Below are 144,179 nucleotides of genomic sequence, written 5' to 3'. Positions count from 1 at the left end.
AGGTGTCTCAGGAGGACTCCACCACAGCCAGCACATTATTCATACAGGGAAATCATTTAGGAAATAATAGTTATTCTTACACTGCCAGATATCTTGGCACCCACTCGTACACTCCCAATTACCTAATGTCCCTAATCTAATTCATAAGCACTAATTAGCTCCCCAGCTTTCTTTTGAAACAAAGCAACTGGTTCTCTGTGACACTGGACTTGTGAGCCGTCCCAGGGAGACACGACTCACAGATGACTCCCGCCAGCCAGCATAGCTGCCCACGGCTGCTGCCCTGGTGCCACCACCGGTACGGCTCTGGCTACAGCAACAAAGCTAATTTTGCATCAGCTGGAATAAATGCACTTTACTACATAAACACAAACACTGAGAACAAAGATGTTCCTGAAACATTTCCTCTCTTTGTCCCTTATCTGATCCCAGCTACTCCGAGTCCATGAACCAGAATTATTTCCAGATTTTTTTTTGTTAAGTTGATGATGATGACAACAACATCCCTTATATATAGTAGCCTACATGCAGGGTTAGGGTGGCTAATTTAAGCACCCAGCTCTAGGACACACGTGCCTGCACCTGACATATATCATCATAAGTGAGCAATATAGTCCTGATAAATCATAGAATCACAGAATCATAGAATCATAGAATAACCAGGTTGGAAGAGACCCACCGGATCATCGAGTCCAACCATTCCTATCAAACACTAAACCATGCCCCTTAGCACCTCACCCACCCGTGCCTTAAACACCTCCAGGGAAGGTGACTCAACCACCTCCCTGGGCAGCCTGTTCCAGTGCCCAATGACCCTTTCTGTGAAAAATTTTTTCCTGATGTGCAGCCTAAACCTCCCCTGGCGGAGCTTGAGGCCATTCCTTCTTGTCCTGTTCCCTGTCACTTGGGAGAAGAGGCCAGCACCCTCCTCTCTACAACGTCCTTTCAGGTAGTTGTAGAGAGCAATGAGCTCTTCCCTCAGCCTCCTCTTCTCCAGGCTAAACAACCCCAGCTCTCTCAGCCGCTCCTCGTAAGACCTGCTCTCCAGCCCCCTCACAAGCTTCGTTGCTCTTCTCTGGACTTGTTCCAGAGCCTCAACATCCTTCTTGTGGTGAGGGGCCCAGAACTGAACACAGGATTCAAGGTGCGGTCTCACCAGTGCCGAGTACAGAGGGAGAATAACCTCCCTGGACCTGCTGGTCACAAATCATGAAACGTAATTCCCTCTACTCTCAGTGAAGAGGTATATGTGCATTTGAAGAGCTCCAGAATAAAAACCAAGCACCCTAAGCATATATTTCCCTCTCTATAAGACTCAACGAACAGCCAATGTAAATGCTGCGTGACTCCATCCCAGCTGAAATACAGATCACCTTCCCTCTTCCGAGAAGAGGACCCACATTCAGAAAGATGGGTGTTTTTTCACAGCAATGTAATTGTTAGAACATGTGCAACATCAAGACTCTACTTGTGATCAGACATTTGCGAAACCATCACCTATTTCATCATAATGATCCACCTACAGAAAGCTAGTTTTAATGGCACTAGTTTAAAATGTCCTTTTTAGCTGGCCTGTTATTATAATAATAACTGGCAATCACACCATTATAATTTCTGTAGGGGGTAAACCAGCATTAGCACTGGAAAGGAAATGTAAAATTACTTCAGAAGCTATGATTTTAATTGCAGTCAGTGGAATGGGGAAGAGGACAGAATAGGAAATATAAATACAAAAGGAGTACAAATAGCATTGTCTCTTAGGACATTACTATTTATCTTACCCTGGCTATAAGTTTGCTTTATTTTCTTAACTTCCTGATTTGGAAAGCAGCCAGTAAATGAAAAGAAACTGTGGTTTTGTAAGGTAAGAATGACTTTTTTTAATTTCTAAAACTGAAGAATCCAAAGCAATGATTAATCTAAAAAGCAGGTTGGAGAAAGATTTAGCTGATTCTGAATTCTTTTTCAAAGAAAAACAAAACAGAAGGAATACCTTTCCAATAAAAATTCAAAATAATGGTGAATATTAGGAACGGTTCTCCTTTCTCATGCAATCATTTCTGGCACGATCTTGCCATTTTCACATTCATCAACAGTGTTGTCATTGAGGTAAATAATACTGAAACTACTCATAAATTGCTATTTATTTTTAGTAAGTGTATCATAATTCCCTAAATAGCTATATAGAAAAAGAATAAAAGAAAAAACATATTTTGAAAACAATTCCTTAAAGAAAATGTGTAAAGCTGTGATTAATGAATAAGTGTGTGATACAGTTACCTAAACATATGGCCCTGTTGTGACTGTAGGCAACGCAGGGCAGCCCAGTGGGTGCCGGGCTTCCACGCCAGATGCAAATCCCCCATAGGCTTTGAGCTGTGTTTCCCATTACTGACTAGGTGTGTTTGATACCTTAGGGCATCTCAAATGGCTCCAAATGCTTTTGTTTGGGAAAATAGACCTATTCCACAGAGTCATCATTCCACAAACTTATTTTAAAAACACCTCCTAACTTCTTCCTTGAAACCTAGTACTGTATTTGTACCCAGGGCTCATTCAACACACAGTAATCTAATGTTGCTGAAGCACAGGCAACAGCTGTGTTTCTACTGCTAAATCAAAAGTCATTTGGCACTGGTTGGCTTGGGCCCTCCTGACAAGATTTGTCTAGGATACAGCTAGTTGAAGCAGTCCTAAACAGAGCCAAAGAGCTATCTGTTGACCCCGTTGGATGATCACAGGTCTTGCACACAAACCCACTCCTCTTCCCTTTAGCAATGTATGCATACACACACACACATACAAACACAGACCCCTTGGCATGCTTGTATTCACACACGTGCATTCACATACCCAAGACCCAAAGACTCCAAACCTTGAATGAAACTTCATGAAGACCTCCTCTGGTGCTGGGAACTAATATCAACATGATGAGATGCTGGACTGCCATTACGGTTGGACTCGATGATCCGGTGGGTCTCTTCCAACCTGGTTATTCTGTGATTCTGTGATTCTGTGACAGTGAGATACTAGAAGCTGCTTGATCCATGGAGCACTAAAATCGTATTGTCATGTAGGAAAGGCAGTTTCCTCTCTGAAACAGCAAAACCGAAACATGCTGGTTTAGAGTAGACATCTAACAGTCTCTAGGAAAGAGAAAGAAGGAAATATCATCTTGTCTCATCTACCTCCACAACCAGTGGAAAAGGACAAGCCTTCTGAAGAGATGACTAGTCCAGCCAGCCATAGTTTAGGATGTACTGAACATGCATCTGAAGGTGCCTGCCTTTCTCCACTGGCCATTTGGGCACCCTGATAAGTAACTGTAGACTAGAGACGTGAGTTTTGGATGAATAAAATAGGTAAGAGTGTTCCTGCACATGATTAAATTTGCATACTGACAAAATTTCCTGCAATGTTTAGATCAGATGAGAGAGAAGAAAGCAAATCTTCCTATAGGTCTGGGTCTTTGTGAGGCTGTACTGGGTGCAGGTGCCCAGGCACTGTCAGCAGGGACTGCAGAAGCAGCCTCTCAGGAGCAGCCAGGGCTGCCCCGTGCTGGACGCAGTCAGTTCCAACTGGCTCCAGTGGACCCACTGTAGGTGGCAGCACCTCAGGAAAAATGTTTTTAAGAAACAGCAAAAAAAACCCCACAGGACAGAGAGTGGATAAAGGATCAAAAAGCCTGAGAAACAATAGAGGGAACACCAAGATCAGAGGAGGAGAGGAGGTGCTCCAAGTGCCACAGCATAGATTCCCCTACAGCCCCGGGAGGAGACCACAGTGGAGCAAGTACTACACCAGGGCAAGCTTCTGAAAGGAACTGCAGCCCATGGGAAGGATGCATGCTGGAGGAAGGGAAAAGTGTGAGAAGGAAGAAGTGGCAGAGAAGGACTGTTATGTACTGACTCCAGGCTCTGTTCCCTATCCCCCTGCACCACTCTTAAGGAAGGAGTTAGAATATCTGGAAACAAAGGAGTGAAGTTGATCTGGGAAAAAGGGAAGGAGGAGGAAGGTGTATCAGTTTTAGTCTTTGTTTCTCACTATCCTGCTCTATTTTAACTGGCAATAAATTAAACTAATTTTCTCCATTTGGAGTCTGTTTTGCCTATATCAGTAATTGGTGGGTGATGTCCCTGTCCTTATCGCAGCCCATCCTATTTTCTTCCCCCTGTCTTGTTGAGGAAGAGGAGTGAGAGAGGGAATGGGTGGGCGTCTGGCAGTCAGCTGAGGTCAGCCCACCACCAGAGGTTAAGGTGTTCATACCCACCATAAGACATAACTATCTCAGAGTCCTTCAAATTCCCATTGGTCTACCAGCAGCAAACATGTAAAAGGCATTGCAAGAATATAAATCGAATCGGCATGCACTGTGCTAGTTACAAAGTGAAGTGATACAGTGCCAGGAGGTGGAGCAATTAAGACTTGCACCAGCCTGGGCCAGAACACTGTCCCAAACCATTAAGTACTTCTTGTTTTACACTGCAAATTTTCTGTAATTTTAGGAAAAGAACATCATAACCTACTTTCCTCAATATGCTGGAGCGCATTCTAATTTTCATTAGGCCCATTCACAATTGCAAGATAAATACAAGTGCCATAAATAAAACTGTATTGGCATAAACATATTTTTTGTACTTGGCACTTGACTCGGGTAAACAACCATGCACTGCCAGCAAGCCTTAAGGTAGGAGTCTCATCATTTCACATTGTCAATGCAGTCTTCTACAATCAGATAATTTAAATGTGAGGCTGAATTAACCTTTGGAGTTGTCTGCTTTTGTCCACTGATTACATGATGACTTTCATACAGCATTGCTCCTCACTTATGCATCCCTGGCACTAAGAATGGGGAGGTAGGTTCAGATTTCGAATACAGCATCCCTTTAGGGTTGTAAAGACCTGGGGTCTCACAAGCCAGGCAGGTCCCTGGCTCATCACTACCCTGCACTGCAGGAGAGCAGGCTGGTTCTCAAGCTGTTGACATGGACAGTGTCCACAACACACCAGCTGACAGCGGGATTTCATCTGTGGGAGATGAAGGAGCTCCTGCCCTCTTTTTCCAGATCCCACTGAATTCCCAGGGCAGCAGGAACCAAGACTTCTACCTTGCACAGGAGAAAGGGAGCAGTAGCAGGAAAGAGACAGAGATATCATCTCCACAGCTTCTCAGCAGCCATGGCATTGGGTTCTCCAGGGTTTCCAGCCAGATCTCTCAATGATGTTTGAAGCTGTGGATGTTAACATAGAAGCCATTTACAAGGTGGCACCTCCAAAGTCAGCTTTCAAATATTATGGGTTGCCGAAATTACACAATGCACAAACACTAACAACTTTAATCCCACAACTTTCTCTTAGAAAAACCACAAACAATCTATAAAGACTAATGAAGATGCAATATAATGTCTAAGAGTTTGGTTGGTTCTCATAATTGGAACTCCTACACCTTAGCAGAATCCATATGGACATGCCTGGGATTGCCATTAAATCCAGTGTGTGTGTGAGGAGTCTGTGGAAGGTACAGGGAGGTCCTATCCACAGAGATCAACTGCAGGACGGGGGATATGAACAAGACCTGACATTTATTTGCAAAGGAAATCTCTTTCTTGCACTGGAAAACACATACACTAAGTTAAAGCAGTGCATTTGTGATTTTTACCTTGTTGTGTAACTCCAGCTTGTGAATTAGCTTCTTCTTCAGAGTTTGCAGACTCCTTCAATGGCAGTGCTGTTCCCAGTGAAGAATGCGGCAAGTAGTTAATCATTAATTCTTCATGGTTCATATTTGCTGTCTGCTTTACTGCATATAGTTTGATATAGTTCCTTCCAATAGACTTAATGTTGTCATTAGGAGTCACATGGTGGATCTTTATCTGAACTGTTATCAAAGTCCAGACATAGCATTACAGCCTCCCTTTGTAAGCCAAAGTTACGGAGTTCAGAAAGGCTTAAAACTTAATAAATACTATGGTTTTTATGGTAATGGAACAGCTGCAGTGGCAGACTGGCACATACACACACTCAACTGAGCCTGCCTAGTTGTTGTAAACAGGTGCACCTAGAGGCTAAAGCTTTGGGTTTTTTTTATCCACGACACTATTTTCATTGTCAAAGTCTAGCTTGACAATTGCGTGTGTGTTAGGATAATGTAAAGGAATCCAGGCACATGTGGTTCCTGGCTCTTGCAAAGGGGGTGAATTTTTAAATTGAAATTGCAGTTCTAATTGTACAGATAAAACAGCTGTCCACTTGAAAAAAAAAACCAAAAAAAGCAAAAAAAAAAATTAAAAAACAAGAAACTTTTGTTTTTACTGGAAATCATAAGCACTATGATACAGGGAGACTGCCCTCAGAATAATAAAAATTACCACAAAATGGTGTGAATTATGATACTCGGCATTCATTCTAGATATATTCTACGAAGCTGTATTTTAAAATCTCAGATGTTGTCTGGTATCAGTCACATGTTTTAGAAGAACTAGTTTCTTACTGTGTTAAAGTGTACAAGTGGGAAGGCAGAGGCATCTGAAAACTTCAGCTCAAATGCCTTAGATCAGATCACTAGGCCTGTGGCTAACCTATTCAGCCACACTAGAAACACTTTCCTCCTCCTCGCTGTACATTAGCCTTCTTTTGCCTTGGAAGATAATCTCTAAGATTAGTATCAACAGCAAATAATTACATTTGGCATTCCTATTTGTTGACACCTTCCATAGGGGATGCAATGAATTTAACTTGCATTGGATGAGTCATTTCTCATGCCAGTGTTTTCTTCCTTCCAGCCACTTTTGAAAGTCTGCTTGAAAGGATATGATGACCCAAAAAGACCAAATGAAATTCTAAATAGGCTACTGTGGAATCACAAAAAGACCTCTTTGCATCAGTACAACACCTTTTATAGGCTAGTAAACTGAGCTGAGAGGCAAACGATATGATCTTGGATGGAATCCCATGTCAATACAGCTGTAATACTTCCTATAACCTAGCAAGATTATCCAGGATGGCTTCCAGTATCTCTGCATGACACTGAACTGTGCCATACAGACATACCATCATCCCATGACTTTTAAATGGGCAGGTTTCCCTTGTTTCAGGTAATAAAGGACTTTTCCTCATTCACATGGAAAATCCAATAAATTATAGCAGAGATGAAGCCAATAAAGATGTAGGAAAATTTCCTGCAGAAATAAATTTAGAATTAGATCTTTTCTGAAAGTATGTAAGCCATCTAATAAAATTTGACAAAGGATTACATCTCTGCTTTTAAAATTGGTAAGTTGATTGAAAGGTGAATATTCTCTTTAATTCCATAGGCTTTACCTCTGATGAGTGGAAATGGTGTAGAAATAGAATCATGTCTTTTTAGGAATCATATTCTATCAGCCAGACTCTGAACCCAGAGTTTCCAAAGACAGTTTTTGTCCCTCCCGTTTTATAAAGTGTTTCTTGGCTTTAAAATAGGCAGCTGTGACCTGAGTATCTATGGAGATGTCACAATCAGGTTTCCTCTGCTTCATATCTGGAAAAGTCATCTTTACTTGCTTTCAAGAAATTAAACTTTCCAGAAAATATCCCTAAAGGAAGACAGGCTATGGAATTGTAACATCTCAAAATTGATTTAGAGATATTTCTTAAAGAATGCACTTAATAGTAATCTTCAAGAAAATTAGTTCTGCATAAAGCCCTCTGGAGGGTGGCCGACTGGGTTTGAACTTCCTTGTGTTTAAGTCCAAAAAATCACACACATTTTTCAGAAATTAGTCTATCAAACAGTTGTCTGCTGTCAGATTTGATAAAGTTACAATATGTGCTCAGTATATGTTCCAAAACAGGAAGCACAGCATCCGATGAAGTAGATGAAAAAATGCCAGCAGCGGATATCTGGAATATGTGTTCCTCTAAAAGAAAGATATTTTGCCATTGGGCCATAGTTCACAGAAATCAGTTGCAATTGTCTCCTTTCACTTGGTGCTCTGCAATTCAGATATTTGAATTGTTATAAGAGCCTTCTGCACACCCCTTGAAATTACTGAAGAAAATTATAGTGATTAATCTCTTCTTCTACCAGTTTGCCAATGAATGAAAAACATAATTTCCCTTTAGCACTTATGTGTGCACTGCAGATTTATGAATTCAGTACAGACTGTAATTTGGATTTATTTCAGACAAACTTTTAAAACATTAACGCTTATTTATCAATCTTTAAATGCCATTTCTTTCCCCATAACATCTACCTCACAAGACAAGAATACAATTTTTGAGGTTTCTTTGGAGACTGGCAAGGCCCAGGAATTTTCAATATTTCTCAGATGTCTTAATTGGATGGCTTAGTCCCCTGCTCTCTTGTCCCTCCTGTGACTTCCTTCCATCAATGTTTTAAAAGATTTGTCGGGTACCATTCCTGGTCCTGACAAAATAATCTACATCAATGTGTTAATACGTATAAACTAGATGTAATTTTTCTCCATACATAATCGCTACCTTGCCTTAAGGTAGTAAGGAACAAAAGTTCCAGACATTCAAGTGACAAGGAATGCCTAACTGTAGGTTTTACAGATGCTAAGAACCAGCTTTGGCTTTTTTCAGAGAATAGGGTCCACACACATTGGAGTGGATAGAATACATCTATTAATAGTGCTTATCCTTTTCTGCTTGCTCATGAATTTTTTTCTTAATGTGAAGGGCCTGAATCTGACCACATTCAAGTCCTTTCTTAGTTAAGCATGTTTTTCTCTTCAGTATTCACTTGTCTCATTTTTGTGTTTCAGTAGGTATCAGTTGTTGGTTTTCTCTGTTATATCCAGTACTTCATTTGTTTTGTTCCACATTTCCCTACTTCTTTTACAGCCCTTCTCCAGATCTTTTACGTCCATGCCTGTTAAGTATACAGATAGCTATGACAATATAACATTAGCCAGAATATAACGTGTAAATAAGTCTATTTCCCAGAAATAACTGTATTTCTTTTGGCTGTTCTGTGGCAAGACAAATCTTGTTCCACTGGTGCCACCTAAAGTGAAATGTTACTATATTTGCTTTCGCTGAAGCCAATATAAACCAGAATTAAATTAGAACCGTTATCCACAATAATGAAGTTGGCAACAGTCACCGACAGTAGCAATGGGAAAGGCAAGTGCAATATATGATGATGCACGTGCCCCGACTCCTTTACAGATCAAAATGTGATTCAACTTCTACAGTTGCTGAACTGGCAGCAATATAGCCTGGTCAAGGAACAACAAACTCTTCTCCCAAGGAGAGATTGCATTGCACATTAAGATTTAATTTTGAAACAGGCTTTTACAAACTATTTTATTATTTCTCCTCTGTTCCCGCAGGAAGACTGTCTGACTGCAAGATAAAGGAAAGAATAATAAGAAAATTTAAAGTAATTAACCAGAACTACCAGAAAAGTTCCCATCAATCTCCAGACTCTGAGTTTTCATCCCTACTTAAGAAGTCAAGCAAACTGCTTAGAGGTTCAGCTACCTAAATGCTAATCTAAATGATTACTCCAGAAACAGAGAGCATTTCAAATAAATGGAACAGCTGTCTGTATCGTCTCAGCTATAAAAGAGACTGTGTTTCAATAATGAAACACAGATAATGAAGTATTTTCCCGGGCTATTGTAGGAGGCAATTGGGAGCTTTCCCCTTTCAGCCTGCTCTTTCCCCCTGGAGCTTAGAGACCACCTGTTCCAAGGAGCTTCTGAGGCTGAATGGCTGGAAGGTGGATTTCCTTCTGAAACAAAACCAAAAGGCGTGGAGGATGCCAGCACTCCAGAGCAAGGGAATGCTAGCTATCGTTGTTTCAATTGTTTGAGATTTTTGCTGCAAATAGAAGAGTGGCTTCAGCTGAATATTATGTGCTTGCTTAGGACTTATGATTTTCTAGTGATGTGTTCTCATGCTCACATTTTTTTTATCTATTTTAAAGAAGGTCAGTGAAATAGTTTTTCTTTTAGCAGACAAGGAGTAAGAAACAGACCTGAAAAGGGGTTTTCCCCTTGCTTTTATTTACACTGAGCTGTTTTGAGTCATCTGACTTATGTGACAATGCCCAGGCCAGTGTGAACACCAGGTTTCTTGGGCATGAAGTATTACTGTATAGCGGTTAGTTTTGCAGCCTGACACAGATATGCATTTTGTCATTATTTTAAATGAAATGTAACTGTCATGCTTATAAGAAGAGATGTTTGGGTTATTTCTGGGCTGGAAGGAAGGATAGAGACCTTTCTATCCCCTTTCTTTGCTTCCAGCTTTCTGCTGACCACTGGGATAGAGCCAGGACTATACAGCATATCCTCTCCTGTAAATATAACAAGTGCCAAATCATGACCCCCACCCTGCTCCCACCTTCACAGAGTAAGGTGCAACCTAAGGTACAACTGACATCCAGAGATGCACCTCTGGGAGACAGAGTGACTCTATGGAGGTTTGTGACTATGTGGTTTATGCAGTTCATTATGGATTTCCAGGGGAGAAATTCTGCATTCTCAATGAGGAAGAAGAGGTGGCTGTATCGTTTTAAAAAAATAACTTTTGGGTTTCCATTTAAAAAAATCTCTTTCAAAACACTCGACTGTTCCATTAAAAAACAAAACTCATTTTTAAAGCATCTTAAAAGTGTTAACAGAGTGCCTGCTGCCAGAAGAGCCGTGCTGCAGCACTGTTGAAGGAAGGAGGACATCATTGTTATTTATGAGCGTCTGCACTCTCTCAGCCTTTCATGAAACCCTAATTTTATCTAGCAGCTCTTAAGAATCTTTGAGAAACTGGGTCCTTTGTTACCACTGTGTCCATCTAACTTTTGCACCTAAAAATACGTGGACACTTTTTCATAAGTAAAGAAAAGAAGTCCAATCTTTCTGACATTAATGTCACACTACTGTTTCAAGACCTAAGTCTTCAAGCTCCTCTCTCTGGGCAAGCACCAACAAGAAGCCCTTTTAGCTCAAGTCCCAACTCTAGCTTTTACAATAATTTTGTTGAGAACAGGATCAGGCCTTGGTCATCTGTTTTCATTGGGGGAAAAACAAGACAAAACAAAACAGACAAAACCCCTTTATTATCCTCTGACAGAAGTACAGTTAAGCCCGAGGGGGTATTTTTCTCCTATTAACTTTTTCTAACCTCATCCCTCCCTCATTTTCTTTCTCAGATTTACTCCCAACCAGTTCATGTATACGTGCACACGTGCCTGCGTATCTATCTCTGTGTGTATGTGTGTGTACGTGCACATTTATCCTTGTAATGAAAAGGAATCTATCTGTTCAGATAATTTGCTGTTGTTTGCAACATGATACAGCTAGTCCTTTTGACTTCAGCATGAATAAACAGCCTGATTCCGTAAAATAGACCTTTTCTCTCCCGAGAGCTTGTTCCAAGATTGTGGAACCCAGGCTAGCAAAAAACATCTGCAGCAGTTAGTGGGAACCCTAAGAATTCTTGTGAATAGACAGATTGGAAACTAAGTTGGAAATTGCTCAGTGAGATATAAATTTAAAAACTAAATAAATCCAATTGAAGTACCCAGTTTCCCTGGGAGAATATAAGTCTGGCCAACCCAAGTTTAAATACATGTGGTATTGATCACTGTATCCTGCTTCTATTTTATCAACAAAAACAATCGTACAAAATTATTGTCATCCAAATTTAACTTCTAATAAAGAAATGTTACACTTTTTATCATAACTTTGTTTGCAAACCTCTTTTATAAAGCAGATGTTAGAAAAAGATGAAACATTGCATTTTTAAAACTTCCTCCATATCTTTTTCCCTATTGCCAGATATAGCCAGAATCCTCGATGGATATTGAATGTATTAGTAAAAGCTACCAGTGACGAGCAATACAGATGAAGTAGATTTAAGGGCTGTAATTCAAGTTTTGCATTGGTCTGCTTTTCAAAATATTCATGGTGGTAACTTTGCAGATCAGACTCAGTGAAAAACCTCTTTTCAAAGGCTGAGATTTCTTAACTATTTAGACTTTTACTTTTATAATCCCTGGTTTTTTTAGACGTGTCTTCGTTTTAGTTCCATGCTCACTCACCCAGTTATTAAGTTAACACAGTCCCCTAGAGACTGTCTTCAGATTTTTTGATGCTTACCACCGGCAGAGTGTTATAAAGCAAAACATTTGGGTTATATAGATTATATGCTAATAGATAGAAGTTACCAGCTTCGTGGGAAATACTTCACTCTTATTTTAAAAAGGCAATATTGTTTGGCTTGATTTAGTATTGCTTTGGTACGTAGAATAAATCATTTGCAGCTGGCTTACCCATGCACATGCTCTGGGGGTGAGGAACACATGCATGCTATCAATTCATTATTTGTGCTGCAGTTAGTTACCACTTACGTGCTGGACAGCGGCATCACTGTCTACCCTGCATCTGAGGGTATAACATTAATGGCAATAGATATCAAGCTGTTGGGAAGAAAGCAAAAGCTAGACTGTGGTCGGACTAACATTTGATTGCCTAAACAGTACAGCTTTGAAAGCATGGGAAAATTTGCCTAGTGAGCGAGCTGGATTTTTTTAAAAAACATGAAGCCTGCCAAGCTCCCAAACCTAAGGGGAAAAAAAGAGCTTGTGGAGAACTTTAATTAAAGTAAATGGAGAAATCTCCCCTCCTTCTCCTGAAAAGAACTTAAGTATTCTATTTTAACTTATGCTGCCTTTTTTTCACTACCCATGAAAACGTTAAGCCAGAAATTTTCACAAATATTTTCTAGTTTTCCAGTCTCTATTACCCCCTCTTTGGCCTATTATGGTGAAGAGGAGAAAGCCTGTTCAGGTGAATGCTGGCCTAAATTATTCCACAAGACTTAGTGTTTCTCATAAATATGCACACGTAGTGAATGTTTACTCAGTTTAGTCTTTGGAGGCAATATGATGTTTGCTTCCACTCTTTGCTGTATGGATACAGACTACAGAAGTGACTGTACTAAGGATGCCCTCTACTGAGAAAAAAAGGATAGAAGTCCACATATGAGAGATAGAGAGGATCTTCACTAGCTAGCTAGCACAAGTAGTAAAAACCGGTTGTTTTCAGAAATCGAGAACATCGAGTTTTATATTGTCTTTCAATTTGAGAACAATTCTGATGAGGGTGTGGACAGACATGGCCACAGAAATATAACTCATAGCTGTACTAGTAAATTAAACTGGGCTAGGAAATGTTTCCAAACAATTTGTCTTAATCATCTGCACTTTTTCACACAACTTCGTCTGACATCTATTAGCAGCTTCCCAAACAATTTGTGGGCATGATTTAGCAGTTGACACAGGCTAGTGCCCATCTTGAGTAGGGTGGAGCTGGCCACCTTGTTTTGGGTGGCCAAGGCAGTTTACTACTATAGATACATGTTGCTCTGTATTACCTGGCATCTTGTCAGAAAATAATCCGAGGCAGATTTGACATATCAGTATAGATTTAGCCTTAGAAAACAGGGGTACATGGCGCCTGATAAGACAATCTATTTCTTGCACTGGGGAAGATCATGCCTGAGAAATGCTCACTGCTCCTAACAGGTGTCCACCCATTCAGTTCTCAAAAATCTCCATGGACAGAGAGCACATAATCTCTACTGGCTGCTCATTTAAATGATAACCATACTTGTTTTTCTTCAGTTCTAACCTAAGTACAGTTACACAGTCATTATTTTCCTAACCCAGTGGACTCATGAAAGAATATGATTCTTTCCTCTTTGCAGCTACCATTTAATTATTTGGGATGGCAATATATGGTTTCAGTCTTTTCTTCTTAAGATTAAAATTAATCTTATTTGAAAGTCTCTTGTTGGCCATGGTTTGCAGATCTCTAATATCACACACCTATGTAAGGTATTTAAGTAAAACACTGGCAATTCTGTCAGTAAACTGACTTCTTCACTATTGTCAATTTAAAGACATGCACAGCTCCCGAGGTTGACTCTTTCCACTGGCAACAGAATTAGTCCATGTTTACTAAGTCCTACTGAAATGTCTTTCAGAGAAATGCTAAAACTAGAGCTGGAGAAGGAAGGGTGATGTGTTATGATTGTTTGTGAATAATTGCTAAGAAGTCTATCAGCCAATCCTGAATGCTTAAAAAACACACCACCTGTGACTTTGTTCCTGTAATAGCTACCGCAGGCCCAAACAGAGCTGGATAGCTTCCTGACAATATGAATCATTTTAGTTTTGCTTATACGCTTTCATAGGGCAATCTGCTAGAACATGGTCTACAGACATTTGTGGGACAGCAGTAAATGCTGAGCAAGTGAACCCAATGAACACAATATTTATGTTCAGAGGAGTCTCCTAAGGGAAAAACAAATATTCTGTCTGAATGTGGTCTACATGATCTTCTTACTACTATGCAGAGGTTGACATACATTGTGTAAAACACTATCAAGCATTTATGAATGCACTCTTGAGTGACAGGCTTCATTGAGTCCATTCTTAGAGGATTATCCAAAATGTGTCCTCCAAAATTTTATCATCCTCTTAGTGATGAATAAGAGACAGATAAAAACAGTCTTGGCCATTACAAGAGCTCTCTTCCTGGAGTCTGAATATCTTCTACAGTAACAAGGAAAATATTTGTAATGGAAAGCAAAGTATTTGGCTTTTTGCCAGAAGGAATGCAATACTGGGAAAATTATTTTTCAAATTACGTTACCCACATGCATTATTTACCAAGTTTTCTCCACCCTGTCAAAAGGAAGGCCTTTTTTGTTCCCAATTTCTGTGTCAAAAGACACGGCCTACTCCCTCTTTTAATGTGGGAGAAGAGAGCCCACCAGCATTTTTTCACTGACACAATCTGGGCACTCTCTTGAGTCCCCTCCCTATTCAAGGGTCTTTGAGGTTTATCCATGTCTTTTGATCCCAGAAAAGATGGAGCCAGACAGGCAAATGCTTCCCATCACTTGATGGTCTAGCCATTGTTATCTGAACTCCTTTGAAGCTGGGAACCTGCGGCTCTTATCTGTGCCATTGTCTCACCTTTCCTGTTAAGTTCCGCAGCCTTTCCTTTTACAGTTTCCTTTGACTTTGCTGAGCATTCAAAAAGCACTAGTCCCAAGAGAGAGCAAAACCACACAAAGCCCATGAAAGACTACAAAAATAGCTTTCCAGCATTGCTGCAGAGGCAATTTCAGTGCATGGAGGAGCAGTGTTTCTTTCACGTGCTTCAATAGAGTCTGCCCAAAATATCACAAGAGTTTTCTTGATGACTATGACAAATCACACAGGGTAGATGTTGGACAACATTCCCTGATTTCACCGTCTTTTGAATGGAATGTGTGCCTGGAAGCTGCAATACAATGGTGTCAGACTGCAGATCCCCAGTGGCTGGAGCAGCTTCCCACTGGGGTCTCAGGTGACAAGGAGCCTTTACATAAAGATCAGGCATTTAGGATTCTTTCTGTAGAAGAATATTCTGCAATCTTAAAGTTACATGTCTACAAACTTAAATGAAATCAATGCTGTGTTCTGACTTCAACACTGCAGATTTTTCTGAATTGACATTCTGACCATGTGACATAGAAATCTTTAGAGTTGCTTGAATAGTTGGTTACCTGGTGAGGCAGCAAGGATCAAGATTTAGGTAGGTATCTTACACAGATTAGTATCAAATTAATTCATGAAGCACCTAAGTTAGGAGACCAGTGTTCTTTGCATTCCTCTATAGTTAATGGAGAAAGAGAGAGAGAAGCTTTCCAAAATAATGTGTAGTAAACATCTCTCTCTAAAGTAGTATTTGATGTAGTAAAAAAGTACACGTCAGAAAATATTTGCAAGCAGAGGTAATATGGTGGAAGAATTAGATAGGCCTTTGTGTACAGAAACATTTCTTTAGCTTGGAAAGAGAAGCAACAAAAACTTTGACATCTGGAATTAGAATTAAATAGTATATCCTTTGTTAACAATATTGGCATGCAAAGGAGGGAGTTATCAAAATGATTTGTAATGAAAAGGAAGGCATCCCTAAAAAAATCTAGTTTCAGATAAGTAAGAGAAGGAGGGGAGGTTGAAATTGGTGCAAATTTTTTATTTTGTCTCAATAGCTTCACATAATAATTTTTTTAAAGCAGCTTCTTAGTGCTCTTTTCTAGTATTGGTATTTTTCTAGTGAAAACTGCAATCTCTTTTTTGTCTTGGTTATGACTGGAACATATGCAGAGAAATAACAATCATTTTTCAGAAACATTCTTTTTCAGAAAAGAACTGGATGTATTTTCATATTTTCATTCAGTAGGATAACAATAAAGAACAGAAAATGTGAAAGTGAGAATAGTTCCAAAAACCCAATGATCAAATTAAGGCATTTTTGCAAAATAATCAACTAAGCTTTTGAAAGAAGAATTTTGGATCAATACAAAATACTTCAATTGTCAGCAAAAGAAATTATTTAATTAATAGTTTAGATAACATCTCATCCACTTTTAAACATTTTCAAATTTTCTTGTTGTTTGTTTAATTTAGGTTAATATTGTGTGATTGTCCATCTTCTTTTCAGTTTGTCTGTTTTAAAGTCTCACTTCGATGGTCTTTTGCCTTGACTACGTTTCTGTAAAACCTTGCCTTAAAAAAAAAATCCTGTTGTGTGCGTAGGCCTCTGAAATTACAGCCATGCACATGATTATGTAGAAATCTTTCAATGGAATCTTTTTGGATGGAGACAGGTGATTAATCAAAAGTGAAATATTTCTCCGAAATGTGTGAGGCTGACAAAGCTGTGATGAAGCACGCGGATTTCAGAATCTGCTGACTGTTTGTTCCTGTCCGTTCACTTATCTTGCTGATAGGCTACCAAGTGAGTTGCTGGGGAGCTCAGCCTGAAGACTGCCAACCCTTCATCAACTCATGTGGTAGGCAGATAAATAACACTGCTAAATATATTAATTCCAGAGAGTGATGCCTATGCCTAGTGCCACATGGTACAAATGCTGCAAGTGGCTTATATGTGGATGCAAAGAATGTATTTGGAAAGCAATACTACTTATTACACTATGAGAAGAAGCTCCCACCTGTTTGGTGTTAAAAATAAAGATAAATCCCAGCAGTATATGATCACACCTGAGTCTCTAGACTAGCTATTTTGAAGTTCTCTTTGCCTAAAGTCAGAGGAAGACTAATTTCTCTAGAAATCAGACAGTAAGTAAAAGAGACAAAAAAGAACAACTGTAGAGAGAAAAGATAGATATATTCACTTGTATAGACACAGAACAATCAACAAATGTTGAAAATGAGAATACAGTCTCTGCAATGTAAAATTTTTGAGAGATATCATTGACATCAAATATTTTTCTATCCTTAAAACATAATAGCATGTTTGTCGATATAGACATATAGCATTGTCTATATCCATGTATATTTTGGGAAAAAAAGCCACCATCTGGCTTGTATATGGTAATAAGCTTTTTTCAGTGAAAATAAAGTAAACATTTTGATGGTAAGGAGACCACTAAGGTCTATGTAAATAGCATGTTTTTCCCTAAGAAAAGACAATTGAGGACCATAATCAATCTGAGCACTTTTGGAAGGAGACAAAGACATTCTGTTAAATAAAATTAACATTCTGTAATAAAACAGAAATTCTATCACATAAGAATAACATTTTGGGGAAAGAAAATGGAGTACAGTAAGGTCAGGTCCATCATTGCCTGGTTGACTGAACAGATAGATAGAGGTGCAACAGGTACAAGAGTATGGCCATTACAATGCAAAATTGGGAATGTGATACAGTGAAAAGATTATTGAAGAGGAATAAAATTTAGTTCAGGAATCTCAATCCTTACTTGTCCACAGGTGCCTCCACAGGGTATGATTAGTATAGTTCTCAGGCAGCAGGAGAGGCAAAAGTGCAAATCAGTGGGTTGCGTAAGTCCTACCAAGAACTATGCACTCAAAAAGACAAATAATTTTGCTTATGGTCTTATGTTATAAAATCTACATGACTTTACCTGGTAAGGCCACAGGTAGCTGAAACTGTCATGGGAGTTAAAAAGAGACCCATAAAAAATCCCCAAGAACACGAATAAGATTTTTTTTTTCGGTTATGCAATTATGATTCTGAAATTGAGTACTTTAAAAGTGTTTGTGGTACAATATATGTTAATGAACAAAGCTGCACTAGACTGGATTTTGTGGACAGAGTATGCACCTATCAATCAGATAATAAGAAATACAGAAGAAAGAAAATCTTTCCCTTACCTCCAATAAAAACAGTTGGAGGCATCCCTGCTGAAAGTAACTGCTATGCTTCTACCACAAGGCAAAAAACCAAACAGGAGAGGGGAAGATCTTGTCAATGTTGATAATAATAGATATTGATAAATTGATGAAGAAGAGGCAGCCAGACTCTTCTTAATAGTGTCCAGTGATAGGACAACTGGCAATAGACACAGATTAAACACTTGAGATCCCATCTGAAAGCAAGAAAAAGCATTTTTATGATGAAGCTTGTCAAACACTGGAACAGGTGGTCCAGAGAGTCTGTGGAGTTTCCTTGGAGATATTTAAAGTCTGACAAGATATGGTCTTGGGCAACCTGCTCTAAGTGACCCTACTTGAGCAAAGAGGATTGACTAGATGATCTCAAGAGCTCCCTTCCAACATAAACCACTCTGTGATTCTGTGACACTTTGAAATGACCCAAAACCAGACAGGGAGTGAGCTAGTAGTTAAGATGTGTGGACAATCAGGAGTACAACAGGAACTTTAGTACTTGAGTTAGCCTTCTTTTTTTTTAATAATGCAGGTGAATTAACCTTATACATGGCCTTTCTCTCTATTCCAGGAAGGAGGGAGATGACTGTCAGTGAGTTAATTGCCCAGTAAGGTACCTAAAGGCAGCAGCTCCAACAAGTTCAGACAACTGTGCCCTCAGACATGGCATAACTTGAACTAATGCAATTACAACTGCTTAGAGAACATTAGGACTGATGGGAAAACCATACTACAGCACATCAAGCCACATGGAAATGGCAGATGGATGTTTGCCATAAAGTTTCTGGTCATGCCACATGTCCTGCTCAAGCTCACAGTAGCTTCGTCTCTGCTTGGGTAGGTTTCCCTTGCAGAACCTGGCTGTGGAAGAGGTAACTTTCTTTGTGATTGAGGCTACCACTTTTCTTTCTAGCACAAGGGTGACAGGAGGATAAAGCCATGCTAGATGATAAGACGTGTGCCAAAGCAATGTGCACTAGCTCCTCCACATGCAGAAATCAAGAGTCAATGAGCAACTCAATCTAGAAACCCTCCCTTTTATTTCACTTATCCACTGATTTTCCATCTGGATTTTCCAATAAAGAATGATGGAGAACCTCAGTTAACCTGGCTATTTGGTTTGTGCTTCCTATCCAGACACTGAATGTGTGCAAAGTCCAATATCAGACACACCACAGGCTGCCTCTTATCCCAGAGGGGATCTGGAAAGCGATCCCAGGTAGTTCATAAGTTTGGTGAACTCCAGGTGATAATTGCTATCTATTGTTATTTTGCTATTTCTGTTCCACTAGGTATATCAACTGTGAGAGAGCAAGCATGTAGGAAACTCATTTATAACACAGTACATTCTTCATTTCCACTCCTTATGGAACAGGTTGCAAGCTATTTTCACTCAGGAGTGATCAATTCACATTCAAAGAGCTTAAATGGTTCATTATTCCCAAGCTAGTGATTCTGAATTTTATTGATAAGGCTGTACACTGTAGCATTTAAATACAGGTTAACATTTGGCTAAATATCCAGTTAAAGCTTTCATACTCAGTGATTTTTTTTTTAAATGGGAACTGAATTGGAAGTTCCCAGGCTTCTTCAAGTGACCAAAAAAACACTTTTCTTTTTCTTTTTTTTTTTTTTTCAGATCACAGAGTTTTCAGTGTTCTTGGAAGAAAAATAAAAATAACTTAATGAAAATACTATGTAAAATCTGTTATTTTGCCAGTCAAGGATTCAGACTATGAAGATATCTCTTTGAGCAAGTTTTAAGAGAGGTAAGCTCCAACTGTATTCATTCACGTAGTTTGTAACACCTAGTTTTGTTTTATTTTTCTTTGCAAAATGAAATAATGGAAATTACAGGGTTTATAATTCTGAAGGAAGTTTTCTGGAAGTAGATATGTAATTAGGTCAGATGAAACAGAACTTAGTAGCAAATAAGAAAATGGGTTTATGTCTCCAAAATGTAGAGGAGCATATTTCTGAAGAGTTCACTGAATTGCACAGTCTGACCCCATCACCATCAGAGTTAATCAGTGTTATCACATTTTTTTATTATTATCATAGCGCAGGAGAGCAAATGCTCTATGTATTCTAAAGAGTTAGCACAACTAGGCGGTTATTAACAAGTGTTATTGTGTCTAAATCTGAGCCGAAGATAAACAAACGTGTTAGAAAATTTCATATTGGAGGTGCTATGGTATGGACTTTAGTACAGAATCATAGAATCACATAATCATTTAGATTGGATAAAACCCTTAAGATCATCAAGTCCAGTTGTGTACCTAACACTGACAACTCCACTGCTAAACCATGTTCCTAAATGCCGAATCTACGCATCAAGTGCGTCAAGTTTAATAACCAACCATGAGTATGTCTATTTTTAGAGCCATAGCACTGGTTTGAATTCAGCCTGACTGGACTATATAAAAATACTCTCAAAAATGGTGTTATTCAAGTTATCTTTGAACTTATGACGGTCATGATTTATTTTTGTCAAACAGCTGAGATGTTGTATTTCAGGGCATAACAAATTAAATATTTAATTTATGACATACTATGTTTTGTTTATGAGAATTACATTTGTAAGGCTAAAGGGACGGAAGAAAAAAACATAAAGAAAATTAAAAAGGAAATCTGAGTAAAAAAAAAACAAACACAAAGTCGTGAGCATGTGTAATAAATTTTTAATGTAACAATCTTATTTCTCAAACCTTAGACTAGGAAACTATCTTTTGCACCTACTAACCAAAGTGTAAAAGTGGAACAGTCAAATTTCACTGCTCGGGATCAATAATAAGATCAGAATAAAGCCTTGTGAGAAGCCTAAATGTATTGACCAGGGAATTCTGGAGGCTCAGTTCTTGTTCTTTCTATTAAACAATAAAAAATTTTGAGATATGGGTTTAACTTTCTGAATTTAATAAATTTCCTGATAATGCATCAATACTCAGTGCATTGCAGGAGTACCTGGTGAACACAGTAATCAGAGAATCAGACTTTTTTCACTGGATGAATTATAAAGAATTGTGCAAACAAAATGTGAGTCCCAGGTAGCATTTTCTATCTCTCTGCTCACACTTCAGATATGTGAGTCAAAGCACTTAAAGTTGGGATAGGGGTTCAAAGTATTCCTTTGTTAGGCTAGAAAGTACTTTTTCAGCTTTTCGTGACAAATACCATATAGCCATGCTGTATAGGAGGAATGTAAAGTATTATGATAAGAATAGTGAATATAGGACATGCTGTATTTTAATTTTTTATGAAAGAAATGTTGTTGACAATGGACAATAAAGAGGCTTGCAAAAACAGTAATGAGAATTAATGCTAAAATTAACATATATAAGGCAAAATATTCTTAGTGCAGGCTTGGAAACCACCTTCAGCAACAGCTCAGTTTCTTATACAACAGCGGTATAAAGGAAGCAGACACTCTGCATTTGAGGCGTAGCTGCAAAATCATGATCAGGTCAAACAAAATATAACTTATTTGCAGAAACTTATGGAACTTGACCAAGAACCCTATAATTTAGTTGTGTTCATTTCAGAAAAGAAAGCATATTTCCTGACTGGAGAAAGATGGAAGTTGGAGAACATAATGCAATTTTCTTCACAGCATGTGGTCACCATATTTTCTCTGAGAAGTCCCTGTCAAGAAAGTCTTGATAACTCTTCAAGGAATTAATTTATTGCACATTTAATTTCTGAACAAGACCATGGGGTGATGGGAACTGGAAGAGTACATGGACTACTATTTATGTCTGGTCAATTGACAGGGGCATAGCAAAACTCAGCTGTAACAGATGACAGGGTTTGCCCCAAAATCACGTTGTGACACATAGTGGAAAATTCAGTGGCAGGTAGTTAATCTATGCCATCTTATTTCTTGGGATGAGAAAGAACCTGTAGGGTCACACAGCCATCAAACACTGGGTGGTATATAGCAGGGAGTGGCAGAGGAGCTAATGGAGTCCTGAAGGCCTTTAGTCTTCCTCACCCAGATAAAACAGTAGTTATTAATTTCTCAGAGAGAGACCAGTGGAACAAATGTATTAATACGTTCATTGGAGATAGAAAACTGGGATAGAAATACCTTTAGTACTATCCAGTACAGCTATTTTTTTATCTTCTGCTCTTTACTGGTATTTTCTCTTGAATGTTAGTTCCATTCTGGGGTCTTCCTCCCTCTGTGTAACTCTCCTTTCTACCCCAAACTTTTCACTAGTGTCTCTAACAAATCCAGAAGACAGTCTCAGAGGTACCAAAGTCTGTGTTAGATAAGTGTAGCCAAACTGCCCTATGAGCTTATGTAATCATGTCTTATATAACTGTTAGTTATATCATAGAATACCAGGTTGGAAGTCACCTCAAGGATCATCTGGTCTAATCTTTCTTGGCAAAAGCACAGTCCAAACAAGATGGCCAGCACTCTGTCTAGCTCAATCTTCCATCAATTTCCTGGGCAGATTATTCCAATGGCAGGTTGTTCTCGTTGTGAAAAAGTTTCCTCTTGTGTCCTACTGGAGCCTCCCCAGGAGTAACTTGCACCTTATCTTTTCTATGTGACTCCTTGTAAAAAAGGAGTCTCCAGCTTCTTTGTAGCCACCCTTAAACTTACGAGAGAATTTTAAGACATATAATTGAATAATAGTTAGAAATTTATTTCTCCACAGAAGTACTAATGTCTTTGGTAAATTAATCACAAATAATCTTCCATATAGTTCTGCCACATTTCAGTAACTAAGGAGTTTTGAGCCAGAAAGTCATTCAAAAATATGTTGTTCTTTTTGTCTATGCGCAAGGAACAGAATAAGTAATGAATTTCTACAGCCAGACCAGATGCAACACTGAGCTGATCTCCTTCCTTCTGGGGCTCATCTTTGAAAAGCTGAGCACACCCATGGAGTGTAAGAGAGTGAAACAGACTATCACTCTCTTTTTCTTTCCTCCAAATACATTGCCAGACTGTCTGTATGTGTACCAGAACACAGCCGGATTGAGGAGTTTACTATACATAGAGCAAAGCTTCTGCAGGTCACCATAGTAAGTTATTTAAACTCAGACTTTTGTAAAGAGTGATATTACTGTGAACTTTCCTCCCACAGAGCTGGGAGGATGTTTACTTCAACTTACAAGGTGACTACATATCAGATATTTCTCAATATCTGTCTTGAAGCAAACACACCTTTTTATGATGTCTTTGTCACCTTGCTTTGGATTTATACGCAGTCTCCACGGAGCCTGAGAAGCAAACGGATGTGAACAATCTCGACCAACTGGTGAGCCAAACAAAGAAGATGCCAAAGCAGGAAGACAGCATTCCTCCCTGTACAAATATGCATGAACTGAGCAGGAGAAGAGACAGCAGGGCCATGAAAGTTGTGATAGAGAAAAGCAACCAGTTAAAGTTAAAACAAATTAAACAAAGAGAATGAACAGGACTGAAAATGAGGGAAGGGAAGGGAAGGGAAGGGAAGGGAAGGGAAGGGAAGGGAAGGGAAGGGAAGGGAAGGGAAGGGAAGGGAAGGGAAGGGAAGGGAAGGGAAGGGAAGGGAAGGGAAGGGAAGGGAAGGGAAGGGAAGGGAAGGGAAGGGAAGGGAAGGGAAGGGAAGGGAAGGGAAGGGAAGGGAAGGGAAAAAGATATTATTTTTATTTTAGGAGCTTTCTTCAATACAATTTCTGTGTAGCTTGCTAAAATTTGAGAAATTGAAAGGGAAAGGATGGACACCTGTTATTCTAATCCCTGCTTCCAAGGCAGTTTTTCTTGTTTATCCAGTAATAATCTAATATAAATGGAGCACACACTGCAGAGAGTTCCATGGGCTTCACACACTCTTTGGATGAAAGAAAGATGCTAAACAGCATTTCTGTTCTGTTGTCAGTTTTCTATCAGTGTGCTAACCACCCAGGATCTCCTTCTTCTGTCAGCATGCTAGACACTCAGCTAATCAGCAACACATGGGCAATGCCATGAAAGTAATTGGTTTGACGAAATCTCATTTTTCATTTTTTCCAAGGGGCTTGAGCAGCATTTGAGTGCCTGTCCCCCTCATCTCGAATCCTAAACTGCTTTAGATGACAGACACCCATTTCCTAGCAACAGCAATCTGAGCATTTGCAGGTGAATAAAACCAGGAACCAAAAATCTTTCAACTAGGTAGTGAGGTTTAGTGGCTTAGTGAATTTAGATGCCTGCAGGATTAAGCAAGACTAGAAATTGAGTGGCTTTGAGGAACTTAAGTCCCAGCATGAGCAGGATTTTCAGACTGGATGCCATTCGATATTTTTATCATTTTACATCTTAAATTAAGAGATTCAACCACCACCAACTTCAAGCAGTGGCTTGAAGGCACTATTCATTCACCTGTATCTCCTTAAGAGACAGTTTGCACCAGCTTTTGAGCTTAGAAACACCTATGAAAATGCCTAAATTATTTTTTGCAGCTGTATTTAAACCCCAAAGTTTGACAGAAAGGGCCTACAACACTCAGTTAGAATGTAGCCAGTATAATTGTATTTCTTCTCCCACAGTTGTGAACCAGTGATTATTTCAAAGTCACATTTTGCATGGAGTTGCTGTAAAGCATTACTTCAGAGTTAGACAACAGCATTCACCTTATTTGACACATTTTAGTTCTGTTGCAATAGCTGATAACACACAAGGGAGGGTATGAGGAGGAGAAAGACATGCCAAGGAATGGGCAGCAAGTGCTTGCACAACCCTTTCTTTCAATTCAAGTATGTAAAGTGAGATAAATGGTCAGACTGCAGACATAGTGTACGCAGCAGGAGCCAAAAGCTGCTCCCTGGATTGGCAGCTCCAGAAGCATCAGCACCAGAATCCTCTCAGCAGTTACCAGCTAGGAAATGTCCTTCCATTGATTGTGATGGATGTATACCAGCTGTGTCTCAATAGCGAGAAAACAGAGGGAGGAAGAGCCAGACCGCAGGATGCAAACAGCACCAAACACTGGGACCAGCTGCAGCCTGCAGGTCACACTTCCATGTCAACAAAAAATTGTTATATAATGTTTGCCAAACACTGAAGTAATTCATCACAAGGTATAAGTGGATCTATAACGTCTGAGATCGCCCGTTGAAGATTAACTGGAAGTATCACGTTTCCAGAGCAGCAACCTAAATGGGAAACAAAATAGCCTGAACCTCATAGGCAAGGCACTTATTCATTCCCTGCAGTAACCGTGTTCCCATGCTGGTCAGCTTCAACCGTGTAGTGTAGGAAACCCTTGTACCAGAATATTTGTATGCATGAAGGACAGTGCTAAAACAGGACAGTGCCAGCCTGTCAGAAATCAGTTGATGTGAGAGTCTGATCAAATGCATGTAGCTGCCTTCATTTAATCTAGAGCCTGTATCGGACAAAATGAATGTGAATCACCAACTGAGAGTGGAAGAGCTTGTTTATTGTTTAAACATAGAGGTAAATTGACAACAAATGGCTCACTGCTGGAGGGTGCCTCTAAAATTGTCTGGTTTCCCCCATGAGTATTCTTCAAATGGACACCAGGCTTCTTGCCTGTAAGAAGGGGACTTCCAGAGATGCAGAGTCACAGCAAGCCGCCTACGCTCACAAGCTGCACTTCCTTCACACCACTGCAAGTTTTTTACAACAGAGCAAAATAAAACATTTAAAACACACAGTACAGAGGGAAGTCTGTCCACAAGAACTCTATTATAGAGAGAAGAAATTACGCCACATATCCCAAAGTGGAGATGAAAACAAAAAGCCAGGAAAAATCTTGTAATTTTTTTGGTTTATTGCTTTTTACACATCTATCTCAATATAAAGGCTGTTTCAGTTGTATCTAAAAAGTTAATTCAATCAATATTAACTCAACCCAAAGAGTCACCCAGCAATGGTAACGACAGACATTTCCGTTTCCTGACTTCTGACTGTCTGCATCCCCTTTGGACTCCAGTACTGCTAGAAACTACCTCAGGTAGAGAGCAACGCTCAGGTAGTGACAGTAGAGCAAGACGGCTCTGGCAGGGAAGGCAATGCTGTCCTTGGTATTACCATTTCCTGCCACAGACATGAAAAGGCAGTAAGCTAGCAAGTTATGTACATTCCCTTAGTTATTACACTATAACTAACCCATTGAGTGTATGTACAATATAGTATTTCACAGGATTTCCTCAATAATTGCCTCAGGATCTAGCCAGGACTGTTGTGCAAAAGCCATAAGTATGCCTCTAGAGAACTGAGTAATTAAAAGAGGTTTTAAATAACATGATTAAGTGTTTAAAATAATAAAATGTATCAAGGTCGCACAGTGATGAGAAATTACAACAAGCAGTATTCTTCTTGTCACAACATTCTTGCTGGCACTGCACAACACTCATTATATGGGGTTTCTGGAGAAGGCTTCTGCACATCTTAATGGGCAATTCCCCTTTTTCTTTTTTTTTTGGTGGGCATTAAGGCATCTGTTTGCTGCTGCAGCTATGTGAGACTGAGGCTGTGCACAACCTCCTTCACCTGTTGAGAGTGTGTGTGTGTTTTCTGCAGGCCCAGCTGTCATTCAAGGCTGGGATCCAATGAGGTTTTGCACCCACTCAGACACACGCCCAGTAAATCCTCCCTTTCAATTTCTCCTCTCTGCCATTTTCCACTCCTGCCATCCTTCTGCAAAATTACCTTTCCACCTACTGACCCTCATCTCTTCTACTGCTGTTCACTAGTTCTCCATTCTGTTTACCATTTCTGGAGCACATCATCCGTTGTCTTCATATATTTTTTTCATAGAAGCTACATTTTCAACTGAGCATTCATGATGCAAATGTGATTTTAAAAGATTTTGAGAATCTCCAAGAAACTTGAACTTTGTGATTATAAAACAAGAATTTCATAGATGAATATCTCACAAGATAGTGAATCCCACAGGTTATCATTGACAAGTCTTTAATTAACATGCAAAATTAAAAAATATTACCATTAAAAAGGACTACACAGTCAGCATGGATCCTAGGGCCCCACTCTATGCTTTCATTCCCCTCCCATCACACTCCCATAGCAGTCAACAGTATTTTTGATTGAAGCACTAAAGATGTATAATCCTACAATTCTTCATGGGAACACTGATTAAATGCAGCATTCATATATCACAGTACCAGTTCTTCCCTCAGACTGTAGGGATGCTATTCATGTGCCCTACTGCAGGTGTTAAACTTAAATAGACAAGTCTGAATTCAGTAGACAGTAAGAGGCAAAACAAAAGTCAACATTTAAGTAAAACCTCTCATCTGACCCATAAACATAGTTTTTCACAATGTTGCTTCAATAAATTTTAAAATGATCCATTTCTACTGAATGCTGATAGTTTGAAAGTCTGTTAAAGCTTTTTCCTCTGTACAATCCAGTCAGCACTGCTGGAAAAGGATTACCAGAACCATTTGCTTAGAGGGAGGAGGACAGGATTCTTTTGGCTTTCTTATTCATTCTTTTTTGATTATTTTTAAGAGCTCTCTGATTTTTCAAAGAGCGGTACCAAGGCTTATCAATACACATCTATTTGAAACTGAAACCCTAACAAGCACAAACTGATTGGTATGCACCCTCACTTCTGATAAAATTCCATCTTTGAACAGCTTTTTTAAGAGTCAGTCTTGCACTGGAGTGAGGAAGAGTTGGTGAGGAACATTCCATGCTGTAGAGACAAAGAAAAAACCTTAACTAACAATATGCCTATTTTTAATTCGGTTCAATAGCAAATTGAAAGAAGTATGCTTTTTTTTCTTAGAAGTAGTCGGTATTTTCTTACATTTCTGTACTGCCTGTTATACTTAGCAATACCTTCTCAAGATAATGTAGCTGTCAAGCTATATTTAACAGAAACCAGTTTAGTCACATCACAGACAAATTCTGCCTTAGAAAATAGATGCATTAGTTAATAAGTGAATGGATGAAGGTACAACCTGACAAGAAACTTCCAAGTGATGTCACCAGGACAAGGGTTTATTTAGCAAGAGAAACCACCAGAGTGAGAGAAAACTCTATGCACATCTCTGTGTAACATGAAAGGGTTTGCTGTAGCCAAAGCTTTCCACATGACAGACAGGAGCAGAGCAGAGCAGGACTTTGCCCTGCTTGGACAAGATGGGAACTTCTTATCATTAATAAAAGGAGGATGACTGACAACTGATGAAATCAATTTCCTTTATCACAGCTGGTGGTCTCACAATTAGCAAAGCTTAGGGCAATTACAGGACTTAAATCTCTTCCCTTCTAGGTTTTGTGGGTTTGTTTAGGTATTACTTTACCGTATTACTCCAGCTCTTTTCTGGCTGAAATGACTTTTCAGGCTATGCACTGAGGTGTCTGTCCTGCAAGTCAAACTGCACAGTTAAACCAGAGAAGTTTGTGCTCAAGTGAGGGCTGCAGTAGGAATGGGGCTCCCCAGGATGAGGGTGAGGGTGTGCAGGCTGCTGTGACTGCAGGGGATGGAGGATGAAGCTGGCTGCTGCCCAGGAAAATGAGTGCCAGCTGAAAGAAGGGATTAACCCCTGAAATGACAAAGGCGAGAGGAGATTTTAAATTGACAGATAGAAGGGAGAAGGGATAGATTTTGAGCACCTCTGACTTCTGAGAGTGCAGCAGCAGGTCTAAAAGAGGTAAGAAAGTGTCCCAAGGAAGCCTGTTACAACATTTGCTACTGTCATTGCTGTTTAAGGTTTCCCAAGGAAAAATAAAACACAAAATAACCCAAGTTGATCTTGATTTGCCTTTTTTAGAAAGACAAAATTATAAACAGGTGATGTGTCATCCTGGGTAATTCACATATTTCAACACTGAAAGAATATGTAACATTATTTGTACTGTTTGCATTGGCAATACGTACCTAGAGTGTGAAGAGAAACTGAAAATACAGAGTTGAAATGTCCTTGTTTGCAGCTCAGCAGCAGAGGACATGCTGATGCGAACTTCGCCCAGACATATGTTTGCTCAGCTCCACCAGGTCTGAACTCACTAGTGAAGTTGGGAAGCCAAGTCTTTCTTCAAAACAGAACAACCCTCTTTCCCTCCTTTTGCAAAATGGACTGGAGAGACTGTCTGCTTCTATCCAATAACACAGTATTTAAAGCTCAGTTCTGGTTTGGGAAAAGTAGAAGAGAGCAGGAGGAAAAGGAAAGGAAGCTCTGCCTTGCCTTCAACATGTTTGTTTCATTCTGCTGCCAAAAATCCACACAAATGGAAACACGAGTGAGCCTAACTCACTAGGCTGGATGTGCCAGCATTAGGTGATGCAGTGTCTGAACACCTGCATTTTCTCATGAATCCATCAGAGCCTTTCTGATTTCTTGTCCCCACAAGAAAAAATGGGAATAAAAGACTTACATGTGCCACAGGGTGTTACGAATTCCTTCACTGAGAGGGTTATCAAGCACTGGCAGAGGATGCCCGAGGATGTGGTTGAGTCACCATCCCAGGAGGTATTTAAAAGACGAATAGATTAAGTGCTTAGGGATATGGTTTAGTAGTGGACAGGTACAATTTGACTTGATGATTTCAAAGGTCTTTCCCAGCCTAATGACTGTATGATTCTCTGAATACAAATACATGAAAAATGTAAGATGCTCAGCTCCCATACTAAGGGAATTATCCCTCCGTCTTGCAAGCAGTATTGTAGCAAAAAGCATGACTGTTAGTAATTTTAAGATGGCCTTCTTTTAAAGTGCCAAAATCCTCCCCTGTATTGAGTTTTCAAAACTTCCTCAAAAAACAATCACCTGCCCTTCACCACCCCCAGACTCTTAATGTGAGTCTTCGTCGTGTGCCTACCTAATCAAAATGTTGTGTTATGATTACCATAGTGACGGCAATCCAACAACTGCCTTGACATTTCATCTTCTGCTGCTTTTAAAAGGCTTTCTTTTTGCCAAGGAAAACTTTTGTCAATCATTTAATTTTTTTTTTACTACACTCTGTTCACTCCACTTACAAAATAAACATTTAGAAGGAAAAATAATCAGCGGAAACTGCATTGTTTCTAACCACGTATTTTGCTAATTGATTTTTTTCTCTCCTCTCAAGTCATTATAAAGGTTTCTGAGGCTGTACACTAAAAAGCTTAAACTTTATTTTGCAAATAAACTGATGATTGTACACTACTGTGTAGGACCACAATGGGTGGCTAGAAGCTACCCCCAGCCCCCAAGTGCAAAGGCAGCTACCTCGCCCTTAGCAGCCTCCTTACAGAGAGACACCAACCCTATATTCACCCTCTTAGCCACTGAAATCTAGCCATCCCACTTTATCATCTCCCCTTTTTCCTGCTCTCTCTCCCAATGCTTTCAGGTCTCGGCTCTATCAGTCACCCATGCTTCCTATAGAGCTGAAGACTGCCACCAATTCTGTCTTTTGAGGAGTTAAGACATTAGAGAATATGTCTAAACATGCCGCGGTCCCCAGGCAGGGTTTTGTGGAGGCTAAAGAGGATGGTAACAGTGTCCTCCACTGGTGACACAGCCATAAGGTCTAGCACCTGCAGTTGCTATGTTTCATGCACAGATAGAGATATGAAAGCACCATGCAGCTTCTAAGTGTATACAGATGAGCTCTGCTAACTGAGAAGTCATTTCGCTGTTACTCATTTCACAAACAACAAGCATTTTTTTATTAGCTAAACTGTGCTCCTGTTTCTTTTCCAAAAGGAGAGAAGGGCACAGTTTTTCTTTGAGCAGACTGGAGGGTGTGAAAAAGCATCTTCTCTACAGCCTTTCAAAGTGCTTGCCCCTGAGATGCTTTCTTATCCTAGCTTGCACTCAAGCATGTCTCAAGAATTCTGGTGCCAGGAATTTGTGGGCTGTAGAGATGCTGGGGCATGGACATGTGTGCAGGATGTACTAAAAAGAGATTGATTCAAAATCCCAGTAGGTTGGATCATCTGCAGCTTGGCCAAGGTAGGAGATGTAGAATGTGTGTGTGTTGAAGGGATTTTGACAATGGCAAGTATAAGGTAAAAACTCAGAGTCATTTGGGCTGAGAAGAATTAGGGTTTAAAATGAAAGCTTCAAACCACTTTTAATATTTTTCTTTCATTATCAGATCTGATGACAAATTAAAATTAACAAACTTTGTATGAAAAGCGGCACATATGTTTAACATGAGGAAGAACGAAAACACTTTCTGAAGTAGTCAATGTCCTGTCTTATGCTTTGGAAATCTAGCTGATGGATCACGGAATGGATCTCAAATATGTCTGTGAGTGTGTGTGTATATATATATATAAAAAAATAATCCCCACAGCTAAAAGTAATCTATTTTAAAAGACAAGTGTTTGCTCACATGAGGAACATTGTACTCAAGCATTCAGTCTTTGTGATCCATATGGAATTCATCAACTTGTTTGCCAGGAATTTAGGAAAAACAAACTTTATTCATGTTCCTTAGAGAAATGAATTCAGTTAGTTGTCTGTGCAAAAAGAAATACAGCTTGGGAATAAAAAATCCCAGGGCATTCCTGGAGCTAGAAGGTCAGAGAGCCACAATAATTGATCCCCTTAATATGTGAAATGAGTGACTTGCAATGGCATCTTCATCAGCAGTGGAAGTACAGTTTCAGCTTAGAATGTGATTTTGTGTCACATCCTATACAGGGCCCCCAAAACATGAAGTACTTTTACAATCCCCCCTGGAACCAGGTACTGCTATTGCTCTGATAACAACATTAATTCAAAATCCTGGTTTATCTTTTCTGCTCTTCCTTTGGCCTGAGAATCACTGAAATCCTCTTTTTTGGATGGTCCCTCAGCTGTGACAGATGTTGGATTGCATGTACTTTCTCCTTTGGCTCTTCAAGCACAGATCCATCTTTGCAACCTACCTAGTCTCCTGGTCACTACATAAGCACCATGTCCTACTCTCTTCGTGCCCCTAGGTCTCAGGACTCTGGCATACTTTATGTAGGCATGGAGTAGCTTCAAGAGAAGACCAGAGGCTTTCCCACCACCCCATTCCTCCCCTAGAGCACTACACAAGGACATTTTCTGAAGACATTATAGAAATCATATTTTCCCTGGCTCTTAGGTTTTCTGCTTCTCAGGCTGGCATTATTTGCTAAGTTGTCCCCCTTGTGTACTTGAATGAATGTAAAATCTAAGGCCTCACTGCTGTGATGATGTAAGAATAGGAAGGCTAACAAATGAAATAGTCCCTGAATGGGTGGCAGGGAGCTGTCAAGACCAAACAATTCATGAGTTTGTTTCCTGTATGTCCATCCTACATGACACAGATCTACCCCAAAAAGTGCAAATGGCTTGTTCTTCCAAATGTGGTCATCTACTGCTACCTAAAACATACTTGACACACCTGTGTGCTATTCTGAAACTCTTCTTCTGTGTCTTTGAGGAGTTTGCTCCCTGTAAAAACTTTTTTTTTAGCTCATGAATTTTCTGTTTCTTGTAATATTTCTAGAGAGAAAAAAAAATGAAGATTTGTCTCATTTGATGTTACATGCCTAGATGGAGAGACAAAACTTCAAATGAGAACCTTCTCAAGTATCTTAGATCTTCAACTTCAAGATGAGGTGCATAATCCAATAGTAGCACACATACCTGGAGAAAAGGAAGGAAAAGGAAAAGAAAAAGGAAAAGAAAAAGGAAAAGAAAAAAGAAAAAGAAAAAGAAAAAGAAAAAGAAAAAGAAAAAGAAAAAGAAAAAGAAAAAGAAAAAGAAAAAGAAAAAGAAAAAGAAAAAGAAAAAGAAAAAGAAAAAGAAAAAGAAAAAGAAAAAGAAAAAGAAAAAGGAAGTCATTAGATTCTTAAACCTAAAGGCACCTACTTCTGTTTAAAGTTTCTATGTAACCCTGCATCCTGATCACAGTAGAGTAATTTAGCCTTTTCTTCACACTACTATAAAAAACTTGTGAAATCACAATTTTTTCTTTAAACAATGCTGAGAAAAACATCCAGAGCTGATCTGTTCTTAGAAAATGGACCTGATGTATGTTAAGGATGCACGTTGAACCTCTACAGCCTGGTAATGGCAGGGTGGGAGGCAGCGTCCCCTTCTTTCCCCGACTGCAAAGGCCCCAGCAGTGTTTCCTCTGAGAAGCGCAAAGGGACCAAATCACATGAGTAAATCCATGGTTACCCCTGTTTAGCATTCAGACGATGACACTTGGCTTGCCTTTCTCATGGCAACAACCACCCTCAAATACATTCAACTCCTTGGCTGCCCATCTCTCAACAAGTCTTCAGATGGCTCGTGGATACAGACTAAGAAAGTGAAAAATCCTGCATGTCATGGGTTAATTTTTATGCCGATGATGACTGTAGCTGTTTACTTTTTAAACAAATGCCTGATATACACTGCAACTGGCTGAGTGCACAGCCAAAAACAGACCACAGGAAATCTCTTTGACAGCCAGAAAGGCAGAATTGTTAGCATAGGTCCGCATTACAGCTTAAAAAAAAAAAGAAAGAAAGAAAAAAAAAAGGTTGTGAGATCTCAGAGAGAAAAGTTTGTGCTACAACCCCCCCCACCACAAATGGCTGTTTTCTAAGAAAAGACATTTATTAATAGCACAGGGCATAAATAACTCTTTCCATTTTATCTGAAGGACTATTGTGGCTTTTCACCCCAGTTTTTTTCCAACGGAAGTAAAGAAGACGCTGTCATAGCAAGCAAATAAACCAGCCTAATACAAAGTTCTCACTGGAGATAAGAAAGCACATTGGGTTATTTATTGCTATATTTTTATATTTTGTTTCAGTTCTTGTTTGATCTATGTTAACACAGGCATTAAACTGACAGCTAAAGGTCACAATATGTACTACAATATTCAAAGCCAGTCACGTATAAGGGAGTATCAAAACGTTCATTTAGAGCGAGTTGCAAGTTTTGGTTAATGCAGTTATCTGGGGTCTAGATGTATCCATCCAGATAAAATGTTTTCTGACTTTTTAAAAAGGAACAGACAGAAGCTGTGCACACTCTTGTTTTTTAAGGTATAAACATCTGCAGCAGACACCGGGGTTGATACTCCTTCCAGTTACAATGGTGTAACAAGAGTTGCTTCACAGACGGCAGAGGAATTTCAGCAGTAAATGAAAAAAGAATAAGGCTCATTGTGCTTTTAATTTTGTTTCATGTAGGCAAGAGGGGAGAAAATTGATTTTAGTCCCAGGCTTTTTTTTCTCATACATGTCACTGATGCATTTTCAACCCTTGGAGAATTGGTGAATGTGGGAATACAGGCTCTAATACAAAACACTTGGCCTGTTTTCAGTTCCTAACACATACTCCAGAGTTCATGTTATGGTTATCAGAAAGAATCTATGAAAAATGAAGCTGCACACAACTGCAGACCATCAGCGTGGCTTAACCCCGTCAGGCGGGGATGAAGCAGGAAGTGCTTTGTGACACTGACTGGCAGAAATACAAACTGATGAAGAAAACACGCGGCAGGAAAGAGGGTCTTAGATGGTGAGTTAGAGCTGAGGACATTAACTACAAGTATACTCTGCCAGGGCCAAGATCAGAGGAGCCTGACATACTTGTTAAAGGTTTCATCAAAAGGATTAGTTCCAGCAGCTCTTTTTAACCTTTCCTACAACACAATTTACCCAAAGGTGGCTGAGGGCAACAGGGGCTGCCCTGAGAGATAACATTTTTAATTGTACAAATGCCATTCTTGATGTCATAATCCTGAGGTTAATGCACTTGCAGGTCTTGAACAGATGCGCTGCAGGCTGCCCATCATACGGTGAGATGGCCACGCAGACAGTTAAAATGGTCACAGTTCAGTGATGAATTAAACAACTGCCCTGGGGTTTTTTTTTCCTACATTTCACCCACGTACTTTTGCACCCTAATAAACATTCTTAGCCCTTACACAAAGCAAACAAACAAAAAAAATAATTCCTACAGTATGCTACCAAGGATGAACAGCCAAGTGTAGCCACTGCCTAACTGGACAGCTCAGGAACAGGGCAAGGCACTCTGTGAATGAAATAAAGGAAAAGGGAAAGACCCCAGAAAATATCTGGATACCACCATGCTAAATCTTACACCTTGTTGTACTTTGGCAGTGCTGATTAATAAGAAATACATTCTGAAAACAGAAACTTGATGTCTTCCCTTAAATTCAAATACACCTGCTCAATTTTAGCAAAGAACATATATTCTGCATAGGGAGAATTTGTCAACGGTTTGAAGATGATGTATTCTCTTCTTTCTTAAGAAAAAAAAATTTCTTAAAGGACATATTTACATCACACTGTTCAAAGAGTAAAGTTTTTCTCAGTTTTTAACCAAGCAAATTATTTGCCCATGTGCTAAGCTGTTGCCTATACCACCAGTTGCCAAGTAGGGAAACATGGTTCATTAGTGTGACTCGAGCACAGGAGGTCTGTAGTTCAGTTAAGCAAATGAACTGAAACATGGGGGTCAGCTTGAATATTTCTGCACCACACTTCCAAAATTTGCAGCATGAGACAGAGCAGTTCAGAAGCATTGATATAGTGGTGGGAATGGATAAAATGCAGCAGGTATTTTACCAGCATTTTACCATTTAGCAGCACACTGAGAAGGGGCACAGCAGTTTTAAGAAAAGGCAATTCCATTTGGGGGGCCCGAATTTGGAATGGGTGTCATTCAGATGTGTAGCAAGCTAGGTCACTCTCATATAGGCTTCAGAAAGGCTGGGGAAAACCAACAACTGGTCATATTCCTGTTTCATATGTCATCTGCATTGCCTACAAAAGAGGAGTTGCTCCTCTTAGTTGCAGCAATTGTGACTCAGCATCTTCTGCCCTAAGTCCGTGGTCCATGCATCACAAGGTAGAAGGCTATCTCACCATGGATCCACATTTCTCTGCTAATGGCCACAATCTGGAATTGCAAATCTATGGGAGGGGTTAAGAGATCATGGGACTGATGCTTTGATTATCATCAAGGACATGGTTTGAATTTTGGACTTCTTGGTTATTATTATTTAATAACTTGGTTATTAAAGCTCTCCTGAACTTTTTCAGTTTTATGTACCAGTTGGACCTTACAGTCTTAGGCCATGCTCTAACTTCAATAGTGTGGGACTAACACAGTTTAACCCTGCAAGAAGTACATTGTACAGAATACACCTCTTGATAAAGTGTGACTATACATTAAGGCAGAAATTGCCTCACAAATCCTAACCTAAACTGCCCTTCATTGCTACGCTTTACAGCAGCTGGCAAGGAAAACTGTGTATTTCCAGACGATAACATTAAAGGAGGCTCACTCTCCCTAAATACTAGATAAGATGGGAATAAGGAGGGGGAGAATCATGCAAGGAAAGGAGTATTTAGCATGATGGAGCTGAGAAAACTGATGGAATTGGAAGGGGAAGAGGTTATTTGAAACAGGAATTGAGGAAAAGCTAACAGGTGCTGGGGAGCACTCAGGTCAGAAAAAGACATCTGCTAGAGATGTCAAGAGCACAAAGGTAACTCTGTGTCTGGGAGTAGAGGGTAGGATAAAAATGACAACTGAACAGGAAATGGGAAAGACTGGGACTGTAGAGGTACATCCCAGCAAAGAAACAGGGTGTCAGATGGCAGGGTAAAATAAGAACAGACACACAAAAACTGTGAATACAGATGCTTGTGAGGAGCCTGGGGAGCGGGGGGGGGAAAGGAAAGGAAGAAAAAAAGAAACAGGTGCACTAGAATGTCTGGCATAGAGGGAGGATGATAACACAAAAGCATTTCAGAAACGTGAGGGAGTGGTAAACATTGAGGCAGAAATATCCTGCCATTAGGCTTTAGAAAGTATATATAGGAGGTCTTTGAGAGACTTTCTTTGAGGCACTATAAGCTAGACTCAAAAGCATTACTTGACTTACTTTGAGAAGCCTTTGAGAAGACTTTCTAGCTCCTATAGGCACTATAAGCTTAACTCAAAATTGTTACTTGACTTACAGACTGCATTACATAGAAGATCTTATAAGATGTTTGTAATGATCCTCAGACTAAAATACAGAAACGAACCAGGATAAAATACAACAGATGGACAGATTGGCTTGCACAGATGAAGCAATTTATATCATCAGCTCTGTGAGATTTTAAGTCATTGAAAACTGATTTTTCCTTTAACAAATGTGTAACTGCATTTAGTCAGCTTACAGTAAAGCATATTGAAAAATACACATTCAGTCATTCAAAGAAGTCAGTGAAAAAAGAGTTAAAAAATAAACTGCCAGAGCCTTTATGCAATATACTTTTGTTTAATACAAAGAAAACAGAACCCTTTCAGTTAATCGTATGTTTGATCATCAATATCCTGTCTTTTGCAAGTAAATACTCCCACACAAGAAATTCAAATAAGGTACTTCTGAATATAGAAGCTTTCAACCACTTTCTGTTTATTTATCTGGGTTATTCCACATGTTGGTGTTCATCTTTCTCATAACAGGACTTAAAAACAATCCGTTTGATGAGCTTCAATAAAAGGCAATAAACAGAGCTAACAATGTGATTTGAAAGTAAACACAGAGGAGCAGTAGCATCATATAAAACGACAAGATTTATGAAAAAACTCTTTCAGCAAAAACACTGGATTAGACCTTTGTTCCAACAACATCTATACCTAGAACACATGTGAGTTCATACTCATCTACAAATTAATTGTTTTTATGAAGGGTAAGCATTGATTTGCTCCAGGCTCTTCTGCAAAGAAACATTTGCTAGATAAGGGTGACACATTTGTATCAAAGTCCCACTTACGGTACTGCTACAGCAAAAGGTCCCCACATCAAACACTACTCAAGTGTCTCAGACACCTTAGCCCAGAGGCAGGGGTACCTCCTTTCTGCAAGTGATTCTTGCTCTTTCCATTGCCTACACAGGCAAAGCAACTGTGCTCTTACACTTGGATACCTGTGATTTCAGGTGCACATAAGCTCCATGTTCTGAGACTCTCAGGTTTGGAGTCTTGAGGTCTAGAAAATCTATGGAGTCTATCCTCCACATGGTTAGCACTGGCATTGTGGAATATGTAGAAATGTTCATAAGTCATGTAGCAAGACACGAATGAAGTGAGTTGCTTCCCCAAGGCTGGCATAGATCTGCCTGGTGGACCTGTTACTTGGGAACTGAAGGTCCTCTAGACCCCATGGCTTGGAACTCATGTCAGGCAACACAAGGAAAATCTGGTAAGGACTCAGAAGGTGACCCCAGGCTAAGCTCCATGAACCCATACAAAGCAGCTACCAAAACACAGTTTATTTCAGAATTGCCTCACTGCTATTCTATGCCTCTAAGGCCAAATTTGGGTTTTCAAATTCTCTCTTTAAGTGCCATGTCACCTCAAGGGGACCCAACTTGCAGTTTCTATAGTAAACTTGCTTTGATACCAAAATACCTTTCTCCTGGGCCTGCTCACAACAATCTAAGTTGTCAAGCAATCTGGCACCTAATTCATATCTAAAGAGAGAAAATTCATAGACTACATACTCCTCTGCCTGCAAAGGCCAGTCTGGAAGCTAGTTTTATGCCATATCTTTCTACATCTCTATGAACAAAGTAGACACCTAGGTCTAAACTGGGTGGTCCTGCATCCCTCCATGTGGAATTCATGGCCAAGAACCTTCTCTTGGACATCAGCTTTTAAATCAGACATTTCTCACAAACAGCAGTCAAAAATTAAGGACAGGCCTTGTATTTCTGAAACTGGCAGAGAATACTTTAACTCTGGCTCCCACCTTCTGCCAACCTTTATGAGAACAGATGCACTAAGGTAATCAGCTCCAGGAGCTGTTTCATAGCTGTGACCCCAATTGGTAGTAGGCATCTCTTTGGAACCTCACAGAAGTTTCTGTGGTGCCTAAGCCACACTATCTCATAAATATTTCCTAATAGCCAGCTAAGTTTTTTCACTCTGTACTAAATTCTGTGGATCTACTTTCTGGCACTTTCTCTCCTTGTGGTTTGATTTCACTGCTGGTAAAGATACAGATTCCTCTAATCTAATGGCATCAGTATGAAAGATGAATGTGTAATCTAAGCTAGCCTTCCAGACTCCCTCTGCAGTAAGTGGAAAGGAACTGGTGTTTCCAGACAGGGCCACATCCCTTACCACAACAGTTCAGTCTAAGATGCCAGCCTGAATCCACATCTAAAAGGAACTTCTGGAAGGAACAAGGTAAAATTAAATTGTGAAACATGATACCAGTTAGAAAAGCTTCCCAGTTTCTACTTGACAACACTGAGAGATTTTGCTTTATCTAAATCCTCAACACCAAGTGGGTGTTAATCAGTCAGTCAGTTCCTGTGATGAAGGGGATACAGTGATATTGTGTCACATAACTGATTAACCCAAATGGCTTTTCAGTAGCCCTCACTGAGCAATGCAGTACCTATTGAGACTTTTAATATAATCCCTGTATTCATGCATTCTTAGCATGATGCAAAATTTTTCCCTCAAATCCAGAGCAATCAGTTCAGCCATTCCAAAATGCCATGTAAGACAGCCTCCTGCTTTGAATTCTTGCTTACTGCAGGAACAGTAGAAAGGAAACTTCAGTGCCCAGAGGTCAGTGTTCAGGAAGCCCCTTCTGTAACTCTGAAGCAGGTCCATCTTACTTCAACTGATCTTGTTTCCTTATCCAAACTAATCTTAAAGTTTGTTTAACCTTTTGTTAATAAAACCCTAGTGGTAGATTTACATGGTCTCCTGGTTTAGCATTTAGTGACCCTTTACGTCAGAAATATTTTTTCCCAAAATTTCCTTCACTTCAGTTTAACGAAATTATTTATCTTCCCTACAGACCTGAAAAGCAAATGATTCTCTTCTTTTTGAAGGTTAAATTTAAATGCTGTCATCACTCTCCTCCCTTCCACTGCATCTTCACAGAATCACAGAATCACAGAATAACCAGGTTGGAAAAGACCCACCGGATCATCGAGTCCAACCATTCCTATCAAAACACTAAACCATATCCCACAGCACCTCGTCCACCCGTGCCTTAAACACCTCCAGGGAAGGGGATTCAACCACCTCCCTGGGCAGCCTGTTCCAGTGCCCAATGACCCTTTCTGTAAAGAATTTTTTCCTAACGTCCAGCCTAAACCTCCCCTGGCGGAGCTTGAGGCCATTCCCTCTTGGCCTGTCCCCTGTCACTTGGAAGAAGAGGCCAGCACCCTCCTCTCTACAACCTCCTTTCAGGTAGTTGTAGAGAGCAATGAGGTCACCCCTCAGCCTCCTCTTCTCCAGGCTAAACAACCCCAGCTCTCTCAGCCGCTCCTCATAAGGCCTGTTCTCCAGCCCCCTCACCAGCTTTGTTGCTCTTCTCTGGACTCTCTCCAGAGCCTCAACATCCTTCTTGTGGTGAGGGGCCCAGAACTGAACACAGGATTCGAGGAGCGGTCTCACCAGTGCCGAGTACAGAGGGAGAATAACCTCCCTGGACCTGCTGGTCACACCGTTTCTGATCCAAGCCAAGATGCCATTGGCCTTCTTGGCCACCTGGGCACACTGCTGGCTCATATTCAGTCGGTTGTCAACCAACACCCCCAGGTCCCTCTCCTCCAGGCAGCTTTCTAGACAGACTTCTCCTAGTCTGTAGCACTGCATAGGGTTGTTGTGCCCCAAGTGCAGGACCCAGCATTTGGCCTTGTTAAACCTCATGCCATTGGACTCAGCCCAGCAGTCCAGCCTGTCCAGATCCCTTTGCAGAGCCTCCCTACCCTCCAGCAGATCGACACTTCCACCCAGCTTAGTGTCGTCTGCAAACTTGCTAAGGGTGCACTCGATGCCTTCATCCAAGTCATTGATAAAGACATTGAACCGGGCTGGACCCAGCACTGAGCCTTGGGGAACCCCACTTGTCACTGGCCTCCAGCTGGATTTCACACCATTTCCCACCACTCTCTGGGCCCGGCCATCCAACCAGTTTTCCACCCAGGAGAGTGTGCGCCTGTCCAGGCCAGAGGCTGACAGTTTCTCAAGCAGAATGCTGTGAGAAACTGTGTCAAAGGCTTTACTGAAGTCCAGGAAGACCACATCCACAGCCTTTCCCTCATCCAGCAGCCGAGTGACTTTGTCATAGAAGGCGATCAGGTTAGTCTGGCAAGACCTGCCTTTTGTGAACCCGTGTTGACTGGGCCTGATCACTCGGTTCTCTTGCATGTGCTTCATGATAGCACTCAAGATCACCTGCTCCATGACTTTCCCTGGCACTGAGGTCAGACTGACAGGCCTGTAGTTCCCTGGGTCCTCCCTGCGACCCTTCTTGTAGATGGGCACAACATCAGCCAGCCTCCAGTCCAGTGGGACTTCCCCAGTCTTCCAGGACTGTTGGAAGATGATGGAAAGGGGTTTGGCCAGCACATCCGCCAGCTCCTTCAGTACCCTAGGGTGAATCCCATCCGGCCCCATAGACTTGTGGGTGTCTAGTTGGGCTAGCAAGGCTCTGACCACCTCCTCTTGGATCACGGGAGCCTCATTATGCTCCTCTAGCTCCTGGGTTTGTACACAGACGGAACGACCCTCCTTACAACTAAAGACTGAGGCAAAGAAGGCATTAAGTACCTCAGCCTTTTCCTCATCCCCTGTCACTGTTGTTCCTTCTGTGTCCAATAGGGACTGTATGGTCTCCCTAGTCCTCCTTTTATTATTTATATATTTGTAGAAAGATTTTTTGTTATCTTTCACAGACTTGGCCAATCCAATTCCTAGTTGAGCCTTAGCCCTTCTGATTTTTTCCCTACACAATCTCACTTCCCTCCTGTAGTCCACCCAAGAGGCCTGTCCCTTCTTCCAGAGGCCATAAACATTTCTCTTCTTCTTGATATCCCTCAAGATCTCTCTATTCAACCAAGCTGGCTTTCTCCCCTGCCGGCTTTTTTTCCGGACCACAGGGATGGCTTTCTCCTGAGCTGCTAGGATTTCCTTTTTGAAGAGCTCCCAGCCCTCCTGGGCTCCCTTGCCCTTGAGTACTGTCTCCCAGGAGACTTTGCCAACCAGCCTTCTGAAGAGATCAAAGTCTGCCCTCTGGAAATTTAATGCTACCGTCCTGCTAACCACCCTCTTCACTTCACCTAGAACAGAAAACCCTATCACCTCATGGTCACTTAGTCCTAGGCGTCCACCTACTGTCACATCCCCCACAAGGCCTTCTGTGTTCACAAACAGCAGGTCCAGGAGGGCACCCTCCCTTGTTGGTTCATTCACCAGCTGTGCAAGGAAGTTGTCTTCCACACACTCCAGGAACCTCCTAGACTGCTTCCTTTCTGCTCTATTGTACTTCCAGCAGATATCAGGAGGATTGAAGTCTCCCACAAGAACGAGAGGCATTGATCTAGAGATTAACCCCAGCTGTTTATAGAAGAGCTCATCAGCTGCTTCTCCTTGGCTGGGTGGTCTGTAACAGACTCCCATCACAAAATCTACCTTCTGGTGGGCTCCTCTGATTTTGACCCACAGGCACTCAACCTCCTGATCGCCACAATCTATCTCAATGGAGTACAAGTCCTCCCTTACAAAGAGGGACACCCCGCCTCCTCTCCTACCCTTCCTGTCCCACCTGAAAAGCTTATACCCCACCATAGCCGTACTCCAGTTATATGAGTCATCCCACCACGTTTCCGTGATGGCAATGACATCATAGGCTCCTTGCCCTACGACAACTTCCAGCTCTTCCTTCTTATTCCCCATGCTGCGTGCATTGGTGTAAATGCACTTCAGCTGAGCTGCCGAGCCTTCAGCCCTCCTAGAGGGAACAGGGTTCGTTCCCAACTGCCTGGTAACTGGAGTAGCTAACACCAGAGTGCCTGCATCTCCCTTAGCACCCCGAGGTGTGTTCTCCCCCACTTTTTGTGTGGTGAGGTACTGGTGGTCCTCACCCGCGCACCCTCTCCCAATCACCAATTCCCCACGTCCAGGCTCGTTCATGTCTAGCCTGGGCTCAACCCCCTCCCCCTTCACATCTAGTTTAAAGCTTGATTTATGAGCTTGGCTAGGTTTCTAGCAAGGGCTTTAGCCCCGCTAGGAGACCCATGTGTCCCGCCCTTAGTGAGAAAGCCTGGGGGTGCGTGAGCCACCCCATGATCAAAAAAGCCAAAGCCCTTCTTACGTTATGCTGGGAATCAGCAAATAGCTTTATTAAGTACAAACTGTCATATATGTTAAAAGTACAAGCACTGTCCAGATTTTAAAGAAGTTCCATAAGCGGCTTTGTGCTGTGGGATGTTTTGATGAATTGTTCCAAGTGTCTCTGCATTAGCCTGAACATTCTTTGGGTACATTGACTTTCAGTTGGGGGCCTATCTTTGTTTCCTCATGGTAGGATTTAACTTGTCTAAATGTAAGTATCTAAAATGTAGTCAGTTAACCTAAGTACACTGCTTGAGCTACCCCCGAGTAAAGGGAGAGATGAACCTCTGTTTCAGACCATTCCTCTTGAGTGGGATGAATCCATCACACCTGAGCAGAGATGAACCTTAAAGGATGAGTTTAACTTGAAACTAGAGAGACCATAACCCTAGCAACAAAATCCAGGATTACAAATGGCGTTTTCATGTGTCCACTTCACAAAAAACCTGTGGTTTTCAAGCGCAGACTTTTGAGGAGACAGGATAAGAAGATTTTACCACATTTCAGTCAATGTTCTAAGTGCTCTAGGACAGCAGCAATACAGCCTGATCCTGCTCAAAGTGTGTTGGGACCCCATCCCATCAAGGAATGTGTTTGCACGACTTTGCAAGCTGTACCTGAGCGCTGTAGCACTGGTGGCAATTCATGAGACCTGTATGGAAACAAGGAATTTGTCACAAGGGTTACATGAAAAACTTAAACAAAAACTCATTCTTGAAAAGACAAACCTGTTCATTTGTGTGACCTCATGGAGGCCATAAGGTTTGAAAATGGCCATACCAGTGCATAGCTTGCTTTTTATCATCACCCAGAATAAAAGGTAGCAGCTCTCCCTCAAAGTTTAGGAGGATGGTGGTGGGCAGGATATTTTCCCTGCTGATGTTCAGATACACTTCATGTCATTGCACTCTGCAATTTAATTTACTGTGATACTGTGCCTTAAAGTGTTAATCTATCCCTAAATAAAGCTTGAGGGATATGGTTTTGTCAAAACATTGAGAGCTTCTTCCTTCCTCCCTTCCTCCCTCCCTCCCTTCCTTCCTTCCCCTCTTCCTTCCCCCTTTCCTTCCCCCTTCCTTCCTTCCCCCCTTCCTTCCTTCCTTCCCCCCTTCCTTCCTTCCTTCCCCCTTCCTTCCTTCCTTCCTTCCTTCCTTCCTTCCTTCCTTCCTTCCTTTCTTTCTCTTTCTTTCTTTCTCTTTCTTTCTTTCTTTCTTTCTTTCTTTCTTTCTTTCTTTCTTTCTTTCTTTCTTCCTTCCTTCCTTCCTTCCTTCCTTCCTTCCTTCCTTCCTCCCTTCCTTCCTCTCTTTCTTCCTTTCTTCCTTTCTTTCTTCCTTTCTTTCTTCTTTCTTCCTTTCTTTCTTCCTTTCTTCCTCTCTTTCTTCCTTTCTTCCTTTCTTCCTTTCTTCCTCTCTTTCTTCCTTTCTTTCTTCCTTTCTCTCTGTCTTTCTCTCTGTCTTTCTTTCTTTCTCCTTTTTTTTTTTGCTTTCTCCTTTTCTTCTAAGTATTGCATGCAGAGGGGAAAAGGCAGGCAGATGCATGTCATAAATAAACCCAAAGTGAACAAAGAACAGATCTCCCAAGGAACTTGCTGTCTCAGTACTTGGAGCACAAAGAAATGAAGTAAGCATGTCCTCTCATAGAGGAAGTCCTTCACTTCCTCAAGACATTCAAACATGCCAAGAAAGCAAAACAATTTCACAAGGCCAGAGTATATGGGCTTCTAATATCATGAAAGCAGTATACACTCTGATGCGAATCCAGAGTCAACAGCCTTTTCCTTTAACACAGGCACAGCACAGTTAAACCATGGCTCTAACACTGATAAGGTTGCTATCACTTAGGAATTCTTTTAGAAAGTGTCAGGTTTTTCTTTGCAGGATTAAAGCAGAGATTAGGAAAAAATATCTCTGTCTCTCTTTTTTCCCCCTTCACTAATTCAATGGATTATAGTACAGATGGACCTTAATGTTCTTCAGAGCTGGTGGGCAACAGCACAAGCACAAGGGAAACTCGTAACTATTGTAAAGCACTGTCTGCTTTAAAAACTCTGATCCAAGGTAACTCATGTACTGTAAAAACCCTGGAAAACAGCAGGAAAAAGCATACAGGACTCACCATACATTGCACTGTAAGGTAGGTAGGATCTGCCCTATTTATTTTGCCTTAAGCACAATTGTTCTATTTCTCTTTCAGCAAATCAACTACAAACAGAGCTGCAGGTGGGTGCAGCATTTGGGACATGGAGCAGAGCCAGACATCCCCCTGCTCCTTAGGCTGCTGCCGCTCAGCACAGGGGCTACACGTCAGCAGCAGCGAGGCGACAAGGAGACGACAGCTGGAGTGAGAGGGAGTTGGAGGAAGGAACTGCTCCAAGGAGTACAGCTCTGGCCACAAATATTTACTGATAAGCACTGCTGGAGTGATGATGGTCTAGGGACATAAGCAAGGAAGGATCTGGAAGGAAGCATCATATCTTTTATTAGTCCTAATCAATATCACTGGGGAAAAAATAAGTACAAGATTTTGTGACCTAAAGATGGGCAGCTATATCTGGAATTTGTCTATTTTTTCAGCGATATCAGTGTGTCTAATAAAAGACATTGACTCTCCCCACAGCTCTTGGTCTATACGTATGTTCAGGTCAGCATTTTTAGGTATTAAATTTCTAATCCAGGCTTTGAGAAAGCCGATAGGAAAACAAAAATTAAGAAAGCCCTGATCACAAACCAGATGGACATGTAAGGAAATAAATAGACTGGAAAGCTGATATAACTATAAAAATCACGTGGTCCTTGCCATTTTCAGTTTTTGGACTCAGGCATATACCTGTTTAAACAGCTTTCAGTAGTGGCATGTGCAGAGGAAGAGAGAAGTGAGGGAGGCACAATCTGGAGTTCCAAGCTTCCCCCTGGCAGTGTCACAGCAATTTTGAGAGAATGGGATGCAGACAGAACTGTATCCCACTTCCAGCTATGGTGGAAGATGGCCAGAAAGGACATTAAGGCTGTAGGATGGCTGGTCCACAACAGAGCCATGACTCCTTGAGGTGTGAGGCTGAACAGCATCTGCCTTTGCACTGTATGTAAGGGTTCTGTTCTTATTTTCACTAGACTTAAATTCAAGCTTTTCATCACCTCCCACTTCTGGTCTTTTCCTTCTCTCGCCTTCCCTCTGTGTTCATTTCAAGCTCCTCTGCACTTCCCCATCCTGCTGCACTGCCAGCAGCCCCTGCCCAGCTCTGCTCTTGTCCCTCTGTCTCCTCCTGGGCATATCTTGCCCAACACTTCGTTTGCTTCTGCTCCACACAGCTAACACAAGAGCTGCTGCGCCCACCCAGTGCATCCAGCACTGTTTCCTCACCAATACAGCAGCAAACTGTCCCCAAGGCACAACTGTTGCTTCCAGGGGCCAGGGACTGATGGCTTCTCCAAGTCCCTGCCCCAATTCCTGCTTACCTCTAGACCTCCCTGCACATGTGAAGGGTCTGTCACGTCACCATGGATGGGAAGCAGCGCACTGCAGCAGGGAGAAGGAAAAGTGGGGGTTCACAGAGAGGAGTTCATCCTTCTGAGCACAGGGGTGTTACAAGAGGCAGAAACATGCTTCAGTTTTGTGCTGTGCCCAAAAAGACAGTAAGGAACCATAGCTTTCTGGAAAATCAGATTTATAACTATGTGACCTCTTTTTTGCCTTATTCAAACTCCTGTATCGTCTTTTTCCCCATACATCTGCATGTCATCTTCTGCATTGTCTCAGCTGAAATGACAGCATTTGCCCTATAAATGCCATAGAGAAAAGCTACAAATACCATTTCTTCTTAGAACATGTTTGTATTTCCTCCAGTAGGATTTATATCTCTTTCTGCAATTAGCTTCTGAAGGGTTAACTTAAGATTTTTTAAAAATAAAGTAAAAGCTTACAGCTCCTGAGATAGTATCAGCCCATTAAACATAGGTAAGAATATGAGAGGGAGAGAGAAGGGAACAGATATTATATATGTAAGGAAAATTAAAACTCAGGATGTTGGGCGTGGGGGAATGTGCTTTGAAGTACAAAAGATCCATTGTTAATGTGGGACAAAACCTCCCCAGTATGGGACAGAGATAAAAAGGAGGGAGTTTCTAACAGATCAAGGTCAACCAAGATATATGAATAACATAAATGCTATTAATCTCGTACAGCATGAATCAGAGAATTGCAGCAGGGTATAGCTGTGTGGCGGAGTTCATGGCATGAGTGTTTTATGCCACTTTGTATTAGATAATGAGCGTATTCATTACAGACTCCTACACATCATCCAAACTGGCAGAGAAGTAGCTTTAAGGAGCTTGAGAGAACAAATCAAAGAGCTGGATATAAAGCTCAGGAAAGGTAATAGGGATGTTCAAATACTGCTCCAAGTTTAGATATTTGCAGGCATCCATACAAACTGACTCTGCAGGAAATAGCGTGAGAAAGAAGCTCGTAGTTGGACAGCTTGCTGGGTATTATTTATGATGCTGCCTCTGTCATAACAGATGATTTTACCAATTAGAAAAGACATAAAGCAATACATGAAAAGACAACACGAGAAAAAAGTCTCTGTTTCTTACCTGTTTGTTTTGTTTTTTTAATTGTCATGGCTGCAAATTCAGAGACACAAAGAGAATCAATTTTCATCTTAGAGGGCTTAATCTAAACATGTTGGAAGTAAGAGACTGAGCCGTGCTGAAGGTAAAAAGTACATAACCAGATGTAATTCTTATTTCACATGTTGCATTTCACTACATTTTAGTCTCCTGAAATTCCAGAGACACATGTGTTCCACAGGAGAAGCTTAAGGGATAATTTATCTTTGGGAGGAAGGAAATGAAAATGTATACATGTGTGTATATAATTTTGACAACAATCTGCAACCAGATTGTTTGCAGTGGTTTGCACTTCCATTTATTTATTCCAAACATTTTAACTCAATGACATTGATCTACGTAGCATGGATTTCCTGATCGTTATGCTTTTCAGACTTTTGAAAAAAAGCTGAAATGGAGTTGTGACCAAATTAAAATTCCAAAACCAACTAATTCCTTCTCCCTGAGGTTAGCAAGGTTTTCTCAGCATGAACCTAGACTTGCATTCAACTCTACATTTTGGTGCCATGTAATCAATGGAAAAGGGCAAGCCCCATAATGGGGCCAGCTCTCCACAATGAGCACATCCAAACTTAAAAAAAGAGATTTGAAAGAGGGGGTGGGTAGTTCTAACGCGGTAGCCTCTACTACACTGCATTTAGAGTAATTCTGCACCTACTCTATACGTGCTTATAACTGCATATACAAATACATACTCTCTGTATGTACATATACAGTACGCCTGCATGCATCCGTGTGTTGTACATATACAATACATGCAATATATACTATAAAGTGCTTCTCTACCCGATCTTTAGGAGATATATTGTTTAAGCTCAGTGAAGGGAAGTTGGAACAGGGGAAGGGAGCATAGAAAGGGAAAGAACGGTTGGAGTGATTCAAGGTAAAGCACCCCTCAGCAAACATGAAAGGATGTTCAAAGGCAATGACAGTACAATGAGCATGAAAAATACCATCACTCCTTCAGTTAACTTACAAAATGGGCTTAGGCAGAATGGAAGAGCAATGGGCGATCAAAGGAAAAGCAGTAGATTTGTTTGAAAACTGTCAGTACAATCATCAATTTGTGTAGGGAAAATCAGCCAAAAGCACAGAGTAAGATTCAGATCACCAAATTCTCCTTGTGGTTACCTATATCCAAGTAGCCAAAGGATCCTGAAAGTTTATACAGTCCAGCAGTACCTAAGCCTGAGGATACGACAGTCCTCCAGTGCCTCCTTGCTGAGCCTCAGAGTTTCCAGAGCTCCTTGTCTTAGGCACAGTTCTCTCTGGAAGAGGCACCCATACTCCACATGAGCTCTGCAAGCTCCAACTTCACGTCCTACAGACCTTATTGGCACTACTGAATATAATAGGCCTTGATATGGTTAAAAGCTATTTTTCTTAAATCAAGTGCTTGCTGCATCCAGGGTCCCTGCTGGGAACCGATCTGGGGCTGCAGGTGGATGATGCCTCAGGACAAGGTGTTTCAGGCTCACCTCACCAACAAATTGACCTAAAGAGCCCATGGTGCAGAGAAGTACCTTGCCACCAGACTGACCTGCTGCCAGTGCCCCCTGCCTTGCCTAATGGGGACAGATCATCAAAAGAGCACCTCGGAGAAGAAGGAAGAGTCAGGCGCAGAGGGAGCCCAAACCTGTGTGCTCATCATCAAGGCATTAAGCTGAGAAAAGGGAATCAGAAACACAAGACCCAGCTTCCACAGTTTTCTAGCCAATGCTCGTCTATATTAAGGCTTATCCCTGGTCTCCTTTTGCTCCCTGAAAGCTACTGGCTTTCACAGGTACTCTCACGCAGCCATTGCTCATATAAGTCTGGGCAGCTCCATGAAGCTGGGAAGGCAGTGGAAGTGGTTTTTTCACCGTAATTGGTACATTCTGTTTATTCAGATGTGCAAGACCAAAAAAACCCACTTCTCTCAGAGGCTTTTACCTCATAGTTAAATATAGTAGTGAAGCAGTTAACATGGTTATGTATCACTGCATTGGCATGGGGTTTTTTATCTTATATTGGCACCATTTTATCCCTGGAGACAATAGGAGATTGTTCTCACTGTGTGCAAAAAAATCTTGTTCTGGCAAGTAGGGTATTCCCAGTCAACAAGTTTAAAATCCTTAGTAAGGGAGATGTGCACTGTGTTGGGACCAGCCTGCTAAGCATCTCCTTGCAGCAGCAATCGCTTTGCCATTAACTGCTCCTGGGGCTGCTTCAGCATGCAGGCTGTGCCTGCTGTCAAACAAAGTGTAGGAGAGAGCACCAAACCCACAACCCTCTACTCTACTGTTAGTACAAGGACAGGGGGAAAAGGCTGATTGATCTTCTCTGGACATAATCTCTACTGTAACTTAGAACCTACATGGTGGGAGGAAAATACATGTGCCTAGAAGCCATTTTCTTTGCTAAAAACTACATATACATATGAAAACAAAGGCTCTGATTCCCTGCTTCGGCTGGTTTTGTATGCCCTAATATAAAAGATGTACAGGATTTCCTCTTTAATCATATCTTCCTGGTTGTATAAATAGTGCAATACATAATTACAGCAGTCAGCGGCATTAGGGATAAGAACTTATTTACATCAGAGATGTACATATAAGATTATGCATCCAGAGTGAAGTTTTATCTCCATTCTTAAATAAATATTATGTTTCATCCGCACCCAAAGTCTTGAAAGAAAGCTGTTTTAGTGTAAACAATTAGCTTCCTGGCCAACTGTTGAATTACTTGATGACTTGTTGCTGAGAGATTCAGATTCTGTACTGCTGAATACACCTTACAAATTTTGATTAGACAGATAATCCACCCTAGATTCATCCAGGCATAGTAGTCTATTTGTAGTTACACCGCAGTGTTTGGCTGCCCTAGTATTTCAGTTGTTCTTCTTTGCAGAGGCTATAAATTGATTTGGTTGCTATCAAGTTTGTCACCAGTCAGAATTACAGGCACGAGTGATGGCAGCCTCTGCTGTGTATTTCACAAGTGCCCCTAGTTGAGCCCTTCTGCAAAACATGCTTCATATCTCAGCTTACGCTGAAAAATTAAGTCTCTAGCAGTTGGAGCTGCAGTCAGCTTTCAAAATGTTTACTGTGCATAAGGCAGTGCAATAGTGATTACAAACTCATCCAAACCCCCAGGCTCCACGGTGATATGAACCGCCCAGAAGGTCACAGCTGAACTGCGATCCTATAGCCATGACTATTTTTCCAGAGGCAATGAAATTCATCATCTTGCAGCAGACAAAAAATGAAAGGCTATCTCCTTGCCCTGCCGGGATCAACCTGCAGCTGCATTTCCCTCTGTCTTTCCTCTGCAAGGCCCAGCTAGCTATAGACTTGTCAACAAATTCTTTGGGTTTTTTTTTTTCATTTCACTTAAGCTTTGGAAGTAAACCATTAAAAAAATTAAAAGGTTTCGTTTTTCCAAAGCAAAGTGGGACTTTAGTAGAGGTGTCCTTATTGACGTTAAACCAGACCAAACCAATCTGTTTCAGGGCAAACAAAATGCTTAAACAGCTGTGCTTTAGAATAATTTGCAAAATGAAGTCAGAAGTGCTTTTATTCAACTGCCTTTATGCAGGATTTGGGAGATAATGGTTCAAACTCTGACTTTCTCTACAGGGATGTGAAATCCTCAGCAGCCATCTCTCAGGAGAGATCCTGCCCACCCCGACAAAGCAGTCCTGCTCTGCCAAGCTCTCTTCCTGGAGCTGTTCCACTCCTTTGTATAAAGTAATTACTTAAATATACATGGAACAAAGAGAGAGGGAAATGACTTTAAGGTCTATCAGTTAGGGCAATCTACTGGGTGGTAAAACAAACCAGTGAATAATTAATTAATGATGTCATTATTTCAGTGACCCAATAAATTTTTATCAGGGAAGAAAAAGGCATCACCAGGGATTGCAAAAATAACCCCCAGACACCTTGTACTTGGAGGCGTGGTTTTAGGCAGGTAATTATGATGGTTCAAATTGACACAAAACATAAAATTCCCTGCAGGTGAAATGAGAACCAAAGCCTCCCAAGGCAGGTGCTCTAATGACAAAACTTGGGGACAAAATGGGAATTGGGGTTTGTTTGTTTCAGAGCCTTAAAAAGGCTTACATCTTAAAAGAAAAAAACTGAAACTAAGGCTTTTAAGGTACTCAAGTCAACCCACATCTGTAATAAATTAATTAAACATAAGGCTGAACTGCAGAGTTCCTGAGATAATTGCTTTAAAAGCATCCTCCCTCATTTATTTAGAAGCTCCAGATGCCAGTGGCAGGGTACCTCCAGGTCCCGACGACGTCTGGTATGGCTTCTTTGCTTGCTGGCACCACAGCCCAGGAAGGGACACAGGTGCTGGCTGGGCAGACAGACCACTTGAAAGCAACTTAGATGCCACAAAAATCAGTAATAAACTCCTACATTTCCTGATATATAAGAAAGGAAGAAGACCAAAATGCGTGACAGGACCACATTACAGGCCCCAAATTTGCCAAAGAAGGAACTGGAAAATGCAGTTTAATAAACCAAGTGTCATCAGGAGTAACAACCCTGTCTGTCAAGGAACTTTATGCCCATGTTATACTCGGCTTCAAACCACAGTAAGCAAACGGAGGGTGGCTGGCTACAAAAGGTGAGTTATTGCAACAAAAAAAGCATGTTGTTGGAGAATTTAGACATTTCTGCTGCAGAAAGATGTTACACAGTGCCCTGAGGAGAATTCCTTGTCACACCTCCCCCAGGCCATGGAGAAGTCTCCCTCTGCCTTCTAGAGCCAGAAAATGTTGCCATCTGTTCTCACTTGAGGAAAATTCTTGTTTTATCTTTTCCATTTGTTTTAAGCTGTTTTTAAACAAGAGAGGCTCAAAATACAGGCTGTGCAATAGCATACGATACAGTTAATTTCTCTCACCATCTAATGTTAACAACATATGGAGACTGGCTTGAGCTGCCAAGGACATAAATCTATCCTTGCCTCCCTGTTTGTTCACTGAATCTCCATTTTTTATTACTGTACATTCCTTCAGAGGACTTCACCAAAACACCTGGTGGGGACCTTCCAGAACAATGCATCTTGTAGCGCAGAAGAGACTCCTCTTCCCCCCATTCCAAAAGAAAGCCCATATCCCATCAGTCTCCTTTCCCTCAAATCCAAATTCCCATTTCTATTGATAAAGCCCATTCGATTAATAAAATGTATTTGTGTTTACAGTGTTATACAAACGCCTACAACGCACAGGGTGTTTCTTTAACATTGTTTGATTTGAGGGTGACTTCAGGGCTCCTGCCAGCAAGGAATATTAGCACCAGCTAGAGCCAAACCAACAGCAGGAAAGTATTGTGCAAGCCTTCTCACCGTTTTGCCAGCTGACCTCACTCCTGACCTGCCAATTTTCTGCTGTTCCCATCCCATGCCAAACTATGCAATGGTTTTGAGATGCACACAAATAAACTATCAGTCCCTTTCCGACATGCTGAATTAAGTGATGATTTAACTCAAGTTTCTGGCTAAAGACACATACAAACATTGAACCACACTGCAACCAAAGTATGGATTTTGAGGTCACTTGTTCAAACAGCTGTCACTCTTTAATCTTTTATTAGTTGTCATAGAGAAAAAGCAGGGGTAATATTGGGAAGCAAATTGTAACAACTATTTTTTACAGAGTTGCAAACAAGCCTGCCTATAGGGCCTTTCCTACACTGGAAAACCACTGGAACAGGGAGCGATGCTGCAGATTTGAAATGACCATTTTTCTCTCACTCTCCAAGTACAACTTCAAGACAAGTGTGGATGTTTTTACCCTTTCCCTGCATACAGCATTAAACTATGCATTTTAATACTGTAGACATGAAAGACAGACTCTGCTTGCAATCAACACGACTATCTGGTCTCTCACAAAGCCTGTGTGTGAACTCTAAAATGGAACGAAGTCCAAGATTTCAAGCCAACATCTGCACCAGGAGAAAACAGATGTTAATTGATGCTTGTTTATTCTCCTGTCTATGTATCCTGTCTCTTTACAATATATGTAATGTATACATTTCATCTCCACTTTAGCAGTACAAATGTCAAATCCGTCAGAGATGGACGACTAAACTGTCATCAGTACAGTCTATGAACCCCTTTCCATTAAAGAGAAGTTAAGTAATTAAAGGTTACTGGTAATATTTCTCTCTTTCTCTCTTCCTTCCTTTCATCCCTTCCTTCTTTCTTTCCTTCTTCCTTTCCTCCTTCCTAGTCTTTCCTCCTTTCCTCCTTCCTTTTCTCCTTCCTTTTCTCCTTCCTGTCTTCTTTCCTTCCTTCCTCATTAACTGTCTGTGGGACAAATTCTGATCAGAGTTGTCCAGAGAAGTTAATTCAAGAATATTTTCATAAAAAACACCTGACCGTATAACCTTGAGTAATAATTGTTTTTCAGTATTTACTGGAATATCATATAATGAAATGGATTATTCATTAGGAACTTCGTTTGCCATATTGTCTGGCATAGTATGAAGTCATCTGCATTTCAAAAAATGTGTGATGTCACATCTTAACACACCCTTTTTCAATTACTTTTGTTAATTATTTTGATCCAGGGTGTGGCTTTCCCTGCCTCCAGTTCTAGTTCTTGATCTCCCCTTTTAAGAGGTACACTAAGCCTAAAGAATAACAACATGCAATAAATACTATTGCAAGTAAGCATGTTTTATTCTCATGGAGAAATTTATCTAAACGTTCCTATGCTTGGAGAAAACCCTCTACCCTCAGAGCGCCAGGCGAAGGAGGAGAAAGCAGGAATGAGCACTGTTCTGCCCCACCTAGACAGATTCTGGGGTCTCTTCTTGTAGAGCATCAATGCCAGATTCAAACTCATTGCTTTTTTGCTGTTCAGATGCACTATGCCTTTCAAAAGCAGTTAAACAAAGCACACCGTATGCTGCAAATGCTATTTTATCGCTGTGTCAACAATAGTGCAGGCCTCAGCATTTAGCAAGAGCTGTTTACTTTAGTCCTGAGAAGCCTCTCACCAGCCAGGGCAGACAGTATGTGCCACCAGTTTCACTACAAAGTGCCTATTTTTTTTGATGTTGATACAGTGAGGTGCAGAAATGTCATGTCCAGCCACTGTATTTCATGGCTGGTGAGTTCAGGTCAAGCTCTTTCTGCCTCAGTTAGGTCCCATGGAGAGGGGATGAGGAAGAGAAGGCGGCTGCGGTGCAGAGAGCACAAGCAGCTCCCTCCCATCCATGCTATTTGCCAACGCAGAAAGGAGTCTCGCAAATAGGTCACCCATTAAAAGTTTATATAGCTAAATTCAGGAAGCCTCCTCTCAGAACAACAACAGTAAAGGAAAAAAAAGGGGGGGGGGGTTTCTGAGTCTTCTGGGTGGGCACAATCACTGGGCCTGAACGCAATGCCTGGGTGTAGCATTTCTTTCCAGACACCCCTCCAGCCCCTCAGAAAGTGATTGGTTATCATTTACCTTTTTGCCAACATCTCTGCAGTCCTTTCTGTACTTCTTTACAGAAACCCAAAGGAGGAAAAGCTGACTACAATATTAAACAAGCCACAATTGCTGTGTTTTCTTTTTAACCAAAAACACTAATTGAGATTTTAGAAAATCAGACTAAAACCCAGTCCTATAAAAGAGGCCTCTCTTCTTAACTCCTCCTCTCTTCAAAAGCAAGAGGACTACTTACAAAGCAAGGTGAGGATTATGTGCTAACGTTGGCAGGCTTTGAGGGCTTACAGCTTATGAAACTACCTGAAACATGGTCTCTCTACCTGGGCAGGGCAGGTGTATTCAGTAAACACACCTTCCTTTCATAACTGTTCAGACTCAGGGATGATTTCAGAGCTCACTGTAACTCCCTTCCTTTATACGGAAACTAGCCCGCCAGGAGATGGGATGCAGAGCAGAGTTGAGACCAGGGAGGCCCTCCTGTATTGCACAGGATGAGAAGGAAATACTAACATGCACCTTCTCCTACCTGCCTGGAAGTCACAGTTACAGCATTTTAACCTGTAGAGCACTGGTGAGGGCAGGTCTGAGTTTTCAAGTGGTGGCAGACCCTCCCCTGTTCCCCAGTGGCAGCAATTAAATGCTCCTTCAGCTTATTGCACTACATTTTGGATCACTTCTCATTTCATACAACAGACTATAACATTCAGGCTTAACAATCCTGCTTAGTTTGGAGGAACTAAATGATTTTTTTAGAGCTGAGAGAGCGATCTGCACAACTTCCTAAACAGTATAGAGACTTCTTCCAGGTTTTCAATTGAGCTTGCAGCTAAGTAAATTTGCAGCATAATGAAAATAGGTTTTATGGCTATGCTCATGTTGCTCAATGAAGAAGTCAGGGATTGAAGGTAAGCACCAGAACCCCACCAGAGCTCCTGCACTACTTAGCTGTTAGGTCATTCTCTGGCACTATTTTGGACTGCTCTAGCTAAGCTGTCTCCCCATGACCACACTTGGATGCAGTTATGGCAAGAAATTATTCCAAAGGATGCTCTCAAAAGGCAGCATGACTAAGACCCCAATAACTTTGACTCTCATTCTATTGCTACTGTCTCATTCCTCCAAACACTATTTCAGCAGCCTTTGAACCCTTGAGCACTCTAAGGATACTGCAAAGTTGTCTGCTTCACGCTAGAAAAGCACCAGTCTGAAAACCTTTAATATAGGACAAATTTCAGGCTCATTGAACTAAAACATCAATGCAAAACGCTTCTGTCCTAAGATCCAACAACAGCCATGGCCACATAGTGTGCACACGTGCAGTGTGGATGTAATCAGCCTGCTGCAGGGTCACAGTAGTGTGGATGTAATCCACTCAGCACCACTGCCCTGGGGGCCAAGGATCCCTTTCTGCAGCTGACATATTTAGTTGTGTACTAAGAGTGCTAGGCTGCCTCGGAAAACTGGTTTAATTCACAGCAGTACAAGTCCCTAAAGCCCTATCTGTAAAGTGTTGCCCAGCCACTGAGCAGCACTCCTGCAGCAGGGTTTGTTACTCTTCATGAGCTGCTAAGTAAGACTCAGAAGTACTCTTGTTTTCCTGGGAGGAGGATTCAAGAATCAAATGGGGATGTAGGTCTCCGAGCACTTAGGTGACCCCTTGAAATCTCTTAATTGCTAAAGCAGCAATTAATCCCAAATTAACAGCTACAAATACTGTTTATAAACTAGGGAAATGAGCTGGGAACATGAAAAATTTTGATTATCGCCTTGCTTTGTGGCACTCTTAGCACACCTTGCCAGCTCTACCATGAAAACATACAGTCCCTGAAAGCCATACCAAACAGGAGCCTGGACATGGAAAATGGTTTCTCTGTTCTTTGTAAAGAACACAGCCACTGTAATCACAACAATACACCAAAATACTGGGGAAAGGAGTCCCAGAGCTCAATGACATGTTTTAAGAACAAAAAAAAATTGACATCTGCATACTTGCTTTGTTAGGTCCTCTCAATTCCTGGATCAGAATGGAGCAAACAGCTGATCCTTATTTACTTGTGAAACAAAGTCCATAAAAAACCCCGACATTTCACAAAGCTGAAACCATGCCATTTGAAACACCACAGTCTGAAGTCTACTGCCAAACACAAGGCAGGATCCTGGGGGAACCCAGGGGACTGCAGCTCTGGAAGTTGTGGTATCCTCAGCCACAGGACAGATGTGCCCCAAGGGCAGGAACAATGGAAGCAAGGGCAAATTGCTCAACTGAATTTCAAAGAAAGAAAAGCAGTTTTCCTATAAATGAGGAACTCTTCAGCAAGCCCAGTGTGACCAAAAGCTATTGTTTTCTTAAGAACCTACAGGGCACATTTCTTAAAAGTTACTGAAAGGTGCAGTTTTCAGTCCAAATACTTTTCAATGCTGATTCAGTTGACTTCATTTTGGACATAGAGCTTTGAGTGGAAAAAAGCGTCATTAGCATCTCTTGATCTGACTACAGAGTAATCCTTGAGGAGTAGCATAGACTAGATGACTAAATTTTTAGGCAAATGAAATTAGATGACATGAATCCTCCTCCAAGTGATTCAGATACTTGAACCTACAGCTGGTCAGAAATAAGAAACACAGGAGAACACACAGGTGTCATGTATGAACGAAGAGGCCCCATGGAAGTAACAATTTTAGGAACACTCAAGAGAACTGACAGCATCCACTGCTCTGAGCACTAAGATACTTAAACAAGCAGGCAGGAAATAGTGGATGACCCATCATCCTTTTTCAGTGTTAGAAATGTAGGCAATTCATTGGAGACTGGACGCTCACTTTCTCGAAATGCTTTCTGTCCTTTGTCACTTGACAGCTGAGCAGTCTGCAGAGCTGCTCAGTAACTCAAAGACCCGGGTTACATCGCTCCCTATGCCAGATTTTGCCTGCCAGGAGGGAGCTCGGAGCTGCGGGAAGGAGCCACTGAGCACATGCCTCTTCAAAACTCTTGCCAGTGACAATGATGGATGAGGATAACAAAGCACTGGGACAATTCACCCAGGGACCATGGGAAATCTCTGAGCTCTGGAGTTTTCAAGACCTAGCTGATAAAGTTTTAAGCAATGTGGACTGAATCCAGCACCAGCCCTGCTTTGAACACGAGCTTGCACCAGATTACCTCCTGTGGTCTCACCTAACCAAAATGATTGACTCTGCAGTCAGTGTGGAAACTCTTGGTCCGAAGGAAAGCAGGTAAGAGGCTACTAAATCCTTTAACATAGCTATAGCACTCAGACAGGAGTTGGGATATCCAGGGAAGGAGATTTCCCTTTACTATAAACACAGAAATGATCCTGAGAGCAGGAACTATGCTTTAACCTGTTGTATACACATGTAAAATCAAGTTCACAAAGGACCTTAAATGTTCACAGAATCACAGAATCACAGAATAACCAGGTTGGAAGAGACCCACCGGATCATCGAGTCCAACCGTTCCCATCAAACACTAATGTTATATAGATTAGAGTGATATTAAATTTTCACTATCATGAAGAAAGATCTTATTAATACGGACACTCAAGATTTGCTGAAGTGTACTGTCACTCAGAGTGGCTCCTAAGGCCTAAGCTTGAGCCTCACCAAATTTTTTACCTGATATGCAATCAGCCATGCCAGATCGAAGGTGGCTCCACACAGAATTTCTTGCATGGTATTTCCCAGTAGTACAGATACTGGAGACACAATCTAGAAACCAAAGACTGCTCCACATGCAGCTAGCTCAGTTGCAGAGGACTAACCTTTATAGCTCAGGATCCAGCACTTAGCGTGGCCATGATAACTTTTTCAAACTCAAACCTAAATTGAGGCTTATAGAAGCGTAGTTGCCATGACTTGCACATGCAAGAGAACCGGGTGATCAGGTCCAGTCAACACAGGTTCATGAAAGGTAGGTCTTGCAAACAAACCTGAAGAGGTTCTGGCCTCTTCTCCCAAGTGACAGGGGACAGGACAAGAGGGAATGGCCTCAAGCTCCGACAGGGGAGATTTAGGCTGGACATTAGGAAAAAATTCTTCACAGAAAGGGTCATTGGGCACTGGAACAGGCTGTCCAGGGAGGTGGTTGATTCACCTTCCCTGGAGGTGTTTAAGGCACGGGTGGGTGAGGTGCTAAGGGGCATGGTTTAGTGTTTGATAGGAATGGTTGGACTCGATGATCCGGTGGGTCTCTTCCAACCTGGTTATTCTATGATCGCCTTCCATAATAAAGTGACCCGCCTATTGTACGAGGGAAAGGCTGTGGATGTGGTCTTCCTGGACTTCAGTAAAGCCTTTGCCACGGTTTCTCACAGCATTCTGCTTCGGAAACTGTCAGCCTCTGGCATGGACAGGTGCACACTCTCTTGGAAAACTGGTTGGATGGCCGGGCCCAGAGAGTGGTGGGAAATGGTGTGAAATCCAGCTGGAGACCAGTTACAAGTGGGGTTCCCCAGGGCTCAGTGCTGGGTCCAGCCCTGTTCAATGTCTTTATCAATGACCTGGATGAAGGCATGAGTGCACCCTTAGCAAGTTTGTGGATGACACTAAGCTGGGTGGAAGTGTGGATCAGCTGGAAGGCAGGGAGACTCTGCAAAGGGATCTGGACAGGCTGGACCGCTGGGCAGAGTCCAATGGCATGAGGTTTAACAAGGCCAAATGCTGGGTCCTGCACTTGGGGCACAACAACCCTATGCAGTGCTACAGACTAGGAGAAGTCTGTCTAGAAAGCTGCCTGGAGGAGAGGGACCTGGGGGTGTTGGTTGACAGCCGACTGAACATGAGCCAGCAGTGTGCCCAGGTGGCCAAGAAGGCCAATGGCATCTTGGCTTGAATATGAAACAGCGTGACCAGCAGGTCCAGGGAGGTTATTCTCCCTCTGTACTCGGCACTGGTGAGACCGCTCCTTGAATCCCCTGTTCAGTTCTGGGCCCCTCACCACAAGAAGGATGTTGAGGCTCTGGAACGAGTCCAGAGAAGAGCAACAAAGTTGGTGAAGAGGCTGGAGAACAAGCCTTACAAGGAGTGGCTGAGGGAACAGGGATTGTTTAGCCTGGAGAAGAGGAGGCTGAGGGGAGACCTTATTGCTCTCTATAACTACCTGAAGGGAGGTTGTGGAGAGGAGGGTGCTGGCCTCTCCCAAGTGACAGGGGACAGGAGAAGAGGAAATGGCCTCAAGCCCCACCAGGTTCAGGTTTGACATCAGAAAAAAATTTTCACAGAAAGGGTCATTGGGCACTGGAACAGGCTGCCCAGGGAGGTGGTGGAGTCACCATCCCTGGAGGTGTTTAAAAGACAGGTGGATGAGGTGCTGAGGGGCATGTTTATTGAGTGATAGGAATGGTTGGACTCGATGATCCTGTGGGTCTTTTCCTACCTACTGATTCTGTGCGACTAAACTGATGAGCACAGAGCTGCAGCCAAACAAGACCAGTGCAGATGTCAGCCCCTGGCATTCACTGTTCCATGATGTAGTCAAGCTACCTCTGGATAGCTGAGAGTTAACTGCATGGTATTTCTCATTTGAAGGGTAAAACAATTCTGTGCTAATGAGGAGCACAAATACTATTGGACTGCATTTTATGCATTTCACAAGCCCCAAATCTGGATTAAATCACATGAACTAGCTGTTTAATCACTTTTGTAACACAGATGCTGTATAATTAGAAGCTCTTGAAAAGATAGGGGGTGGGACTATGCTAAGCACCACACAAGTATTAACACAGACCTCAAAACCAAAAACAAACAAGGAAAGAAGGTGCAAAAATCACCATTATCACTGCAATATACAGCACAGGGCTGAGATGCAAAATTAAGAAATGGTCTGTGAAACTTCCAAAGCAAACTGATTTTTCATCACACATACTTGTCAGAGTAAGCATACTCAGTCTTACAAATTGTACTCACTACATAACATCCTATTGAAGAGTCTGATTGTGGAGGTAAAAAGAAAACCTCAACACCTTACCGAAGACGTTTTTCTGTACAAGTGCACAAAATTTTAAGTTAGTTATTACTGAAGGACAAATAACTTTTCTGACTTAAAAAATAATGAATTTTCCTTGTAGGGAATTTTTATATAATAGATTGTATGCATGTTAACTGTGGGAAGACTAAATACAAATGTAACTGCAAGAGGATAATTAGAAGGACACCTCCTTCTGATGAGTTCTTATTAACACTGATGATTTGCAAGTCAAGACTTTGCAGAACTAAAGTTAGTTTTGCACAACGGGCCATGATGAAAGTCGAAAAACTGAAAGACAGAGCTTTTTTTGGGAGAGGGTTGTTTTTTCTTTCTCCTTTGTTTTATTTCTTGGGTATGCCTTCTTAAACAATGTAATTCTTTAATTCTTTGTAAGTAATTTTCACATTCACAGTTCAAAAGAGCACAGCCCTCTAAGAACAACCAAATTAAGTGACTCAGGTCTTTGAGAACTGCAACATTCACCCTTTAGCTGTCTACTTCTCCCAAGGGAAAACTTCATACAATTTAAATGTAAAAATGAAAGAAAGTTGGAATTAAGAAAAAAAACCAAAAAAAAACCAAAAAAAAAAAACCCACTCCAATATGAAAATTTGAACATGATACTTGAAATTTCTCATTCACTGAAATAACGTATTACATTAGACGCTGTTCGTAAGAGCTATTAGTGTTTTGGGCTATGTGTCTCCTACAGCTGTTACTGTAACTTGACAGATAGCATCTCCAGTAAGCAGCAGTTTCTCTTAAAAAAGTGCAGATTTCATGACGAAAATGGTAATTCCCACAAAGCCAGTCACAGATCTCAGTGCCCCCTTTGTACCATGTAATTATAGAGACATCCGCCCAAGATCAGGAGCTAGAGACATCCACCCAAGATCAGGAGCAAGTGTTCACGAATACATCACAACCATCTAAGATTTTGAAAAGCACATTGTGAGGGAATATACTTTCTTGAGGGAATATACATTTTTCCACCTTAAACGGGACCTCAGATAGCTAACCACACTAAGTGAAATGGTAAGAAACCTGCCCAGCATCAAGACATTTGTGACAAAATACAAGTTGACAATGCTGATTTTTTCATTAATGTAAAGCTCAGTGTCACAAAAGTTGAAAAGGCTGTATATGCCATGCAGATTACATAATCAAAGACAGGGCTGCAGACTGCACTCCTGCTGGCAAGGTAGGGAAGAGCCAGAGGCACTTCCACGGGGCCAGATAGTCTAACTGCTGCTGGCCAAGTGCCTTCACAGTCAGCCAGCTGGGACCCCTTTCTCTCTGTCTAATAGGAGGAGAGTTTGCTATTCCAGCCCCCAGGAAACCTGGAGGGCCCTTTTCACAGATTATGGAAGTACACAAAGTAGCTGGTCAGCTGAGAAGGAAGGGGCCAAGGAGTGCACTCAGGTGTGCTCCCATCACCTTGCCAATAACACCTGTTCCATCAGCTGTTGCTAACCCAGAGCTGAAAGTCCAAGCACTCCTTCTCCCCTTGTTTCTCTTGCTCCCTTCACAGTCAATCTCTGCATAATACACAGCAATCTCAGGCTGAGCTCATGATGTATCCAAAGCACACTGTGTAACAGCACACATCCTTATGAAGGAAGAATCAGAGACGTGAGCCAAGCCATATGAAACCTGCTAAGTCCAACACATCACATCGGTTTTCAGTCAGAATTCAGAAACATTTAAGTCTCCTGATTGCTTACACTTAGAAGTTTTTTAACCATGGGATTATGCTGTGTTTCTTGCATTTAACCTATGCCTATATTAGGAAGAACACCAGCAGAGCTGGAATAAGTGTTGCAAGTTTCCTACAAAAAAGCCAACCCAAAACCTTTGACTTCTCAGGGAAAAAAATAGCAGCACTTGAGAATCCAAAGCAGAGTAACACTACAAGTGTTGATAATTACTTACAATACAAATTCCTGGTTTTGCTTAACCAGACTATCCTCAAAGTAACAGCTTTGACTTGATTGATTCATGTTTCAGGTAGAATTAGTAGTATTAATCTGCAGAAATTGTTTCATTGTTTCGTGTATATAGAAAAGTAAACTAATAGGGTTGACTTCAGAAGTTCCTTGTTCCAAGTGGCACAGAGGTAAACCTAATCCATCACAAACAGCTCATGATCCTTTGAGATGAAAATCCACATGAAGATTTTCCATGAAAGTGGAAGGGATATTGGCAAATTTATTAATTAGAAATCAGTTAGAGACTGAAAGAGCAGACAAGCTAAGCAATGGTCTCACAGGTACTCATGCGACCAGTTACACGACAATTAGCATTGGCTTTATTCCAATAATGCTTCTACTAGTAAGACCTGCAGACTTCGGCCAAACACCCAGTCCCTACTAATGGAACAAAATACACCTAAAACTGCAGACTCCAAGAGGCAAGCTCTCACCAGCTACGTACAGCAGCAGCACCAACACAAGAAAGATATTGAGTTACTGAAGCATGTCCACAGAAGGCCAAATAAGGTGGTGAAAGGTCTGGACAATAAGTCTTATGAAGAGGGCATGAGGGAACTGGGGTTATTCAGTCTGGAAAGAAGAAGCCTGGAGGGAAGACCTTATCGCTCTCTACCTGAAAGGAGGTTGTAGCAAGGTGGGTGTTGGTCTCTTCTCCCAAGTAACTAGCAGTAGGACAAGAAGAAATGGCCTCAAGTTGCACCAGGGGAGGTTTAGATTGGATATTAGGAAAAATTTCTTTATGAAAAGAGTGGTGAAGCATTGGAACAGGCTGCCCAGGGAAGTGGTGGAGTCTCCATCCCTGGAGGTGTTCAAAAAATATTTAAACATGGTACATGGTTTAGTAGGCATGGTGGTGGTTGGCTGACAGTTGGAAAAGCCTGCTAAGCTCACCAAGTCCAACTGTAATGATTACATGACTATGACTCTATAACTGGACTGAGCAACAACGCTACTGCAATTGAATTAAACTACAAGACTCAACAACCACATACAAATGAAGCTCGCTTTATAGTTATTTTACTAATAAAGCATTTATAGCAACAGGAGTTTGTTCTACATGCAGCTGGGCAATGGGAAGTCATGGGACCTATGAACCTATGAAGTTAGGGATAGGCATCTGTGCAGCCATGTATAATGAAGAATCAATGAACAACTTCTTGTATTACATCAAGGATAACCCCACAAACACAATGTTCCTTTGACCACAAGAAAAATTAAGAGTGAAGACAACAAGAACAGATGAGGATATGAGGATAACTGTAACCATCCCTCAATATGAAAGAGCCAAAATATTTTTAACTTTTTTGAATATACACCTTTCTGTTTGACACTCAAAAAAAGAGCAATAGTTGGAGAGATGGTGCTGTCTGCAATACTTTTAAGCCTCACCACTTAAAAATTTCTTCAAGTAGAAAATCCAGACAAAAATCTAGGAAAGACAATTTTCTTTTTTTTTGGGGGGGGGGGGGGGAAGTAATTACATATCAGAAAAGTGTTTAAAGTTGATGCAGACACTTCAGGAGATAAAGGAAAATATACAAAAAACAAATTTCTGATGCTGTTTTAATTCCACTTATATAAGCAACGCTTAAAACGGGTTGGATGGTACAGTCACGTATTTTAAACATTTTCAATTGTCTGAAAGTCATTAATTTTAAAAAGCTGGCTTACATGTAAAATATAGAAGTATTGAATCATTGCAGACAAGAAAAAACAACTTAGAAATTGTCAGGTGGCTTATTTAATAACAGCCACCAACATGCTATATGGCAGCCTGTCCTTGCTGGATGCAAAACAAGTGCGCAGGGAAAGGTGAAGGAACGTGAGCATGGGAAGGGTGTGCTAAGCAGAGAAGATACAGATGGTAAAAGTATTCTCAGAAGATAAAGACCTTGGAATGGTGGAAAAGAACATACATAGGACAAGCAGTACGCTGGACTCTGTTGTTTCTGAGTGGCTGTACACATACATAATCGCATTTTAGCACGATCAGAATTGCTTTTTTTGTGTTATCGAATGGTATCTATTTCCATACCAGAGTTTATTCATCTTCTCTTTGAAAAGTCCAGGAAGCAACGGCCATTTCACAAGATGCACTTTTTGTTCAAACAAACAATGCAAGCAACAACACAGGAGGGACTAATGCAGAGTACTGTGGGCAAGCATTCCCAGGAAGTGAAAAAGAGATTAAAAGCTTTCTGATGTTATGATAGCACATTAATAAAGCCACTTTTCTTCACTTGCTGGCTGTCATTGTACAAAGGGAAGGAAGTGGACCCAGAAAGAGTAGGGTGTTGAAACCAGGTTAAAAGGTGTTGCAGGATGATGACTGTAGATGAGACAGCAAAGCAAAAGCTTAGAGACAACCTCCTCTCTGTAACGAGCTCAATTTCATCAGTCATTTACACTGGAAGTGTGATGGATCATTTCTGATATGTATTAATAGTCACAGGCTACTTGAATCATATTCAAGATGTCCATCTTCCTGTGGCGTCCACATCAATAAAATTACGTGAAAAAACTAAGAACTTATGTTCACCCCAGTTGGTCAAATAAAATGGAATTTTCTCTCCCCGTTTCCCTCCCCCATCTGTTTTTGCCCCAAACTTCAAAGTTTCATTTGCATTCATATAAAATCTGTTTACAGTCAACTTCACGATTCTGGAGCTTCTCTCTCATCCTCCCTGCCCCCAGACTAAGACACAAAGCAAAGCTGGCCAGGTGTCTCTAAACCACAGAGCCAGCTGCTCTTAACCAAGCTCACAGGAAATAGCAAGGAAAATATGCAGCATTTGACACATCTGGAATAGATTGCAGAGTCTTTGAAAACAGTGTCCCAATTCCTTCCTCCTGCTGATGAGATTTCAGGCTACCAAACTGCTTCACCAACCATAGACGATTAGATAATGCATATACATTTTTAACCCTACATATTCTTCCTTTCCAAATGAGACTTTTTCAAAGTTAGTCCAGAAAAAAAAAAAATCTAAACCAAGTATTTGAATGAAGTTCTCTACAATAGTGGAGCAAATAGAAATAAATAAATTAGAAGTCTGCTATTTAATTTGGGAAAATCAATATAATTGGGAAATAGTACTTGTTGACATTGGTAAACACAGAAGATGAATCAATGCTGCATGCTTTGTACAGTGTATCAATTCATTAAAAGAAATGTCCTTACAGTTTATTGCCACAAAACGGAGATGAAAAGGAGAAGAACAGAAAGGATTGGTTACTACCAATTTTGCCAAGTAATTTGCCTATAATTCCACGGTGACACAAATATTGCAATGTGCATTTTTCAATGTGAAAAAAATAATAAAAAAATCATAAATCTTAATTAGCAAAACAAAGCAATGTTTTATTATCCGCTTTTTTTCATATGGACAGTGAATGCAGAACATAGAAATAAACAGATAAGTTCCGGAGACAATCCCAACTGGATATTGTATGTATATAATTTTATTCTTTCCATAAAAAGCTGGGGAGTAGAGGTGCCCTTAAAGTTTTAGTCACTTTCAGTATCTCTGAAAGATTAAGAAAATGAATAATGTGACCAATTTACATATGCATATTTTAAATATTCATCATAGATACAAAACTGAATACAGCACTACCTAGAAAAGAAACATAAACCTCACTGGTTTTAGTATTAGTAATTAAAAGGTAGAATTCTAACATAAAAAACCTGGAGGAAAGTATTTGGATCTTTTTTTCCCCTCAAAGGTGCAACCAACAACCAATGTATTTTTGCAACAGATTCCAGTTGTACAAAGGACTGAGAGATGTAGTCTCCTACTTAAGGAGAACCATAAATTTCACAAACTTAAAAGGAAACCACACATGCATGAACAGTAGACAGTACCCCTTAAAGAGATGACATTTATAAAAAAGTAACGGTATACCTTAAATTAATACCGGGAGAGATGCAACACACACTTTCTACTTTCAGAGGTTTAAGAGTAAGTTGATTGGTGGGGTTTTTTTCTTCATAAATTACTTCCAAAATTACCTCAGGTTTAAATTAGTTTATTCTTAGGAAATGGCAAAGTATTTATCCTAAACAAGCATTGCAAGATAACTACATGAAATTTTTTTGAGAAGCCCTCAGGGTGGATATTGCATTTGTACTAAACTCAAGCCTTCTTAAACAGAGCCAGTATTATAACTCAGAGAATATATTTGCTATACTCTGAGGATCAAAGGTGCACCTACAAGGATCCAACTGCATGGCTGAAGACTAACGACATAAGGCTGTCCATCCCTGCTAACATGAATAAATCCTATCTTTGAATGGGATCATGCACAAAAATAATGCATTTTCAGGCTCAAGCCCAAACCAGTTAATAATAATAATTCATATGAGGAAAGTTAGGATAAGACAAACAATTGAATACCTTTACCTCCAAAATTACATCTAATAGTTACTATACCCTTAATGGCCAATTAACAAAAAATACATATGTAGCTCTAAGATTAAACAAAATTTAGAGAATATGCTGATACAAAATATATTTTGACATATTTCCTAAGAAGCAATTCCAACAGTCATTTATGCAGAGTTATTTACAGGGTACTTAAAGTAGAGTATCAGTTTTAAGCAAACTAGTATATTGGTTTGAATTTGATAAAATATTGGAGAAAACAAGATTGTAACAACAAGGAACTTCAGGTTTTAGTAAACTTAAAAATGTTCTACATAATCATTAGACGAATCTAAATTATATAAAAAGCTGTCTGAGCTGGTTAATCTGAATCATTTAATGCATTCCATTGTACTCAAAGTTCAGATCAACAAGTCAGTGGCACATACACGCTGTGAAACAAGCTACCACTTAAACCTTTCAGATAAAACAAGCACAGATTAACCAAGTCTGACTGTACCTAATCTGTACTAACAGATGGTTTGTTCTTCCTTCAATACTATCTTTTTAATAAGCACATACACAAATGTGCTATTATAAAACAAAAGGCAGCAATTATAAATATTTACTAGAATGACCAGAACTGGCATTTGAGCATAAACCATCCTGTCATTTGTTTTTGAAGCCATATCTTCACTAATTTGTCTTCTGGTTTTAGTAGTCTTGTATCCTATTTACTCAGAGGGTTACACATCATCTGGAAGTTTCACACTGGTATAGGAAAGGAATGTCTGTTCGACGCAGTCTGGAGATAAAGAAAGAGTTGTACTTCAGTTCATGGCAGTGACAGAAATAGCATTGCTAACTGACATTAAACCCAGAAGCAGCAAAGCAGCAGCCTTTTCCCCTCATCTCACAGGATGACAGAAGAAAGTGAAAACTTACTATGATTTTGTTATCGTTTCAAAAGAACACCTGAGAATATTTTGTAACTCTAGACGCAATATTTTTTATTTACTAAAATTAATAGTTGCTGTAGAGAGAATTGCCTATCTATGCAAGAACAAGGATATTTAAGTCGGATAGCAATTAATTTGAACTTCTTGTTTCAATACTCAAGATACTTCAAACAGAATATTCACATGTCCAGCTTTCTTAACGGACCTTATCAGCCCATACATCTAAGTGATGCTTACAGGTAAAGTCAAAATTCAAAGCCACTGAACTCAAAGAGGACAATTCATTAACTTCGGTTACAGCTGAACTAAGTAGTTTTGTCCCAAAGCAGAATTTTAACCACAGCAAAGAATCCCAGACCACATTATCATACACTCATTATTCCCTGCAAACTACTTCTCAAACACCACCTCCTAGTCTTAACCACTGTTTTTTTAAATAGTATTTTTGCACTTCATTGTACTGAAAGCTACAGACATTCAGTCTCATCTCTACAAATTTCAGTATTCTGAAGAGGTTACCATATTGCTAAGAAAAGGAGACGTATACAACTACTGTATAAGTTAAATACTGCCAAGTAGATACTGATTTAGGACGGTTACTAAAAGGCAATATATGCCTTAGTTACTTACCACATAACTCTGAAAAAACTGCACATCAAAAATAAGTATTATGCTACAGTTCTATTAGCAGATTTCTTCCAGGATCGAGAACTACGTAATATGGCGCAAGTGTTTACTAGCTGTTTTTAAATGTATATCACTGTCTTTTAGATAATGAATAATTTTTTTCTAGGTAAATACTGTCCCAGTTTTTTTTCAGGTTTTGATAATGTGTTGCTGGACACTTCATACTGGTCCCGTAAACAACCTCAGAAAACAGTTACAAAGATCTGCTTTATTATAGCTAACACAGCTTCTCAGTTAAGTCAGAATACAGTATTTAGGCATTTTAAGTAAACTACAGAGTAATGAAAATGCTATAGTACTTATTTCTAGGATTAGATCTATCTCATCATGCAGTTTAAGTAAAAATGTTAAACACAAATGAAGGCACCTGGTTTAAGTTACACAGTGAAGTCTAATAGATCCACCCAACAGAGAAAAAGCATAAAAAAAAAATAGAGTGGATAAGTGCCAGGCTGATTAGTCAGCTACCTGAAGGATATGTAGAGCATATTGTTGCATACACAATAATCATACTTGTACACGACTGTCTTAATCCAGTCATGTAAAGAGAGACAATACTCATCTATTGTTTGCATGTTCAGACCCACGTCAATCAGATTTTATATGCAAGCAGATTAGTGCTTCCTAACTTGCTGACAGCAGGTTGACTACTAAAGCCAGTTTTCCAACACAAAGGACAGTATCCAGACAAGCAGCAGATACTGTTTCTTGCTTAGGAAAAGCAACAGGTTCCTCTTCATTTTTGTTACTGAACACTAGCTCCAGGCAGGACTGGAGGCAACAAGGATGCATTATTTACTTTCAAATTTCATAACTTCAAGAGACTCCAGATATTGCCAAGCCCGTGTGAAATATATACAATATTCATGACAGCTGTTAAAAAAACCTGCAACTTCTGTTCTGTGACAGAAGTTTGATTATGTATTTTTAAAATAAATATTTCATTCTTCTTGGTTTTCCTGGGAGAATCTTTTTTTAATTACCTTCAGGACAATTTGCTTACCTTCAGTACAGGAAAAAAAATCTTGTTCTGTGAGCAGCTGCCATGCTTTCAGACATATTTCTGACTTTAAGATAATTAACAAAGCCTCGAAAGAACAGCAAGAGTCCTAAAAGTGTAGAAAATGCACAAAATTAAGTATATCAACCTAAGTAGATGCTATCCCACATTATTATTATTTTAATAATTTTTAAAAATACAGATTATACAAAGTAAAGCGAGATCTTTATATATCATCCACAAATTCAACAAGCAAGTCTTCTGCTTTTGTCTTTTGAAATTATGATACAGCCCTATGGAAGGTTTTTCAGCAATTTTACACTCATACTGTATTCAAGTATCATTTGCTAAAAAAGCTGCATGAAAGAACTTAAAAAGAAGGGGGAAAAATACATACTGCACATTCTCTTCTAGTAGAATTCTTAAAATAACTTAGTAGTGTGTCAGAAGACTACCCAAACCAGAAAATGTACCTTCAGAAATGTATAAGATAAATGTACTGCAAGTCAGAACGGAAGGCAGGGAAGACAGACAGCACAGACTGCTCTAGTAACAAGCCAATAATAAATTACAGTAGATTACAGCTTGAAAATGTAGGAAAATGTATCTGTTCAAGAGAAAGAATAACAACAGTCGATTTAAAGAAAATTACTCAGCATGTGTTCGATTATGCTTTTTGGTCGACTCCACATTTCAAGTAATTTTTAAATATTTAAATTTAACTGCATTTGGAAGAATATTTCAGCTCTGATAAGAGGAACACGCGATACAGAATATTCACACAGCAGTTACAGCTGTGACAATGGAAATCACTAACATGATGTCAACATCACTTTACCAATTCAGAGATTCACTGTAGGTCTGAACAAGCAAACCCAGAAAAATGCAGTGGACACAGATCTTCAGTCCATTTTTGTTCCACTGAGTAAACTGCAAAAAATTAATCAGTTCTTCAGGTGGATCAGGGAGAATCCAACAGAGATAAAACTAACTGCCCAAAGAGCTAGGGAGTTAAAATCCAAATTCCACATCCAGTGGATAGAAACATTACTCTAGAGAGCAATTCTGCTAACTTAATTAACACATGGGCACGTTGAAGATAAATGCTTACGTGTATACAAACGTATAGAGATTAAGATTCGAAAGGTTCAAATGAAAATCTAAACCACAACTTAAAAAGTTTAGCAAAGGACTTCACCCTTTTCATACTCTTACAGCCTAATAAGCCATCTCTATGGTTACACTGATGTTTTGCTATGTGATGCACTTTTTCTTCCTCCTCTCCAGGCTGAGACTGTTTTTTGTTGTTTTTCTTCCCCTATGCTCATTTCTTTTCTAAATGCTTTTTGCTTGTAAATTTTTACTGACTTTCTTCTTGCTTTTTTAAAACCAAAACCACATTAGTAGACACACAAGACCAAACACAAAGAATGCTCTGCTAACCACTGGAACTTTGACCTAAGCCAGATAAGTTTCTGTGATTAAGGTGAATTTCACACAGAGAAAAAAGCACTAAGATCTGGATCAACTACTCTACTACAGAAGCTGCTACCCAGACATTACAAGAGAGTCTTATGTTCTACTGAAAAGCAGCTGAAACAGCAAAAGGTGGGCAGGCAGCTCTTAAGGTGCCTGAAAGCATACTTCCTGCATTACACACGTTGGAAAACCAGGCCAAGTTCAACCCATATTTCTACGTTTCGGAAAGAAAAAACCCAAACTCTTTCCATTGTGTTCCTCGAAAAGAAACATTGGCTAACATTTAAATTTAAAAATCACAACTGTCTCTCTCTTCAGTTTGTTCACTGTACAAGACAGCTCCTTGGAAGTAAACCACTTCACTTTTCCATGAAGCATGAGCAGATTTTTCAAGACGCTTAAAGAAAGGAAGGGAGCAGAAACAGACAGGTCAACACCAGAAGAGAAGAGAAGATGGCAATAAGCGGGCTTAAATATGTCAAAGGACTATACAAAAGAAAGAATCCAACTCGGTTCATTCACTTCGTAAGAGATGCAGTACATGCTATTTCATATGCTCCAACAGGAAATGATTAAATACAGATCTGGTTGGCAGTGTAACTTGATAATACTCTTCCATGTCCTGCTAAGTAGCTCTATTGGGTTAAATCTTTCTATGGTGTTCTAGCAATCTCAGTTTATCCACTTTATCAGTTTAAAAACACTGTTGGCATATTTCATGTGAAATATCCATGGGACAAGGGAAGATTAACTGCTGGATGCATACCACATGCCTCACAGTGCATATTATTCCAAGTCATATTACAAACTTCTTGAGTTAATGAAATAAAAAAAATTAAACTTCAAACAGCTAAGGTTGAAAATACAGCTTTCCCAAATCTAAGTGAGCAAACTTTTGAACAAGTACTGCAAAAGACTGGTAAAAAAAAAGTACAGTTTTTTCCACAGAGTGGGGGAAAATGTTAGGGAAGGACATGCTATTTTCATTCAACTGACGGAAGTGTCAAACCTCAGTCTCAGGCACCACAAGGGTTTGTTTTAATTCAAGATTTATCTGGAGATGTTTGTCCCTATAAAGAGTCATTTCACTTCCTACTTAAATACAATCACATCAAACAGAAAGCATCCAGGGGAGTGACTGATGCTGTGATGGGTTAAACATTTGCTGTTTCTGTAAATCTTAAGGAACGAAGTGCACAACAGCAGAACACGTCGTGTATTACAAAGTCTCATGAATGCCTTCAAACTTTACTAAAAAAGCAGATAAACAAAGTTTCAGGTAACACCATTTAAGATTTCCGTCATTTCTTGTGAAATAAACAGTAAACCACAGGATCTCAGTGCTGGGTTCTTTAAAAAGTGTATTTACTATTACATTCTAACATTTGCTGTTAGACATTTGAGTCAATTGACTTAAAGGGAAGAGTGCCACCTACTGAACCAGCAACAGTTTACCTTACTTCCAGAGCAAGAAAATAAAATGGATAGTAGCATTCACTTCTGTAAAAGAAAATAATTCCAGATCCCATATTCAAATAAAAAAATCCACAGTCAGGAAAAAAAGGTATAGTGGTCGGAGTTTGGTATATCCTAATTAAAAACAAACACAAGAGCAGAATTCAATATGTATAAGACTTCGAAGGTGGGCAGAGAGGCTTCTTAAGAGAAAGCTGACATCACGGGAGCACTGTGATCAGAAAGCATGAAGCCATTCTCTTGTTCGAGTGAGAAACCACTGATGCAACATGCATTTCAAAGGACTAGAAAAGGATATTTTGAGACCTATGTACAAGACAGAAGACTCCACCTACCTCGGAACAGTCACATTTCTTAAATTTTAATACCTGACAGTCAGGTTTATACCTGTAAGTACTAGGTTTCACTCACTTTTCCATATGCTTTCTATGTAAAGCCCAAGTTTCACTACACAGTTCTGCATACCCAGATCAGTAGGACCAGCTTAAAAAGCACAAATTACAAGTCTCAGATCTGTACATAATTAATTACATACTCAGAACAATTTTTTTTCGTTGAGCTGAGGGTTATTTGAATAGTTCACAGTTTACACAGTAACACCACTATGGTAACGAATAATCTCATGTATATTATAGAAATAAAAACATGACATAAAACTATCAGCAGCTAAAGACGTTACAGAACTCTTACTTACAATGACATGATTAATCTTTAAGTACTTAATCACTACAACAAAAATGTTTTCAATTGCCACTTACCAAGTACAAGAAATATCCACCAAAGCCAGTACTGTCCATTGAAGTATCCAGTAAAGTAATCTGAAAACTGAAATTCATACATGATGCTTAGCTGCAGTAAGATAGATGACTAAGACACATTTAACGCACTATGCAAGCACAGAAAGCACAGAGGAAAAAGCAAATTTAAATAAAAGTAACGTATTCAACTACAATGCAAAAACTGGTATTTGTGCAGCAGTTTAATATTCAAATAATCCCAGTGTCAGCTGGTCTGTGGCAAAGTCATTTTAAAATATCTCTAAAATGTGTGTATATACATATAAAAAAAAAATGCATATATATATTTAAAAACCTCTTGCATTACTTGCCAGAATCATCCGACATTTTCTGTTATAACGAATCACTGCTTGTTGATTTCCCTTTTCTCCCCCCAATGCCTGCCATCCCAAACACATTACAGCAGCCTGCTGCTTTAGATATTAACACCAAAAGCCACATTAGTTTAATCTTATCAGACAGGGATGTTCTGCTGACCCTTCAAAAGAAGAGCTTTTGACCTTCTGTATACCCCCTACTGTTAATCGCTGCCAAGAATACCAGCCCCATAAAGACCCCCAACTCATTAAAGTCTTTTCATTTTCAAACCAGCATTCAGTTCCCAGCAGTGAGCTGAACGCAACTAAATGAACCTTGAAGTGGCATTTCAACTGTTCCTGTTAGAGACCATGGTAGACAGTTTTGTCCTCCCTGTGATGTGGGAGGCAGCTGGAGGGCAGGGTGTGATGGTATTGGAGACAGGTATCTGTGCCTTTACCAGACTCCAGACTGCATGCTTCACTGATAAAAAGGTTAATCAAATGTCTCCAAAACTCACATAAGAAGTAGGAATCGGGAGATGTGTGAAAAGTTGCCAGAAGGAATAAGATCAGCTATTTAGTAGCTTTGCACACTTTTCATACACTTCCCATCCAGATACCATTCAGTGTGTTTACTGCATTGAGTCATAGTGCTTGCCATTTACAATTTCTAGGACATTTCAGCAGAATCAACCAAGAAGTCACAAATTCAGGTGTTCAGTTTACATTTTAAAAAAAGGAGACATGAGGCCATATCTGCAACTAGATAAAAATCTAAGACTTTTAAAAAACTCTAGATATAGCTGTTGACTTTTTTTCTTTAAGTAACTTTGCACTAAGATCCACATGTTTTCTCCAGTATAAAGCCAGATCATGTGAATTCTTTAAAGGTTTACTGCTGTACTATATTTGTTTCTATGGACAATCCAAGAAAAACAATATCAAGAAACAGAAATGCTAAATCAAACTACAGAATTTGTCCTTATGATTATCCCTATATAAATACTAGCATTTCTATGATTCAGCAGAGTAAGCATTTCATATTTTGACACTTCATTAAAATACCAAATGAATACTCAGTTCCCAGGAAGCTGACAACATTATTAATCCCATCTCACTTGACAGTCAGTATTTTCAATTCTCTAAACATTTATACCAACACACTTTTTTTTAAATGTACAACTTCATTTAATTGGAAAGATTTTAAAATCCGCAAATATGGGCGTATATGCATTACTCTCACACGTTCTGTACGCAGAAGCAGCCATGGCTGCACAATTTCCCCAAGAGCAAAACTGTACAGTTTTACTGGGGGACAATCCCCCCCAGTAAAAACTGATAGAGAGAGCACGTGAACTCGGACTGTTCAGACACTATACCGTTTTGTGCTACTGACCCTGAATGAGAAGGGGCAGCATAAGACTTTGGAGGAGCTTGAAACAAAGGAACAGAACAATTTTATGGCCACACGTATGCTTGTGTTTCACCATTAAAACAAAACTGTCAACATACACCTTATGAGCTTTCTGCTATTGTCTCTAGAAATGGAGACAACACAGCAAGATAACAATGTTCACTATGACCCCCACACACACACTCCTTAGGTCTTGGAATTGGTCAGCTCTAATATTTTAAAATTAGTAACAACTTATTCACAAGAATTTAAATATAGTCCAGAACACTAATTTCTCATGGACATTTAGCATATTAATTTTTGTGTTCGTTAAGAGCACATTTTTCAAGCAGACAAGAATAATAAAACTGACACAACAAGCAAGTTCTGGCTCTGTTTAGCATGCCTTAAGGGAAGCTGAAAATAACCCCAGTGAATGCATAGTTGAAAAATTCATATCTTCTCGCTCCCTTTGAGATTAATTCCACCCCAAACTCTGAATTCCAACTAAATAAAGAAAGACCATGCAATTTCTTCTCTCTGCAGTCCTGGTACTACTGTGCTAATAGCAAATCAAGTTAAGGTACTAGCACACACATAGGAAAAAAAAATTCAAAGTTGTCAGGGCATGAAAAGTAACTAAGTTATCCAAGATCTCTTTCTTCGTTAGACAGGATGAGCTTTTAAATGTTGTACCTCTCACACATGTAGAATTCAAGTTCAGAAACGATGATTACATTTCATCTAGCATACTTAGTTAAGCAACTTCCATTTGGCTAACATATCTTTCTGAAAACAGCAAGAAATTAAGCACCTAAAATGGTAAAAATGTGACTACCTTCATATTCATTTTATACTTGATTCAGTGTGTATCTTACAAGGAATAAAATAATCAGATACAAGGAAGAAATTATTTTCTTATCTCCCCCCGCCCCAAAGGGCTGAACTATTTATAAATATTTCATATAGGACAGTATAATACCAGTGACATTTTAGGTACTTCCTCCACTTTTCCTCTATGCTTTTAAATATTTGCGCAAAGAATGAGTCATTCTGCATTTATTTTAGAGGAAAGTTGAACATTAAATGCTATGTCAGACAAAAATAGATTAAGCACCATCATAATTTACAGCACCTATAAATATATATATAGCAAGTAAATTCTCTACTAAAGAAGAAGTTAGTGAAAATTCTAGGCACTCTGTTAAGTACTGGAATTTAATATAGTGATTTTTTATGCCATTATAATACATCCTTGAATAAATTGTTACAGTTTGGTTCAACAAACAGTCTGTACAGTGTGAATCGAGAAACATACCCGTACAATGAGAATCCATTTGATCAGGGAGAGACCAAATCCACAGATTGCACCATACCTTCCAGCTATGGTATTTGTTATACAGAAGGATAAACAAAATCCAATCCAGTTGAAAATAAACGCCACTATAAAATACAAGAAACAGTAGTTCCTGTTAATCTGTATAGCTAAGCAAACAAACTTAAAATTAATTTCACTTTTAAACTAATGAGGGCGTGCTTACACAGTCAGTAATTCCCTTCCAGCAATTCAGGCTTTCAGAGATTGACTTTGAACCCAGACATTCCCCATGACATAGTCACTTAATAACAAAGCAAATGGTAAACAGGCTGGAAACTACTACTTTAAACAAGAGAAAATTCCAACATAAAAGAACGTATTACATTGCTACAGAAACCTAACCAGATGACACTAGATGTGAAGGGTAAATGCAAACAAAAGACTATAACACACAAGACTTGGATTAAAACAAATTAAGAAAAAACTTGCTATGCTTCTATAACCAAAATCAGTTATATGCACACATATGTGTATGTATCAAGGCCGCATATTCAGCTTTATCCATTTCGGATCAAACAGAATAAAAGTATCTGCTCTTGCTCTATAAACATAGTATAGAAATGAAGATAAGCAGAGAGGCTGATGTTTCATTTTTTTATTGTCTTCTTTTTTAGATCTATATTCAAGCATAACATATAAGAAGCCTTGAAAGTTTCACACAGAAGCTTAAGAAATCAAGAAACAAAAAGGACACTGAGCATAACGACCACTGTCACTTCAATTAACACTTTTCTACAACTCCTAGCAGAGTTGTATCTGCGTATGTATTTGGCAATCAATATCATCATCTGTATTTGCTTCAGTCTGTGTGCGTTAGGCCACAACGTGGGGAATTCTCAATTAAGTGATGGCTCAACTTTGGGAGCGAGGGCAACTGAAAAGAAAACCACCAAACACAAACCAGTGAAGACAGAAGCAGGAATGGAAGGGGAGCAGAGGGCAACAAAACACCTACACACAAATCCTTCGCATATTAAACCCCCAAACTTATGGAAAAAAAAAACAAAGCACACAAAAATCAGACATTAAATCACTAAAAAAAAAAAGAAAGTCTGTCTTTTCAATGGAAGTTTGAACACTTACAGCACAATATTAGCAACAGAAAATTGCTCAACAGTTTTCTTAAATAAAAGCCAGTTTGAGATGATTATCTACAATAAACCACCACTTTTTTGTAACTAAAAACCTTGTTACAACTCCTACAAAAGGCACAATGATTTGCCCACAAACATAAAATCAGCCTGTAAAACTGCAGTGGGATTCCACAAACTGTAAAGAAATTGAAGTTCCAAGAGAAATTTTGGAAGACTTTATATCACATAGTCATTTTGTACAAGTGAAAAAACATCTTGCTTCAGACTGAGCCATAGGTAACAGATGGTGGCAATGAGAAAGTTTACTTTTACACTAAACACTAATCTTAAAAACAAAACCAACCAAAACAACAACTTTCAAGAGCTACTGATCTAAACTGGTACATGCAGAAAAGCAAAGGAGGAGGAGAGAGAATCACAGAATGTCCCGAGTCGGAAGGAACCCACAAGGACCATTGGGTCCAACTCCTGTCCCTGCACAGGACAACCCCAACATTCACACCATGTGTCCAAGGACATTGCCCAAATGCTTCCTGAGTAACATCAGGCTTTGTCCCATGACTACTTCCCTGGGGAACCTTTTCCAGTGCTCCATCACGCTCTGGGTAAAGAGCCTTTTCCCAATATTCAACCTAACACTCCCCTGGCACATCTTCCTGTCACTCCCTTGGGTCCTAACCTTGGTCACCAGAGAAAAGAGACCAGCACCTGCTCCTCCACCTCCCCTTGTGAGGAAACTGTAGACTACAATGACATCTCCCCTCAGTCTCCTCCAGGCTGAACAGACCAAGTGATTTTAGCCGTTCTGATATGGCTTTTCCTCTAAGCCCTTCACCAACTTTTGGCCCTCCTCGGAGCACTCTCCAGTAGCTTTATATCTCTTTTATCCTGTGATGCCCAGAACTGCACACAATACTCAAAGTGGGGCCGCACCAGCGCAGAGTAGAGGAGGACAATCACCTCCCTCCACCAGCTGGCAATGCCAGGCTTGATGCACCACAGGATACAGTTGGCCCTCTTGGCTACCAGGGCACACTGTTGGCTCATGTTCCACTTGCCATCAACAAGAAGCCCCACATCCCTTTCCTTAAGGCTGCTTTCCAGCACCTTGCTCCTCTGTCTGCATGTATATCCAGGGTTGCCATGTCCCAGGTGCAAAATCCGGCACTTGCCCTTGTTAAACTTTACACAGCTGGTGATTGCCCAGCTCTCTAATTTGCCTAGATCCCTCTGAACAGCCTCTATTATGTAAGAGCTACAGAACAACAAAGGAAAATTAAAGTGTCATAAGACATTGTGACTCCAACATTTATCCATCTTTCCAGAACACAAGAAAATCATTTACATTTGAGAAAGCTTGGATATACTGCTTTGAAAACGGGATTTCTCCGTTTTAAGCAAGCTTTCCAAATCCACCATACTTAGGAGCAACAGACTTCAGAAGTTAGTTCTTCAATGCGTCTCTGTTCCTGTCTCAGTGTTAACAGCTTGCTGCACTCTCCCTTTCTTCCTGTTACTCAAGCTCCAAAGACAGGTATATTAACAAGTACAGAAGAGAAAAATATCTCCAATGGACTATACAGACTAGAGGAATTTTAATGCTTATGTTTTAAAAAAGAATTTAATAGGTACATATTAAAAAATAACGATTTTTACAATACTTGATCTAATTTGTACACACATGATAAAAATTAGGTATTTCCCAATCTTAAATATAGGAAAGGGAAATAAAGTAGTTCTTATAATCAAAATTGAATAGTGACAATTCTACCCTCCTTCCAACTTGACCTGAAGGAATATTCAATATAGAATCCAGTAGCTGGATGAGTATGAGGTGGATATTTAACACTAAGCTGTTTGCCCAGCTCCTGAAAGCAAGAACATCACCAGCATGTTCTGACGTTGTTCACAACAGCTTTTGCCCCCTTTAACCAGTGTGCTGTTCCATCAAGTTACATAAGCAATCTGAGTAGGAAAAAAAAAGGCATAAGCTATACAAAAGTTGTGAGCTATTTAAGTTCACATACGCAAATAAAACTGGACTATATAGAGAAGAAAAATCTCTAAGTAGACTGCAAAAAATGAGATTTTTATCTATCATCCAATTGTTTTTTTCCACATCAAGATCAGCCTCATCTACCTACCTGTATCTTTTTCCACAATGATTTCCATATATATCCTCTGCCAGTCATGCAAGTTACCCAAGCCTTGCAGCCTACGCTGCATCTGCCAAAGAGCTACTAACACTATTTTCTGTGTAATTCCTGCTTCATCTAATTACTGCAACAAGAGTTGTCCAAAACTTTCATCCCTATATTGCCACAGAGAAGCCACAGCACAACCTTCTCCACCAAGCAGAGAAGGAAGGTTTCAATGGTGAGGGAAGAGGCTAGTAAAAGGAAGCATCTACTATTTTTTCTCTAAGTATCTACTTCTCTTTCTATAAAGAGAGATTGATGCACCCCAGGACTTTGGCTTTTGGCTACCAGGGCACATTGTTGGCTCATGTTCCACTTGCCATCAACCAGAATCCTCAGATCCCTCCCTTGAGTGAGCTTCTTGCTGCAAAAAACACAATCCTCCACTATTTGACTGCAACCACTCACTTTGTGAAATGTAAATCACACTGCTCAGTGCAGTTAAAGAGTTGATCTCATCCTTCGTACCGCTTCAGCTTCCCATGATACTGTCATACAGACAGCGTTCCTGGTCTGACATGCTACCATAAAGAAGAAAGCCATTCCTGAAAATGAGATCGAAAGTCTAACAAGCTGCTACAATCACACCATGGTTTTAACTAAAAAAGCATTCTTAACTACTGTCTACCCGTTCTCTTCAGGCAGTCACGTTCTGCCTTCATTTTCTAGGCTCTCGCTGCGAGACTTATCACTCTGCAGGAAGAACTGTTTCCTATGCCAGATATCACTAACATCTAGATTCATACTTGAGCCCAACTTTCAATTATTGTCCTCTTTTGATAGAATTTCAGACATTTAGATGAAATTCACAATGACTGCGCTGGCATCACGGCATTTCAGTCTCTTTCTTTGCTACCGTAACACCATACAGACAAGTGGGACTGATAAAAGCAAGACTTTGGGGGTTTATACATTCCTGAAGCAACAATAAGAGGAGAAAGTACAGCTATATTAACGTAATTCACATAAAAAGCATAGAATCACTAGAGTTATTTCGTCATGATAACAACACATAACAGAAAACAGGTAATAAGTTACTTTTTGGGAGGGGAAGGGTTGGACTAGATAATACTTTTGGTTTTTTAATAAAAAGTCTTCTTGATATCCAATGCAGTGCTTACAACAATTATGTTGTGCCTTTATTTCTCTTTATGGTTTGCAATAAGATAACTGCAGCTGAAATACAAAGCATGCCATGTTCTAAATGTTATAAAAGTCTTAGAATCCAACACACAAAATAAGACTATCCATCAGCTATTTCCATGCCCAAGGCCCTCTTCTGTGGGGCAGCAGTCAGCATGGAATTTTTCATATCAAAAATCATAGTAACAAATCAAAGTCTTTTTATCTGTCAGCAATTCCAAAGAAGCTGGAGTAAAATAATTCAACTTAGTTTTGACAAACAAGCTTGTATATACTGTCATTCTTCATTCTCCAGCAAATACAGGGGCAAGACAAAGATGATGCATGAAGCTGTACTTCATCATTAATAATTTATTAATCCACGCTTGCTTTTTGTCAGTGCTCATCAAGTTGCAAAGCAATATTGACACATCCTTAGATTCTATCCCCACAATTTGCATTAAATAAAGAAAACAGTTTTTCAAGTTGTCAAGCAACCTCATGCAAAGGTTTTGTGTTGTACATATTGCAATACATCAGAAAATGCAACAATAACGACAAGCATACTAGAAATAATCTACTTTTTCCTCACTTGTTCTTGCACTTCATTTCCTGATCTTCTTTACTTACCTTTCCATAGCTACACATTAATAATTTTTCTTAAGTTTATATTCACTATCATAAAAAGAAGCCAGGAAAACTGGTCTGAAGACCTATGTTGGTTCCAGGATTTAACCATGGTTCAAGCCTGTGTGAGATTATGGTGGTAACTATGTATACAGAAAGCAATTATGCTCAGTTACATCCTTTATTCCTTGATCTGTTTGTCCAATGACTTACTTCAATACACAGTAAACACTACAGAGCTTAACATTTCATACCTGGCCCAGGTTTACTAAGCATACTGCAATAAATAATACTTTCCAGTTCTTCATGCACCACTAGAAATTATTATTCCCACTCCTGCACAGAATTTATTCCGTTTATGAACATTTCCGGGACACGTTTGCTCCTTCCTGAAAGGCTCACTTAAAAGCCTGATGATGATCACTGGAAGCATTTGCCATCAACTTCAACAGACAAATTCTTACTTTTCAGCTCAATGATGAATGCTCAAAAGCTTCCCCAGGCAATTTAGTTCTACTGCTTCACTACCCTTGTTAGCAGATTTTCCTTAATGTCCAACTGGAAGAGTCCTCGTCCCAATTATTCTGTATTACATTCAACATGTATGGAGAAATCACAAAAGTCAAATAATTTCTACATGAAGAAAGGAGTTAGGTGACTGTGCATGAAGGTCAGCCAGGCTCCTCTGATAATCGTAAGGAAACAAGCACTCCCCAATCAGTTCCATTCTCTCCTCCCAACATTAGCAATTTCAGTCAAATTACTTCCCCTCAACTTCTCCTGCATGACTAAGGGAAACCTGTGTGACATTTGTGATGTGGACATACAGAAGTCAGGTTTCCTAAACTCACATAGGCATCCTCCCATCAGAAATTTACATCACGCTTTGGTCCCTCTGCTCAGGAAGCATAAAATGAAAGTCTGTGCTCACCCTGAGCTTGTACTACAACTCTGTCTTCCAGTCTATGCCAGCTTGAACCCCCCTCAGTATACATCCTAGCTTGTGTGCAGTTATTGACTGCCTGAAGCATTCAATAGCTTTGTTATCATCTGTTCCAATATAACATCTGGGACAATACATACACTGATATTTCTCCACATCATCAGATTTAATTGGTGTGAGTTGTACACCATGTTTACATTGCCCAGATAACATAACTGCAAATTACAAGAGAAACACCGATTTCTTAATGTATATGATTTTAACACATTAGAAACAAAAGAGGTTGTTTTCCAATTTTTTTCCTGTAAGCTTCTCAATCCAGTTTGAAAGCAAAAAAGCAATTTTTCCATACAAATTACTTTTATTCTTTAGAGTACATTGTTTCAGGCTATTTATGCTAAACAGAACAGCTCTTCACAACTTAACTCAGGAAATAGATTTGTAGCTTGCATATACCAAGCTCTGAAAACAATCTGACCACTAGATGGCCACAAGACAGCAATTTAATGCAACCTGGGCAGCTACCACAAGATGGTAGTAGCCATTAATGGTGATTTGATTGCAATATGAAGTTAAGCTTGCTTTGTTATACTTCAGTTGAATAAAAAAAACAAGGAAAAGAAAAAAGTAAGCCAACTTCACTGTTTTGTATTTAAAACAAAGGCAGCCCACCCCTTCCTCCCCAAGATTTTTCCACCAACACTGTACCTAACAATCATGGGAGTAGGTGGGAGAAAGTATCTGGAACAAGCCAGCCTTTCCATGCTCCTCCCACTGGAGTGCAGCTTCTGACACTGTTCTGCATTTTAACAAAGTGAGGGAACTTATTCCAGGCTGTGATCCGCCACCTCTACTTGCAGCATTTAAAAATATCACCCCCTAAAACAATCCCAAATATAGCCATACTGTGAATTTAATTTTAATTCCTACTTTAATTTTTAATTAATTTACTTTTAATTCCTACAGAAACTTTTACCTCCCTATTGGAGGGACAGGAATACACCACCCACTATTTATGATCTACACTTAATAAAGTTAAGCTCATTTTTCTTTCATATCTCCAATTTCCCTAAGAAAAACTACTGAAAAATAATATTGCAGGTCTACAGATGCTATGAGTTTTTGTGAACTCCTCATACTATGAACACAAACAGCAAGCAAATTTCACCGATTTCCATATGTAACTGGTGTCCATAACAGCCAACACAGATCTCAATTAAGCACACACTTACATAAATATCTTGCAATGAGTAAGCACTAATTTTATGCATTTCATTCACAGGTGAAGAAAGCTGAAGAAACAGTCTCAGAATAACCAAGAAAAATTGTGACGCACAGAGTATTTTCATCAAATGTGTGAAAGCGATGTGCTGTGCAGTCAGTCTCAGCTGAACAGCTATTTGAAGAGAAAGTTGCCAATTTATCCAAGTAAACATCTGCATTCTTGAAGATGCGCGCAAGGTTCTGCGCATGCAGTTTTGGCCAACTGCGTGTGAGTGTCACTGGACCCTCTCTGGAGCCTTTTCTCAGCTTCTGTACAGCAGGACTTTTACTGCTGCTGTTCTCCTGTCTGCAAGCTCATAAAAGTCTATTTTCAGCTGTCATTTTAAGGACTTAAAACACATTAGATCCAACAATGCAACTGACTTCCAAGTGTAGTGCTAATGAAGGCCTGAATCAGGATTTAAATGCAAGAACAAATACACACAATACAGAATATAAATAGGCTAAACAAAACATTGTAGCACACAGTGAACATGGAAGGGAAAAAAAAAAAGAGAGAAAAAGAAAAATGAAGCTATACCTCCTCTTGGCCACAAGAATATATACCATTTCTATGGTCCAGCTACACAAAGAGGACAGATTACAAAACTCAATTTGCTACCCTATCTATATATGTATTTCTAAATATGCCACGGGATGTAGACACAGATTTTTATCCCAAGATGCAAACACTACATTGTCCTACCACATCAGATGTCAGCATGAAAAAAACTTCTGTGAAAATTCTGTAACCTGCATCTGTAATAGTTAAAGAGACTGTGAAAGACATTAAAGAAAGGACAGCTAAGATGAGATCTAGGTTGAAATACAAAGGAGACTTCAGTGTATAATGAATCAGCTTTCATCTTGATGAATGCTACAAAGAACAGCTGCATCCCCAACACCAAGCTTCCATCCAGGCTGCCAAACATATTTATTTCAGAAAGGGAAAATATCCTCAGAAATTAGAAAGAAATATGCAATTGGCAAAACAGATGCAGTTTTTTTCTGGAAGTAAATTACAGTAGATAAATTAACTTTTCTCAATGCAGTACATAAGTTACAAGACATGCACAGCGCACACACATACAGTACCTGAAGAAGTGCTACAGTAGCACTGCTTGCAATCAGACATTACCTGAACACAGCACAGTTTTATATGCTAATTGTTAGGTCAAGCTGCAAATGAGCACAGTTGGATTTGTTCCAAAAATCCACCCACAGCTATTTAATTCACTACACTAACATCAGCAACTTTTATATGGCACATCAACTCTCTCTGTTTTTTTCTGCTTAAAAATCAATTGCCAGGCTTCTGTGTTCCAGCCTTGAATTCAAGTTGGTAGTCCACCTAGAATTTCCCAATTTACAGTTAACAATGCAGCCTTGCTATGCCTCAAAGCACTTACTGTGATTTTGCTTTGTCCTCTTATCTGTGACAGATGCCACAGAAAAAACTTGCAAACTATTTCCTACATCTGGAACAGGAAATGTGTATATCTGCATACAGGTAAAAAAATTCATTCATTACAGTACATTAATGCAGTTTATCACAGCTATCTTTTATATTCCATAAGAAAAAAAAAGGTAGAATTAAGAGATACCTCAGTAGGTGTGAGATACAAGATAACTTACTGAAAAATGCCAACATGAAGATGCCATCATTGCCCACTCTAAGCTGATCTGCATCACTGAAATCATCGCGTGGTGGATACTCTTCTTCCTGGATTTACAGGTTAGTGATAATTTAGTGAAAAGTTTATTTTTGAATAACTGTCTGTAGGATTAAAGTATTCATTATGTTTCTAAAGCCAGAAGAAAATTTACATTTCTTTAACACATCCACATCAAGGAAGTTTAAAAGTTTAAAAATAAAGTTTAAAAGAAAAATAATTCATATCTATAAAGTAAGTCTTATCTGTTGCTTATATTGAAAGAGCCCAAATTTAACTGAAACATTTCTGTCTATTCATCTTAAATGAAGCTCGAAATTATTTCAGATGAGTACTTTGACAATCAAAACCAACAGAAACTTCATTTTCTACTGCAAGTATCTTGGTATGCAGCCAAGCTAAATACTTTTTGGAAAAAACATTACATAGTACATTCTATTTTTCTCCAGCTAGAGCAGTTTTTCAATGTTTTCTAAAATACAGAATAAACTTTTGGAATAAGGTTAGCATCTTAAAATGAACTGATGACGTAACAGCATTGCAATAACCCTTCTGACTGCCCTATAACTCCCAGAAAAACACGCGTAAAGCAAGCAAACCACTTGAGTTTTCGCTGCCCACCAGAGGGCGCGAACGCATTAGAAGTGTTTAAAGGTCTTCTAAACTCAAGCGGCAGTACTTCAGGTCAAATTGTAAACCCAGATGTCAGTTAGAACGATTCAAAGTTTTCTCTCATGGAGAGAAATCGCTAAAAATTATAAAAAATTGACATCCAGTTAAAATATCAGATGTCAAAATCCTGAAAGTATGAGGTTGTTTAGTTTCTCCGTACTTAATTTTCAACAGAACTTGGTAGATATTATGTATGTAGTTCTGTGTATAAGTAAAACCTTGCTTTAACTGTAGACTGGGAAACACTAAGGTTTTCATGATGACTCACTTATGACGGTGAGCCTGATGAATACTGTAAAACCAGTTAAACACACCACTTTTATACTTAAATGAATAACATCAAAACAATACAGGATGATACAAATTAAATAACAGTCTGGTCATAAGCACAAGCAACATTCTTTTGCTATTTTTTCTACAATTTATCATAATGTATTAGAATTGAGATAAGAAATTATGTATAAAAAATGAAATCGGGGGAGATTAGTTCAAGTGAGAGCTACTTAGCCATTTCACTCACTGCATACAGTATTGAAATAATATACTCCTGATTTTAACATACTAATCAGTGGCTGTATCGCATGTTATTTTGTATATTAAGTTCATAACTAAAAGGGCATCAAACAATCACGGTCATCTAAAGCTCTGTCATGTGATTGACACATTCACCTTTGTCAACAGCCAACAGTTGTTACTAGGGTATAGTGATTATGGTTAAAAATGTGCTAGAACGAACTGTACCAACTCAGAGCAGTCAGCACTACTCCTCATAACACAGCCATGAAATTCCAGCTGCATTATTTCATTTCAGATTAATTAACCAGGACTCTCTGTCAGATAAATCACTTTAAAAACACTGCTGTTCACATGGACAATACTCAGGAAAACAAAAAGCTAGCTGAGTAAGAATCTTAAGGGGCTGTAAATCAACTCTACGTAATTTCAGATGTCTCTAAATGGTCATTCAAAATGACTAGGAAAGCATTAGTTTATTTAGCTCAACTTTGCTGCAGAAACAAGACTGATTGGGGGAAGAGAAAGAGGGGGCTGAAAATGTATTTAACATTTGAATATACTTATTTCTGAAAAGCGTGCCACAAGAGTTCCTTTTTCAAGCCATGACAACAAAAAATATTTTCAATTTTAATTTCAGAAGGTCTATAAAACCCCATGCAAAACAATTTTTGCTTTTTTTTTTTTTAACTGCTTGCTAAGTACTGCATTTCATACTGGCACTTCCAAACCAGTATGATGCTTTATGTCAAATATTGCTTCAGGAAAAGAAAAAGAAAATTTTGCTCAACAACAGGCCTGTTCACAGAAGAACTGACTTCTCTAAAGCTTACACATATGAGAGAAATAGGTCAATATATAACCCAGGAACATGAGGGCAGACATTTGCAAGTAGGTACTGTTGTACTAAATATGAACAACTTGTAATATATCACATTCCACGTCAAAAGGCAATTACACTAAACCAAGTTCTATTCACCGACTCCAAAAATTACCATTTGAAAATAATCAAAATGTTTAAGAAACTACTAGTTTCCTGTACCTAAATCACATTCAGCCTACATCAACATCACTTAAAATTATGTGGCTCTACGGTCAGTCCTGCTGATGGAAGACACTAACTGGCACAGCTCAAGCCCCACTAATACTGACTGTCTTTCACAGTGCTCTCATTTGATCTAGTTGGTTGGTGTCAACTGCCTCAGTCTTTCTTCAAACTGTAACTGCTTACCACTGTTCACTGGGGAATTAAAAGGACAATCTGGAACGACGGCCCCCTCTGCTGATACTTAGAACTAAACATAATTTCACAGGAATACTTCTATTAGATAGTAACATTTGTATCAATACGAATAATTATTTTGTTCTTCTTCGTGAGAAGAATGTCATATAACAACACACAAATCCATAAAATATATCATACTGTTCCAGTATCTTATACTGATTTTCAACAAATTTAGCTAAGGATCATGGGCAACATTTCTTGTTTGCTAAACATGACAAGAACTGTATAAACACAAAATTGCTCTTATGATCAGAGAAACAGCTAACAGCAAAATATATTATCATACTAAAAATGGTATGTCAAAGCGCAATTTCTCTAAGCAAAAGAACATCAAATGGCACACAGCATCTAATAAAGTCAAACAACTATTAAGACTTTTGAAATTTCAGTGCTTTCTGTAGCGTTCTATAAAAAGGACTGTTTTCCCCCAAGTGATTTGTAACTTCTTTCAAACTGAACTCTATCATGGTGTATAGCAAGAAAACCACCTTTAATCAAGTAAAGAACCTGAGTGTTCAGGAACTCCTCGGAAAACTAAACTGATGTAACACTTCTCAATGCAGTGGATTTACAGATAAAAACTTCTGAGGAAAGGGTCAAATTACTTAATAAACCACATAAATTATACCTTCAGTATACAAAAGAATATGGAGAAGTTTATGGTAGGGGAAAAAAGGCACAATGAACGCCAAAAGAATTTTCCTGCAGGCAAACAAATGCACAGTTAAAGTCTAAACTAGAGAGAACTATACCATACCTCTGGACGACTGAGGAATATTTCATCAAACAGACTCCTAGATTCCCTAAACTGGGTGTGCTAAGCGTGTAAAAACAGAAAAACATAAGACAAATGCAACTGAAAAGCATTAAGTAAAGCCATTCATTGCAATACACAAACAAGTCATTTAATTGTTAACAATATTTTTCCCCATTTAAATTAACCTTTCAAAACTGACCTTAAGAATTTGAAAAGGAAAATGTCAAAAGACAGGATAACTAATGCTTATCGCTACTGATGACACAGGACCACTACAATTTTTTTGATGCATTGAGCTATCTAGGACCCTTTGAAAGAAATAAATGTTTATGCACAATGCGTTTTTAAAACAAACTACACGAAGGACTACAAAAACAAGGACTGAAAGTTTAAGTAAATTTTAGGTTTACATCGTTTGTACAAACTGTGGATGCAAGGCCTATGATGAAGTCTTTTAAAAAAGACATTTATGTAATCATATAAGATTGACACCTCATTCAGGGAAAAAAAGGATGAAAGTTGTTCTGCAAATGTGCTGCCTTTTGGTACCATTTTCCTCTCTTCTGCTCAATGAGTACATTTGTAGTCTTTACTGTACACTTTGGATGATGCTAAAGAACAACTATCAGGTTCATGTATCACTCAAGGTAACAGAAGGACATTTAACCTTTTCCAGTTGTTCACACTATTGCAGTGAATAGGCAATATAACATCAATTTACAAGAAGAAACTAGAGGCATGGATCACAGGAGAGTTTACATTCATAAAAGCACTCAATTTATAAAGCTGAAAATAAAAAAAAATGAAAAAACATGCATCTTAGATCATTTGTGCATGTTTTGCAAAGTGTGTAATATACACATTGGCAGCTGTCACTGCCTGTGATCTCCAAGACAGCAGAAGTGAAAAAAAAAACCCCAATTAACTACATACCAGTAGAGCAAAGTTTAAACAATTTATCTGTTCTTCCACTGCTATTCAGAGCAAAGGATAAAAATCCTTCCCATCAAGATAAAAAAACACCACTCTAACCATAATCCTTCTTCTTATTCCAGTCATCTGCCAGATTAAGACTGTTATTACACAGTTTTAGTCCATCCCAGTGTAAGTCTATTAGAATTATTAAATAAGGCATGGATTTTGTGGCAGTATCACATGGTAAGTTAATTAAAATGGTGTTAATTAAAACTGCACTGGCACATTATTTTAAAATCATCTACAAAACTGGAATTCAACTTCAGCATTTTCTACTTTTTTCCCAAGACTCAACCTTGCAAACTTAATACTATTTCTTTACTACAGCTTGGGTGTATGCATGCGTGCGCTTAAAAAAAAAAAATAACAAAAAAAAGCAAAACTGAGCAGAAATTCTATCAAACTTCAGATTTTAGCAGTCAGCAAGACTGTGGCTCTTGGGTACACTGAGTACACTTCTGATACTAACTTAGTACTCATGTACATCTACAATGTTTTAGGCCATCTTTGCTTTGGGGGAATAACGGTGTGTTCCTACTGATTTTTTCCTAAGTAACCGAAATTCTTGTGATGCCAGCACTTAGTTCTTGAACATCAAGTTCTATTGCATGTTTTGGAAAAGCAGATTATGTAAAAATTTCTCATTTTGTCACTGCATCCTAATCTCCTACCTCTTAGCTCCAGATTCCTTCTCGCTACCTACTCCTCACACAGTAGCTTCAGCTCCTTTCCCAGTACTGCATTTTGTCCCTACTTATGTTCCTTTCTCCACAAATCACAGTTTATCCTCCTCCCTCATAAATCTCTCAGTACTTGCTCCATACCACTGCTCTCCATTCACCCTTGCCTCTTTTCATTTTGATTTAGGCCAACCCTCTCTGATTCATATTTGTGTTCACTCTGCATCAGTTACCTTCTTGCTCAATGATAGTCAGACTTCTTTTCCTATGACATGTAAGCTCCAGAGGCTCAGAGCTGCCCTTCTTCATTGATGCCTCTGAAGTTGAATCAAGTGGCTTTCCCCTTCCCTTCTAACTGAAGGTCAAGGATAATAAAACTACTTCAGGGCACACCATCCTATTACTCAGTTCCAGTGTTTTCACAAACAGCAGTCAGGAACAGTCATGAGGTATGTATACTTTCAGTCCTGCAATCCTATTTTGGTACAGAATGAGAATGCTCTTAGGTGACAGCACACCTGCAGTCCCATCCCCTTCAGACCTATGAGCAGTCTAAACTTTTTCATGCAAGACAATCTCCACACATTTACTAAATTTGAAGCAATATGTATTAGCTGTGGAAAATTGCTCAAAAACTTGTAATTTGTCCAAAGTCAGAACGATTTTCTGCAAAAGGGCAAAAGATGTTTGTGACACAGTGACCTTAACATGTGAGAAAGGTCTCCAAAGTAAAACCAGCTTAAAATGAAAAGGCAAAACCCCACTGATGTTATTTTTCCTTGCTAAGCTTTATTCCTGAAACTGGCCAAACCCCAGTCTGAAGTTTTCCCTCTGAATTTCAGGTCAAGGAAGATTGCTTATGCCTGAAACTTTCACCTCACAGGCTTCTAGATAAACAAAGTCAAAAGCAACAAGAATTTTCCAACAGAGTTGCATATATCCTGTCTGAGGTGTAACAGGCCTGGTAATGGTAACCTAAGAGTTAAAATTTGGGTTCCAAGTAAGTTTAAAAGTTTTCCGTTTCAGACTGAGGGTTTCACTCAGACCAGTATTTCAGCAGAAGTTTTACTTATATGACAAGCAGTAAGAACAGACTATATGGAATCTGTGCTCCTATTAAAGCAGTTACATGGTTACAACTGAAGATCATCACCTCACAATGGAAACCTGTCAAGTAACCGTGAAAGGGTTCCTGGCTCCCTACTGCATTAAGTAGAACAGATCTGTGTAACACTTTCACTGGTGATGTTACACAAACCCATTTTAATTTTAGCTGTGCCTACCTTAAAGTGAGTGTTGTACACTCACTACTGTATGGCACTCAAGGAAGGAACAGCTTCCTGACAGGTTAGAATATTTTCTGGTCATAAGCACACTGCAGCCAGTAAGATTTTATATGTATCTCAAATGTAATCATATTTGATCAAGGTGGAGATTTTAGTGAAAGCACTGGAAGCTACCATGGCCAATACTACCAAACAGCAGAATTTTCACATTCCAAAAATTTAGGAGAAAAAAAGGAAGAGCTATGTTTACAAAACTAACATTTAATCCCAATTGAAGACATCAATTTTCTATTTTGAAGATTGTATTCTTTACACTATTAATTCTTATAAAACTATAAGCACTGGATATATACCTATTAATTAAGGTACTGTTTATCATAAATTCTGGTGTGTGACATTTTGTTTGGTTTTTTTTTTTTCTTTTAAGTACTTGGAACATTTTCTTGAACTTCAATATGAAAATTTTCATGGAGCAACCAATAGGGACCTTTCCTTTTAAAGGATCAACATTATTTGAGCTTTGCCCTCCTTGACTGTTGAAATTCTCCTTCTTCTCTAAACATCTGCCGTGTTCTTTTTTTTTATTTTTTTAATTATTTTTTTTTACCATTTGAAGCACTAAGGATCAGCAATAACTAATACGTAAATACCTAATTAAAAAATGACAAAATACTGGATAAACTATTAAATCAGTGCAAAATTTGGCTTTTAAAGTTATTTATACAGTAGCTATGCCTCAGAGAAGATTAAGTATAATACACTTATCATAGTACTTTAGAACTAACTTACACTATACAAAATCTAAGCATCCAAAATATTTAAATAACAAGCCCACCATCATTTTAATAAGTAGGCCATAATGTAGGCCGAATTACTATAAACCATTAGATTAGCCTAACAGGTTTCACATAACTGAAATAAAGCAGAACTGCACACTTACTCGTTGGGCAACTTCTGCTGCAGCAGCTGCCATTGCTGCAGCTTTGGCCTTCTCTGCTTCATCGTAAGTAGGAAGAGAGGTAGCTACACTGTATGGAGGTGGTACAGGATAAAATTCATTGTGTGTTTCTGTTCAAAATAAAGAGGTTATGCATTTTTAAGCCAAAAAGTTGTCAAGAATATTAAATTTTACGCGCACGTAACTATTGAGCTTAAAAGTATTTTTTTTTCAACGGAAGCCAGAATCAATGATATTTGTAGTTCAAGTTCTTACAAGATTTTTAAAACGTTTGTTTTTATAAAATAAGAGTAGCAGCTTGATAGTGCTGTTAGTTGCTACTCAAGGCAGAAATCTTACCTTCTGTAAGGAGCCAGCATATTTATGAACAAAAAAATCGTATTTGCCAAGTTACATCCCACAGCATTCCAACTAAATGCTTTTTATCAAACATTCAAAAGACATGCACGAAAACATACTAAACTTCCCCTATTCATTATCAACATCAATTAATTAGGTAAGTTTGGTAATAACCATGTTGTATTTTTATTAGCATGGACTGATTGCTAACTGCAGTTGTTCTAAGAACAATTGTTTTCCTAACATTACAGTTCCACCACATTCTTTTAAAAATGATCCTTCTATCAAAATGGACCACACACTTCTTTCTTATATATTTAAATAGTAAAGCATCACCACACAAAAGAATTATTAACAAAATAAATAAAAATTAATTAAAACAGACCTGGAGCTTCCTCCTACAGTAGTAGTTTGTAACAAGACAGTTTTTGTGATAAGGATTTGTCAGCACCAAGTCCCATGGTAAAAAGATTCGTCAGCACACCAACACATAGGTGTTATATATAGAGATAATTCAGCATAGCTACGTATACTTGCAAACACTGCCTCCAAGAACAAGAGCAGGATATTTCTCCTTTAATTAACATTAAAATAATTAGGTTGGAGGTTACTTCTAAAATAATTGTTTGGCACATGGGAGATGCATGCCTAAACAGGAACTTCAATGTTACCTGCTGCTAGGCCTCCCATAGCCAGAAGAAAAGTCACAACCTCATGAGAAAGAAAATACTGAATAAATGGAGAAAAAGACCCCTCTTACTCATGTTCCTCAAGACGTTCTAACAAGAGCAAATGCAAAATGTATCTTTCCATGGCAGTATTTTCACCAAACAACGGCATGTACTTAAGTAGTTTGAGATTTGACAAATCAGTGTTTTGGCTTTTTTTTTTCTATAAGAGGCAATGAAAATTGCTAATGCGGTCTAATAATGGAGCACTACTCAACGATTTAGATTAAATGTGGAACTTAACTACACACAGACTTAAATAAAACCTATTACACTAATTAATGAATAACCATTTAGACTAGTAATTTGGAACAATTATTTTAGCTTTGAAGTGTGCTTTTTCTGAACAGACCAGACAAATGGCTGTGCATGAAAGCATATCTTTTTACTGCAATTGCGTGCATAGGAAAAAAAAAACCCAAACTGCAGCATCCTATCACTTTGAAACAAGTGCTGATTCATACACCCTCCTCCCTGACAAGCTGTTATGCAAGAAATACCTGAGGTTGCAGCTGCTTCTACAGCTATGCTAGAGTACGGTGGAGGGGAAGTATCTGCTTCAGATACAGTTGTTGTCTGAGGAGTCTGCGTAGTTTCTGTAGACGCGGAAGGTTGCTCAACTGCTGAAGATTCTGGGGGGTCATCCTCATTGTGAAGCTTGGAAGAAAAACACAAATTTCAGACATGTTCAGGGAATACTTCCCATGACAACCTAGTACTTGCAGAACCATCTTCATAAAGAGAGAAGATTATGCTTCAATACAATTGAAAATTATTTACAAACCAGCATGTGACTAATTTAAGCAGTCCAGTTAAATCCTTTTAAGCGAACAGCTAAAGATTAACTGTCTTATCTTTTCCCCAGAAATGGATTCCTTCTCACCAGTGATCTAAACATAGAGCCTTAAATATCTGTAATTTCAAGTGCTTACTACAGGGGAAAATTCAGGCTAAAAAATACCTTTTTTATATATAAATATATGAATGCTATTACAATTTTTTCCTTAAATATATTCATAAAATGTACAAACTCATTTTAAATTACAACACTATATTTTATTGTATTAATCTAGAAGAAATGAAAAATAAAGACAAATTTCTAATTCTGTGACTGGGATTTTTGTATTTTTACATCCTGTCAGAAAGCTCCTCGAATCAAATTCTTTGAAACACTTTCAAAACATTCTGTTTTTCTTTCCAGTCTGAACAGAATCCTTTCCCTAACTTTAAGTTGCTGGTTCATTTGGTTGGTTGTTTTTTAATCTGCAGTTTTAAAAGGGCATATGCAGTTAAACATATATAGAAATATGAATTCAGATAAGCAAGAATGTTGATTGAAAAAAGTGGAATTTGAATGCAGCAATAGCTTTTCCTATAGAAGATAATTTTATTATTTTAGCTAACTTGATAGTGTTTCAAATATGAATCAAACTTTAAGAGTACTAGCATTAAGCAAAAAAGTGATAGTTCACACTAGTGAAAACTACAAGCTAAGATGCCAGTAGGCAACTACTTAGTACCATATTTAAAACTCAGAAGAGAAAATTAGTAGATTGAACACATCTGAAAAAGTATTCTGTAAGTTCAAATTCATAGTTTCTATGAATACCCTACCGAAAAATATTATTTCATTTTCAATAACAAAAATATTAAGAATACTTCTACATTAATTTCATATTAGGTAAAGTATTATCAGATTACTGGGAAAAGCACATTCTCAGAAGAAAGAATGCTAAATTCTTTGCTAAGTAATATAACATTTATAGCAAAATTGTTTTATATCCAGAGTATATCAAAGTTCACAAAACAGCTGAGCTTGGAAGCAGCCTCTGTAAGCCACCTGGTCCAATTCACCTGCTCAAGCACAGCCACCTATAACTAGTGCCCAGGACCATGTCCAGCTGCCTTTTGGGTATCTCCAAGTATAAAGACTCCACAACCTGCCTGGACAACCTGTGTCAGCGCTCAGTCATCCTCACATTATATAAAAATAATAATAACAATAACAAATGGGTGTTTCCTTATGTTCAGGGGCAACCTCCTGTGTTTCAGTTTGTGCCCATTGCCTCTGGTCCTGTCACTGAGCACCACTGAAAAGAGTCTGGCTTCACCATCGCTTCAGATATTTATAGGCATTGATGAGATCACCCTGAGCCTTCTCAAGGTTGAAGACTTCCATCTCTCTCAGCCTGTCCTCATACATGAGATCTTCCAGTCTCTATCATCTTGGCGGCCCTTTGCTGGACCCTCTCCAGCACGTCCACACTCCTTTTATGCTGGGGAGTCCCAGCTTTGGCACAGCACTGCAGCTTCACCAATGCTGAGCGGAAGGGAAGGGTCACCTCTCTCAACCTGCTGGCAACGCTTTGCCTAGTGCAGCCCAAGATATCATTAGCCTTTTCTGCTGCAAGGGCACATCGCTGGGTCATGTTTAAAGTTCTGCAGGTTCAAATTCCAAGCTTTTCTTTCTAATTAAAAACTAAGGTTAACAGTGGGAATTACAAGCATAGAAGACATTTCAACAGTAAGCAGATAAACTGAAAAGATTGTTCAAGGGAAAACAGAAGATGCTTCACAAGAAGTTTGGGCAACAGAAAAACTTCTCTTATCGTTTCTACCATGCTTTTCTCTTTAAACGTGTCAAATCATAAAAAGCTATAAAGTTACCTGCTAAATAATTTTTCGTCATTTTTCAGTAGTCCCTCCAAATACTGTATTTGAGGAACTATAGCTTAAAGATTGAAGAGTTTAGCTATACATATAAACTACATTTATATACACACACATATACGTAAATATATATATACACACAGGCACGATGCACACGTGAGCACATACTACTACAACTGGAATGTGTGTGCAGTTCCAACTACCGCACCACAAGAACCTGTACTACCAGCAGGGGAAAAATTAAAGCCTCATTAATGGATATCTGTGTGTTACTTCCACTCTTTCTTTCCTTTTGTCCTCCACTTCAATCACTGCAATATTTTTTTCCCCTACCAAGCCACAAGGATGTGCTGTCACTACCTGGAAGACAGAGATCCACAGCAGCTCATTGGTCAAAGACCATATTAGTGATCAAAATCCATTTTGCCATTACTTAAGAAATTAAATTTGTGTCTTAGGTACCTTCTTGAAAGTTAACTTTCTTCAAATTATCTGTAATTTAATAACAGTTACAAATGATGGAGGTAACATGAGAATGGGAGAATATGTACATGAGACTTATTGCCTTCAAAGACCAAGTTAACAAGTCATTCAAGTCTTACTGCAACTACAATTAGGAAACAGAAAAATTCCATCCTAACGGCTCCATACAAGAGAGCCCTGTTAAGCCCAGTAGATCATTCAAAAGGTCTTTACTTTGTAGGACTTGTATTCATGGACGAAGAATTTCTATTTATCCCATCTGCTACTATACAGACCTTTCTGAAATTCTAAAAAGCATCAAGCTTACCTTAATGCAGCAACTTAAAGCAAAATATAAAAGGAGTCTGTAAAGTCAGACTATGCTTCTCTCTTTGCTTTAAACATTTTGTCTGAAGACTGCCCATTTGTAGGTGTGACAGAGTCCTTACAGAGTCCCCCATCACAAAACTCACAAGAACTAGATTAAGCAGCTTGAATATTTACAGCTAGAATAATAAATACAAGTTGTTCCAAGAACAGAAATCAGCTTTTGTTAGCTCTCATTCAAGTGTCCCATCTCCTTCTCTCTCCTGAAGGCAGTAACTTCAGCTCCTCTCAGAGGACTCAACTGGGGTAAAAACCAAACCAAAACAATAAAACCCTACAACTGCAGTAGAACTTGCCCTAGCAAGCTGGAAATTTTGCCTATGCCAGCAGGATAGACAGCAGTGGTTATATCATTTTGTCTTGCAGCAATTCTGCTGCGTCTTTACAGGTTACTGATTCTCCTCTGTGGAGTAACTGGTTTGCTTGAAATCAGTAGCAACTAACTACTTTTGAGCCTCCCCTATCCCATTTAATTTTGGCTTATACTGGCTGGTAAATTTAGAAGTTATTTTTGGAGACAGGGGAAGAAGAGGCCCAACACTCTGCATAGGTTTCATTGCCATAGAAACCAAGCTAAAAAACACTCAGAATGGAACAGAAAATGTCTGTTTCAAGGCATTACTTATGCTATGTACTTAAATGTTACCTGAAACGGCAGTTAGCGTTAAAAGGATAAAAACAATGTATAAGATTTTTTTTTCTCCCAATATTAAGATTTGTCTGCCTTTTTAATTAATGGACTCAGGAGAATTCACACTTCTTAATCCCAGCCCCTTCCCATGTCCCCAGTGCACCACTACACAGTAGTACACAAAATAGTTGCTTTTGTCAAGATTATGGACAAAACAATTGCTACAACCTACTAAACTGTTGACAACTGTAAATTAGTCCTTTCCCCTGCACCCCACCCCAACATTTAAAAGCAGGACACAAATACATTTCTTTTTGTTCATAACTTAGTCTGTATACAGAGTACCTGGCTGACTACATGGAGCTTTACAATTAAAAAAGATAACACTTTCTTATTAGACATATTGCTCTTATGCTGCTTAGACAAGTACGTCAATTCCTGCTTATGCAGCTGTCAAACTACAGTACTTTACAGGCTTAAGAGTCATGCTGCTTATAGTCTCAAGAAATATCTATGATGGGACACTTAAAATTCAAATTTTGATCAAGAGGCAATGACTCTTCTGACACTAATGACTCAAAACCTCAAGCTGGCTACTAGGCTGTGTACAGTATAGGAAAGCATTAATTTCCATCATATGATTTTTACCCTATACTGTCTTCCCTTTCTTTCCCAGAAAGGCTCTAGAAAACAATGAGTCACTATTTCATTTCAGAAGAAGCTAAAAATCAGTGTCAGAGCTATTGGTATCAAAACATCGTGGGAAATAGTTACCTGTATTTTACAATTACTTTTTTCCTTATGAAGAATCTACTCGAAGTACTGCATCTCATTCTGTAAATGATTTCCTAAAGTCTGCTGGTTTGTTTATGTAAACGTTTCCAAAGTAATTGGATACAATGCCTGAAATCAGCTGACACCCTACAAAGAACATGAATCATAAGAAAGTGCAGAAGCCCTTACTGAGGGGACTCCAATTTTCAAAATAAAAACCTAAAACTAGGAGGAAGATCTCATTCTCTACTTACACTTTTCATTTACCTGCAGATAGCAATTTTGTGTGACCTACAAAAGTTTGCTTTTTTTGGATAACGAGAGTTTGCTTGATGAACTGACTGATTGTACAAGAGTGTCAATATGGACGAGTTATTAAAATATAACAAACTGTAAAAAAAAACCAACAGAAAAGAATATGTCTTATGTCAACTGTACCATACATACACAAGATTAGAATGATGTTTTCTGATAGAGTGCATTAAAGTAGCACAGGCTAGCTCTGTGTGTTATACTGACTGTGACTAAACAGTACTCACTATCTCCATTGCCTTCTTTTATGCAAAATTCAAAAGCTGCTGTTTGCTATTTCATAAAATACTATTTAAAGAAATCATTACATTATAAAATTATTGCAACATAATTAACTTCAACAGCACAATGCAAGCATTTTGAAAGACCTTCTTTATAAATATACACTATCTTCATACCATTTCAGTGCAGCACAAAATTACACAGAAGATACTGCCACACAGGGGAAAATAAACCATAGCAAACTAACCAGCTTTCTTTTCCTGTTTCCTCTTTTATCACCAGCTCATCTTGACAAAGCCTGACTTTAGGTAAGCTTTTGCATAAGTTTTAGAAGTAATGGTTTTGCCTGAGGCACCACAGAATGGCACTGCATTCTCCCTAGCAATCTTATGAGCACTTTTAACATGTCCTCCTTTCTAGCCTTTCAAATGATGTTACACCAACCAGTTCATGGGTTCTTTCAAACTGCATTAAAATGAATACAATGCATACAAACTCAGTAACACTGGATCTAATATTATGCTTTAAGTAAAAGTGTGGAGACAACTAAGCGTACCATGAAAATTCAATCTTTGTGTCCTAACCCAATCCGTTGTTACACTTCCTCCACAAAAATCAACACTCAGCAACAGAGGTTCATAGTCTTCACTTTGGTCTTCTAGAGGCAGTTTTTCAGACTTTCAGCCAAAAGTTCAACCAAAAATATCCACTTACTGCAGCTTCTAGTGCTGGAGGGAAGCACACAAAAGACTCATCTACAGATTGCCTGTGCAGTGAACAAAAGTATTGCAACTTTCCTGCACTAGATTCACGCCACCTTCCATACTAGTACAGTAACAAATATTAGAGGTGTAACCAACAGGTTAAAAAGAAAACTGCTAACATCTTCGTTAAACTTTCAAGAAGCTTATCCCCTCCATAGGCTACAGGTGGTATTTTTGCTTGCTGAAAAATTCAAAGGTCTTTTACACCTGCTTATTGGTAGTGATTTGTAAATCTGTAATAAAGTACTACAAATGAAACACTAATCCTAGGAGACTAAGGCTTGAAAGCAGAATTCTCTATCTACATAAAAACAATTTCACTCAAACACATTAACAAGCCACACATTAAATGCTTGTTGTGTAACAATTTTGCATTTTTCTTTCAGCTTTAGTACCCTAAAAATAGGTTTACTCACATAGCTAAGCATTAATCTTGGTATTTTAGAGGAAAAAAAAACAAAAGAAATCTTGAAATAAAATTTAATTCTGCAACTGTTATAGAAACACTTCATGTTGGAGACAGCTTTGACCTGTTTCCCCACCTCTGTTGTTTCTGTACGGTACCTAATAGTCTCTACAGCTCCCATGTTCGACTATTACTTTTTATTTTTAGAAAAACCCATAAAATCCATACCATTAACCCACAAATGCCATTCAAGTACTACGATAAATCAGTCCTAATTTAGGTTACTAGATGCCACTGAATAATCGCAACTAAAACCTGTAATTACACTTAGATAAGAATTATAAGCGCAGAAGACATAAATATATCCTTCTGCAAAATAAATGTTTTAATATCTTGCTTATTGGGAAAAAAAAACATATCCACAATGACATTTGAAATAAATATTTCACCATTTAGTTTAACTTACTAGCTTTCTCCTTGTTATCTGGTTTTGTAAACCACTGATAACTTAGTTCAAATTTGTGTTTTAACACTAACCTACTATGGACCTACACAGATCAGATCGTTAACCTCCCAGCTTGTAGGACATTAGCTAATTGCACTTCAGCACCAAACACATCCTATCCTGAAACGCAAAGTCCTGACCACAGCCACAACACTCCAGAGAAATATCATCTCCTGGTGACTGAGAAGCTTTCAGATTAATATTCTAGTAAAGAATTAAGCATTTAAGTTTTTAAGGCACTTCAGTACATTCCAGTAAAACACAAAACTCCAGCAACATCCAGTTACTTTTTGCTTTGACGCATTTAAAACTAAGTGATAAAACTTGATCGGAATTCCTGACCACACAGAACAGATCCACATAATATTTTCCCACCATTCCATAACTTGGCAAGCATCAACTATCACATACTCAGATCTAGCAACAGCCTTTCATGACAGTTATTTCCTCTTGATGCATCTCTGCAGAAAGTTTTCAACAGCAGTTAATATGTTAGAAGGTCAAAGGTGTAAAATCTGCACTAGGATCAGAAAAGTAGAACAGAAGTCCATTGCTGCCGTTCCACTGTTGTCTAGAAATACCAAGTGTCTGCTAAATAAAGATCAGGTACCATGGAAACCCACAACCTCTAGAGGCACTTCTACCAAGAGAATCAAAAAACATATTTAAACTGAACATTGTTGAAAACTATGTTGCAACAGAATATTTTTTCTGCCAAAAAGAGACTCCCTCATGTAAAAATAAAATTATCAAAAGCAATGAGAAATGCTTTACATGCACTTCACTTAAGTAACAGTTGTATCACTTTAGACAGTTCTCTTTAACTAGGTATATTTAACCTGAGGGGGATTTTTTTTTTTTTGTGAAGGAAAACAATGTAATAAAAGAATTATAAATACATGAAGTGTGTGTGTAGATATACACATATATACACAGATATATATCTTTCTCTCCATCCTAGTGGCTACTTTTATGTACATACTTTCACGTTCATTTTTTGTGGCTTATAATCCAGAAGCAAGCAATGAATTACACATTTAACAGCACAATATACACAATTTGCGTTCATTCCATATGACTTCCAAGACACCCATTCCTTCCCATCCCCCACATTAACAGCAACAGTGGAGCTACTATTACAACAGTAACATGCCATTTGTCAATATAAGAGCTCTTTTCTAAAAGTAAATATTCTAAGACTAATTACTAGGAGTGTAGAGTTAGCCTTTTAAGTACACCAATTTCTCTCCACTTTTTTTTTTACGTTTCCTTCCTACTAAAGAATTAGTCAGAAATAATCCTGAATACTGGAATTTTGGTATGATCGAAACAGATATATGCTTCATATTTATTACAAAATTTTACAATTAAAAATCAAGAACAACTTCCAAGAGTTTTTCCTACTGCATGATTATAGGAATTGACTGTGAAATTTGTCAACAAAAGCCCTGAAGTCTCCAATACTACAGACTATATCTGGGACAAACATTTTTCAAATCTTCAAGCATGAATACAAAAATATTTATAGAAAAATATTGGTAAAAAGCTTATTCTACAGCTTGAACATTATGAAGTACTGCAACTCTGAGTTCCTCTAGACTTTAAAAGCTACTACAAAGATTACCATGTAGCCTTCTGTTTGGCAAATGGTAACTCAAGAACAGCTCGAGGAACTGGTTTAAATTCCATAAACAAAGCACAAAATATGCTCTCCTTCTCAATGATTTTCTAGTTAGAAATTAAAAGTGTATAATATACACCCATTAATAAAACTAAAATTTATTATTGAGATCAGTGGTCAAAAGAAGTGTTCCATGTCCAACACAATCATCAGGTGATACATTGACGGCACATGAGTCTTAGTCACTTATTTGCCATCCATCTTTCACAGACTCCCCCAACATTCACGGCTGATATACGACAGCTGCTAAAGTGTACACCTCTGCCTATTCCACTTGCATCTGTTACGGACGTGTGTGAATTTGTGTTCCTGAACCCTGCTAGTACTATCTACCTTAATAATTTCATGTAATTATAAACCACATACGTTCGCTTCTCCTACTCTTTTCTGTGATTCCAACCAAATTTCAGCAAGTGCTCTCTGGTTTTAATACTGCACAATTTGATGAGTACCAGCTCCACAAGTGCTTTGCCCATTGCCTTGGAGACTTCATAAGCACTGATTACTTCCAACTGCCACTACCCCTTTCAGACACCATTTTTAAGAAGGTTGCTTCCTTTTACTTTCTGCAGCTCCTCCTGGAAGATCCCAAAACTGCATATAAGACCCAACATGAGGGCAGGTTTCAGGCTTCATGCAATGATGCTTCCTTCTCAACAGCTTCCCTGATGACAGGCAAGGTTTCATCAGGATTTGTTGGCAGCTGCCACTAGCCAACAGCTTCAGCAAACCATTAGTGACGGCTCCAAAAATTGCAAGTCGAAAGGTCACGTCTTGACTTACCAGCAACTTTATAGGATCAGTACAGAAAGTAGATCCTGGTCAGTCCAAAGTCACACAGAGCATACAAACCACATAAAAGGTAAAAGCAGAGGGAATAGGAAAGCTTGTAAAAGTAGCAAATGGACACAGCTGTCACCAAGAGCAAACTCGATATTCACCAGTCAGTTCCATCTTCCATTTTAGTCTACATTCATCCAGGCTGAAAAAGCTGAATTTTTCTCTAAATATACTATGCATGCTCCACTTAAAGACCCAAGTACAGCAGGAAGGGTCATGCACCAAGATTCTTAATGAAGACAACACAAATTCATTTTACAAGGGGAGGAATTAAAAAAAAGAGTTTTTTCCTGAGGAAGTAGCATGGAAACAACTGCAGGAGCACACAGCTTCACATTAAGACCCTGATTTGAGAGAAGTAGAACAAAAAGGATTTGAGTTTGTCTCTCCTACATAGCAGGTAAGTGCCTTGAAAATTCTACAGTAACTCCAAGGAAACCTATAAATGCCTCAACTTTATTGACAGAGAGGTTTATTGCTTGTGTATTTGAATAAAACTAGTCAAGCAGAACAGTTTCCTACTCAACAGTACAGAGTAGCTCTAAATGCAATCATTAAATAAAATATAAATATGGTGATATTATTAATTAATAAGAGCAAACACTCTACAGTTAGAGGTCAAATATGCCTGATGTTTTCAGGATAACTCATTTTTTAGTAACTGGAAACTAAGTACTCAAGTTCCACAATGCAGAGAGATAATACAGACAGAAACTGCAATAGTTTAACATCACACACGCACACAACAACAGCTGAACACAATTTTTTTTTTTTTTTTTTTTTTTTTTTTTTTTTTTTACACACTGTACGCAGAAAAACAGGCTCTACTGAAAAGATTCTCATTTTGATTTGTGGCTTCCCTTTTCTTCCACCCACTATGGTATGCACAGCTTTAATAAAGTTTCATAGCAAAGACAAACACAACTCACACAACTGCAGTGACTATTAAAAGCCCTTTCTTTAAACAACATTGTTATGTCTCAATAGATAGCATCCAATTTATTCAACCCTACTGTTAGAGCCAAAGATTGCCAACTAAGCATTTTTTAGCAGACCTATAAAATCCGTGGCCCAAAGGACAAATATCTGGACTTCTCTGTTGCTAGACAAGCATTTTCCAGCAAGTTGATTATAAGGCAGAAAAAAAAAAAAAAGTGAATGAAAAATGATGCAGCAGTCCATGAAATTCATCTCTTTGAAGGAGAGTATAAGATGACCAAACTAGTGCTACCTCTAGACCACAAGAGGGTATTAAAACAAGAAGTATTAGACATTGAGGTACATGGGAAACGAACATAGGCCATACTTCTCATCATCACTGCTGCAAGGCTTTAGTGGCCAGCTCATTCATTCAAATTATGCACACTCATTCTAGAATTTGGAACAAGTTTGTAAGAGTAAACAGCTTCTGCAACTCTTTCTCCTAATAATTTATTCTAGGCATTTGATACAAGCAAATTTTGCGACCACAACTCTGAGGCTTCAATTAAGAGCCTGCTTCAGTACATTCCTTAAAAATGTCTTAAGTACTGCTTCCCTTAAATACCAAAATATGACAAATGATTTAAAGCACCATGATCTAAACAGACAGTTTCACCCAGCCCTCTTATCCCAATTGTCTCATGCTTTACCAAAGGCATCACTCACTCCTCAAAGATGACAAGTGTTAACTACACTAACCATACCAAAGCAGTGCTTAAATATGACCTTGTGGTACTCTATAAAAACAAAAAAAACCAAACAATTTTATTTTCTGTAACAAGGAAATGACTGATACTGTAAGCCTCCTCTTGTCAATAATTTTTCAAGCCTGCTCTAGATAACCTTTTCAGATTAATCGGGGAAAAGCAAAACCATTTTCAGTAATTCAAGCTACATATACAGCTTTACCAAGTAAATGACTCTGACCTCTCTAACCACAATAATCAGTCAACATTAACAGGATTACTGTCGAAAGGTAAAATATTGTTCAAAGCCAAAGTGGATCAACTATGCTTGCAAATGTTAAGCCACCATAGAATAGTTCGAAGGAAAATCTTGATCTCTATTTTTCACTGGAAGGACATGTTTTACAAGGAGAAAGATAGCAAATTTCTGCTAAGTACCTTGAACAGTAACTCAAGAAAAAGAAAAATGGGATTAGAATCATAAATAGAAGTAATGCACAGGGTACTGACCAGATTTTGTTGTGTCTACATCACTCAGTTTGGAGGCTTGTTTTCCATGTTATTCTGTCCATTCTAAATGGAGGAGGCACACCCAAGGGAGGGTTTGAGGGGGTGACTCGATATCTAGTGTTTTGGCTACAGAGTGACTGAGAAGTAAATTGGACTATATCAGTTTTAGGCTAATCTTAGCCTACGGTAACAGAAACGATGTTTAAGCGGAATAAGTAGTTAAATGATAGAATGGAAATATATTTTCCACTTTCGCTGTAAGTCTCAAAGCCGTAAGGCATCCACATCCTGACATGTGCTGTGAGCTTCCACTGTGCAAGTCTGAAATGATTTCAGCACAAAACAGAAGTAGTTAGTCACTTTCATTAAAAACACATCTGGCAAAGAGGGTGCCCATTTTACTAAAATTGGCTAGTTGTGACAGCACTTGTCCAGGAAGTGGGAGACCTAAGCCCGAGGCAGCTCGAACCCACAGTCTTGGCTGTGCAATAGCTCCGTTTCAGTAGGAAGAGCTGGCAGTGCCGGCAGTGCCTCTCCAACCTAACAAGTTGCCATTTATTTCTTTTTTTTTTTTATTCATAACCTCTTAAGATTACTTTTCTTCTCCATTTGAAAATGGCTTGTCGAAAGTGCATGTACTGGTATACATCCATTTGTACATTCCTCTTTCCAGAGCAGCTGACGTACTTGAAGCCTAGAATAAAGTTTGAGGCTATGAAACTCACCACAACATTCAAATCTAAAACTGTAAACCGAGCACTGAGGTCTCACAAAGTTAGGTGTGATGACATCACCAGCTGTCATATCTTCCTTGTTTTGACAGCACTGTCACTGGGAAGAAAATTTCAAAATAAGACCAGAATTGGCCATTTGTCAGAAGTGCCTCATTTTCCCCATCTAGCAGACTGCTGCTAGTGTTTTTTATTAATGTAGTGCTTGATTTCTGAGATTATCCTGATGTGGCTCCTACCACATTTTTCAGATACGACAAGCTGAGAAAGTGCTTATTTTCTCTTTTTTAAGATAACACAAAAAGAACATCTAGCTTGGCCACGTCACAGCTGACTTCTGCCAACCCTGCCATTTGAAGGTATTTTATTCCTGCTACTGAACTTCTGCCTTTTTTTGATAGGATTAGAAGAGTCACTAGATGTGGCATGTACACATGCCACAGTCTGAAACTGTCCTTTTACATTACATTTAATGCCACTGCACAGCTCAGGTACATCTTTCTTTTGGCTTTGTGCATCTTCCAAGAACCTAGAAATGCCATAGTTTCATAAGACAGGCTCAACCACACCAAAAGCTTCCAGCCACCAAAACAAACAGTCCTGTTCCAACCCTCTCCTCCTGCACTACCCACATGCAGACTCAACCAAGACCTTTGGAGAAAAAACCAAGTGGAACAATCCAGGTAAGTCTTGATGCTTTTTGCTACTAATTTTATTCTGTTCAGTATGAAGAAGTGGGGCTCTATGTGACTAAACATATTTGTGTGCAGGGCTGGCAAAAACCACCTTGTGTCCCTCTGTGTCCATGTCAAAAAGAAAGGCAACTGCCCACACGACACAACCTGTGCCCACATAAAGAACCAGAAGGCCACTGTAACAGCTATCACTCTTCTTGTATCAGTGAGCCAGTGCTGCTTCTGTGAATCAGATGGAGAGCTGGGTGTTCTACCTGTGGCCCTCTGAAAGAGGAATACAAAAACCAGACAGTAATGCCAAGACACAAAGTTAGATCAACCTGCTTTTTATTTACAGAGGGAATAGACAGAAAGAATTGTACCTGTCTGGCATCTGATCACCCTGATATAAGAGGGACACACAAAGAGAAATGAGGTTTCCTTGTTCATATGGAACAGAAAGTGCTGACAAACTTAACTAAAAAGTGAAAAAAAAATGTAAAACATGACTTTTTAAGCATTCACTGCATCAATACTGAATCTCCAAACATAACTCAACATATATAATTTTTCTTCTTCATTTGTGGCAGGATTCTTCATAAAAATTAGGGAAAAGTGTTTATGAAAACATTCAAGCTACCCTTTCAAGAAAAACTCACCATATTTAACAGACAAATTTGTTACAGGTAAAAATGTCACAGAAATAAATCCAACACTTAAAACGTTAATTATTAAATTAAAACAAAAAATTAAGATGCAAGGACAGCCCATTCTTTGAAACTGTTGTTTAACTTATTTCAGAAGATCTTCATTTACACTTCTAAGCTATTAAAGGTTTATGCTAGGTGTTTCACTGAAAAATTTTATCTTCAGTGATGAAGAGGTTCATATGAGTAAAAATATCAGTGCAACTGTCACAGGGAAACAACAGTAAAGTTTATCACTTAATGCATCTCTACTCAATATTTTTAGTGCTATAAACACAGGCCCTTAAATGCAATATTTCATCTTTCATTTATGACATCAGTACCAGATCTGTAGAAAGGAACAGAATTTCCATATTGTAAGCTAGCTCAGTCTGATCAGGAAGACCAATTACATAAAATTTCTCCAAAGACAATAAATATTTAAAAAAGCATGGTGATATAAGCTAGGGGCCTTATATAAAAAAACCCATACAATAAATAACATTCAGGATTTTATTTTGCAATCACTATTAGGATCAGTCCCGTGAAAAGAAAGGAAGGAGGAAGAGATTTTTCTTTGTGCACATTTCCTGCGTAGGTCGATTTTCACGTGTTTTCACAGAATCACAGAATAACCAGGTTGGAAGAGACCCACGGGATCATCGAGTCCAACCGTTCCCATCAAACACTAAACCATATCCCCCAGCACCTCATCCACCCGTGCCTTAGTTTTAGACCTACAAAGACAATTTGGCTTTGATTAAAGGTATTTAACCAAATAACTTCATAAGGGTAAAGAGTCGATGACAATAGTGTTAAGACGTACAGAAAATTAAGCCTCATCTGACATAATTGTAAAACTATTCACAACACACTGCATTGTGCAGGCAAATGGACTGGAATAAAGCCTTCACAGTAGCAATTTTCATCTCTTACCCCTGCTTCTAGAGAGCACACATAACTCACTCATCTAAGATCCACACATCTTCTAAAAATCACAATTTCTTTAACCTCGTACAGTGCTGTACCATTGCAGGCTGCTGTCTCAGAGTCTTGCACTACCCATCATTTAGAAACCCCACCAAATCCAGGTGCTACAGTGACACAGCAGGCCCAGCGACAGCTAAACTGACACCCATGTGGACTGCTGCCTTTGGCTCCATCTGCCCCAGTTAGCTACCTACCCCTTTCACCACTTACCTATCTGAACACCCCATACATCAAAGACTGATGACTACCTGACCTCAAATGGAAAACTCAAAACTTTAATCAAAAAGGACTGGGGAGAATAGCAAGTTGATTATAATTTTTAAGTAGTTCAGCCTGTAAGCCCTGCAGCCTTCAATGGGATTTCAGTGCCTAGATCACTCATATGCATGTGAAGTCTTCCCTCATGACTCAGTTCTCTGGAAAATCACATTTCACAGAAAAAAAACACAAGGCAATCTGGAACTTTCATACTTAGCTGCTCACCCAGTTTTATGCACTGCAGAAAACGGCTGCATTTCTTTTTCTTTGTTTCAGTATAGAGTGACAAAGCATCATTTAAACCACTCTTTTGACAAACAAGGTGGACTAGGAACAGACATTTCAGACGAGAGTAATGCAGAAATTGAGGTCAGATGACAAAGGGCCAGAAGGTAAGAAGTATCAGGAGAATCACAGAATCATTTGTTTAGAAAAGACCTTTGACATCATCAAGTTCAACTGTACCTAGAACGATTACTCTAGAATTCTGATTGTAATTTTCCTGAAGTTGATGTCTGTCCCCTTATCCAACAGCAATAAGAACAGGGGAAGAAAAAGAATTACAACAATAAGGAAATGACACAACTGAACTGGGTATACCTGTAACAAATGTAAAATTTAAGACACGCTTACCAAAAGGATTGCAGCACACAAGTGACTAAGAAAAAAAAGGAAGTAAAGCAAGACAAAGGTTGGCTAATTCACTTCTGATGTCATATTCCTGCAGGGAAGCATAACAAACTCTTACACATCAATTAGTTGTCGTCTTGCCCTATGAAGGGAGGACAAAAAAGGAGGGGTACAAAGCAATACAAATCACACATGCCTGCTGCAGATATTAATAGTTACATAATGCTGATGTACTGCCTGCTCTTTGCTCACAACACTGACTTTGCTGCAGTTCCAAGTACCAGGTTTTTAACAGCTGCCTGGCTTGAACATTTTGTGATTGCTTTTTATTTAAAATGCAGATGCACAAGAAAGATTAAGATTAAGAACAAAGCTTTAGTGCTATTTCTGACAGAGATAAACAAGCAAAGCTGAGGGTTAGCTTTACGATCAGGCGTTTTCTGTTTCTTCAGAAGTCATAAAACTGGCTTGTGCTAAAGCTCAAAAATAAATCGCCTGCCATTCTTAAAGTCTTCTAGTTTAACTTACTTGAAGAAATCACAAATAAAAAGAGGTAGCAGTGAGATACCTCCTTCAGCTTCACTGAAGTGCAACTGTAACTGCCAGGAAATGCAAGTCAGAATTCTTTCAGTAATCATGTACACCTATAATTCTTTCCCTTTAGAGAGAAACTTGCCCTGAATAGAGCAAAAAAAAGATCAGTTAGGTAGAATGGGTATCATTGAAAAGACATACAGCGAGCATCGTGGAACTGGTCAGATTTCATCAGCTTAGCACGAAGGAGAGGGATGATCAGAAAACTAATGCAACATAAGCCACATTAAGTCATACTTCTCTTCTATATTTTGCCCTTAAAAATTAGGACACAACCATAAAATCCGCAATAATCTATTGCTTACTACCTATCACCGCCATTTTGTAAGCAAATGCATAACACTTAAGATCATATGCTTGAATAATGAGGTGCTAATTAAGAATATCCGCAATTGCCTCGTTCCTTCTGTTCTCTGACCCAACACGGCAAGTAAATAACATTACAAGTATCTTAATGTCTAGCAGTCAGATATAACAGAGAGACGATAAAACAATATGGTCTTTCCTATGGGGCAGTAACAGCCAAATTGTAAGCTCTGGAGTACATCACAGATGAAGGCAGCACCTTCATTGTGACTTAAAACAAATTCAATGGAACTTAAGGTGCCGTAACTGCAAAAACTTCAGAGAACACTTCTGTAACAGAAGTCAGTGACACAAACTGACCACAAAGTTTAACATACACAGACTATGCCAACTCTTGTTGTCAAATATTAAGATTAGCCCTTTCAAAAGGCAGCAGGGAAGAGCATTCACTGAAACCTGGGCATCAACACCATCACTAGAAGTTCCTAATCAGGTGTAATATAAAAATATTAGAGAGGTAAATTATTTCTTCATTCCATCTCATGTACTCCTTTGAGTAATGGAATTAAAAGTTTCCCTCATGCTTGTCTGAAGTTTAACAGCATATATTCTGAGGCCTTTTAAAACATACCCAGGTTACTTGAGGCCTCAGGGAAGATCATGTTTGCAGGCTCTTAAGAAAATGCTCTGCCAGCATTTTTGTTCTCCATTGCCAAAATGGAAAGACTTTAGGACTTCTGCTGATTCCAGATTATGGCAGCAAGGTGCAGGTAAAGAAGCGTGCTAGAGAACACTGACCCATAAAATGCCTGGCTTCCTGGTAGCATCCTAAAGGCATACGTCACTCTTCGAGTAGTTGCAGGGTGCCAAGTATGTTCACCAGCTATGACAATCCCAGAATATAATTGTCCAAGAGCATACAGAAACTACCCACACAGTAAGATTCTCAAAATAGATATTCCAAATCTATTACAAGGGTTTTCTGATTACTTTTTTTTTTAAAAAGATCATAATCTGTCAACAATCTGAATATAAATATCAGTATTTTATTCTACATGTGCACAAAATGTGATTAATTCTATGGACATAGTCTGTACTGCTCAAGCTGTAAAACACATAAATAACATAAATAAATCAGGGTTTAGCAAGAAGATCACAGCAGGAATTTGAACTGCAGACAGCAGCAAAGACTTCAGACTTCTGTAGTACAACCTTACACGTACACCAAAGCCACGAAGTACAACAAACTGAAGGAAAAAAATTAAGCTTCTGAGGAGACTGACAGCACTCATTTTTGCAACCAATACTCAGAAAAGCTTATAGAGTATCGTTGACATTAAGGTTGTGACTGCAAGATGAACATAAAGGAGGTTATGACGGCAAGATGAATATAAATGATGATAAACTAACAACAGTAAGAAATAAACAGTAGAATCAATTCCAGCACGACAAATATTTTGCATCCTAAATTTTTATTTCTCCAGTGAAGTTTAGGCGGAAGTAAAGAATGGTTTTAAACGGGACCCAATGAACTGAAAAGTGCTGAAGGCTGTTCTTTAGTCAGCCAGCGTCGGCTTGTGTGCATGTGTGTGTGTACAGACACAAGCAGAGGCTTGCCGAAGGTCAGTCTCCTGCACAGCATTTTACAGTTCCCCGCACCTCATCTTCAGCGAGCCAGCGCACATGCGCGTGCGTATCCACACAGACACACGGGTTTGAAGATGACAACAAGCACCACACGCCATCCCTGCGTCAGACAAGCCACGAGCCATTACAAAGGAACTTTTGGAGCAGAACGCCGCTTGGCTCCCCGCGCACAATGCCCAGACGCACACGCCCCTCCCTGCCTTTTCCCTAACTCCGCAGGGAGGCAGGGCTGATCCCTGCCCGGCGCCCTCCGGAGGGGCCCGACACCCCCACACCAGCGAGGCGAGGGAACCCCCATCGCCCCAAGAGCCGAGGGGAGGCTGGAAAGGGCAAAGGGAAAGGGGGGCGGCCCCGAGAGGGAGGGCGAGGAGAAAGGGGGCGGTCCCGAAGGGCAGGGGCAGAGGGACAAGGGGGAAAGGGGCAGAGGGACAAGGGGGCAAGGGGCAGAGGGACAAGGGGGCAAGGGGCAGAGGGACAAGGGGGCAAGGGGCAGAGGGACAAGGGGGCAAGGGGCAGAGGGACAAGGGGGCAAGGGGCAGAGGGACAAGGGGGCAAGGGGCACAGCCCCGAGAGGAAGGGAAAGGGGGGGGAGAAAGGGGTGGGGGGAAAAAAGGGGGAGGGAAAGGGTAAAAGGGGCAAGGGGGCAGCCCCGAGGGGAGGGGGACAAGGAGGAAAGGGTGCAGCCCCGAGCGGGAAGGGGGAGGAAAAGGGGCGGCCCCGAACGGAGGGGGACAAGGGGGAAAGGGGGCAGCCCCGAGAGGGAAAAGGGGACAAGGGGGGGGGGGGAAGGGGGCAGCCCCGATGGGAGAAAGGGGAAAGGGGGTAGCCCCGAGGAAGGAAAGGGGAAAGAGGGAAGAAAGGGGGCAGCCCCGAGGGGGAAAAGGGGAAAGGGGGAGAAAAGGGGGCAGCTCCGAGGGGGAGGGGCAGGCAGAGGCCGCCCCGGGGGCCGCCGAGGGAGCGCAGGGCGGGCCCGGCTGTCCCCGCGCCGCCATCGCGCCCGGCGCTGCGGAAGGGCCGCGGTGTCCCCGCGGGGGAAGGGGAGGCACCCCCGCCGCTCCCTCCTTCCCTGCCCCGACCCGGGGACGCGAGCGGGGCCGCCGCACTCACCACTCGGTAGCGGCTGGCGGGCTGGTGAAGATCCATCCTGGCCGCCCCGAGGCTGCGCTCGGCTTCGCTCGACCCGACCCGACCCGCTCCGACCGCCCCCAGCCCGCCCCGAGGGGCGGAGCCGGCGCAGGCACCGCTCGCCCGGCGAGGGGCGCGGGGCTGGGAGGGAGCCGGGACGTCTTGGAGCTCCATCCCCGAGCACCCCAGCTGCCCGTCCTTTAAATCCCCCCCAGGGACGGGGACTCAGCCACCTCCCTCGGCAGCCTCTGCCAGTGCCCGATGACCCTTTCTGTGATTTTTTTTTTCCTGATGTCCAGTCTGAACCTCCCCTGGCAGAGCTTGAGGCCATTCCCTCTTGTCCTGTCCCCTGTCACTTGGGAGAAGAAGCCAGCACCCCCCTAGCCACAACTTCCTTTCAGGTAGCTGTAGAGAGCAATAAAATGTCCTTTCTTTGAAAATTATAACGTATTGTGTGAGGAATGATTTGTGCTAATCAGGTCTCTTCTTCTGTTTGGTCTCTCACCTCTGTTTGGAGTTTCTGCATTTCTTAAAAGCCAAGGTCAAGCAAAGAGCTGCAGCCAGCTCCAAATTAGCAGAAGTTTTGACGGTTGCTATTTTGTAACATTAAAATTAGACCTTGGAAAGTAAAAGAATATGCATAAGATTTCTGGGAAAATTTATACATGTGCATGTAAGTGGGAAATATGTTCAGTACCAGCCTTTGTCTCATTGCATGTGATTGAGGGAGATCATTCCCGCCTGCTGCCCAGGCCTGAAAAAGGATGCTTGCTTTCTAAAACTCCAAAATAAGCCTTAGAGAGTTTTATTTGCCAACAGTTTCAGTATCACTTCCAGTGCCCAATAACCCTTTTGGTGAAGAAATTTTTCCTAATGTCCAACCTGAACCTCCCCTGGTGCAACTTGAGGCCATTCCCTCTCATACTATCCCCTGTCACTTGGGAGAAGAGACCAGCACCCACCTCACTACAGCCTCCTTTCAGGCAGCTGTAGACAGTGCTAATGTCACCCCTCAGTCTCTTTTTCTCCAGGTTAAACAACCCTAGTTCCCTCAGCCACTCTTCATAAGACTTGTTCTTCAGCCTGTTCACCGGCTTCATTGCCCTTCTCTGGACACGCTCCAGGCCCTCAATGTCTTTCTTGTAATGAGGGGCCCAAAACTGAACAGAGCGTTTGAGGTTCTGCCTCACCAATGCTGAGTACAGGGGCACAGTCACTTCCCTGGTCCTGCATTGTCTGCACTGCTCAAGCTTAAAACACAGAAGTAGTATAAATAATTCAGGGTTCAGCAAGAAGATCGTAGCAGGAATTTGAACTTCAGATGGCAGTAAAGATTTCAGGCTTCTGTAGTACAACCTTACATACACAGCAAAGCCACGAAGTACAACAAATTGAAGGGAAAAAAAGCTCTAAGGATTGCACTCAAGTAATTTTTGCAATGAATATTCAGAAAAGCTTATATATTTTGAGTAGTGTTGACATTAAGGTTGTGACTGCCATATTAATATAAATGAGGCTAAACTAACGACTGGAGTACCGAAAATGCTGGCGAATAAACTCTCTAAGACTCATTTTGGAGTTTTAGAAAGGAAGAATCCTTTATCAGACCTGGGCAACATCAGGGAGCAATCTCCATGAATCTCGTGCAGCGAGAAGAGCTGGTTACAGAATATATTTCCCACTAACATGCACATGTATAGATTTTCCTAGAAATCTTATGCATATTCTCTTAATTTCCAAGCATTAATTTTAATGTTCTTAGGAATTTAACAACAGTCAAAACTCTTGCTAATTTGGAAGTGGCTCCATCTCTCCGCTTGGCCTTGGATTTGAAACGGGGAAAGGCTATGAGGTGACTACAGAGAGTCATCTGTTCAGCACAGATCATACTTCACTCAAGATGTTATCATCTCCAAAGAATGAACAGCGTCTGGGAAAACACTCTTTGAAAGAAAACACGCTATCAGAGGGGCATTCTGTCTAACTTTCAAAAAAATACAATTACTATAACCATAGAATTGCTTGGGTTGGAAGGGACCTTAAAGATCGTCGAGTACTTAGATGAAACTTTACTTTAGCTTAAATCAAAACTATTCCAGGTTTTGTAGCAGTAACTACTCCTCCTACGAACTGCAAGAAGCAAACAGCACAATGAATTCCAGCAGAACGAGTATTTTGCATCCCGCCCACTCGTCCCGCCCGCCCTGCCCCGCGCGGGGCTCCGCGCCTCTCCCGGGGCTCCCTTTGGAGCTGCTGGCCACGAAGCGCCATTTTCTCTGCTGCTGGTGGAGGCAGGGAGGGTACACGGGGCCGAGGGTTGTGAGAGGTCCTGGACCCAGCGCCCAGCTCGGGGGCGGGCATCTGTACCTCCGCCCTTTCCCTGCAGTTTTCACAGCAGTACTGTTCTCTGAGGCTGTTCACTGCCCCAAATCCATGCCTTGCTTAAGTAATGATGGGGTCAGACCTCTTCTCTCCCTCTCCTCTCTCCCTCTCCTCTCTCCCTCTCCCTCTCCCCACCCTCCCCACCCTCCCCTCCTCCCCTCCCCTCCCCTCTCCTCTCCCTCTCCTTCCCCTCCCCTCCCCTCCCCTCCCCTCCTCTCCTCTCCTCTCCCCTCCTCTCCTCTCCCCTCCCCTCCCCTCCCCTCCCCTCCTCTCCTCTCCCTCTCCTTCTCCTCCCCTCCCCTCCCCACTCTCCTCCCCACTCTCCTCTCCACTCTCCTCCTCTCCTCCCCACTCTCCTCTCCACTCTCCTCTCCACTCTCCTTCTCCTCTCCTCTTCCATGCTATAACACAAGGTAAAACTATAGGAGAAAGGACTAAAAGGCCAGAAGAGGGGTAAGATGGACAACCCTCATTGCTCCACTGCAGACCAACAAAATAAAAAAAAAATAAATAGAGAAGTTTGGATGTGTGCAGACAGTGATGATGTAGCACTGGGAAGGATAAATGTAAATAATTTCCCCAAAATTAATTACAGTATGTAATAGTTTTCAGAGAAATGTTAATTGATATGTATCAGTTACCTGATTTATGGAAACCAAAACTGTGCACGGCACATGATTTGGTAGAGGTATTCCTCGTGTGCCTGGATCCATAATAAAGCCATGTGCTTGTCACTGAGTACTAACGAGTTTTGTTCCAGCAACATTGTGATAGGACAAGGAGTAATGGTTTTAAACTAAGGGAAGGTGGATTTAGACTGGATATAAGGAAGAATTGTTTTACAATGAGGGTGGTAAAATACTGGAATAGATTGCCCAGAGCGGTAGTGGAGGCCCCATCCCTGGAAACATTCCAGGTCAGCTTGGATGGGTCTCTGAGCAGCCCGGTTTAGTTAAAGATGTCTCGCCTTCTGCAGGGGGTTTGGACCAGATGAAAGGGGGGTGGCGGTTGACCTGTGAAAGTCGCTTCCAACCCAAACCATTCTATGATTCTATGATTTATCTCCACAAGGTGAGAAGTAGCAGTGTATGGCACAGAAGACATCTTGGGGACCTGGAGAATGAGTCATGAGCTCATTTGCCCTCTGAAGGGAAAGCACCGTTCTCTGACAAGAAAATGTTATGGTTTTCTTCTCTCACCTTCCTAACAGTGTAAATGTTTCTGTTTATGACCTCCTGTGGTAAAGAGAAAAAAAGTGAAAAACACCTTAATCCATAGTGGTGTATCAGATGAGGATGACTCATTCCTAGACTCCCAGACTCTCAGCAATGTAGCTGTGGTAAGCAACAATTTCAAAATAGCTGTACATGCAGCTCCTAGCTGCAGTGGAGAGGAGTGTTCATATGTGTACTGGATGTATAACTGATTTGCAATGTAGATGCTCGCACGAAAGCAGCTTCTTGCTGTCACTAGTGGCTTGCACGCAGAATTTTATTCTGCAGTACAGATCATCCCCTTGCTAGCTGGGAGGCTAACCTGTGCAGCAGAGTAAGTGGTTTTATGCAGGCAGTCATTACTGATAAGCTGGATAAGGACTTAGAGGAGTGAAGTCCCAGTCTGTGTGCGTAGGAGGGCGGGGAAGTGGAGAGCAAACTCAATAGTTTTGTTTTCAGATGGGAGTGGGAGTGAAGACGTACAGGGCTATGAGGGAGGAGGAGGTGGAAGTGTAAGGTTTTCTGCGTGGGCCTGGGACCTTTCTTGCAGCTCATATCTGTCTAATACAGCGCTTATTAAAGCTACCCAAACAAAACAAGTTTGGGCCTTGTCTATTGTTGCATTTGTTATGTTCTTTGTACAAGAACTCTGTTGCACGTCAAAAGCCCTAGCAGTTAGGAAATAAAGTTGGCAGAGAAAGATGGGTTAGAAATGGATTAATGTTATTATTTTCCTAACAGGATTTCCTCCCTTTTCCTCTTTACCTCTGCATAATGGAAGTCTCTATGTTTAATTATTCTGTCTTAGAAGGAACAGTTATTAGTAAAGGTCACATAGAGTTTAAGAATTTTTTGCATATAGTGCTGCACTGTGCTTCAGTTACCAAATAGAAGGAAAAATCACTTAATTATAATACCAGATATCATGGGAAATGGAATTTGGACCATTCATGTAATAGATTTAACTTTCAGTGTCTTCTGTATTTATTGTTAGAAACACATTGCCCCAAAGTAAACTGTTTCTTAAGTGTTGCATGTGACATCTCAGCCCAGGAAGATGTTTCCTGAAAAGTAGTAGTGTACAAATCAGAAATGCATTGTTGATCTTAAATTTCAAAAATCTCACCTGACCTACATGGTTTTGTAAGTAAGTTTGGTTTTTTTTGTACCTCACTGTCCTGGAAACTCCAGCTGCCAAATAGCATTTCAGTCTGTAAATGCTGCAATACAATTTCGTAAGCATTCATTAGGACGTAACTTTACACTTTGAACTTCTGCAAACCACTTCTTTTAGGGGAATAAAGGACACTAGGCAAGAACCAGAATGCCTTTAACAGGGAAATTAGAAAATATTCCATAGAGCTTGGGAGAAGAGTCAGCAGAGATAGGAGTAAATTCAATAGAGATAGTAAAGGGGGGGAATGGAGGGAGTTTTATACTTGGAGACAAATTTTGGGTGGGTGATACAACTTATTGTAGAATCATAGAATACTTTGGGTTAGAAGGGACCTTAAAGATCATCCAGTTCCAACTCCCCCCTGCCACAAGCAGGGACACATCCCACTATACCAGGCTGCCCAAGGCCGCATCCAACCTGGCCTTGAACATCTCCAGGGATGGGCCATCCACAACTTCCCCAGGCAACCTATTCCAGTGCCTCACCACTCTCATTGTGAAGAAATTCCTTCTTATGTCTAGTCTAAATCTTCCTATCTCCAATTTATAGCCATTGTCCCTAGTCCTATCACTACATGCCTTCATAAAAAGTCCCTTCCCAGCTTTCTTGTAGGCCCCCTTCAGGTACTAGAAGGTCACTATTAAGGTCTCCCTGGAGCCTTCTCTTCTCCAGGCTGAACAACCCCAACTCTCTCAGCCTGTCCTCATAGCAGAGGTGCTCCAGCCCTCTGATTATCCTTGTAGCCCTCCTCTGGACCTGTTCTAACAGTTCCATATCCTTCTAATGTTGAGGTTTCCAGAACTGGACAATATACTCCAGATGAGGTCTCGCAAGAAAGGAATAGAGGGGCAGACTCACTGGCCTCAACCTGCTGGCCTCGCTTCTTTTGATGCAGCCCAGGATACTGTTGAACTTCTGGGCTGTGAGTGCACATTGCCAGCTCATATTGAGCTTCTTATCTATCAGCACCCCAAAGTCCTTCTCCATGGGGCTGCTCTTAAACACATCATCTCATATCCTGTATTGAAATTGTGGATTGCCCTGACCCAGGTGTAGGACCTTAGACTTCACCCTGTTGACTCGCAAGAGGTTCTCACAGGTCCACTTCTCCAGCTTGTCCAGGTCTCTCTGGATGACGTCCCATCCTTCCGGTGTGGCAACTGTACCACTCAGCTTGGTGTCATCTGCAGACTTGCTGAGGGTGCAGTTGATCTTTCTTTCTATATCATTGATGAAGATATTAAACAGCACTGGTCCCAGTACAGACCCCTGAGGGACACCATTTGTCATGGATCTTCATCTGGCATCAAGCTGTTAACCACTACTCTCTGAATATGACCACCCAACCAATTTCTTATCCACCGAACAGTTCACCCATCAAATCCATCTCTCTCCAGCTTGGAGAGAAGGATGTTGTGGGGGACCATGTTAAAGGCTTTACAGAAGTCCAGATAGATTACATCTGTTGGTTTTCCTGTGTCCACTGCTGTAGTTACTCCATCATAGAAAGCCTCTAGGTTGGTCATACAGGATTTGCCCCTGGTGAAGCTGTGCTGGCTGCCATTAATCACCTCCCCATCCTCCATGTGCCTTAGCACAGCTTCTAGGAGGATCTGTTCCATGATCTTCCCAGGCACAGAGGTGAGGCTGACCGGTCAGTAGTTCCCAGGGTCGTCTTTTCTACCCTTTTTAAAAATGGGCACAATGGTACCCTTCTTCCAGTCACCAGGGACTTCTCCTGATTGCCATGACTTTTAAAATATTATGAAAAGTGTCTTGGCAACCATATCAGCCAGTTCCCTCAGGACTCTTGGATGCATCTCATCAGGTCTCATAAACTTGTATATGTTCAGGTTCTTCCTGTGGTCACGAACCTGATCCTCCTCAACAAAGGGAGGGTCTTTACCCCCCTGGTCACCATCTTGTTGGCCATCGACCCAGGAAGAGTGAAGAGAGCGATTGTCAGTGAAAGGTGAGGCAAAAAATGTAGCTGAGTACTTCAGCTTTCTCCTCATCTGTTCATATGAGGTCACCATTTTCATCCCTCAGTGGGGGTATGTTCTCTTTAACCTTCCTTTTCTGATTGATGTACCTGTGGAATCCCTTCTTGTTAGTCTTCTCATGAGGTGATATCCAGAAACACAATTTCTTTTTCTTCTGGAATACTATTGGTGTATTCATGGGACCTTCAAAACAGACAGTGTGACTAATTTAGGCTTTAAATGTGTCTACCTTCCAGTGCTTATCCTTTCTGGAATACTGTAACTTTTTTAACTGTGTGGCTGGGTAGGAGGCTATGTCATTTTACTCCTAGATGGCTTAAAAAAAGGTCATGCTTTTCTGTCAGATCTTTATATTTTCAGAACAGCATTATCTATGTATTTTAACTGCCTGGTCCCAGAGATTGTGACTATGACATAATATTAATCTATTACACAAAGCAATCAGCAAGTACTAAGGCATCTTTAAATCACAGAACCACAGAACGTTTGAGGTTGAAAGTGATTTTGGAGGTAATCTGGTCCACCCCTCCTGCTAAAGCACAGCTACCTATAGCTGTTTGCCCAGGACCATGTCCAGATGGCTTTTTAATATCTCCAAGTATGGAGGCTCCACAGTCTCTCTGGGCAACCTGTGCCAGTGCTCTGTCAATCTCACAGTAAAAAAAATCCAAACAAACTGTTTCCTGATGTTCAGAGGATACTTTCTGTTTGTGCCCATTGCCTCTGGTCCTGTCAGTGGACACCACTGAAAAGATCCTGTTTCCATCCTCTTTCCACCTTCCCTGCAGGTATTTACATGCATTGATGAGATCACTCTGACTCTTCTTTTCTCTGGGATGAAGAGAATTTCATCACAGGAGAGGTGCTCCAGCCCTTTCATCATGTTTGTGTCCTTTTGTTGTATTGTGCTGCAGATCCATGTCTCTCTTGTACTCTTCTGTGCAAAATAGATACTGAATGTGATAAATGTGTATTTCAGAACTGTTAGGACTTTATTTTCAATATTAGTTTTATGATTTACTTTTTCAGTTGGACCTCCTTAAACCTTAAGTGACAGTAATGGTTATCACTGTTTTCAGGATCCTGAGGTAAATTATTTATTGTAAAAGATTTGTATTTAAGGAAACATAAGTAGTGTTCTAAATAGCATGTAAGCAAAATAGTGTCAAAATGAGATTTAAAAGGACACATTGCTTCAGATTTGTTTTAGGAAAGAAGAAACTTAATTGTTATTAGTCAGCAAGTTTACAAGAGTTCAAAATTTGCTCCACCATGAAAACAAGCCAAGAAAAGAATCTTCTTGGTAGTAATAACGGTTGCAAAAAAACGACTTGAAGAATGTGATCTGAATTCAGACAATTCTGAACATAATTTCATAAAAGCAAGTGGTACAAGACTGTTAGCAGTTTAAAATTTGGTTTTCAGTCATTATTCAATCAATGGCCAATAAGTAAGAAAGCACTATATTTGACTTTACACTTTTTCACCTGTGCAACGTATTCAAATTTTTAAGGTGTCTGATGGAACTTATATAATAGGTACATTTCAGAACTAGATAAATCTTATCTTAATAAACATACATACACCCAATACTGTGTATTCATATTATTCTACAGTTTTCTACTGTATTAAGTAAATGTTATGCTTACTGTCCTGTTTTACTTGCTGTACCATACAAAGAATTTAGAATAAAAGCTGTACATTTCTATCCAAAAACTGAACTAAGATTTCAGTTTTTCTAGCTTCATTTTGCATCTTGAGCAATGGTTTTCAGGCCTCTAATATAGATGTCAGTGGTAAATAAATAGATTTTTCCAAATGTAAGTCTAATGAAATTAATGTATCTAATTTACTCATGGACTGACCTGAAACAAGACCGTGAATTTACTGACTGTAATTATTTGCCTCGTTCTTTTCAAACTCTATTTATACATTATTTAGTTTTAATTTCATGCTCTTGGTTATGTAATCTGCACAGAAATTCTGATCTCTTTCTGGGTTTAGATAGATACTTTAAGCAGGAAATTGGCTTAAAGAAACCACTGGAACTGAATTTCTTAGAAACCAACAGCAGGAATTTGGCTTTGTTTTCTTCATCATTCTTTCTTCCTTTTTTTAGGCAATACAGGCTATGCCAGAGCCATAATTTACAGGAACACTGGGCTACTTTCAATTTCACTGTCGTCATCTTTGCTTATTTTGCATATATATTTGTATAGTCTTGCAAATCTGGGCCTCGGCTATATCCAAATACCATGCAGGTGTATCTGAACCAGCTTTAGTTGCCTTTACTGCAACACAAAGCTCAGGGTGGGAAACATCTCAAATATTTGTCTCTATGCTGCCACAGCTATTTCCTGCTAGTCACAAGGACAGTTTTAAACTAGTTCAGGTATATTCTGACAAGCTCATCCTAGCTGTGGATAGCTGTACTTTGCTAAATTGGTAGTGTGGTCGGATCCTTGTGTCCCTGTTGTCTCCCTTACACACCTTACACTAATTACCTTTGCTGGCCACAAGCACACTTAAAGCAAAAGACTATAGACATGAAGGAACATTATCTGCCGAACAGACATAGCTATGCTTCAGACAAGTTTGGGGAGCCAATGCCCACAGCAGCAGAAGTACAGCTTCTTCAGTATAGCTCGGTGTTTTTGCAGAAAAAAAGAGTGTAGAGAGCTGCTGCTGAGAGATGATCGCTTAGCTATTTTTTGGAAGTAAGCTATGAATCTAGAGGACATAGTACAGAATCCATAAATAAAGGCTGAGGCTGTCTGTGCTTGTCTCGCAGCATGAATACTTCTTAAAAATTCATATTTCCATGTAATGTGACACAAACTGGATGTTGCTGTGAAGAATGAATGCAAAGGCTGGTGGTGTTTCACAGGGATGACAGAGTAGGAACTAACAGTGGAGAAGGATCTGCAAAGTCCCACCTCTTCAGAGGCATGTACGCTTTGAGAGAAGTTGGTACAAAGCAGAAGAATCCCAAGAGTAAACACTTGAGTGTGTAGCAGTTTGAAGTTGTTGTCTTTGTAGCTAGTTTGTCTCTTTAAAATCTATGAGTTTAAAACTACTTTTTGAAAATGTTTCATAATAAAATGTAATCGTATAAATCTTTCTGTATAACAAAGACCAGTGGTGGACACTAGCTAAAAAAACCCTGAACAACAAAACAGAAGTAATTACAATTTTTAAAACTTTTCATGGTATAGTCTTTCAGTGTTTTTTTCAGATACAGATCTGACATTAAATGCCTAGTCTTGACAGTAAACAACATGTGCTGTTATGGAAATAAACAATGTTTAACAAACAAAAAAAATCCCCTTATGGCTTTGAAGTTTCCATTTAACTAATGGGGTTGAATGGAATGTGCAGAAGTTGTGCAGAGTTGATAAAACTGATGACAGTAGTGCAGAAATATAGAACAAAGAATGTAAATACATGCCAAATTATGAAGGAATGTGGGAAATATGTGCAGTACCTCCAGCCACAAAACAAGGAACAAAAAAAAAATCTCTAAACCCTTGAGGCCTGTTGGGAAAATGGAGAAAATTGCAGAAAATACAACTGCGATATGCTTTGTGCATTGAAAGAAGGAATACATTGCTATTAAAAAGTTCTATTTGGACAGGTCATTTCCACTCTGACCTTGGTGATATTTGTATTTTTTGTATTATCCATAAGGTATGATTAATTAGAAAGCAGTTTTAGTGTATATTCCTAAAGAAAAAGATTATTCAAATATTTGTTCAGCCATTAATCCGAAAACTACTTTGTTTTTAAATTGGTTCTTGGTCTTCTGTGAATGATGTGAATATTGTCTGTATTTTAAAACATATTGAATGAAATTATATGACAATAAATACAAAGAAAATTCTAAGAAGTAAAGGCCTGGATTTTATCTGAAAATTGTTTTATTATACAACTAGAAGTGGAAAGGCCAAGTAATAGATAAACAAGTAACTCCATGGTCTTGTAATGCCTGTACTGCTTTAAAATATTGACGACGAATGATTTCTGTCCTACAGGAACAGAGGGAAGCTAAATATGTATTCACGGTAAGTTACTGCTAGGTCAGGAAGTCTAATGTATTGACATTTCTCCTAACACTTACAGCACAATATAAAAATCTATTTGAAAAAGCTATAAAGTGAATATGATCTTTTCAGTTTCAAGATTATGCTGATCATTCAAATTAAGATGCCCTGCATATCTTATGGTTTTGTTCTAAATAACTTTCTTTGTTCATCATTATATATGTTTCCCATATAAAAAGCTCTTGAGCAGACTTTATCCCCAAATTGATTTTCTTCTGTATAAAATAAAGCTCTGCAGAAATTATAAACCTCTTGGAATAGGAACAACACTTTTATTCCATGTTTGTAATAAAACTGCATTAAAAACCACACAGTGCTGCACTGCTACAGTGGCTCCTTGTAATGCTAGCTTAGTCTCCTTTAAATGTAAGTCAGAATATAAACAAAAATAGAGCATCACTATGCCACTAAACACCATATCATTAACCAAACCTGGCCTGCTGCAATTCTGACTCAGCCTAAATTCTGTCTAAAGCCCCGTGCCTCAAGTTTCCCATTGAGTAAGCATTCTGTATCTTACAAAGCCCTTCAAAGGACTTTTAGAGGATTTCTTACGTGCATAGTTTTTCCCTATTAGCTAGACATATGAGCTTAGATGGCAGTTAAAACTGTCTGAATTTGACCATTTGCCTCAGCAGGTAACTTGTTAAATGTGGAGAAAAATGTTCTTTTTCACTGGTCTAGGATGATAACAGTCAAAAAAACCATATGCCACTGTCAGAATACACTGTCCTATTTTGGCTAGAGGCAGTTGCCTATATTTTATACACCTCAGGAACTAGTAATATGCAAACACATGGTCACAACTGTAATGAAATTTACTCAAGTCTTTTCCATGCTCTTGTTTTCAAAAGTGTGTAGCTTTCTGGAAAACACACTTAGTTCACTGAATCTGAGGGCAAGTATCCATCAATAGGTGAGCTGACCTAGGACTGCAGTGGTAGAAGGTAAAAATTAATTTTGAGAAATAATCTTCAATGACATTTTCCACTGAAGTTGGCTTTTGTTCAGTTGTGCGGTGCATATATGTAGCTTCAAGTGTAATGTTTCACCATTAGTATCAGTTTTGAGGTAGGAAAACAACAGTGCTATGCTTGAGTGTCTTAAATGCTGCTGTGAATGTACAAAAGTGCTCTAAACTGAGAAGTTCAGTAAGGGTATGATCTAGCACATGGTTATGGGAGTTCAGCTAAACAAAAGGAGGAACAGTTGCCATGAAATGTCATCTGTGTTGCCCAGATTTGTTCTACTACAGAGCAGTCAACATTCCAAAATTTAGATAGTCCTGTTACAAATGTCTGCATAAGATCTAGATATCTGGATGCTTTTTTATAGTGAGTGGTGAAAACCAGGCACTTCCATGTTGCAATTAATCTCATTCTAAGATGAATGCCTCTGGTACTGTCACTGGGCACCACTGAAAAGCATCTGGCTTCCTCTTCTTCATTCCCTCCCTTCAGATATTCATACACATGGATGGGCTCCCGCTGAACATTCTTTTGCCCATGCTAAACAATTCCAGCTCTCTCAGGAGGACCCAACAAGGAAAGGTGCTTTTGTGGACCTGATACTCACAAGCAAGGAAGACAGGAATATGAAAGCTGGAGGCAGCCTTGGTGTTACAGCCATGTGACCACTGGAGTCACAGGATCCAAGAGCATCCAGGAGGAGGAGGGTCTTAAGATGAGAAAGCAAGGCAAAAAGCTTCATCGCAGTGTTGGAGTGTTGGAGGTGTCTTTTTGTTGTTTGTTTTTTTAATGATATCTCACTTTATTAACCCTTTCTGACTGGAAAGTTAAGAGGAAGGCCACTTCAAGAAGTAATTTTGCTCATTATAGAATAAGTGGAAAAAGATTATTCAAGAACTTATTTCTAGGCATGGCAAACTATTGCATGACAGCCATATTCTCTTTGGGGTAAAAATTTTTTGGGCATCAGCCACTACCCTAGTTCTGCAGTGTGGCCATAATGGAAAAAACACCCCAGACGCTCATCTCAGAAAGGATAAGGAGTGACTAAGAATCAGGACCATGGCATGTTACAGATGAGTCTATAATTTAATAAGTACATTGAGTAAAAGTTAAGTGAGCTTATTTCCTCATAATTCGGGATACTGTGCAGAACTGTGTACTGAGAATATTGCTGTTTAGCTTTTTGCACTGACAAATGTACTAAGAAGCAAGATGGTGGGAAATGAAAATGGGAGCCCCTGTAAAATATGCAGGCAATGTTAAGCCTCAGAAAGAAGAGAAGGCACCAGACAGGAAGAGAAACAGGTGAAAAATTATTTGCAAGAACCTTGAATGATAGAAAACCTCATTTCAAATGTGTAATGTACTAGTTCTTCTGATGTATGAGCTCTTGCAGAGGTAAAGCACGTGTAGATAAGATCATGGTATTTGCATTTCAAAACAGTTTTGCCAAGTATGTTCTTTTCAGGATGACTTTTAGAAATGTTATTTGATCGTAGCATTATCAGAACTCTGTAAAGAAAATGTTAATAATTCACTCTCCTTGAAGATTAACGATTGCATTGCCACAATTCAAAACACATTTAGGACACTACATGTGGGACTGGGCTTTCCAAATGGTGGCATCTGTCACAGAGTGAGCCGAGTAGCTCTCCAGAGTCTTCAGGCTTACAGTCCGGTGCATACAGTGCTACCATTGCAAGCAGTAGGCTGCAGGTTCTGTGTTAAGCTGACAACACAAGGCATTAGGACATGTCAGCATTCATCTGGACTTGTCTTGAGCTGCCTGGAGGTTTGGTTTAGTTTGTTTACCTGTAACAGCAGTTATCTGATAACCAGGTGACTGTTGACTGATTTGTTTCAGCCTTTGCTTAGCTTTGCGCAGTTGAATGTTGTGAGGCTTATTGTAACTTACATTTTTATTAGGAGATACAACTTGTAGTTTTACTTTCTATAGAGTCCTATCTATGACAGTAGAATACAAATTCTGTGTAGAGAAGTACAGGCATAGGATGATAACGTGAGCCTTGAAAGTGCAAACACAGAATGATAACAGAAACCCCTAGGGCATAAACAGTTCAGCAGTAGTCAGTTACTGGCCACCAAAGAAATGTAACCTTGGGAGCTGGGTAAAGCAATTTAGGAGTAAGAAAAAGAGAAAAAAAACTGGCATCTGATGCATGTAAAACATAGCATACACAGTAGATTTGGATGCAATATGGAATTTTGAACCAATTAAGAAGGAGCAAGTGGACTGCATTAGCAAGTACATATTGACACTAAGCAGATCAGAAAGTAAAGAGTAAAAGCCATCAACATCAACATTGTATTTTCAAAAAAGAGGAGGAAGAATACCCCCAATATCATACCTCTTCCATGGATGACTGACCACGACACCCTCATGTGAAGTCAAAACCATCAACCTTAGGACGTGATCTTTCTGTCACCAGGATGACAGCGGAAGGATGTGCATAATACCAGGGAAAAGGACAATATGGCTATAATATTTGGGTATTTTGATTTTCACTGCATAGCTATTGGGATGAGCTATAATGTTTGGATAATTTGAACTATAATTACTAGTTTTGTTGAACCTGGACTAATAATAATTCTTTGATAAGACTGCCAAGACTTTAATTAGACTATCAGTAAATTCCCAGTTCTGCATAAAATGTGTGTGATCCACATAAACTGCAAAAATTGTAGCGCACCACGTTGGTGGGGGCAAGCTAAGCTGTAATTTAAAGACAACAAATTAACAGTGAGTTTGTAGAGAATGTCAGCAACCTAGACTTCTAAAATTTAGTGCAATTATCAACGGTCTTCATTGGATTTCCACTGGCAGTAATGGGAGCTTGGGCATTAAGATCATAGGCAGGCACCTAGCTTATCATGTGTGCCCTCAAAAAGCGACTGAATATGTGTTTTTACATTCTGATTGTGTAACTGAAGAGATCCCAAATGTGTGCAAGAAGGATTTGGTTTCTGCTACTGAGGGATTAGCAATAGCTAGGTGGGGGCTAAATAGAAAGGACAGAATCACAGAATCATGTAGGTTGGAAGGGAAATGCGGAGGTTTGCTAGTCTAACTCTCTGCTCAGGGCAGGCCCAGTTCTAACTGGGTTACTCAGGTTACTCAGGCCTTGCTCAGTCAAATTTTGGGTATCTCCAAGGATGGAGAACCTGTTTCAGCTGGAGTCCATATTTGCTCCATTCTTTCTTTTGGCAGTAAGGGCTTCTCTGCTAACTTTAGACAAGGGTTAATGAAGCATTGAGAAAATCAATGTATAATTATGCTAGCACAGTGGAATGTGTTGTGTGTTGTTGATCAGTGTCAAAGAGAGGATGCTGGTCTAAATGTTTGTGGGTGTTTTAGCCTGACTCAGTGTAGCTATTTTGCTGCTTTTCTTATAACCTTAACATTTTTCCTCCCTCAGCAGTTTCTGAAGATACAGTCATAACTCTGAGCAAGCACTCAGACAGAAATTAAGCTCCCCTCATATAAACTCCTCATCTATTTTTCAGAAGAAGGCAGCAACAGACACAAAAAATTTTAGAATCCAACCAAGGTATGAACATATATAGTACCAGATGTTTGAATGGACTAGAAGACCCTTAACTCCATCTGAACCAGATTCCCATAAGAACAGAGCTAAGAGAGGGAAAAAAAGGCAGCTTTTCAGGCTTTTTTTTTTTTCTGAATCAGGAAAATAAGACTACTGTTTAAGTAGGAGAGAGGTATTTTTGTAATGGGAATCTAGGGATATGTCACAGAGTTAGCCTCTAATTTTGAGAAGGCTGATTATGACAGTAATAGAGATAGCTGATACAAAGGTCAGATTTAGCAAAGGAAAAAGTATTATAGATCTTTGCTGTAACTTCTTACTCCGCTGTTTCTAAACATTTTACCTAACATTTACTACCCAATAATGTAGTAATTCATTTGTCAGACAGAATGATAGTGAATCAGTCAGTAATCAAGAAATCAGTGCTGGTATGCTCTGTCTTTCATTATAAAGAGGCTGACACCACACTCTCTTATACTAATTTTGTCCAAATCTAGCTGATTAATATATCCAATAGATCAAGTTGCTAATTCATTTCGTTCTTGGTACTGTTGTCACTAGAGGCTAGTAATTATATTTAGTGCCTGTGTTCATAAATCTCCTTAGAACTGGCTTACATGATCATCATCTCACAGCCGTGCTATAAGAGCTCTTACATCTGAAAGGCTTAGATTAAATATCTTTCCCAGCAAAGAGAAAAAAAAAATACTTTCCATGCAAAAACAAATTACTAGGGCAAAAATGTTAAAGAGTGAGTTTATCAATAGCCCAAATACTAAGTGAGTGGCTTGCTTCCCCACAGTATGACTAAGAGAAAAAACCCCTAAGTAGTGACTAGGCTCCTTTCATTTTTCTTGTCTTCAGTACAGAAGTCTGGCAATTTTTAGGACATAGGCAAAGTCCCAACAGACATTGCTAACAAGAATAAATCTGAAATATATGCACTATGTATATCACAGCTGGAATACCCACAGGCAAGCCCTCAAACTTGGTTCTTCAGAAAAATAAACCACTATGTGTTGACTTTGTACTGAATGTCATGCAGAGTTCAAGATTTGGAATATCTGCCTCCAAATCTGTGACTGATTTATATCCACAATAACCAAGAAAAGATGCAGAACCACAACTGCTTTCTGCTGTTTTCACAAAGCAAAGCAAACAAAAGTGAGTAAAACAATCGCTTGTGATTTTTTAATAACCCCTCTATGATTCAGTATGTCTTGTAGGATGTAAAATCTGCTACAAATTTCTCTTTGTTTCAAAGTTCAAGGTGTAATGTAATTTTCTTTCACAGCAACACAGAGACAGTGATACAAACTGTCCAGTTCCCCTTTACTAGAGCAAAACAGAAGAGGTATCTAATGTGTAACACCTCAGTATTTCATCCAAAGGGTGTCAATGGATACAAAGAAAACATGCATAGAAGTTTTGACGGGTTTTATGAAAGCACATAAGTTAGTCTTCTAAGCTTATAGCAGGACCTTAAATGTCTGTCTTGATTTTTAGACAGCTAAGCACATGTATTTTAACAATGTTGAGAATTTAAGGTTATTTCTGAATTGCAGATAAATGTAATGTGGAAATGCTATAGAAAATTCATAATGACACAGGAATGAACTCTTCCTGGATAACTATTTCCTTCCCATATATTTCTATGGAACAATAGCAAATTTCCTGCAAAATCTCTCATTCACCTCCATGAGAACAGAACTGTGGACTCAAAAAGGAAAAAAAAAACAAAAACAAGGTTACTCAGCAGCTAACTGTAAAGGGAAGTATGTTTTCCCTGGCTGTTACAGAAGAGCTACTGCCTTGACTGGCATTTCCCTGAAGCACTGTCCTTGTCTGCTCAGAAGCTGGATGAAAGCTCTTGCATCACCTTTTATCAGAGAGAGGCAGAAATGCTAAAGATCTTGTGCCAAAGTGCAAGTCAGTGTTTGACTTCTTTTAAAGAATGCCATTGTGTTCAAAGCTAAAGAACAAATACAATTCCTGTGTCTTGGTACAATAACATGGTGTCACTTTAGCAAATTATGAATAGCAAATTCAGTGAATCACTATAATTTATTTTTAAATGAGCCTAGAATAACACAACAGTGCCTTTTGCACTTTTTGTTTGTTAAATCACAAACTCCCTACGTTAAGATAAGCAATGCTAAAATAAACACCTTTGACTTGCAAGAGCCAAATACTTCGCATGTCCCTAACTGTTTTCTTATGCCCAGAGTCATGAAGCAGCTATAAAAACAGGATTCATAAATTGCTCTGAAATAAATTCTCAGGTGTTATCAAGCAGCTGTATAGCTCCAAAACTTTTTAATTTTTTTTTAAATAAGTATTTTCTGGAATAGAGTTGTTAACCCATGAATCAGAACACAGACCACTGCAATTTACAATAAAAAAAACCCCATACCTGTAAGACACTAATAACTTAGTGAAAGTTGTTAGTTCATCAGCTAGATTTTAGATGTAATCTCCTTGAAAATGCAGTGCTGTAACAAAGAGGATAAAGGAGTGTTAGCGAACCAAGTCCAGTTATTCTGCTTGCTATTTTTGTCATGACTGCTTGCTGGTGATAACCTGAGTCTTTCTGTGTGCATAAATTATGTACAAATGGGCAATGGAAGGAGTATTTCTGGATACTTACTGATCAGCCAGAGGAGAGGAAAACCAGTATAGTGCTCAGAGGGAGTGATCCAGCTGGCAGCTGGCAAGTCTCCTAGCCATCAAGTTTCCTCCTGCAATAAGGGAGAGCTCTTTGCCCTGCATTTGTTCAGTTATTCAGGCCAATATAATTTTCAAAATGGGTTTATAATTAGGCCCTAAATCCACACACTCAACCTAAGCAATCGAACTTTCTGAATTGTCAGGCTTTTGGAAATTTCCACATCAGCTGGTAGTTCTATATTAAGAAATCAAATGTTCTTTGGCACTAAAGGCAATTGGCATGGAACAGCCCCCACCCCCATACCTATGCAACTAGGCTCTCCAGAACAGGGTGACCTGGCATAAATTGCCTGTTGGGAATGGTCTTTTATCCATGCTGTTATCCAAGCCATGCCTGGGTACTGTTAGAAAGCTGGGCAAAGCCCAGACTTCTCCAAGGGATTGTACTTGGCAATTTAATTGTATAAACCATTAAATTACAGTACCTGAGGATTTTCCCCAGTCTTTTAAAACTGTTAGCACTGGCATGGCTAGTAAACACGTCTAGGCACTCAGATTTTCTAAAACCAAGGTCTCTTGTTTTTTTCTCTTACCTTTTTATTGTTCCCATTTGGAAAAGATCAGCATAAGCCGATTTGTTTCCTTACTGATATCAGTGAGAAAAAGACCTTCCGTTATATATTACCCACTAGACTAGGATGTTCCTTCCAGCTTTTCACCGCTACGCATTCTTAGATAAGGGGTTACATATTAACCTGTGCAAGTTAGATGTGGACTGGTGTAGTACTTTGGAGATTCAGTCCTGTTCCTTGTACTGTACTTTTCTGGGGAACTCTGATCCTCTTGCTTGTATTAAACAATATCTTACTCTGAGTAGTCCACTGATGTCAGTATGATTGCTTCTGGTGGAAATAAATAACAATGGTGAAAAACATTGGTATAAAGAGTTCCTGATAGTCACTGCCCAACTTATTTTCCACTGGTTTATGATTGGTTTCAGTCTCTGTCATTCAGCAGCTGGAACTCGGAGCCTTTCACAATGCAGCAAATCAATAAAGGACAAGAAATATAGACCACAATCCTGATGTAGAAGGTAAAAGATAAAGATAACCATAGTGAGACTGAAGCTATATTAAAAGGAATAAAGACTATTCAGCCAAGTACTTTCATCTCTTCATGCCCATTTAAGCTTTCTAGCAAAAAAAACCCCATATAGTTACATGGCTTGAAAGACAAAATGTCATGAACTTTCCAAAGACAACTCTTAGAAAGTTACCTTTGTGAATTGCTGGGTTTCACTGGTAAGCAGAAATATATCCTTAGTTCCTCAGTTATCTTCAGGCAATGAGCAGCATGAGTGGGTGGCATAAGATGTACTGGTGGGGACTGTGTCATGAGAGGGCAGAAGGACAAGTCAAAAAAGAACTGCCATCAGGATTATATTAAAGGAAAGTTAGGGACAGGGAATTTCCTAGATTTAACTGGCATTAAAGAGTTGAGTCAGTCTCTAATCACATGTTTTAAGAAAACAATATTCTTTCAGACCTCAGATTGTTTTGAGATCACTTCTTTTGAGTATTTAGAAAGTCTGAGAAAGAAAACAACATCATACCTATATTTAAGTGTACCATGGTACAGGATGCCACAGAAAGGGGCACTGAGGATATGTCTAATTCTCTTGTAACTGACAACTATAACCTGAAAGCTGACTCAAACTGAGTTCAATCATATTAATTTAAAATTTAACTTAAAACTTTTCTTATCTTCCATTTGGATGAAGGTCACAAAAATTCATAAAAGGAGCTCCTGTTCATCCTGATTTGCTATTAAAAAAAAAACCAACTGTATTTTGTCAGAGCTGTCAAGACTGGAGTTATGTACATATGAGACCTGGAAATTTGTTTTTTCAGTTCTAAAATACTGTAAAAGAGAGCAACCAAATGGTGACAAAAGCTAAGGTCAAGGCATCAGTTTCCTCCATAAGTAAGTAAAAACATACTGCTCTCTATTGGAAGTCAGCCTTAGGATCCCTCAGAGAAGGGAAAAATAATTGAGCAGAACTTTGAGGAGAACCTTGAAAACATCTTGTACAATTATAAGTGTGGCTGCCTATTGTGCTTACATCCCCAGGTGAGATGCCTCAATGCATCAGCTGTGCCAACACAGATAGAAAAAGGAGCTGAAAACTGTTGAATATATTTTTCTCTGTTCTTCAGAGAGGCTTTTGGTCTTTTACTTTTGCTTTCCCAACCTCCCCAACTTGAGATGGAATGTAGGGTAAAAACTATCCTTTTATCATGCCAGCAATGTAAGCAGAACTGAACCCAAGAATAATTTTCCCAAAGAATAAAAAAGTTTAATGTTTATGTTGAAAACTTCCTTACAGACTCTACCATGGTCAGTCAGAGGAACAAGGATACTTCACACATATAGGCACTACTGAAATCTTGATTCTCATTTTTTCATCTTGAAATCTTGAAATGTTCAGGCTGTGCAAAGGGCTGCACATTGATTTTGAGACTCTAAACTCCCTTTGAAATTCTGTAATATTCAAAACATGTGTGTGACATCAATAACATAATTGCAAAAGGAGTAACACCTGGCAAAGTAGAGAAGCATTACAAACAGGTGAGTAAAATCGTTATGTATTCTCGCGTACCCACAATATTTTCTTAATTTTTATTTGAGCAACATCAAACCCCAAATTTGAGTATGTTATTAGGACATTTTAATGGAATTCTAAGTAACAATCACTGTAATGGTTATAATACTTTCTTTTCCTAAAACATGAAACAAGCAAGAATCTAGTATTATTTTTTAATTATTCATAGACATAAAAAAAATCTGGCTAGTCACTCCAGCTTATTGTTTAATGAGCTTTTCCATATAAATCAGGACAGAAATCTGTATTTTTAAATATGCTTTATCTCTCAAATAGTCTTAAGGAAGTGATAGTGTTCTGATCAACAGTCACTTTCTATTTTTTCTTGACATATACTTTGCAGGGGAGGGATAAGCAACTGAATGGGAGTAATTTTTCTGATATTTGAGCAATGTCTGCTTTAATAAATAAGGACATGTCTATCAGTTTTACCAATCAGGCTTTTAATGAATAATTATGAGGCTTGTATGAGAGCATATTTTAATACCATTTATTTTCATTTTTACCATTCAAGTAGGCGATTGTTCAGCCCTTATCCCCAGAAGTACTGACTGGTTCAATTCAGTGGAAAGAGAAGCTACATAGTTCCATACCTAGAGATAGCTCAAGTTAACCATTGGACTGAGTTCAGTAAAAATCCTCAATAAATACAACAGAAGACTTAGCTTATAGTATTTGCTGTAAGTCCTGACCATTTTTTTTTCTATCAATGTCTACTGGAAATACATTCAGTTATTTAATCTGCTACAGTTGTAACAAAAACTGTGCAAGTATGTGTTTAAATCTGCAAGTACTGACACTACCTAAATCTGCTGCACATAGTAGGACTAATTGTAGTCTTGAAGGTAAGTACCCCCTTAATTTCAATGAAGTCACAGGAGTCGCATCTTTTCATCCAGTATTTCTCATTTAATCTATACTATAAATGCCACCAAACTGATTATGTGGGTGGATGTGATTTTTAACCAATTTTGTTATTTAGGAGGTATTTTCCTTATAACAAATTAATAAAAAGATGCAAATCAGCTTCTAACTCAGAGTTTTCTGTACAAGATTAATCTGTCAGTATGTACAAAGTCTACAGTTTGCAATAACTATGGAAACAAAATGTACATGTCTATGGATCAGATGTCAAAATAAAACAATGGATATCAGATCCCTTTTCTGTGCTCGGGAATCTTAACTTTGCACCCTGTTGTGAATTAGCAATGCAAACAAACCTCAAAAGGAAGCACTCATTCCCATTCAGTCACACATGTGCTTTGGGATGCTAATGTTTGAAGGCTAAATACACCACGTAGAAGCAAGAGTTGTGTCAAGAACACCTACGTTTTCAAATACAGTATTACATTATTGCTTTGAATTAGTATGAGCAAAGCTATTGTTGCCTGAATCACAAAGGAAAAGGGTATTAACATGCAAGGTGATAGAAGAAAAGAAACATAAACTGTCATAATATAATGAATATTCATGAAAGAAACAAACCAAAGGTCACAGAACACTAACAAGGCATGAAAAACCATGGTTATAAGTAAGCTAAAGACATAGTTTTGAGAAGTCTAGAAATCAGAATGTCATTGAGACACCATGGGATTTGTGGACTATTTGAAATAAAAATAACCAAGAACAGCAAGGGTACTTCTACCAAACTTCACTTTGGGATATATTTCTTCTCTCTAGGAGACTCACATGTTGAAATGGATTTGAAAGTACTGAAATTTTCCACACATATAACCCAAATAGAGTATGCAAGGGAAAAATCAACAGTATTATCCCTTTGATGATTTATTGATGTACTTAGTTGTATTGGGTTTTGCCAACACATTATTAGCAACACAAATAAATATAGAAAGGGGTTTTTGTGTCTATATCTGCAGCTACTAATGTATGTATAAAAAGTTATCGTTACGCTGGTAAAAGGGGCAAGATGTTGTGGAAGCACGAATGTTACTTCTTTAGCCTATTTACAAATTACTTGAAGAAAATTGTTTTTAAACAAATCTGAATGTTCTGAATGTGTGCCTTTGCTACAAATCAAAGTCCAAGCAGAAGCACCTAAGTGAGCTATTTATAATTTTGCCACATTGCAACAAGTGTAATAGCATGTGGAGCATTTCCTGAAGAACAGGGAGAGCTGGCCCTGCAGTTTGTTCAGGAAGACGCCGTAGCTCCATCATTAGAAAAGAGAGCACAGACCAGAAGGCAAGAAAAGAGGGAGAATGAACAGAAAGATGGAAAAATCCATACTGTACATATTTATTAGCTTTGTATCAATGAGGTTTTGGATTAAAAAAATAAGAATATGGGGAATATGGTCCAGCTTTCAGATATCTTTCTTTTGGGGCAAGTTTTGGAACTGCTACGACTCTGCTCAGAAATAACATCTTCCTTTCCCTCCTTGGTATCTAACCGGGCCCTTCAGAGAGCACAGACATCCATCTGACCTAATTTTGGAGATGTGTTGACAATTAGGTCTGAGTTAGCTTTCTGTACTACCTTCATAGTGAGGAACAGGCATTGTATAGCACAATATCTCTCAGTTAAAATAAATTCTCATAATAAATAGATCCATTTAATCACATCCCAGAAATTTTGTTAATCATAAAAGGAGCCCAAAGAGACATAGATCATAAGTATACAAGATAGTTAACGGTGGGAGAGACCTCAGTAAATCCCCAGTGCAACCTCCTTCTGCAGTCCAGCCTCCTGCTCACTAAAGTCATAACAACTTACTCAAGATTGTGTGCAGTCAAGTCTTTACCACCTCCGAGGATGGAGATGGTTCAACCTCTCTGGCTCCGATTCCTCACACAACTGTTCTTGGGGTGAAAAAATTCTTCCTTATATCTAGTTCATGCCTGTTGTCTCTCCTCATCCCAACATGAACTGCTGCAAAGATCCTGGCTCCATTCCTTGCTAAACTCCCTGCTGGGGTGCTGCTGTTAGGTGTTCCTGAAGCTGTTGCTTCTCCAGGCTGAACAGGCCCTGGTCTCTCAGCTTCTTATCGGGCAAGTGCTTCAGCCCCAACCACTCATGTGGCCCTCCAGTGGGCTTTTACCCCAGTTTCCTGTACTGGATAGTCCAAAACTGGATAGAATATTTACAGAGCCATAGAATGGTTTGGATTGGAAGGGACCTTTAAAGATCATCTAGTCCACCCCCCCTGCCATGGGCAGGGACAGCTTTCACTATATCAGGTTCCTGAAAGTCCCATGTAGCTTGATCTTGAACCCTTCAAAGGATGAGGCATCCACAACTTTTCTGGGCAACCCGTTCCCATGTCTCACCACCTCCAAGAGAAAAAGTTTCTTCCTTATCTCCAAGTTTTATCTACTCTCTTTCAGTTTAAAACCATTACACTTTGTCCTGTTACTACAAGCCTTAGTAAAATGTCTCCCTCCATCTCTCTTGCAAGCCCCATTGAAGAATTGAAAAACCACAAAAAGGTCTCCCTAGAACCTTCTCCACACTGAATAACTCCCTCTTTAAGCCTTTCTTCATAGGAGAGGTGTTCCATACTTCTGATGACCTTTGTGGTTCTCCTGTCAAACTACTCTAACAGGTCTGTGTCTTATACTGAGAACACTGAGACTAGATGCAGTACTCCAGTGGGGTCTCATGAGAGTGAAAGAGAGGGAGAGTCACCTCCCTTGACCTGTTGGCCACACTTCTTTTTATGCAGCCCAGGATACAACTGGCTTTCTGGGTGCACATTTCCAGCTCATATTCAATTTTTCATCTACCAGTACCCCCACGTTCTTCTCCACAGGGCTGCTCTCTGTCGATTCATCACCCAGTCTGTGCTGATACTGGTGATTGCCATGACCCAGGTGCAGGACCTTGAACTTCTTGAATTTCATGAGATTCACATTTTTGGACTCCTTAGGCCTGTCAAGGTTCCTCTGGATGGCACCCCTTCCCTTAAGTCAGTGACCTCAGGGCGACCCCTGAGAGACGCCACTTAGTGCACATCTTCATTTGGACACTGCAACTCATTGTATACTGTGGTCCAGCCAATTTCTTATCCACCAAGTATTCTATTTATCAACCCATATATTTCCATATCACTTTCTTTTTAGTGCCAAGGATCATGTGTGGGACTGTGTCAAAAGCCTTATCAAAGTCCAGGTAGATGGCATCCATTGATTTTCCCTTATCTACCAGTGCAGTCACTCCATAGTAGAAGATTACTAAGTTAGGAAGGCACGATTTGCCCTTAGTGAAGCCATGGTGGCTTTCTTTAATCACTTTGTTGTCATCCTGTCATTTAGATGTAGTCTAACAAGTGCTAAGGAGATGATCACTACCCTTGATCTACTAGGCTGCTTTTAACACTGCCCTGGATGATTCTGGCTGTCTCTGCTGCCAGGATGCACATCTCGCTGTCCCACAGGGCCTTCTCCTTAGAACTGTTGCTCTTCAGATCATCAGTCTCCAGCCTTTAAAACTACCAGAGGTCTTCCTTTCCAGAGGCAGGATTTTGCATTTGTTCTTGTTGAGTTTAATGAAGTTCCTGTCAGCCCAATTTTCCAGCCTGTCTAGGTTCCTCTGGAGGGCAGCCTTATCACAGAAGGCAATTAGGTGTGTTAGACATGACTTGCCCATGGTAAATCCACGGTGGCTGTTCCAAAAAAAATTCCACCTTTGTGTGCCCAGAAGTATGTTCCCAGACAACTCATATCATGGTTTTCCCAGGGACAGAAGTGAGGCTGACTGGCCTGTAGTTGCCCAGTTCATCTTTTCAGACTTTTTTGAAGATAGATGCAACATTTTCCTTCTTCCAGTCATAAAGGGTCTTCTTTGATCTCCATAAATTTTTAAGGATGATAGAAAGCAATCAGTTCTCTCAGAACTTCCTGTTCCAGCCCTATAGGTCACATGGACTTGGTTGGTATGAGTCCTCTGAAGTAACCTCTGACTCAGTCTTCAACCACAGCTGACTGTTTTTCTCTTCCTTGAATCCTGTCTCTAAGCACAGTGGCCTCATCAGCTTATCTGTGTCCACAGCCAACTAAATCACCCACTGTCTTCAGCAAGAGTGGACCCTATAGAATCACATTGAATCACAACACTTGTTCATGTCACGTACCTTTAGCTCAAAGGCAAGGTAGGAATTAAGCATGATATGCACAGTGGTAATAGTGTGGATGCCTATATGACTGCAGATTTAATTAACTATTTCACTATGAAGAATGAAATCTTTGATTACTGAAGTACTGAAGATATTTTTTGTAAATGTTTCTTTAGGTGTCTAAAATGAAAAAAAGGTGTAGGTTCTGAAGTCCCATCTTGTGATGTACTTGGTGAGTACTATGCACTCAGGGCCTGATGTTCTTTGGGGCTAATATCTAGTAAAACAAATGGTGCCAGTGCCACTCTGGTGTTTCTGCATCTGCAGAGTAGATATCCTTGCACTTTCTTTAACTAAACCAAAATAGTTATTCTATCCATTGAACCCTTTCAACACTTAGTGAGGAGAAACAGCAGTGAATCCTTTCCGTACTGTAAGAGGGGCATAAGCTGATGATGCTTGGGGTGAGACTCAAAACTGAGGGTATTTTTTGCTGCATCTCATGGAATGTAAAGATGCCATGAGAGTGTCACGGGCATAGATGGTTATGCGGAGCACTGGTCAGCCATCATTCTCGGAAGGGTCCAGACTGTGTTACTTGTGGGACAGAGGGAGCTTAAGTTTATGGGCTTCAGTTGGTCTTGAAAACATGCTTGAACTGAGTGAGCATGAGCTGAAGCAGTTAGTGAAGTCAAGGATGAAGGATGCATTGTAAATGCATGGCTATTTCATTTGTCTAACACATTTCAATCAGCAAAATCTTTGATTTTAAGCAAATCTGTATTTCTGCTACCTATTTATGTTTGCGTTTTCTATCTTTTTTCCATCTGTACTTACAGTCTTAGTATCATGAACTGATACATACAATATATTTATAGAGGTCCCATAGTAATTTGGGATCTCTGGACACTTTAAAATTAGACCAGTGATCAATAATATATAATACGCACGCAGTTAATAAGCTATCACTTTTACTACTTGTAGTACTTTATGTTACAATTTTATAGTATCCTCAAAAATTTATAAAATATTAGGTCTAATTTATAGCAAATGTACATACCAACCTCCATAGGATAATTTGAGATGCAAGGTTAGTCCATTACATCTGTTGTCAGTTATAAACCATTCCAAAGTCAGCTTACTTTTTAGTATCTGCAGGGCAGCTCTAAACACAAAACACTATAAGATCGAGAAATATTCTGCTTCATGGATAATTTGTCAGTGTCTGTTCTCACATATAATGCTAAGATGAAAATCAGATCTTTTAGCTTTTGGAGGGCTTGGTTACACACAGTTATTAAACAAATCAGCTAGTTAATTTGCATTTAATTGGAAGTCCACTGTGTATGCTTAAAATAAGATGTGACTACAAAGCAATGTAGTTTTTCAGGCTAAAGCTGTGACCATCTGACTGTTTGCTGTCCTTGCATGATGTACAGTGGCCGCTCTTGCATTGCTCAGGATCGAATCACTTAAAAAATCACTGCAGTATTTTCTCACAGAAATCTGAGGAAAAAGACTGGAGGGAAATAACAATCTAGAAGCTTTTTGCTGCCCAGCTATCAGTGTGTGCAGCAGGAAGGGGCTGAATGGTAATGGGGAAAAAAAGGCACTTGAGGGCTAAATGATGACAGGAAATGCCTCAACTGGAAAAATGTTTCTGTTCAGGATAGGACTTAAGCAGTCAGGTAAGTCTCTGTGTCTGTGTCTGTGTCTAGGCTACCCTGCTGGTGTCATGTGGCAGGGTACTGAACCCCTGATAGAACAGACATGGAGACAGCTGGAGCTCACTGATTTCTGTTCAGTACCTTTCCTTCCTTCAAAAATGAGAGCCTACTGTATGCCGGACTGTGTCTCATAGCTGCTATGCATCTGCCTTGAGGAATGTAAAACTGCTGCTCCTCATTTGAAAAATGGGGCTAATAATATTGTTATTTTCTGTTTAGCTTGCAAACTTCTCCACTACAATCTTTCAGTTTACATTGTGGCATTCTGACTGACAGAGTTCTCAGCACCAGCTCGAATCTGTAGGTTTTTGTTTTTTAAAAAAGAAATAATCAAGGAGAAAACCAGAGATTAACTGTATTCTACTTAAGCTACAGTTTAGTTAGCTCTTTAACTTTTGCAAAATAAAATCGGATTCCAAAGTTGCTTTGTGCCCCTAGCTAAGACTGCTCACTGGCTCCAAATGCAAACTGAATTTAATGGGGCCATATATAAACTAATTTAACCCTCTTAAATCTTACTGTGCTTCAAAGCCAGCTGGTATTTGCCTCGTACAGCACAGCTGAGAACTTGTCAGTCAGTGAAGCTGGGTGTTCCTTTTGCTCCCTCATAATCTGACACGGCCTCTACCTATGGGCTTTCTGCACCCCTCGTCTTCTTTGAATAAATAGTAGAAGCACTATTTTCTAAACAAGAAACACTTGTTTCTATACAAACAAGATTAAAATAAATGTTGATAAGATTCAAAATCTGGAGCCGAAGGAGCTCCCTTTCTATGTCTTGTTTCTATGCTTTCATGGCAAATAGATTTAAAGGAATTATTTCTGTAGAAGTTCTGTTGTAATCTGTGACTGTAAACTGCATTATTATCGGTATTTTTATCCATACTATTATCCTCACCAATATTTTTTACATCTCTGGTATGATTTTTAAGTGCGAGTTTTGCCAAATCGTGCTGAATAGTGAACTAGTTTCTAGCCATCATTTTCTAATTACAGATAAATATGGAAATGAAAAAAGGCTATAGCAAGCAAATAAATCATTCTTTATAACATGTTCTCATGTTTCTAACTCCATGGCCTAGATTTTAAAATGTCATTGGTTATTTTGAATGAGGTTTTGGGAGCCTCACCTGAGTTATAAATGTGTTTTATGTTTTATATTTTTTATAATGTGTTTTGAGAAAATGATACCATCAGAAAGTACTAATCATCCTCTGAAAATCTGCCATTTCTCAGGTAGCTCAGACAGAAAATTAAAATTTAGATATCTGAAATCACAGGTTGATATATGAAACTGTAAGAAAAGTATAGAAGAAATCGTATTATCCTTAGGGAAGATTACTTTACAAGTTCTTAATGTAATAATTGCTGAACAATCAAGAAACTTCATTACTGTACTTTTAAACAAGGCATAATATTAAGAATTCTAACTAGCAGAGAACCTTAATCACTTTCTATACACCCTACTTCCTCCATTCGAAACTCTGTCCTTCAGTTTGTTTACATCTTCTTCATTAGATTAAACTCATCCACATGTATCTTAGTGTATTTATAGGAAATATCATTCCCTCGTGGATACCCTTTGCTGATGACAGTAATTTCTATTTTTAGTTGAACAAAATATTTACTGGGCACTGGTGCAAGTGTTTAGTTTCAGATTTGTAGAACAGTCAAGGTTTCTTGAGCCAACTGCTTTATGGACGTATTAGTATGGATGATCATGAAGATCAAATACTTGTGTATAAATTGTGTTTCTTTTTACATTTCCAAGATTTATGTATCTAAAATTCTTTCACCTTCACTCCTCAGAATGTGGATACGGGTTTTTTAGTTAAACTTCCAGCAAATATATACCTGTTTGAAAAAAAGCAAGCAAATACCAATATCTAATTATTTTTGGCAATATCTGACAGAGTTTTAATTTAATTTAATTTAATTTAATTTAATTTAAAGATAGCTGCTACCATGCCCAAAACATTACTATGAATGCTTATTTAGAGTAGAATATTCTCTTCCAGTGGACTATCTCTCATGAGTATTTTGGGAGAGCCCTCTAGTGGGAAAAGAGGAGGGTTTTTCAAAGAGGGTTTTTTTCTGTCACACCACATGACTGAAATATATGATGGGCCTACACTGCAAAATGGAGAGAAGAGAGAAAAAAAGGGCATTTTGCTAGAATAATTAGAAGCTAGATGCAAAAAAACCACAAAAACCAACATTGTAGATCAGGCCAGGTCAGAATGCTTTACAGAATTGTACAATAAAATGATTGTTATTTTCTGTGTGTCTGCCTTCCTCTTTTCCTAGAGGAAAACCAACCAACCAACCAAAAAACCCTAACAGGTTCCTTATGTTAGATATGCTGCACCGTTTTTCTTTTAATAGCAAAATCCTGTACATATTTGCATAAAGAGCAGGTAAAAAAAAATCCTTGTATAGTTATTGTTTCTGCTAGGAAGTAATTCAGTTTCAGATTAGCTTCTCAGAAAGTTCTTTGTTCTTGCTGAATCAGCATTTAACATATGAATCATTGAATCACAGAATAACCAGGTTGGAAGAGACCCACCGGATCATCGAGTCCAACCGTTCCTACCAAACACTAAACCATGCCCCTCAGCACCTCACCCACCCGTGCCTTAAACACCTCCAGGGAAGGTGACTCAACCACCTCCCTGGGCAGCCTGTTCCAGTGCCCAATGACCCTTTCTGTGAAAAATTTTTTCCTAATGTCCAGCCTAAACCTCCCCTGCTGGAGCTTGAGGCCATTCCTTCTTCTCCTGTCCCCTGTCACTTGGGAGAAGAGGCCAGCACCCTCCTCTCTCCAACCTCCTTTCAGGTAGTTGTAGAGAGCAATGAGGTCTCCCCTCAGCCTC

At 39.6% G+C, this 144,179-nt stretch overlaps 1 protein-coding gene across 3 annotated transcripts; it reads right to left on the bottom strand.

Moving 5' to 3' along the window:
- Nucleotides 1–66,689: 66,689 nt before the first annotated feature.
- NDFIP2 (Nedd4 family interacting protein 2) lies at nt 66,690–113,874 on the bottom strand. Of its 3 annotated transcripts, none has more exons than XM_069878320.1 (9): nt 113,749–113,874; nt 94,795–94,951; nt 93,210–93,337; nt 89,329–89,388; nt 86,064–86,151; nt 77,122–77,246; nt 74,073–74,139; nt 70,363–70,468; nt 66,690–68,518 (listed from the first exon to the last, which is right to left on the bottom strand). In XM_069878320.1, exons 1-8 carry the CDS (start codon nt 113,782–113,784, stop codon nt 70,365–70,367), a joined length of 765 nt encoding a protein of 254 aa, XP_069734421.1. In that variant the 5' UTR covers nt 113,785–113,874; the 3' UTR covers nt 66,690–68,518; nt 70,363–70,364. The 3 variants fall into 3 exon arrangements, with proteins under 3 accessions (XP_069734421.1, XP_069734413.1, XP_069734430.1); XM_069878312.1 differs by lacking the exon at nt 113,749–113,874 and adding an exon at nt 96,637–96,762; XM_069878329.1 differs by lacking the exons at nt 89,329–89,388; nt 113,749–113,874 and adding an exon at nt 96,637–96,762.
- Between the last annotated feature and the right edge of the window lie 30,305 nt (nt 113,875–144,179).

Source organism: Phaenicophaeus curvirostris, chromosome 1, assembly GCF_032191515.1.
Source record: "Phaenicophaeus curvirostris isolate KB17595 chromosome 1, BPBGC_Pcur_1.0, whole genome shotgun sequence".
Classification (NCBI taxonomy): domain Eukaryota; kingdom Metazoa; phylum Chordata; class Aves; order Cuculiformes; family Cuculidae; genus Phaenicophaeus; species Phaenicophaeus curvirostris.
Note: the sequence above shows the minus strand (reverse complement) of the source record. Positions and strands in the feature narration are given on the sequence as shown.

Coding starts and splice junctions, on each gene's coding strand:
- NDFIP2 (XM_069878312.1), bottom strand. CDS start 96,723: ATGACCCAGCGATGTGCCCTTGCAGCAGAAAAGGCTAATGATATCTTG. Junction 86,152..89,328: donor TATTCCTCAGTCGTCCAGAG/GTATGGTATAGT, acceptor CTGTAAATCCAG/GAAGAAGAGTATCCACCACG. Junction 77,247..86,063: donor CTTCATGTTGGCATTTTTCA/GTAAGTTATCTT, acceptor TGTATTTTATAG/TGGCGTTTATTTTCAACTGG.